Raw genomic sequence first — 144,179 nt, 5'->3', positions numbered from 1 at the left:
CCATATTGAATGGATGTTTTAAAAGTCGGAGTTGAAGAGGTCATGCAACTGGGTGAAGAAATGAAGACAAGTGACCTCTTGGTGAATTTTAATAAAAGGTTAGAGATCACTTAGCTTGTTTTTTCTACGTTATTGTAACTTTTCTATGTCAGGATCACTTTTAAATGAAGAAATTGTGTTCTTTGCCTCTGTTGCTAGAGCCTGTGGAGATGTTAATCAGGTTCCAAGGCTGTCTCTGAAAAATTGGCATACAGACAAGTGACTGCAATAAAAATGCCAAACTGCTGAAATACAAGGTGTATTTTGTATCAGCCTGCACTTGGTATTCATTAATCTATGGTGCACCATATTCCAAGCTCTTTATTTGGTATTGACAGGAGAATTAATGGTGACTTGTTTTTAAGTTGTTTTTGTCATTCTGTGGAGGTAGTGGCTCTTCCTTTACCAGTCTCTACGTCATTGACCTTGTTATCCTGTTTTCATAATTCCTTTCGCGTTCTCTTTCACTGAACAAAAGAAACTTGTGTAGAGAAGAGACAGTCTCCTTTAATTTAGTCAAGTGTCAGTTTTGCTGCAGAAAACAGTAGAACAACATTGCCTTGCAGGATAAAATTTTAAACAAGCATGAACACTGTGCATGTAACGCATGTGTATGTAATTTTTTTGGCTTCTTGTTTGAGTAATGTGCAAGCGGCACAGAATCCCAAAAAGGTTTGTATACCATGCAATTTCAGTCCAGACCTTGGAAAGGCAGGAGTCCAGTTATAACTCTGTGTTACCAGTTGTCAGTATGGGAGAGCAAGAGGTTCAGTGAATCTTTAGTTGACAGTGGGGAGCAACATTTTCTCTCTCTTTTATCTGAGAAACAGGTTACTGTGCTGAATATGAATAGTCTGCATCTGTATCTGCTTTTATTCAACAATAATGTGTGAGCCACAATTTGCAGATTTTTGGACTCGCTAAATGGCTTGATAACCAAAGGAAAAATTAAGGAAACAGCTAATTAATATTTAGGAACACATGTAGCTTTCCATTATTAAAGCATTTATGCACCATTTGGAGGATTTGGATATTATTAGAGTTGTGCACCATAGGTATTCTGGGCACTACTATGAAAATATAACCCCTGAAACTAACATACTTTTTAAGAAAAGGCAATAAGAAATCACTCCTCAAGTAACAGTTTAGTTCCAACAGAACCAGTCCCTGACAATTCCTGTGCTGGCTAGGTTCAGTAGATTAGTTCTAATAATTATCCCTTGCCTCTGTACCTTCTGAAGTGGTAGGCTGCATTTTCCATGCAGTATCCCACTCCAGCCAGTCCATGTGTGTGAACAGGAGGGAAAGGATGTGGGTGGTATTGCTGCCGAGTTTGCCGCTGACACGCCCAGCTGCTGTCCAAAGTAAATCTGAGCGTGCAGGTTGAAGCAAACAAATGGAGCGATGTGACAGGCAGCTGTTACCCACTCTGTCTTGTAGTGTTAATTAAGACAGATCAGCTCCTGCTGTCTCTCTGCCTTGAGTATTAAGTTCTTAGTGAAAACTCTTTGCCTATGCTTTAGAGTTATAAGGATGTATTCATGTTATCATTGCTTACTTCAGGCAGCTCAAGCAAATTTCTTAAGTATGAGGCCTTTGGGAGTGGAGCAGAAAAAGAAAACATTTCTACTAGCCAAGAAGCTGTTAACAAACAGTGAGGCATATTGTGGAAGAGCATTAATTATGCTTTGCCATGTAATTTATGTAGGTTTTATGAAGCAACTAAAGAGACTAAGCTAAACCCATTGGAATCACCGTGAAGATCATTTTGCATCTAAAATAACTGAAAAATACCAATATTCTTGACCCAAAATCCCTTTTCAGGTAAGACTTCCTCACTTTTACGAGTTTCTGAATGAAGCAGAATTTCACAGCATTGCAATTTAAAACTGCTAAAAGTATATGAGAGTGAGCAAAACTGAGAAGTGCAATTTGACCAAATAATTTGAATATAAGTATTTACATAATATAGCAGCAACATTACACACTGCATCACGTTATTGCAATAGTGCTTAGCATGCATCTGTCATAGATAATGTGCTAGTTTGTGAGCATTTTGAGGGTGGGAGGTTTTAGATTACCATAATCTAAGCAAGATGTGTGAGGTAAGGTGTTGGCTTCCAGAGGATAAATCTGTTTTTTTGATTTCCTGAAATTTATTGACATTGCCAAAGTACTGGCTAAATGTGTATCCCCCTCTCTGGTCACACTGTTGCACCGTGTGGGAACTTGTCTGTTTGTCTGTCTCCGCTGTGGGTTTTGCTCACCGCATTTGGAAAGTTTTCAGCTGCTAGTGTGTGTTATTTGTATCAAGCTTATGAAAGAAGTGAGTGTTAAATCCCAGGTTTTTGTCAAACCTTTTTTAAAGCCACAGACTTTTTGACTCTTTGGGGACAGCCGCTTGAGGATCATGCAGGAAAGGGATGGGAAATCTCCCTGCTGACCAGTCTGTCCAGCAGAGAGGAGTGCCTGTGCCCTTCCTGAAATGAGTGTTGGGATGCAGGCCTGAAGTGATGAAAAAGAGTTTAGCCAAGGTATTGAGGGAGAACAGGAAAAAGTGCTTTTTCACATGACCTTGTACAAGTAGGTTTAGTGTTTATTTTATGCTGGGGTTCAGTCCTGAGTTTCAGCCAGTAGACCAGAGTCCTCTCCACAGGCTCATTGAAATGGAAATGGTTTTGCCCTGCTGCTATGGAATGCAAATTATTTTAGGAATGTTCCTGGGTCTTGAGGCTTTCTAAAGCTCACACTTAAACAAGATTTATTTTTTTAGCTCATTTTATCCAATTCTCATAAGAAAATAAGGATCCAGAAAGATGATTGGTGCCTTGATCCTGACCCAGCAAAATATGAAGTGTAGGTTTGTCTTCATGTGTACAAATAGTTCCCTGCAAGTCAGTGGTGGAAAAACATGGGAAATGCAGAATTGCTTTGCTGGATCGCAGTCAAAATGCTGAGTGCTTTGCAAAGCCAAACAAGAGCAGCCCTCAGTAAGGCAGGCTGGCATGAGATGCTGTTTGGTATCATTCCCTAGGAATTTGTCTCCCTTTTGTTACTATCTCTTTTTAAAAATGCTGTTTAATAGCATTTCTTGTTATCAGGGCACTGGAGATGGGCAAAGACTTGTCTGCCACAGGTCTTTTGCTGACCAAAATAGACCAGCGTCAAGTGATACAGGCTGGGAAAATTATGGTGAGAGACAGTGCCATATTTCAGAACAGGAAGAACTTGCTTTAAAACATGGAGTGGGATTTGTTGATCTTTGTGTTTCTGGTATCAGGGTACAGGATATAAAACATATTTACTTTTAATGAAAATTGGGGTTTTTCTGCTTTAAACTGAAAACAGACTTGGATAGATTAGGTGCCCATGTGTGGACCATATTTGATGATGCTACATGTTGAGGTGATCATAACCAGGTTAGAATATTGTTTGGTTGGTGGAAGTAATGGTAAGGCCGGACTTTTTTACGTATCCAAAATTAATGCTCAGTATAGCTTTGCCAAAATATTCGGTAAGGGATCCAAAAATTTTCATTAGGATAACTCTTGACATCACTGGGAACCGACAGGGCTCTTGGTTGCTTGCATACTATTGCATTTAATCTGTACAGATGCCTATAAATTTTCTTTCAGCAGTGGGACCGGCTTATGTATTTGTATAGTGTCTGTGTGTGTGTAAACACAATTTAAAACATTATCATGAAGGCATACAAAATATCCTTGGTAAATGCATTAGAGAAAACATCCTTGAGGGCACGACTTTTGTTCATTCACAGTCTGCTTTATGATTTTGTATAGTTCTTTTACCTCTGCATAGTCCTTTATAAAAGAGAAACATGTTACATTTATAATTTTGGGTTTTCCTTAATTTTTATATTCACAAATAAGACTTACTTAGGGAACTTCTGCAATATTAGTGAGCCAGATTTCTGGATCAGGGACACAAGGTTTTGTGTGGGGTACTGCTCAAGTTGTTTTGCTTAATCAAGGGAAAGACGCAGAATCCTGTACATAAAGAAAGAGATGATGGCAACACAGTTATTCTGTTTTGTAATTATAGAATAATTCCATGACATGAAAAAAAACCCCAAGTAATGGTAAAAGTACAAATTATGCTATTTTATTTTATAAATTAAGTGATTTATAATTTCATATTTTTCACCAGTGAGGGACTCTACATGGGTAGATAAAAAATGCACAGAAAATCACTGTTGATCAGGGATACCAAACAGATCACATGTTGGATCAGTTGTACTCGGCATGCACTAAATCCTGATGTGGAGGTACACGTGGGACTAACACAAACTTCAGGAAATCTGCGCAGGTTTCTTTATATGAAGATTTTGTCCCTGCATATTCATTTTTCCCTATTGGTACTCTGTTAATCTTAAATAATTTCTATATCATGATTTTCTTTCCTGTTTACGAATTTGGGAGAAAAGAAACTGTGTCAACAGTTAGCCCAGCACAAGCACTTGCAGTAGCCAAAAGACCACAAGTAGGGACACTAGTGGAATGCTAACGCTATGTGATAGATGTGTTGTCTCCTGAAGGTGTTTTCTTCTGAGGGATGCAACCTGAGTCATAAGGTGTGCTGAAAGTTAAACCCCAGCAACTGATTTCTGTGGTGGGAGAGAGTCCTTCCTGATTTAATCGCAGTGTAAGTAGGTTAAGTGTGGTTTTCCTGTCACATCTTTGCTTGTGTATTTTAGACAACTGCAACTCTACTACTTAACATAGATGTCTTGAAAAAATACATTTACTTGTGTTTTACCTTTATGCAGTTAAAATATGATAAAAGGTACTTAGATAACAATGTCACTTACATGAAGCTGTTGTGAAATCTATAAATGAGTTGTGCCAGGCATTCTTCTGAGTATCCAAGGAATAGCAGTGTCCCTTTTCAGCTGCATGAGTAAGGTGGACAGATGACTTCACATCATGAAAAGAGTCTTTGGTGACTGATTAGCTAATGTGCCTCTTTGGTGAGCAGCATGAAGCTGAGGTTCATTTGAGGGCCCTATGATGTCAGACCGCTACAAAGAGTATGCTTGTGTTGACAGTTGTCCATGTTTTTGGACCTTGTGTGGAATTCTGTAATAACCTCTGAGGACTTATTGGAGGGCAGAAGCTGAGTGGTTTGAAACCATGTTTCCACTCACAGTGAGTTCATCATTCAAAAGCTCTGATCCAGGTCTTTGCATGGCATAGGTCTCTTTTGCAGGCAGCGTGTTCTCTTGTTATCTACAGATGGCATCGTGTTGCAAGCACAAGGGTATCACCTGCACTGTGAAAGCTTTTCCTGTTGCTGCCACTTATGGCTCTTCCCACATCTGGCCCTGCTTTTCCCTTGGCTTTCTGTGGCATGATACCAGGGAGGATAGATGTACATCTTCTAAAAGAGAGGTCAGTGGAAGAGCTCTACCACATGAAGCCACATGAGAATCTTTGGGTGTTACATGCAGGGCAGCTGTCTTGAACAACAATTTGTAGTCTCATGTTGCAGACATTGCAAAGGTCCCTGAGCAATTTCCTGGCTTCCCTTGTCATGGAGTTTTTTGTCTCTGGTAAAGATGAGCTTCAAGGCCAGGGAAATAAGTGCTTTTTTGGTAAAACCTTGTCGTCCTCCTAGAACTCTGCAGTAAACTGCAGTAGCTGTAGAAAGTGGAGTCTTTGCTGCCCTTCCAGTGTGAGCCACTGGTAAGCAAGGAAGTTATCAAGGCCATTGCTGGCAGCCTTCACTGATGTCTTGTGCATCATGAACAGCCCCATAGGTCCTGTGCAGGCTGGTTTTCCTTGCTGTGCATTTCATTGTGGGAGGCACCTTTCCTGTAGCAGTGACCTTGATCCTCCTTGTGGGTCCTCCTCATGAACCATACTTGGAAAATGCTGCCTGATTTCATTACTTCCACGTCTTCTGCACCAGAACAGAACAGGTAACAGGCCTAAAATTGTGGCCTTTCTTACTGTGGACTCTGGGCATCCCAGGGCAGTCCCATCACCATCATGTGTATCTATCCTGAGTCATACATGCCCACAGTGTGCCCACTACAATCACTTATAAAACACAAAATGCATAGTCTGTGAATTTTTGACAATGGTGGAGCAACTGAAAATAACCCAAAGCCTAAAATCCTGGCTCCTACAGAAAATACACTGTGACATGTCCTAGGCAGTGCAGAACCCATCCCCACTTCCTCTAACGGGTGCAAACCACTTTCCACCACCACAAAGCATTGAACTTTTCATCATCCAAAGTGCCTGTAATCACTGCTTTGCTATCTCTTGACTGTTAACCATCTATTATATTAACCCATCAAGTCCTACTCAACCTAAATGAGTATTTTCCTGATACCTGAAAGCCTGTAAAAATCTTGTTAGGCTTTGCCTCGCATTTTCAAGGTTCCAATTTTCTTGTATGGGAAACGTCCCCTACTCTGCTTCTCTTCCTCTTCTGTCCATTCATTGATGAGAAAGGGGGATACTTAAGAGCAACCACAAACAACTTGTTTTGACTCTGTGGGCAGCACAGCAAATTTGGCGAAAAAATGGCCAATATACCTACAACACTTTGTGTAAAGGTCAGTGTGGTACATCAGTGTAGTTTACAAGCAGTGAAAATACAGAAGATTGGCCAATGTTAAACTGAGGCCAGCATGGCCACTGGCCAACCACCTGAGTTTAGATGGACAAGTGACTGATGTGGCCAGAAGCTACCAGACACTGTGCCTGGTTGGCACAGTGTGTGTGGCTGCCACAGCTCTGTGTCTGTTGGAGCCCCCTTGGTCAGGGGGCAATACACTGCACGAGGGGTGCCCTTGTGCCCGTGAAGAAGGAGAGGGATTTATGGTGTGGTTTTGTGCAGCTGAGATGACAGGCAGTTCTGGGTCCACGTTGAGGATAACTGCAGGTAAGAGCTGGCATAGCTTATGAAGGAGCTTGTAGTTCTGCTTAAACGCCCTTGCCCCTGCAAATACACTTTGCTGTATTTATCCTCACTGTGTCTGAGATAATGTCTGAACCAGCTGCTGGAAGAGGAGCAGCACTTCTTTGTGATGCTGTGCCTGGTGTTCTTCTGCTGTGCGAGTGGGTTGTGTTGCAGTCACTGGGTGCTTCCTCTTGGTCTGTAGTTTCTGTGCCCTTCCCAAGGACTGGACTTGGGCACTTTGGGGTTGCTGCTGCTAGGACCAGTTCATCATAGAATTGTATGGGGGGAAAAAATTTCTCAGGCTTCAGTGGCCTGTGGAGAAAAACATTTTGGTGATTTACCTCCAAAATGACATCACAGAACAACTCGGCAAAACATTAATTGGTGTGTTCATGGACCACAGTGTCACTGCAACAAGGCTGGATGGAGGATGTGTGGGGGCCAGGGAGGGCATGGAATGAGGCTGCACTTTCTCATGACAGGAGGCTGCTGCAGACCAGATGTGTGAGGGGGAAGGTATAACTAATGACTCAAACCATATGGGAGGAAAGAGCTTGTTGTGTTGCGGTTTAACAAGTAATTGGCCTGCAGATTGAATGCCAGCACAGTTAAATTATTTTATCATGAATCTAGTTATTCAATGGGGGAAAAGAAATCTTTATTAGTTGATGGCCCTGCTTTGACAGTGATAACATGTAGCCTGCTGTTTCTGGGGATGACAAAGCCTGGTGCGTGTATAGTCACATATGGATGCCGTTAAAATCCACTGTTCCCTCTGCAAGACCTATATTTTTAGAAATTAACACCACAGACAAGAGTCTTGCTCTCAGCCAGAATGGAGTAAAACTGCAGAGTAGATTTTTTTCAGAAATAAAGTGTTTTCTGGGTGATGGAAATCAGACTAGGACACTTGCTGCTTAGGAAGCCTGCTCTGAGCATGTGTGTTTTTATCTGGAAAGAGGACTCAGTGGTGTGGGCCCCTTTACTGCTGCTTTCTCACAGCACAACTCAGTTCTTGCAACCAGCTCCAATTAATTTGGAAGCATCTTACTAATGATCATTGTATTTTTAAAAATGAAGATGTTTTCTTTGACCTGTTTCAGTCAGCAACAAAATACTGCTATCTTCAACCATTAATCCAGCACTGCCAAGCCCACCACTAAACCATGTCCCTAAGCACCACATCTACATGTTTTTTAAATACCCACAGGAATGGGGACACTTCCCATGGCAGCCTGTTCCAGTGCTTGACAACTCTTTTGGTGAAGACTTTTTTCCTAATATCCAGCCTAAACCTCTCCTGACACAACTTGACGCCACATCCTCTTGTCCTGTCCCTTGTTACTTGGGAGAAGAGACTCATCCCACCTGGCTACAACCTCTTTTCAGGTTGTTGTAGAGTCATAAGGTCCCCGGTGAGCCTCCTTTTCTCCAGGCTAAACAATGCCATTTCCCTCAGCCGTTCCTCAATCCGACTTGTGCTCCAGACCTTTCACCAGATCTGTTGCCCTTTCCTGAACTCACTCCAGCACCTCAGTGTCTTTCTTGTAGTGAGGGGCCCAGAAATGATCACAGGATTCAAGGTGTGGCCTCACCAATGCCAGATACAGGGGGATGGTCCCTGCCCTGGTCCTGCTGGCCACACTATTCCTGATTCAGGCCAGGATGCCATTGGCCTTCTTGGCCACCTGGGCACAGCTGGCTCATGGTCAGCTGCTGTTGACCAGTACCCCAGGTCCTTTTCTACCTGGCCACTTTAGCCACTCTTCCCCAAGCCTGTCACACTGCCTGGCATTGTTACCCAAGTGCAGGACTTGGCACTTGGACTTACTGAACGTCTTTCTTTCATCCCAATTAATATACACACACACCTTTAAACACTGCCTGAAATTTTCAAGATTTGTACAGGGAATAAAATGGCATATAGTGATGTGATTTGTACTGTTATTTATGTGTCTCCTTATTAATACATGCATTATTATTTCTGTAGCTCCAAGTAGCCTTATTCAGTCATTGGGATACCCGTGTGTTGGGGATTGCTCAGACAGCTACAGAAACCTCTGACTCTGCTCCTATGTGCTTATAGTAAAATTTCAGTCAAAAACCAGCAGATGAATGGGAAGGGAAAAAGATGAATGAGTTCAGCAGAAAGCCAAAAGTCTCCAGAAGTCTTTCAAGAGAGCAAATAAAATGTCCTATATTTGGTTAATATTCTTTTTGACTCTGCAAGGGTCAGAACTGTTAGGATGAATACCAGATATATCAGGCTTAAACACAGAATAGCATGCAATGGGGTAAAATACATGATGCTTGAAAATTCTGTTGTAATTGATGCCTGGAAAATACATAATAATAAATGTTAATGAAAATGTGGAATACAGTGAACTGCTCTTATTTAAAATGCATTACATTTATATTGCCAGTTTACATTGTCTGTGAAATGAAGTGGAATCAGTTTTTCTTTTCCTTTTCCTTTACAAATTGAAATTCTTCCTTGTAAGATTTCTGTAGATATGTTCTCCTTATTTCCTAAAGAGCTAAAAGACTATGCATGTGTTTACTAGCATGAGATATAAGCATGGATAGTACTAGTTCAGAAAACTGATAATTCTTTTTTCATTCATTTTGTGTAGGTTTCCTTTGCCTGATCTGTAAACATGTCCACAGACCTGCTCTGTAAGTACATTTCCATCGTCCCACAGTAATTTTTTTGTACCATATGTTTTTATCGGATTCCCAGATGTACTCATGATTGATGTCTTTTATGTGAAGTATAAAGTCTGCTTTTACATTTGCGCTTCTTCTGAGACATCTGTGGAACAATATTACCATTATAATCAGCGGGATTATTCTTGGAGTAAAGCATGACTTAATATGAGTAAAATTGTAAAAATCTGTCCCAAGTATAAGAACAGACTGGTTCATTGAGACTTAAAATTGCAATTCTGTCTAAAATGTTTTATCTATCTTTGGCACAAATACCATCCCAGATTACTACAGAGTGATGTGCTCGGGGTTTTTAATCATTTTGTGAATTTAACTCCTGTGCTTCCAAGGCATCATTATCCCAGTCACATTCAAATCTCATGCCTTATCACTATTATTCATCCTTCTTCTTAACAGACAAGTGGCATATCCTTGTACTTTGCAGTCGTAACTACCACGGAAGCTGGCCGCTCACGATTTCCCGATACTTGCACTCTCTTGCTCCAGCTTAAGTTATCTGAAGCATTAAGCACATCTTTTATGCTTATTGATCTGATCTGCATGCTTTCTTTTGGAGTCACTCCAGTTCCTCAGCTGCCTTTTTTTATCATTGCCTCCAAGGGCTACCCAGGTGCACACTGTGCAATAGAAGAGAGGGAAAATTCAGACATGCGTTTTATCATTCTTCATTACTTCCTCAGAGGAACAAAGAAAACAGGGTTGGGGTTTTTTTCATTAATAACTGTAATCAGTTAATAAATATAAAACCATCAGTGGCTTAATGGCAAATAGCAATTATCTGTGGGGGTGAAACATATTCTTCAAGATCAAGTTATTTGTTAAAATGCATTTTTTGAATTTTACCTGTGAACTGGCAATTTCAGGGCATGCTTAAAAGCCATTTAGATACAGAGAGAACTCTAAAATAAGGAATGTCATATGCCTGACTGTATTGTATACAACAGGCAAAATTTAGCAGGAGTGAAATATTAAAGAAAGCAGAGGGCAGGTTGACTGCACAGGGGTCATGGTCAAGACTCCTCAACTATACTCAGATGTTTGTCTGTTTTAGCAATTTTATGCCCTGGCAGTTTCACTTTTCTGTTTTTTTCAGCTCAGCAACAGTGCCTTTCTCATGTTCCCCCTAATGATCAGTGTGTTAAAGATGCTGTCACCTGAGCAGAGGCTGAAGGAGTCGGGCATGTTCCATTCAAAGAAGAGAAGGCTCAAGGGGATCTAGTGTTGGTCTTTCAGTACAAAAACGGTGGTTATGGAGAAGGAGTTGGAAGCAGCCTTTCCCCAGGCATGCACTGTGACAGGACAAGAGGCAATAGCCACAAGTTGCTTCAGGGGAGATGCTTGTGGATGCAAGGAGCATTTTCACTGGGGGGTCGATCAAACACTGGAATAGGCTGCCCAGGAAAGTGGTGGAGTTGCCCTCACTGGAAGTATTTGAGATACAGCTTGCAAGACCCTGGGTAATGCCATTAAAGGGCCTGAATTCAGCAAGAGGCTGGGCTAGTTGATTGTCATAGCTGCTCTCCTGCAACTTCAATAATTCTGCAGTTCTGTATTTCCTCGTGTCCTCAGCTGTCTTCTGCACAGTGAGCAGTCATGCCTACCACCTGTCCCTGGTCTTCTCAGTATTGTACTGCTTGTGCTGTGCCAGGTCCTGTGATACTTGCTCTTGTTAGTGGGGTAGACAATTGTCTTCTCACTTGGAGATGTGTCAGTGGCCTGGAGGCAGTACCAGTGCTGAGGGGGCTTTCCAGGTTCCACCTGCTGGGTGTTTGTGGCAGACAGGTAGTGCCTTGGTAAAACATCCGTGCGCAGGAGAATGCTGAAGAATGACATGGAAAATCTGTACAGGTGTGCAGTGACTTTAGATCTTTATGTCTGTATGTATATAAAGAAATATTTCAGGGCCAGCCTGTGAGCTCAGTACTAGCCTATACTAACAAGCAACAAACACTAGGGTGTGTTGGAGGGATAATACCTACCAGACTGTGTTCCAGGTAAGGAATTTGGATATAACCAAACTGTTTGTGGGGGAAAAGAGGAGATGAGGGGCATCTAGACATGTGGAGCTGATGCCAGGTGGTCTCAGCACCAGGTCTCTGGCTCTTACTGTTTAGCAGTAGACATGTAGCCTAACCACCAGTCCTTAAGCTTGACCACGGCATTGTCTTTTGCTAATGCTTGGTACAATACAAGGTCAAATTTTAGCATTAAAAATCTTGTTCCAGGTTACATTAATGAAGACAAGATGTATAATTTTAAAAGTAAAAATTCCAACCAAACTGGAACAAACCCCCTTAAATTCCTTAGAAAAAACCCTACTGCAGTCTTAGGGCAAATTGCACAAAGAAAATATCATGGTTGCACAATACAAGGGCTGCTGCAGCTAGACTTCAAACTCCAGCAGCTAAGTCTTCAAGCTTGTGGAAATAAATCAGAAAAGCCAACATTCCTGAGAAGTTTCAGCACAATGAATTTGGGGTAGCAAGTGTTTCTCTGGTTTAGATGGAGAAGCTAAGAAAAAAAAGACGTTCATGAAAAGTCTGTCAGCTACTGAGGCTCGGCTGGTCAGGGAAGCAGCAGACTTCCCTTGGAGCTTGTTTTTCTTTTTATCCTTGGATGAACTAGTGTGCAGTATATTATGCTGCCTGAATGTAGGGGTTTGTCACGGTTAGTGCTGGGGGCTGTCCTGGGAACGTAGGAAGGCGATGGGCATGAATGGAGCGTGCAGTGGTCGGTGAGGATAGAGCCCGCTCTTCAGGAAACCTGTTGCTGCTCCTCTCAGCCCAGCCGGCCAAAGCCAGGCAGGAAAGGAGGTGGGTCTTTGATCTCTTTGTGGTAGCTGCTCCCTGGGAATTTGCTGAAATCAATGCCCTGTTTTCCTGAAGAAATGAATGGCTATGCCTAACTATCTTTGTGAAGCGCTGGGGAATTCACCGCTTCTGTTTATTGACAGCTGAAAAGGAGCACATGGTCCTGAATGGGTCCTCCTGGGGAAACAAAACAGAGTGGAGTTAGACTTAGCTGAATACAGGGGCATTTGCAAAAGTCTGCTGAAGGAGGATGGCAGGTTCCTTATACCCTGTACTAGCACAGCCTGACATTTTACTAAAATTGCCATTTAAAATAAGGTAAGGTTTATTTTGATTTCCCATATGTAGTGCGATTATGAAATGTTTGCATTTCTGTTCTTGAGTGCAAAACCAATGTTTGAGTTTTATTCTGTCATGGGAAACACCTAAGTGACTCTTGTGTTGTTTCTAGCCTCTGTGTGTGTTCATTTGTTCTTTATCTAATGGTGATTAATGACTATGAAAAGTAATAGAAAATCAGTATTTGGGTCTTCCAGTTAGGTCGTGAACATCAGTCATTTATGTAGGCTATTATATGCAATTTTTTATGCCTTTGAGAATCAGCTGAGTTCGCATCAGATGATTTCTTAACTGGTACAGACTGCTGTGTTAATACTTACACACAAGGCAGTGACTAACAAGAGGGCCTGTCTGGCAGAAAATCTGGGACTCTTAAAATCCTTTGAAATGTGAGGATGTATTTCCAAACTTCTGTTTCCATGGGACTCAAGGCAAGAGGTAGACTTACCACTACTCTTGCTGCTGGCTTTAGGTGTACAGGGTTTTTTTTGTAAAGACAGCAAAGAATAGCAAGAGGAGGATGATAATGAAGAAGCAGTATTTTCGTTGTGCGAGTCCAGAACAGTTTATTAGACCAAGGGAATTGGGTGTGTAATTCATATGTAAATTTTTTACTGAAAACAGGAGAACAAATCGCCAGGGTTTCTATATTAGTTTCTGTGGTGATTGAAGGAACAGATTTCTGGGCTCATGCAGCTACAGCTTTCAGGTGCGGCCCACTTATGATAGCAGGAAAAAAAAGTTAAGTAATGTAATTTCTTCCTTTGTTATTTGAAGTGTAAGGGCAAGCTCAGAACAGAGTAATTGCCGCCTTGCAGCCTCGTCCTTACATGGCAGTAGAAGCTGCTGTGTTTTTGTTGCAAACAAAAAACATTAAAAGTGTCTGTGCATGGGTGCAGTAGTTTGAAAACTCCCAAGTAGTCCCCTCATTTTGAGAGAAGTGCTTGGGAAGTTTCATGTTTTGTTGGAATAGTTTGTGTTCCTCAGTCTGGCATTTTTTCTTCGAGTGATTTTGAGCTAGTCATCTTACTAGTTTTGTCTCATTTTGTGCTTTTCCCAGCAGATAACTTCTCTGTTTTTCTTGGAAGAATTTGGGCTCCATATGCAAACATGCTTTCTTTAGATTACATTGTGATCCTTGAAATGAAAATACATTGCTTAACTGTAGAGCATCAACATGTGGCTTCTGCTGTTAAGTTTCCAAGATTTTCAGAGACAAAAAGCAAAAAAAGCAAATGCATTTATAATTTTTACTGAGATGTGAAAACACTGAACTCAAGCAGGCAGATATTGAAGTTTGTGGGCTCTATTGTCATTATTGTTATCCAAATGTGTCAAAACTGTTTTTTGACCTCACTTAAGTGTATTTATGCATGATAGGCATTGGAAGCCATTAAAATGTAAAGCTAATATAAAGTTAACGTTTAAGTTGGACGTGAGATATATTTGTAGGTCCTTTCAGTGCTGTAATCTAGATATGTTATGAAAATGTTGAACAGTGAGGGTTCCTGGGTACTTGTAATGGTGCAAATAGAAAAGAATCACGGTTGTGGAAAGCTCAGTTGATCAGGGCTTTTTTAGTTGGTGTAATGGAGAAGAAAGTACATGATTCATGTGTGACACGGAAGGTGCCACTTGTTCTCTGTTCCTCGGGTGATAAGACAAGGCAGAGTGTGTTATGTTTAACTTACTGGACTGGAAGGTGCTCAGGCAGATGTGATGGGGAGGTGTGTAGGGATGTTCTGGCAGGACAGTTGTCCCTTTGCCTCTTCTTTATAAAATATATATCTTTATAAAATATGAAATTGTTTTGACCTATTGGCAGTGTTGAAGTGGAAGAAGTATAAAATATTTGATTTCTAACCAACAGAGTAAAGTATACCAAATACAAGGTGAGATATGTAATCATACAGAGCTTTAAGTAAATATGCATGTTAAATAGCCAGAGTTATATAAATACATATCTGAGGAATGGTTCTCCCAAAGTGATGCCTTTACCTTCTGTTGATCTTGTTCTTTGAGCTAGGAAAGTATGAAAACAGGAACAAATTCTTTGCAATTTTGCATTGCAAGATTGCTTCTTAGATTTGAATAATGGAGACTACTGTTATTGTGTGTGTGTGTGTGTGACTTTTGGAAATAATTTAAGGAAACTACAGATTAATCAGAAATGTAGAAAAAATATTTGAATTTTATTTGATCTCAAACTAAGATGACTGTTGGCAGAATAAATAGAGCTGTATGGAGATACTTTATAATCTGAGTTGAGAGCTTCATCTATAGAAAAAAATCTGCAATTTTTTTAAACCCACAAATTTTTGAAACTCTCATGCAATTCTCCTATAATAATCTATAATTATGTACTTTATATTTCTGTGTCTTGTGGGACTGCCTTTATGCCTGAGGAGAATAGTTATTGTGAGGAAAATGTGCTATACTGCTGTCTAATTTGTTGCTGCCAATTTTATTATCCTTTCTTAGTCAGTCTGTTAAAGAAGCTCAGGTAGACATAATTTCTTTAGTACAGTATCAGTCAAGACATTAGCTAATTATCATATGGTTCCCTATAAAAACCTTTTGTGTAGAAAAAAAGAAGTAAATGTTAGATCTTAGGAAAAAGAAAACAAATAAATGGAAACACAGATACCATGCTTGCACATGTGAGTATTTTTTCATAGAAATAAATCCCTGTGTCTGTTCAGCAGCAGAGCTTCCCAATGCCTATGTGGTGTTTTTTAAAGAAATCACTTTGTGCCTTAAAAGAGAAGAGTAATTTAACAGGGTCATAAAGGCTAAGGATGAGAGTCTCCTACCCATTTTGTTCCCAAAGAAGCTGGGAATCAAGTATGCTTTTCCTGTTGGAAATGAAGCAAGGAATAACAGAACTTGTCTGTTATGAAGCGGATGCATAGTAAGAACTAAAGCTGTTCTAGTAAGCTGTTAATGACCCTTCATTTACAAAGGCAAATGCTTTTGAAAGAAGACTCCTTCATTTCAGTATTTTAGATATATACTTTAGGGTTCATTGATCAAAAAAAATTAACTTTTTTTTTCTCTTCATTGAGTTGGAATATCAGTAGGAGGTTTGGATGGCTCATTGAGGAAGTTAACTCAGTTTCCAGTTTTATTAATAGTTTTCACTGAATGTAATGTGTACTGGAGTGTTCTTTCAGGACTGGCCCTCCCAGGTCTCAGCCCTGACCAGTCCTAAGTGTCCGTGTATTCACTTCTCTGCATGGACTTCTTTCTTTCATAATGTGGCTACTTGCACATCAGTGGAGCCAAGTGCACAGACCAATACCTGCAGGAGTGGATCCTAGGGTTTAAGCACTGCACTTTGATTCCCAATAGCTGTACTTGCTTCGTGTTGTTTTATGTGCCTCTAAAGACATCAGGTTCTGCAGCCACAGGATGAGTACAATATCTCTTCGCTCTGCATGCCATGCTTCCTCTTTGCATTCTACAGTAAACTCATATTACTTTCTCCAAATTGTGTCTACCTGCCTGGTTCTTTCTTCCAGTAAGCAGCTGGAAATATATCCCAGCTGCTAGTGTCTTTGCTGGTAAAGTTCCCACAAGTCCATGCTGAAAGTCACCAATGGAAAATCAAGCATTGATTTGGGCTGGTTTTCTTAGGAGAGGTAGCTTTTGTCACCAAGTTTTCCACCAGTCTCCCCCACACAACATCTGGACTTGGTGACCAGTAACAACCACGTTCAATGAAGGAGTGAGAGACCCAATCTAAGGTTCCCTTTTAAGGGAATGTTGCAAGGCTTGGAAATATTTCAACTAATCGATACTAAGCTTTAGTCATTATAATTGCTGCACTTCATTTATCAGAATTGAAACTGTGGTGTTGACCTGCCATCAATAGAACTGTTGACTGTATTAATGCACTTACTGTGGTGTGTGTGTGGCTGTGTGCATGTGTATTTTATACATATGTGCATTTAGGAAGATGTACTATTGGAGTTTTTTTCTGCTAGAACAAAGATGGGAGATTCTGGCGTCTGTGTTGAACTGCCACAGTAGCATTCACATTTTCCGCTAAAACATCTGACACTAAAATAAATCAACCGTCCTGCCAAAAATATCTCCAAAAGAAAAGTTCTTGATAAATATAAAATACTTCTGCTGTGGTAGGTAGAATCTGTGGTGTGGGAGATGCAGATTAGGGGGTCCAACATGTGGCCCAGGAGCCACAGGGTGCTTATGAGCAGTTTGGTGGCTGTGTTTCTGTGAACAGGGGGATTTTAGTCTTGCTGTCTGCAGTATAGAAGCAGCACAGTTTGGAGAGTGCTAATGAAGACCTAAAGCAAGCAGAAGGTGTCACAGCCAAGGAGCCACAGCCTTGCACCAGGTGGGACTGCTGCTGACTGCTGGGGAAGATGGGCAGAGTGCAACAGGAAGGCTTCCCTCTCAGGAAGCTTTCTCTGGGCATTTCATAGGACCATGCTATGCTGACTCAGGTTCTTTCTCATAAAAAATAGTTGTTTCTGTGAATTTGCTGTTAACCTCCTTCCTTGTTTCTGGATCTAATTTTATATGATTTCATGCCAAGACAGTGGAGGGAGAGGGAGAGAAGGGAAAAAAAACCCCTGGAAAATCCAACTGCATTTTTTAATATGATTGTTTGAAATGTGTTCAGCTTTCAGCAGAGAGAGAAGTCTCTTTGTTTGCTCTGATTAGAAGCTATTACATGTAAACTATGGGAGGTGTCTTCACTTGAACTGCGCTCATTTACGTGTATGGGTTCTGATAACAACCAAACCCCGTGTGGTGTACTGGAAATGTGACACGTAAGTTTTATCCCAAGAATAACCAGAAAAAGATTATGTTTTAAATTAGCTTTCGATCAATCAATGAATTTTTTGACCCCAGGTCATTTTTAGATGAATGAACGTACCAAGAACTTTGATAACCTACTTTATCAGACTGCAGTGAAGTTTGCACCTACATGCTTTCCCTCCTGTTTGGTTTGTTGGGGTTTGTTTTTTTTTTTTTTTTGTGGTGTTTGGGATTTTTTTCCCCTTTAATTTTGCAGGAAAGTTGTGTAAGTTAGTGCCTTTTCAGGTGTTCAAACAGTGAAGGTAACTTTTTTTCTGCGGAGTTTGTAAGATACAGCAGAACACAGGTATGCTTTTGCTGCACAGCCTTCATGGGAACATGCTGAAACTGCTGAATTTCATAGCCCAACTGTGCTCCTTGGGGTTTCTGTTACTTTTTTGCTCCTAAGATTTGCTAGACAGAACAAGCGCGGTAGAAAAACCTCATTGGGATTGGTGTGAAACTGACTTTTATGGAAAGCTGTTTAAATTCCTTCTGGCTATGCCTGTTGCCGTACTTCATGACCACCAGGTGAAAATCTTACTGTTCCCAGATGTGCTGAACTATCATCATGATGACTCCCTGTTAGGAACTAGTAACAAATCACAGTGTTTGTTATCCCGTATGTGTTTGGATAACAAATAGTTTTGCAGTTTGGAAGAATTTACATATTGGAACTTGTGTCTGCCAGAAAAATGCACACATCCTTTGTGTTAGGTTTCTTTACAGTCAGGTAAGTGCTGAGCCACCCTTCTAGAGGCATTCTTCCATAAGAACAGCTGGTCAAGATCATACTGCTGTGAGGAAGGAGCAGGTGCCTTGACAGATGATCTCCCGCTGCTGGAAACCTAAGGGTGTGCTCTCCTTCCAACTCTTCATTCTTCTTGTGAACAACAACAGGCACACATAGGATGGAGGTGAGGTGAGGGAAGGTATCACAGCAGATCAGTGGCTGGGTCAGGGTGCCTGAGGGCTGGGTTCACCTCCAGTGCTGGGTCCCAGTTTTAGGGAATTAGCTTGACCTGCTGGTCTGACTGAATGTATAGGGTGGGGTGGCAGTAAGGCATGTTTGCTGTTCTCTTTCTCTGTTTCTGTGTCCAAATATAGTAACTCATTTTTAAAGTTTTACATTTTAGTAGAGTGAGGTCATGTTCCCATGAATATGTTTAATGTTCAGAATGATTTCTGGGGATATTTGCAAACCACCTACCGTTCTCTTTCCCAGGGAGGAGGCCCCAAGAGCAGTAGGCATTTACGTGCAGGGTGCCACTAATGCCTGAGCAGGACCAGGACTCCTCCTCACCCTTCACCTGTGTCTCAGGAGCTCCTGCCCTCTCACCAGAAAGCCTGGACATGGCAGCACAAGGCCTTGGTAAGGGGCCAATATTGCCCCAGCAGCATGTCCACAGTTTCTGTGCTGGTGCCATCAGGTTGAGACTGCCAAGCTTCAGGGCTTCTGTGTGTCAAAGACATGGGAACTCACTGCTTGAAATCTAAAGTTTCCCTCTCAAGCACATTGGAGTAAATCTGCTTTTTTTTTTTTCCTTCCTTGTGAGGGTGCTGTTATTTTGGGTGCAGGGTTATGTAAAACACGGCACCTGCTTCCCATATAATACAGTGTCATGCACAGAAGTGCAAGTTTTCAGTCTTTATCCAGGTGAGTGAGTATGATTGCAAAGTCAGCCTGGAGTGTGGTTCCTTGATTATTTATTTTTTCTTTTTTTCCATGCAGAGCTGAACAGTTGTATATCTCTGCTAATACAAGATGATGTTGGTATATGACATAGAAGAGAAAAGGATAGATTTCATAGAAGATGAAAAGGAGACATTGAGGAAATGTTCACCTATTTTGATGCTGGACTAGGGATCAATTACTGCAGTTAGCAAGTAAAGATCAATCTGTAGACAATTTAGCATAACAAAATATCAGAAGTTAATGGGATTTGAATAAAATGATTCAGAATTCTGGTAATTATAACAAGCTCTATTTTACTTCGATATAAATATAATCAATTATTAATCAGTTAAAAGGTTCATTTTGCACATCAAACTTGGGATATAAGGCTTCTTTCATAAATGTTTTTTACAGAGGGAATGTGTGTTGGTGGCCCACAATAATGGGAAAATAACTTGTGATTAAATGTTTGCTAATTGAGTACTTTGAAATTTTTGCCAAATAAATTGTAGAACAAGGATTTCAAGCTTCTCCAGCACAGAGTGCTGCAGAACAAACCTCAGGGCAGGAAATCCTCATGCACCTTTGCTGAAGAAGAACCAAGACTGGCATGTGCAATGTACCTTGGACAGAACATGTCCAGAAGGTATTTTTGCAGCGTTCCTCTGTGTGAAAGCTGAACAAGGCTAGTGGAGCGCTACTGTTTTACTCCAGGATAAATTACTGTTGTTTGCTATGCAAATCTTATGATTGTAATTAGGCTGGGATTTGGACTGCTGTGTACACTGATCTTTGTTCCCTCTGCACATGGGAACTAATTCTAATGCTGCAAAATAGCACAGCAAATGCTGAGGTCTGCTCAGCCTCTGATCATTTCTCACAGGGTGCATTTGCTCCAAGTGGACAATTGAAAAGGAGTGATTTACCTCTGCCTTCACAGGGAACCTAATTGTGCTGTGAGTATCTTATGGGCCACTGAAGTGTTCAGGTACTGTAAAGTCTCGCTTGAGCGGGGGTTGGAGAAAGCTCAGGAAGGAGGTCCTGATAGGCATCTAATTTTTAGCAAACTGGTTTTAAAAAGGGATGTTCTGCTGCTGATTGTTTAAGGATCTGGTGGCATGTGTGAGCTGTCACGACAGTGATTGCAGTTCCTAGTATGGCTATGTATAGCTCCCGTTATCTGTGCAGCAGGGCTCTGTGTGACCGCAGCCGGTGGCTCCTTGCCCACACTAATGAGCTCTCCCCGAGGCCGGACTTGTGCCTGTGGGGGTGGCACAGTGCTCCAACCGTGCTGCTGTTTTGGAAACCAGTTTGTTGACTGTGCTCAAGTCCAGCTTGCCCAAGCTGCCTTGCCAGCTTTGCTACTGTTGGCTGTGGGAGCTTGTCCCAGTGCAGCGTGGCTGGCCCCAGAGCTGTCTGGAGGACGAGGCAGGCTGGCAGCTGAGGCTGCTAGGCTGTATAGTCTGCAGCAAAGGAGAACTGTCACCTAGACCTGGACTGGGGGGAAGCACCAGCATGGTGAGGACAGTACAGGTGAGCCACACTCACAGCCCATTCTCCTCCTTGGGAACACAGCTGCCGGTGTCTGGTCAGCTCATGTGGTGGGAGTGCATCCTGCAGGCAGCAGGTCTCAGTTTTGTGAGCCAGCCATGCCTCCCAATATGTGGGAGAAGTGGGAGCAGAGGCATTCAGGTGCAGGGGTACCAGCTGGGGGTGTCGGGGAGATGTACCCTTCTGTTAGCCCCTCCAGCGCTGGTTGGCAGGGGTGAGCACCTCGTCCTTGTGTTTGAGGCGTTGCACACCCGCAGCGTAGTCAGAGCCTGCATCTGCACCAGGGCTGGGCTCTTCTGTATGCCTCCCTCCCCACTGCTGCAGTGAAGTCCAGCAAAATAAAAAGCTAACAACTACAAGATCTATTTGCTTGTGCAGTTTTATCTACAGACAGATAAAAAAGGCATTATTTGGAATTTTTTCAGAATCATTTCAAAGACAGAGGAAGAATGAAGAAGTACCCTCTATGGGACAATATAGCATTGTTTTTCTAAAGATTTAGTAAATGACACAATCTGTTTTTTAACTGCTTGTAACTCCTGTAAATCTCATTTATTTCTTTTTGTTGCCTACTCATCTAAATCACACCAAAGCAGAGGAATGGTGGCAGTTTTACTTTTTCTTGCATGCTTGCACATGACCTCAAATCCATTCATTTTGTTTGTGTAAATACAATTTAAGGGAGCAAGGAAACTGAAAAAGCATCGAGGTACTAAGGTGCCTAACAAAAAGCAGAAGAAATCTTCTTTGCAAAAAGTGATTTTTCTGACCAAGTGTATTTCATTTCTAGTGCTAATAAGACAAAGTGTGTGTTGTTTCCATAGCTGGATGGCACCCTATTTCAAAACAGGTTAGAGTGTGTTCTGAGGCTGTTATTGAAAAAAATACATTTTACTTAATTAGCCAAGTTAAAAAGGGGCATAAAATTCTGTGTGAGCTTTACAAACTGTGTGCTGTAGCTCTATGTACATTCCTTTGCCAATGACATCTGTAATTTAGCATTGAAATAAAAAGGATCATGACTTGGCCTGTAGTGATCTCTGAGGAAGAATGTGAACTTGACAGTTTTGCACTGTTAGTTTTGGGGAGGGAAATTACAAAGATCCCTGCTCCCTACAGTAGCCCCTAAAGTTGTTCTATTTTCAGTGCTCCAATCCTGTTGTTCTGGTACACTTGGCAATTTTTAGAATGCAATAAATTTGCAGTCAGCGTACTAACATGTTGGTGTGGGGTCAGAAATACAGTGTAGTGAATGCAATTCCAGTATGCCTGTTATTTAATAAGTCATTCTAGTTATCTTCATGACCCGTATAATGAAACATAGAAAATCTTAGAGCAAGCATTGGACAGCTCTGGATAATTCACAGAATCGCAGAATATTCTGAGTTGGAAGGGACCCACAATGGTGATCAAGTTGAACTCTTAAGTGTATAGGGACTGAACCCACAACCTTGGTGTTATTAGCACCATGCTCTAACCAGCTGGGCCAGCCTCATATTTCAAGGTGCTTAAAAGCTGTGCCAGGTTAGAATTCCAGGCCTGCTAGCAAGGTGCTTAAAAGCTCTGCAGGTAATTTTGTTCAGGGCTAGCTGATGTCTTTGTGTTGCTGCTGATGTGTGCTGCCTGGGGAGCTGTCTGTGGGGCTGCTCAGCTTGGAGGCCCTTACTCAACACCTGGTCAGATATAAAGCAGTCCCTGGTTTTAGAGGAGAGCCTCCCCAGTACCCCTGTGTGAATCATTTCAGACCTTATGTCTTGGGTCTGGAGGACCAAGGAAGGTCAGCTAATGGAGGACTACTGCAGAATGTGGAGGCTATTCAAGGGATACTGTTTTTCCCCTGCTTTTCCTTTCCAGCCTTCCTGTGAGCTGCCCACCTTGGGGCCTTGGAGGTGGGCACTGCTCTGGGGCAACTAGAGGGTTTGCTCAGGAGCTTGCTAGTGATGAATCACAGAGGTATGGCATGGATTGATAAGGTCGTGTACTTTACGATTAGACACATCCTTCCTCTAACAGCAGTTCTTTGTCTCCATTTTGCTTTTGGTAATGTGTTTCGGCCGTTTGCATACAATGACTCTCCATGCAGGAGCTGTTTGACTTGAGACAAAGTCACTATTATTCTAAGCAAGCTCAGGAAGCCTTCATAATTTTGTTGCCCTCAGAAGGGTGAATTTATTTAAAAGCCAATTAAGTTAAATCACCAAGGAAATACTTTTATTTTCTTGCAGCCTAGCTGTAAAGGACTTTTGGGTACATAAACAAGTGTATAACAAGAAAAATCTGCCTGGCAGCTGTGTTGTTGGAGTTTTTGTGCATTTGAAGTGAAGGCTGTAGAGGAGCATGTTCTGTATCTGTAGTACTAGCAAAAAAAGTCATGTTTTTCAGCTATTCATAGTGCAGGTGTGCAGCCTGGCAGCCATGGCAAAAGAAAACTTACAGGGTCCACAAATTATTGAAAAATACTGACTATTGTAGTGCCTGCAGCCTGACCAACACACAAGTCTATCTCCTCAGTTAGAATTGATGGAGAGCCCAAAGAACTCGGTAGGAGTACTTTAGGCTTATCTGGGGAGGTTTTGGACTAGACTCTCAAGGCGCATGTTTCAGTCAAGTGCCTGCTTGCGTTTACAAACAGAAACCTTTGTGGTGCTACTGTCCTTTTCAAAGACCATCTCTGATGTCTCCCCAGGCAGTGTCTCCTGAGCCCTTTATGCTCCTTGGTTATGAGTCCCTGTCTGTGGTGCAGCCTCACCTCTCCTGCCACAGTCTCTGCTACAGTGTCCTGTTGCTCCCTTGGATTCTCTTGGCTGTTCTGGCTCCCCTCCTCTGCTGTGTATTGTCACTTACTGAATAGACTTGCTCAGCAGAGTTTTCAGAAGGAAAACAAAACGAGGTAGTCATGGATGACCAATATCAGCTTTTCCTTTTAACTCAGTCGTAAAGCATTGTTGGCTCACTGGTTTGGTTTCTACTGTCTATAAAAAGGTTTTGTGCAAGAAGTCCCCTTTTTCCCATCGTCCTGTGTGACGCCGGTGCTGAGATGACCTTCTGCTGGAAAGTCTCATTGCTCAGTTTTGTCACTGCTCTGTATGAGTTTCCCTGGCAACCAGTTTGAGCTGCACTGAACCAAAAATATCTCACTGTGCTGGGGGAAAATCAGTTTGCAGGCATGTATTTCTCTTTAATGAGTTCTCTGGATGGTCCCTGTGTTCAGCCTGCAGATGTCATTACTGGGAACCAACAGCTGGGAGATGTGGTGTGCCCCTTTTTCTTACTTCCACAGGCAGCACAGCCTACAAGAAGGCTGCCCCTGAATGATTGTCAACTGAGCTGTGACTGTAGGACCCATCATACTCATTTCTCATGGTACACTGAGGGTCTCGTCTTCTACTGAGAATGGTCTGTGCAGCAGACACAAAGTTTTTCTCAGATTCCTTGGATCTCTGCAAATTTCAGAATTTCGTAATCACAGAATGGGTAAGGTTGGAAGGGACCAACCTTACCTTGGTTATTGCCGACAACTTTGTCCACATTTCTGTATAAATACATGCACCTTGCTTTGTAGCTGGGCATGCAGTGAGGTGCAGTTTTGCTCCCATCCTAATCTTGAAAGGCACTGTTTGTGACACCTCCAAATGAACATATGTATAAATCTTCGCAGGTCAGGACCCACCAATTTGCACAGGAGAGAATGCACAAACTGGAGGTGTTATTGCAAGCCTTCCTAGTTCAGTTTTGACTTGCAGATAATCTTTTCACTACCTAATGTAGAACACTGATGTGAAGAAAAGCATTCGTAATTCCAGATGTGTTCTCAAGACGACAAAATTAGAAGAGACTAAATTGGAAAGCGGGATGTCATTTTTAGTAACAGGTTCCCTTTTCTGGATTTGTAGGGTGTGAGGATTGCGGTAAAAGCCTTATAGGAGAATGCAAACTCCACGGGCCACTCATCAGGGCTAAAGATAGGGTTATTCCCAGCCGAGCCCGTCTCACCCTACCTCACTACCTCACTTTGCGAGTGTTGGAGCTGCGAGCTGGAAACCAGCAGAGTAAGTATTTTAACTCTTTTTCCCACATTTGAGAAAGAAGAGACAAAAACACTGACCTGTTTCATGAGTAATGCAAGGCATAATCATTGGGCATTAGCATTATGAAGACTGTTTTCAGCTGAGCACAGCTAAAGCTCACAGTCAGCTACTGTTTTTATGACTGATTTCTGGTAACAGATGCATAGATTGATGGCAGGACATTAGCCAGAGCTGGTGTGACATTTAGCTGTGAGCGACCAGTTAGCTCTGTTCAGTCAATACAAGTTTAATGAATGTTGAATTTGTATCTAAGAGTAACAGCCATGCACTACTACTTTTTTTCTTTTTTCCCCAAGCATGCAAAACAGGAAAGAGTATTCAATGAAAGGTCAGAAACAAAATGGTAAATGACATCCCTTATCTACCCATGGCAAACTCAAAAGATCACAGTGGATCTTTTTTACCTTTTGCGGCATTTTAAATTCATATTATAGAAAGACTGTTGTTTCCATCTAAAAGCAAGGCAATTTGAATGCCCAAATGTGAACAAGGGAATGGTGTCTTTAGCATGCAAATTTCCCACAGCTACCTGTGTAAAATTAGTCCTGCCTAGGTTCCTTTTCAGAAAAAGAATGACAAGATGCCTATACTGTCACTCCATTGATTGTGGCAGCAGAATAACTGGAATGATTAAGAAGGCTAATACTGTGTTTTTATAGATTCTCTCCACTTATATCAGGAGAGAACAACCTCCCAAATTATGCCAAAAAGCAGAGGACTATGGTAACATCAGTTTGTAGATGGAGAAGTATCAACAGGTTTGTGTTGCATACCCAGTTCAATATCCTGTCATGGATTTTCAGCACTTTTGTATTTGATGTAGTTCCCATTAAAAAAAAAAAAAACGCTACCTATTTACATCCTTTTTAGTTTCTTCACCTTAGAATTATTTACAGAGCTTATTTGTCTAGAAAAAGAATCCATGTGTTCTGCACTATTTTGTTTATCTCCATTTTCACAACTGTAAGCATCCAAGAAATAGTTCATGATGTCTATACTAATATTAAACTGGTCTTTGTTTTGTTCACAGTCCTTGGTGTATTTGCAAAGAAAGGAATACAGAAGAGAACACAATTTGGTCCTTATGTTGGTCAACTGTCTACAAAACTGACCTGCTATGATGAGAGCAGGCTAGTCCTGCAGGTAAAAACCCACTGCCTTTCTATGAAGTGCATATGTGTCTTTAGCAGTTCATACATATTTAGGTACTTTAATCAGTCAATTTGCCATCTGATCGAGTTCATTAATTGTGCTTTTGATCTGTAAGCATAAGTGTAAATCACATCATTTGGCAGTACAGTATAACCTGAAGTACCAGAATTTCCTGTATATTGTGTTTTCTAGAAGTTTGCATTCCTGCTTTCTAGTTTTACCATTTCCAGGGTGTTAGGCCTATCAGTCTAATGGCTCTTGATAAACTTTTCACAGAGCATGGCTACTGAACTTTCTTCCCAGATAACACAAAAGAATTTGTTCACTGAGTTAGCAAGAGTGACAGAAATATGCACTAAGGCACCGGCTTAGTAAGGAGAAACAGTGCAGGGATAGGGAAACACTTCTTAATTATTATTAATTGCTATTGTTATTAATGAGTAATAATTGTTAATTTATATATAGACTTTGACACACAGTGCACTAGCTCAGTTTATTTAATCAGATTTTTATTTAGGGCTGGTACCTTCTGTTGCTGCACATGTAGGTACTGACTGTCTCACCCGGACCATGACACTGTTATTTGTACTTTATCCAGAAAAAATCACGACTTCTCAGGACTAGCCCAGCTTAGACAAAGCTACATGCACATCCTTTCCTGCAGGAGTTCCTTGGGAGTGAGAGTTGATCACAATCCTCTGGGCCCCGGTCTTTGCATTTTGCTGTCAGGGTCGGGGCTCAGCACAGCTCTGTGTCATACAGTGAGTCCATGGTCAAGCTACAGCCTCCGTCAGGACTTCCCATCTGGTCACGGTTCTCCCAGAGTTTGCATTTCATATCAGGCCCTCTCACCCCTGAATAGAGAGACACCAGCAGCAGCTGTCCTGTGACACACTCTGGGTCTTCATTTGAGCTTTCTCCAGAAGCTTTCAACTGGAAAACACTCTGTGTTGTGAGGAAATATTTCTGAACTTTTGTTTGAGAGTAAAAGTAATAGCTTCAGTAGTTGCTGTAAATGTCATTTGCACATGGAAGTTATGGGAATCATCTGCTAGAAAAATAATGTTGTCCATCATGGGATTTTCATGGCATGTGGACAACAGAAAGCATTTATTCTTCTCTATAACTAAATTTCTTCAGTCTTTTTATTAGACACTATTACAAATGCAGAAAATGTACTTCTCTAACAATGGATAGATGAGCTAAGCACCCAGTTCCTTCCTCTACACCAAGTCATTGTAAACCACACCCTATCCTCTATCAGTCAGCACCGTTTGCTTAAAAGTATACAGTGATAAGCACAGCTCTGGCTGATGAATGGACTGTTTCTTCAGAAGAGGAGATTAGAGTCCCAGATTTCCTACATGACAGCAGGAGCTGCCTTGACTTCTCCCTAGCATGAGTATGTGACCAAACTTGTCCAACGGGCAGGTGCTTTCATTGGAAGCATGATGAAGTTAGATAAAATAGTTCCCAGAAGCAGTGAAAATGCAACTTTTTTTTTTTTTTTTGCAGTTACTTGCTCAGTGACATGGTTAGTAGAACAAATACATGCTGTGCTGGCATCTGTTGTGCAGCTTTCTCCATGGTCGAGACACTTGCAGAAAAGCAACTGTCTTGTTTGACGTCGGTAGTTTTTGCCTCATAGGGGCATTCTCTTGGAAGGGAATCTGGGAAGAATGAAGTAAAGCAAGAAGAAAGAGATCTTTCTGGCACAATTGTTCATTTGTATTTACTTTTGCATTGTAAAGGGGAAAAAGAGAAGACTGTTAAAATGCCATTATGTTGTATGTTACCTCTCTGGACTTATTAATACAAGTTATACAATTGTTCCATGAAAAATGTAGCAGCACTGAAGCTTGAGATTATCAAGTGCTCAGGAAGTAGATTAAGGCATAAAGCTTATCTCTCTACCTGCCTGCACTTAGTTCTTATAATATTATCTTCATATAACATAAAAATGATGAAATATAAACTGGAAATACATACAAAGGCCTACAGTTATTTTAGTAAGAGGGTGCTCAGCAGGTACTTGTTCTTCACTTTCTTTTGCATTCAGTGTTCATTAAGAGTGATCTATTTCAAAACAACCATGATTTCAAGGAACATATGACCAAGACAGGGTATAACTGATAGCTGTGGTTGCAAGTTAAAGAAAACGAATGTGCCTCTATACAGGACTTGGTTTTATCATGTTCGTTCTCCTGTTCTCCCCCTTTGTTTCAGGTATTGAAAGATGGAGGGAAGTACTTTCTGGACACTCCCAATGAGGACTGTGGAAATTGGATGATGTTTGTCCGGCTAGCCCGGAACCAAGAAGAACAGACCCTTGTGGCTTATCAGCACTGTGGAGAAGTCTACTTCACAACAGTTAAGGTAGTTAAACCTACATCGCTTCACCTGTCATCCAAGAGGAAATTTATAGGCAAAGGTTCTGAAAGACTAACTCTTTTACAATGAAAGATTGATTACATTCTGCCAACGGGATCGTTACATACAGACCACCTTTAATGTCATTTAATCCATAGTAAAGCAAGCAGTGTATGGGGTTTGTTGGGAAAAGGTGGTGTGTACTTGCTGTTGTGGGTAGTGAAGAAACTGAGCAGAGGGAAACAGAAAAACATTCCCTATGGTAGTGTTTAAACTGAACACTCTTCAATCCCAGGTAGCTATATGATGACATTGGCATTATTACATTGAACAGTACTTCATTCTGGAAATAACAAACAAATTCCTCTCTTTTATTACATTTCTGCATACATATTGTTTTCTGAGCACGTTACCCTGTGCTCAGGAGCAGGGTGTTAAGTGAATCTTTATGTACAATTTTCGATGCTCATTAAATCCGAAGACTTAACTGCAAAACTTAGAATACTGCAATGTTGCCATGAAATGATAAGTTTATGTTAGAGATTCTGGACTGCATCTTTGTCTGAAGAGAGAGAACAAGGTACTCTGTGTTTATAAACAAAACTAGAACATACAGTATTGGTTTTTATTGTTTTGGCCACTTTTTTAGGCAGAGTTTGTTTTAACCAGAAGTAACTCTTTTGCACACTTGGGAAACTGAGATCTATCTATTGAACATAATGCTTGTGTGTCATTGTGAGCAACATTAAAAAAAAAGAATATTAGTGAAAAGAAGTTACTATGAACTAAAATACAGCATTTCAGTTTCATTTCCAAGATTGGCACATATTTCTGTGGCATAGTAGTATTTACAGTTTTTCCTTAATTTTTGTTTCTCCACCTGAACTGTGAGAAAAATATTTACTGTATATTGATGATGAGATAGTAACATTTCGTAACCTACAAGTCTTTTATAACAGTATGGAGTATAGCTGGTTTTGGGATTAATATTAAAATAATTATTAAGAAAATAAAGCAAAATCAGAAACAGTATGTGCTACTCTGAGACAGGCTGTGTTTGAGATTCTCATGCAGTCCATATCATTTGAGATTTCAATTTAATTTGAAATGCATGATATGTTTGTAAAATTGACAGGATTACTAATACTTTATTTGGGAATCATGAACTTTTGAAGTACTTGTTATAAACTGGTAACTTAAAATTTCCAGTGTAGTTTAAATTCTATTCAACCAACTCTCTGCTGACTTCAGCAGAACTCTGCACACTGGCATTAATGGAGAGTTGTCTCCTGTATACTGACACAGAGTGTCCTAGTATGAGGCATGTGTCTTGGAACCTTTTCTGTGCTGTGTGTCATAGGGCATTACTTGGGTTTTATTTCTCTGAAGTCCCAGTATCATTCAGGGTACTGTGGCATCCTGCAGATTTTGTCATGGTCAATGAAAGCGAAGGCCTTGTGCTACACTTATGCACACCCTGCTGGTCAGGCTGTGAGGCTGGCTTAGGGCTGATTAAGAAGATACTTTCTTGAGATACTTTTAACAAAGTGTATTAAGATGGGAGTAGGATTGACTCCTCTTCCCCCTGTTATTACAAAGAAATGGGATTTCAGTGACATGGAACTACAGCACACATGTAAATGACATACTAATACCACCATTAGCTTACTTGCTGACCTAATGGCTGCAATTCCTAGAAATAAGTGCTTTAAAAGGTATAGAATTGTGAGGAAATAAAAATCATCCATGGTTGCTGTTGGTCTGATCCCAGGAGAGTTTCATGTGGGTGCTGCAGTTCTCTTATTGGTGCACTGATGGCACAGAGTAAAAGACAACTTGTGGATTTGCATACTGGTATTTAATGTCAGTTTTAATGAGATTAAAGCTTTTGAATTACTTGTCTGTTTCACATACTGATGCACTTGCTCTCCCTCAAAAGTCACATTGACCACATCTCAGCTTCCCATAAAGGAGATGGCTGCTGGTCCAGGAATGCTGGGCAGGAAGTCATGACAGTGCTACGCTGTGCAGTTTTTTGTGCGTACCAGTCTCAGGTGTCACAGGTGAAGGTCCCAAGACATTCTCAAACGTTTGTCTCACAATGCATGATGAGCCTTCTAGTTAATGGCTCTGCCTCATGTCCTTAATTGAGTGGAAAATACAGGACAGACCATATTTAAGCCAGGTGTTATCAAAATGTACACATTTTCTGGAATAAAACTCAGCTGCTCTCTTTCCTGACTAGTTTGGTTTTCTTCCAGTGGCATGAGTTTACCTTAGTTAAAATAAAACTACATGTACAGTTTGGCTCTACCCCTGATACAGTAATGTTGGTTTTTATTATAGATGAAGAAAATTGTGCACAGGGTTAGGGAGTCCTACAAATCAGGACCCCAAAGTTTAGTTTTCTCCTTTGCATTTAAAGAACTAATAGCTCTTTAGCCAGTGAGTGTAATCACTCCTCTCTTTTTCTATTTGCTATAGTATTGACTGATGGTATTTGTCAGAAGAGGTCATAGTCCAGTCCAAGGAGAGATTTGGGCAAGCATGACTGGATGGGAGACTGCAGATTACAAGCTCCTTTAATCCTGTGGGGGAAGGCTTCAGTGGCAGGAGGGCAGCGTTACAATAAAGCACGCTCATAGCAAGCCTGACACATTAGAGCCAGTGCATGGCAAGGCGCCCATTTGCCTTGCAGTCCATGTATTGATCAGCTCTGCACCCCTGCTCAGTGTGACCTATCCAGGAGACATCCAAGCTCTTGTGCATTCGTGATGCGTTTTTCCTTTGTATGTACCCTGTCGTTAAGTGTTGTGTCCAGTGGGCTTCCAGACATCAAGGAATGGGCATGGGGCATTGCTTGGAAAGAGTGCTGGATGTCTGAACATCACAGACAAATACATCTCACTGAGCAAAGGTCATGAGGATTGAGGCATCCCTCCTGCTACTGGGCCCCCCCAGCAAATCTCTGTGCATACACAATTTCGCTCTTAGAAACAGAAAGTGTCAAGCCCTAGTGGGTAGTAATGCTCAAAAAGTGCTTGAATCTTGAAACTAAGTTACCAATAATTTTAAGAGAATCAAAAATGCAATTTGAGTAAGGACAAAACACTGCACATCCCTACCCCACCTATCTTTCTTGTTTTTTGGTTTAGGAAAATTGACACAAGTCAACAGGTGTTGGTTTTTTCCATTCACAGCCAATTGAACCCCACACAGAATTGAAAGTATGGTATGCTGCCGATTACGCCAAATTTATGGAAGCTTCTGCAGTCTTCATTAAAGAAGAATCAGATGTGTCTCCTTTGCCTCCAGTAGCAGTAAGTACCCCTCGTCTGCATTGAAGCCTTCACTAGACATATTAAATTACGGTTTATTTACATGTTTTCTCTGTTCATGTAACTCTAGTAATGCAAGTGTAGGCCATAGAGTACTTTTGGCAATTTTAGCCAAACAGATACTCAGAGAGAGGTTGTTCTTCCTCTCCTATGTCTGTAATCCAAGGGAGCCATCAGATGTAGTCAGAAGTAAGTGGCACCACTTGATTTATTGGAAAGTCTTAAGATTGGCATTAATCTGTGGATAACGAAGCTGTCCAGCCTCAGACTTCTTTCACCATTTCCTCTTCTTTCGCTCTGACTGATTGGCCAGAGTTTTCAGTCTGTCCTGTTCAGTAACCCTTCTCTACTAATTGAAATACTTCCCCTCTGTATCATAGCAGAAATCCTTAAACTGATAGGAAAAGTTCAAGTGTTGAAAACATGGCTGTGAAAAATCAATACTTAATCTAGAAGGAATGTGAAACAGGGAATACAAATGAACCAGGAATTCATACTCCAGGAAGGCTTGTGAGGCCTTCAGAGTATACCCCAGAAGGAAGGTGTGGGAGAGCCACAGCATCAGACACGAGTCTCAGCAGAGAGGAGAGCTCTCTGGAAATAAAGATGGAGTGGGCACATCCTCACCATGCTCTCCAGAGCAAGCTATCCCAAGAGCAAAGGAAAAGAAGGACAGTTTATGAGAAGCTTACATAAAAGGTAGATGAAGTTGAGGAAGTACGTGGTCATGTGTTAATTGAAAGTACATTTCATTAGTGATTGAAGTTTTTTGGTAATTGTTTTTCATCAGAATGTTTATAATATCAGTATTTAAAGTGAATTCAGCTGAATCCAGTAGAGCTCTTATTTCCATGGAAATAATACTTCCAAATAATACACTGTTTGCAAAAAAAAAAAAAAAAAAAGCTTTTAAGTCAGGATAGGCTTGAGATCCCCAAACCTAAGGTGTTTCCTATCCAGTTAATGATAGTCTAATGCCAAATGTCAAACTAAGTGAGGAGGTCTCTCCTGCAGCCATTGGCCATTGCTGTGTGGTAAAGCATAGAGCTGGCCCAAGGCACAAGGAAATCTGTATGGCTAAACCATATTTCTGTGCAGAAACTCATCCCATTTTTGTGTGGCTGAAATAGCAGATAAACGATGTCAGTCCAGAGATAAAGTACAACTTACAACTGCTTTTATGAGTAATTTCATAAATGCAACAAATGTAGAGACTTTGAAATTCAGTAAGCACAGATGATCAGAGGTGAGGGACTCAGGACTGTTACAGTAAATGCTAAACAAAAACATGTAAATCAGTATTTAGCCAACCTTACTTTTCCTTTGAGTTTGTTCTCTTAGAGAGAATCTATTGCCAGTTGAACAACTGGGTGGTAGCACATGGAAGTAAATGTTACCAAAGATGGGTCTTGGAAAAGCCCAGGAGAAGATGAGTGAGAAGAATATGACCTTTCCTTAGAATGGCTGGTAAGAAAGACCTGTCTCTGTTCTCATTGCAGAAAGAGCCCATAGACCCTTGGATATGCTCCAGCTGTGGAAGCACTTTTGCAACTTTTGCTCTGCTGGAATCTCACCAGTGCATCCATAAAGACCGAGTCCTTCCTACGAGGTTCAGACCGCCAAATAAATTGGGACCTGTAAAAGCAAAAAACAAACTCAAAGGGAAACTGAGAGGAGCATCATTAGGCAAAAGCATTACTCAATGCTTTGGGACCATTTCCTGTTCCTCTGCTGCAAAGTTCAGCTGTGCCAGCTCGGGAAGCACTTGTGATGCTCTCGTAAGGTTTATACCTAAATGGAGGAATGGTCGGTCTTCACTGCTGAAGGGAAAAGAAGTGAAGCAGCCAGATAATTATCCCTGCCGACTGTGTGGGAAGATATTTGATTCCATTGACAAGCTCACGGTCCACACTTATGCGCACAAAGGGGAGCGTCCCTACAAGTGTTCCCAGCACGGATGCACAAAAGCCTTCATTTCCAAATATAAACTGCTCAGGTACAGCTCTGAAGGCATTCCTTTTCTACTGGGGGGGGGAGGGGGTGGGGGGTGGAAAGACATCTTTTTTTGTTTTTCCTTTGGGGTGTTCTAGTGACAATTAATCCCTGAGGTCCAGTTTCTATTATTCCTGGTTTTGATAGTATTGGAGAAAACTAGTCTCCCTGGATTATGGTGGCTACTCAAAAAGATGATGTTGAGCAGTTTTAATCTACTCTATGCTTTATGATTAACAGCTTCCTCACCCCCAAAAAATTTAGGCTTTTACTAATAACCTGAGAAGCTGTGAAAATGCCTTCCTTCAGTAGTTCCAGTGTTTTCAAGTTTTGAGGCTGCAAGAGTAAAGGTACTAGAATAAACATAAACACAAATAACTTTTGTGTGTGTGTTTTGGTTTTTTTCTCTTAGGCATTCGGCCACTCATTCTCCACAGAAATCTCACCAGTGTGGCTACTGTGAAAAGACCTTTCATAGGAAAGACCATCTAAAGAATCACCTTCAGACTCATGACCCTAACAAGATGGCCTTCAAGTGTGAAGAGTGTGGCAAGAAGTACAACACCAAGCTAGGCTATAAGAGACACTTGGCTCTTCATGCTGCCACCAGCGGGGACCTAACCTGTAGGGTGTGTGCCCAAGAGTTTGGAGGTACCGAGGTTCTGTTGGAACACCTCAAAAGTCATGCAGGGAAACCAACTGGCAACATGAAGGAAAAGAAACATAAGTGTGACCACTGCGAGCGTCACTTCTATACCCGTAAAGACGTGCGACGTCACATGGTGGTACACACTGGCTGCAAAGACTTCCTGTGCCAGTTCTGTGCCCAAAGGTTTGGGCGGAAGGACCACTTGACACGCCATACTAGGAAGACCCATCCACAAGAACTGCTGAAGAGCAGGTTGCAGAATGGTGACTCAGTGGGTCTCCTTGACCAGCTCTTTTCATACAGACTGAAGGAAGATGCCAGCATGCTGTCCCCTCTTCCTGAAAGGGTCCCTGTGCAGAATGGATTTGTGAATAGTTCAGAAACAGAGGATTACAACTGTTCACATGTTCATTCCCAGCCAAGCTTACAAACTGCTCTTCCTCTTGAGTCTTCTCCTCACTTGCAAAGGATGGGCTGTGCAGACAGTCTCCCAGCTGTCCCTCCCACACCATGTTCAGCAGCTGTCCCTACCAACCTGCACCTTCATCAGCCTAACAAATATGACCTTAGTTCTACCTCATTTGCAGCAGGATCCCTCAAGAATCTACCGATAAAAGTGGATGTTAAAGGTTACAATGTGCATCTTCTCGAGGACCTGCCATTACCAGAACCTCAGTCTCTCCACAAAATCAGTATGGAAGAAGCTTCCTCAGGGCCTGTAGGGGATACTAACAAGTACCCAGTGCACAAAGAGACAGAGGCAGCAGCTGAAACTGCAAGCCTGCCTTTTATGGATCTCACTCATGTGATGGGTTTCTGGCAGCTCCCACCAGGTGACAGCCAGAACACTACTGGGGACATCACAATGGCGTTTGGCTCAGAAGAACCATCACACAGGCTGAATGGCCTCGGCCAACAGCAAGGTCTTCAGCTAGCAACTGGTGGGATGGCCATAAACCAGCTGCATCATCTTCCTCGCTCCTTTCCATCCACTACAAATTCTGTAACATTGCCTCACTTTCACCATGCCTTCAAGTAACCATCACCCTGTGTGGGTCTTTTCCCTTTTTTTTTTTAAAGACTGTGCTTCTTACTTAAATCTGTTAGGACTGGGGTGGTTTTGGTTTTGTTTTGTTTTGAAGAAAAACTGCCCCAGATGTTTTCAAAGCACATTATGAACATGGTAGTTAAATTCAGGATGTTAATAAACAAGAAGCTCTATTTTTCATACTATTAGTTTTTTAGCATATGACAACAGTAGAGCTAACATACTTCCCTCAGCTGCCTCTATATTTTTGTTTCTTGCTTTTCATGCAAACAACTGAATAACTATCTTCAATGACAGCAAAGTATCATAACAGGCACAATAAAACTCTGGCTGCTGCAATAAGAGTAATACGGTTGGGGTGAATGGGAAGAGGGGGGAAATCACAAATCAATTTAAATAAATCACAGCAAAATTGTACACATGGCAAATGTAACAAATGATTTATCAACATCAGATAGATTTCTGTTAAGCACTTAATTAATGAACTTTATTAATCCTTAATTTAAATCAGAATAATTCCAAGAGTAAATATTATGTCCCTGTTTCGCTTTATTCAAATGAAGATCATCACTATTATGATTATGTTAAACTAGATTTTATCTTCTGGTGGGCAGTTCAGCTGTGTGCCTCTCCTGCCTTTTTCCTAGGGCTGGAAATAGCTACCACTTCTGAACGACTGTTAAGAACTGCTGTCTTGGATACATGCAGTCCTTGGAATGGGAAGTGAATTGTCTCAAAGGTTAGAACAGAACATTAATTTTCATTTCAAGCTGGATCTGTCAAGACATCAGACACTTCTCTCTCTCTCACTTTGTCTCTTGTAAAGCACTTGAGCATTTGCTTAAATTTAAGCTTAGCTTATCCCATTGAGTCAACAGCTTGATTAATTTGACAGTTAATAAAAAATAATGCATTCTACCTAAGGGGCCTTTATTCACCTTTTGTTGATAAAAATGGCCTTCGTTTAGTCTGGGAAATGATCATTGTAACCATCTGAAAATGTGGGCTTTCACAGAAAGCCAACCCTGGCCCAGGGGAGCCTGTGCCCAAGCTGTGTGTGGAGCCAGGGGCAGGTCCATGCACAGAGGGGTTGTAGTGGTGAGCTGACACTGGGCCCTGCTCAAAACCAGGTTCTGAAGCTGCCTTACAAGTGTCGACTGAAATTAGCGGGTGTGATAATGGTTGAGGCCATTTTACTCATGGGTGTTCTGCTCAGAAACATTGGGGCTCCAGCCTTTGTTTCTTGCAGACTAGAACCATGGACACTTCCATTTGTTTCCTGGGGTGAATTGTCCATGAACAGTTCCAGTGGACAGTGTGTTGGTGGGACAGTCCCATCACCTGATGCATGAATGAGCAGAAATTGCCAAAATAATTTTTTCCAGTAGATGATATGGTTAAATAAACAAACTCTTCACAATTTACTTTGTTGCCTAATCCATAGGTATAAAAAAATAATCGTGGTTTTAGGGAATGTTGCAGTTACTAATGGATTCTGTTGCAGCTAAAACAGACACGGAACTTCTGAATCTGAGTAAATTCTCAAACCTCTAGACCTACTCTTCCATTAAATCCAAAGAGAGTTCATAGTACCCAATGATCATTACAAGTATAACATGAAGCAAGCATGTTCTCTTCTCCCTCATTAATCACAGGAATATTTCCAGAGAGCTTCAAATAAAAAATAATTTTTAAATTGTTGCTGTTTTGCTGTTATTGAGCTATGGACCATTGTAGTTGTGTAATGTCTTTGAATATTCTTACAAGTTGATTGATACTTGGATTAAGGAAGGGTTGTCTTACTGCAGTTCATATGTTCTGCAGATACAGTGCTGAGGGGTATTTTTTGTTATGAAAATTTTTGGCATAAGACAAACCAAAAGGAATTTTAAGATCATTCCTGTAATGACAACAGCAGGAGAAAGAACAGGTACTGCACAGTCATGTCCAGTAAGTAGTTATTTAAATTACAAGTTCCAGAATAGGGAAAAGGTTGCAAACAATGTTACATGCACGTTCTACAGCTAGGCTTGTATTTTTGTCTGGACTTGGAAAGGGGTGTGTGTGTATATTCACTTAACTGTATCTTTCCCCTTGTTTGCACAAATTATATTCACTTGGCTTCATCCAAGCTTATGTACTTGTAAGAAAACCCAAAAAACTAAACTACAACAAAAAAAAAAACCTTTGCTACAAAAAAAAAAAATTGTAGCACTGCCTGTTCATATGCATTTTGTCATTTTGGTTTGTGGTTTTATAAGAGGTGTCAGTAATTACTGAAATACTTGTCCTTGAATTGAAATGTGATGTTAGGAAGCGAACGTTATGCAAACACTGAGCACGTTCTTTCAGCTGCTCTTTCAGTCCTTGGAGCAGGGTGCCTGAGCTCTGGGCTGCCAAGAGAGGTGCTGCTGCCTGATCTCAGCCTCTTCTGAAATATGGAAAGATGACAAGCATTTCTCAGCAATGCATATGTAACTACAAGTTAAAGACAAAATCTTATTCAAATAAAAAGAAAATAACCACTTTTGATGCATTTTAAAGTGCTTAAAAAGCACACAGTGGTGGCGTCTGCAAGTAAAGCACAGAAGCAAACCTTAAGTGTGCAATACTGCTTAAACCCATCAGCCCATCCTATTTTCTTTTTCCAGATTCTTGACATCATAAATGTAGCAGAAGCTGATGATGTCCCCTGACAAAGAAAGGCAGGTTATTTCAACAAGTTATGTTTTCAAAAAAAGTTTTGTTTTAAAATTCCTGCAACTCAAGAGACATGAGGTACCCCTGTGCCATCTAATAGTGGAAGTGGGACTGGACTTTCTGATCATGTTTGTTAGGGAGGCCTCTGTGAGCATTTCTCAGAGGCCATCCGTAGCTGACATCTCTCTGGTGGCACTGCCTTTGGCTCATGCAGGGCTGTGACAGCACCAGTGTCGGGAGGCAGCCCCACATCCAGCAGGGGTACAGTGGGGGAAGGCAGCAGCCCAAGCACTGACCAGTCTTCCCTCTCTGGCACAGTCCATTCCTCCTCCAGATGTGAGAAGTGGATGTAACTGCCATGGAGAAGGTAGGATAGGCCATGGCACAGCAGCTAAGAGATGGGAGAGAAAGATCTGGGAGATCTTAGGATATTTTACCTCACATTCAAATAGAGATAAAAATACTCTTTGAATTGAACTCTGCTTGAAAACCTGTAGAAGCAGAGCAGTATGTGGCAAATAAACAACAGAATTAATATAATCAAATGATACTGTAAAAGAACAAAATCTGGTAAACTTTTGGTCTCATTAAAAAATGTATTCTTTCTATGAAAGAAGGAAAAAAAAAAAAGACATGTAAACCTGCTGAAATAATGTCAAGAAGCTAAAATTATACTACATGGAACAAAAGACTGCATCCTCTATGTAAACACAAGTAGTTATATTGCTAAGTTCCCGTCCTCTATCAGAAACCAAGCTCATTTCTTTTTCCTTCAGTTTTATTTACCAACTTTTCCTGTTGGAACTTTTCATTTTCTTAATCAATGGGTTGCTGTTAATTTCAGAGGGCTTTTCATAGCCAGTCTGAACTGGGATGGTACATTCCCTATATTAATGATAGGTTCCTTTCTAGTGGAATTTTTAAAATGCTGTTCTTCAGTACACCTTTCCTGCCCTTATATTTTTTTTGTATAGTTTTGGAAACTAAGCCGTGAAATCCTACATTCTATACACAGACAGAAAATAATGGGGACACACACACAACAACAAATACAGTAACACTTGCTCTAAATTTGAGGATTCATTCATTTAGTTGTTAAAGAAAGCAACTGTGGTAACACTGCACAGTATGTGGGTTTGGGGTGTTTTCCCTCTTCTTCCTGGATTCAAAGAAAGGCTGAGCAGCACTGCTTTAATATATTGGGCTCTAGGAGTTACAGTTGCTTCAGTGTCATCTTTTCTGTATCCACCTAATCACTATTAGCTAGGGCCTGAGTAGTTTAATTAAACTCTTTACAATATGGTATTTATTACTGCTGTGTCCAACTATTTCTTATCTTCATTTACTTCATGAGCATTTAATAGGTAAGAAAATTCCTAACGGATTTTAAGTGAAAGCCTAAATGAAACTTATTGGGCTAAAAAGCCTCAACATGTTGCATCACTGAAAGTTTATGCAAGGTGATCCAAGACTGACAGTAGATCAAGTGACCAAAAAAATAAGAAGGGATATACCTCCATAACATTTCTGTCTTGTTGTCAATTTCTAAAAGCAGTTAAAGTGTTTAATGCAAGAATGAGATTTGATTTGTCTGAACTCAAAGTGCTTTGAAGAAGATGCACAGCACACGTGCCTGTTTATCACGTATCAATCACTATCATTCATTGTTTACTCAAAGATTCTATTAAATATTCACATGAAATTCCACAATGTTCACTTGTCTTGGTCAATATTTCAAAGCATCAGGGGGAAGAAAAAGAACATGCCATGGTACTGGATCTTCCTACATTTTGTTAAAACCATTGAATGAACTGCTGGTAATGTCCATCCCCTGTAGGCAATCATTTAATTAAACCTTGGCAACAGATACAAATAATCTCACAACTTTTAAAAGGACAGAATAATAAGATTTGTAGTGTAGAGAGAAAAAACCCCAACCAAACCCAAGCCAATGAATTTCAGTTAGCTTATTTTATTGGTAGCTGTAGCACTTCAGGTGGAAGTGGTGCTGGAAAATTGTGTTGCTTAAGATCTTCCATAATGTGTCAGAAGAAAGCTTGAACACATCCTTGCTGACCAGCCACTCTTATCTTCTGTTGTCCGTTTGTGGTCTAAAAGCAGCAACAAGCCATATACTTGCTATTTCTTATTATAGAAGGAGCTTTTATATTTGACTCTATTTTGTCTAAGAAGATTAAACCTGTATTCATGGGAAGGTGATGGAGCAGCTCATCCTGGAAACCATTCCCAGGCACATTAAGGATGAGACCATTTGTTTGCACCACTCAAAGCCAGTTTCTCACATCTGCTTTTTCAGCTGAGAAATGCTCTTGGGTAGCACTGAAACTGATCTCTCACCTGCCCAAAGTGCTCTGTAAAGCACCTGGCAAAGCCCAAGTTTTACAGAACATGCAGCAGCAGTTGCCAATGCTGAGCACCTGCAAGCTCACCCAGGCCAGTCCTTTCCACAGTTCCACTGTCCTCTATTTTAGATGCGAGTGTGGGTGTCTGTCTTGGGGACCTGCTGGGGGCAATGGCTGTCCCAAGCCTCTGCAAATGGCTGCAACTACAATCCCAGTGATACCTGGACTTGCCAGTGTCCCTAGGGAAAGGAGGTGTCAAGCCCCAAGTTTCAGAATTCAGTGGCTAAACCTTGAGAATGGTGATGGCATCAATAAATGCCTGTTGGTGGTCTGCAAGACCCTGCATGATAACCACAGGAGTTACTGTGCTGTTAACATTGTCCCAGGTAATCCAGGGAGTGGAGAACACCAGATGAGACCACTAGGTACTGACAGCAGTTTTTCCTGTAGCTGGCAAGGTCACAGAGGTGGGTAGAGCTGATAATGGCACTGTGGACTGAACACTCCCATGCCCATTGCAGTCTTCCCCACAGCTGAAGGACCCAGCCACTGACCAGCAGCAACCAAGGACAGTCAAACTGCACACAGAAGAACCCTGCAACACCTTTGAATGTGAATCTCTGCAACTGACTGTTTTGTGCAATTCCTTTCCATCCAATGCTCCAAGCACTCTCACAAGCTTCTCTCCCAGGCTTGAAATACCTTGCCAGCTACAGGGAATCATTCTTGACCACATTTCCTCCTAGGAACTCACGTTCTACAGTTGTATACATTTCACCAGGGTGCAAGATGCTGGCCCTCTGAGCCATCCTGTTGAGCAACAGCACCACAATCACCTTAAACAGGGGCTGGAAGGGCTCCTTGCTGCTCTGACATGGCTTGCCATGTCCAGAGATGGGAGCCCTACTGACTGTGTGGTCTGAGGAGCGGAAGCACCAAACGTTATGGTCTGGGAAATGAAACATTGAGGAGAAGGAAGAACCACCACACTGTTATCCTGACATAGTCATCACTGAAATGAATGCTGGCATCTTCCACACTCGGACAATGGAAGCACATTGTAAGTGCACAAGGTTTGCTGGAGAGGTGTGCACTATCGAGTAGCAAATCCTCTCAAGATGTCTGTCACAGCAGAGCACAGACACTGACTACTTGGGATAGGACTGTTCCAAATCAAAGAACATTTAACACCAAAATCAGTATTCTCAGCAGCCTATACTGGGGGCCTGAGGAGCTCTGCAAAGTTTTCGGTGAAATTGATTGCTTCAATTAACACGAGCTCATACTGCAAACACTGTGACAGAATATTGTATATGACAAAAGCAAACAAGGTCTTTTTACATTATAATGGTGAAATAAAAAAATTATAATAGTTTCTTACCCAGATTTTCCTGAAGAATTTTTCCCAGTAGATACACCCAAAGATTTTCCTGTTTTCTTCAGTATTTCTGATGTGATCTCTGCAGATCATTATTTAAAAACTTTACTTGCCAGAAAACATGATAACCTGCATAAATTCATAAACCTCAGAAATGCAGGGATCAAAAATACTGATACAAGTGGCAGTATGCATTATCATTCACAGGTTATACTACAAGTAACCTTTAAAATAACTTTAAAAAACATCTTCTAAACGTAGACTGATACAGGTCATGATTACCAGTAGCAATGGGTTCTAGAAAACATATTTTGTGGTATCCTGCTTAGAGGGAATTGTTTTAGGGAAACGATGGTGTTAATTTTAAGGCTGGATCAACAAGGGCATTTGGAACAAACAACACACAAAGCTTCATACCTCATCTAAATGGATTTAAGTTAAAAAGGATGGAATAAATCTTAAAATTGAAGATTAAAGGTTTGGAGTTCTTTATGGGCAAAAAGAACCTCAAAACCAGACTGTATATTTTAGGTCTATATAGATACTTCTGCTTGAGGACCTCTAACTGAAAATGCATTTGGGTCCCTCCTGAGGACCCAAATAAAAACCTCTGTGCATACAGTCCACACAATGGATCAAGATAATGACCAGGGAAGCCATTCACTATCAACAACATCCACTTGGAAATTTTTTGTCCTTTCTCTTTTATGATAAGTGTCATATGGAAATGAGTTTAGGATTTCATGTCAGGACATGCAAAAAAAACCAACCCAAAACCCCCCACACACCAAGCAAACAAAACACAACAACCTCCCAAAATCCAAACAAACAAAAACCCACCAAAAAACCTCCAAACAAAAACCCAAAAGAAACCCCCCCCAAAAAAACCCAACAAAAAAAGGTCAAACTTTATAATTCTACATTATTCTGTCAGAAAACTGGATTCTGAAGTCTAGGATCTGCTTTAAAAATGCCTCCCCCACTTGAAATACCTCAGGGTTTGTTATAAGAAAAACATAAATATGACTAAATGAAGTCCTTACCTGCCTTATGTTTGTCTGTGTTGGCACCTTTTTGTACTCTCTCCAGAAGTGATAACACAGCAGTTGTTAATGATGGAGTTTTTCTCTCAGTCAATGGTTGCTTGTCCTAGTAAAAAAAGGTGCACAATCATCACTCATCTCTAGAAAGGAGCTTATAGACCCTAGTGAAAACTCTGCAAATTGCTGTTCAAGCGGTGCCAGGAAGGAACAGGCAAAAGGCCCACCCTCTCCCACTTGCAAGACATTTTTCCTGCTCAAAATAGGTGAAAGAATAAGAAGATTTTTCAACATCTTAAAAAAACCCTAAAACAAAATCCCCCCCCCCCCAACCAGTACTCTCCTAAAGAACTGTTTACATTATTCTCTTTTCTGTAACAAAACAAGATCCCTCTTCAAGAGACTGATAATTAGGTCCACTTTTCTGATTCCCCCAAGGGGCTCAGCCCTTTGGCCTTATGTCTAGTGACCAGGGAATAGCAAACCTTCCAACAGCAGGCAGCCCTAAAGAACAGGAAGAGCTTTCTCAATGAACTGCAAAAGCTGCCAGGTTTCTGATTCTCTACAGCTGTTACCCTGGAATATAACTGCAGAAGAGTCTGAAGAAGTTCTTGTCCCCAGTTTTTTGTACTGTCATGTTCTGTCACTTTTTTTATCAGAAAAAGGGCTCTAGTTATGGGCAACTCCCAGACAATATTCAGCATGTGTCTTGTTACAAGAGTTTATCAACTTCCCTGGAATTTCAAGTCTTACGTTAATACAGGTCTTTACTCACGATGAACTACAGTTCAGCAAATCTGCTTCCAGGACAAGACAGATGTGACTTACCAAAGCCTGTCTGGTGGAGTTTGCAGCGCGGCAGACAGCTTGTTCTTCACGAGACTCCATGTTCCTCTGTGGTGGAGCCTCATTAAACATTTGTGAGCAGCATGGATGCTGAATATAGTCTGACCATAAGAAAGGAACAGCTTGTGTCACAGTTTACACACTACAGGAGAAGAATTCCCATGCTTTACTACAGCACTCAAGATGCAGTTCAACACCTGGCCCCACCAGCACGTGTCCATGATGAATTCCCATCAGCTTCCAAAGTACAAACTTAGCAGAACTACAAAACCTTCCTATAGAAAAATGCTTGGGATGCTAAAATGCATACTTATGGTATTAACCCAGCAAACAGTAATTGCTTTCAGGAATAAATCCTGGGGATTAATAAAAGCAGATTTTATTATCTTTGTCCTATTCCTACCAACTCCCAACCTCACAATTAACTAGTCTGAGCAGAGCTCCTTGAGAAGCACACAAATATCCAGGTCTCTGGCTGCAGGGAGGGTCTGAGCCTGGTATTAAGTGCTGGAGGACAATGGGAAAGACACCTGCATGTGGTGTGAACAGGTGGATGATCTGCTCAGCCTGATGACAGAGCTTAAGGAGAAGGTGGGGAGGCTGAGGAGTATCAGAGAGTGCAAAAGAGAACTGGACTCGTGGAGTTGCACCCTTCTATCCCCGAGAGAAATGCAGCAGGTGGAAGATCAGCAAGAGTCTGAGGATCTCCACCTCTCTTGCCATCAAGCAGAAGAAGGAGACCTAAAAGCAGGGAAATACAAACAGGTCCCTGCTCAGGGAAGGAGAAGAATCCCCTGCTGGCTTCCCTTGCCTTCCCAGAGGCCCTTACAGAATAGGTGTGAGGCCTTGGATCTCAAGGGTCGGGCAGGTGACAGTAGAGAAGAAGCTCTGTCTGGGGGGTCTCTCAGATCAGTGTAGTCCACCAGACAGATCACAACTACAGGTATTAAAGTGAGGGTGGTTGTAGTGTGTGCCTTGCTTCTGAGGGGAACTGAGGGTCCTATATGTCAACCAGACTCATACCACAGGGAAGTCTGCTGCCTTACTGGAGCCGGAGTAAGGGATATTTCCAGGAGACTCTCTAGACTAATTCAGCACACTGATTACTACGCACTAGCGATTGTCCAGGTGGGCAGTGACAAGGAAATTTGGTCATAGGTTGGAGTCAATGATCTCAGAGGTTTTTTATGACCTAATTGATTCTGTGATTTAACAAAACGCTACTGAAGCAGTTGTGCCCTGCCAGCTGAGGCACATCCAAGAGCCAGGTGTCTGGGTGTGAAGCTACATTGTGAAGAACATGTAGTCGTGCTTTCTAAAATCTTTTTTTGGAGTATTACTGTCCTGATTCTGCTAGAAGCTCTTCAGCAACAGTTACGGCTGGTGCAGTCCAACTCATTGCAATGAACAATCAGTGTTCAGGGTCAACGCAGTCACATTCAGCCATTGCAGCCATCTCAGACCCTTCCTCCCTGTCCAGTGCCTTTTACAAAAGCAGCCCAAGTGTCCTTATCCTAATACTAAAGATACAGCAGGTTTTCAAATTATTTTTCTCAGTAACAATACAGAAAAGATGGCCCAAGCAGCATCCAAAAGCCTGCTCTAGACCAGTAGTGTGGCAAAATGGTTCTAAGCACAGGGGAGGGGAGGACAAGGCAGGGCAGACATGTGGCTTCAGGGGTCTGGCAGGGACACTTGGAACTTCAGGGGAGAATGGGGAGTTTTGGGTTCTGTTTGGAGGAGGATGAGACAGCAAAGGAATCTTTCTCTTTCCCACAGTCCATGTACTTTCTCACCAGTCCTGTAGTACAGGGTATACATCCTCACTAGGCCACTCAGCAATTTGTCCTTCCTAAAAAGCAATTCTCCAATTCCTTTCTCCACAACTACCACTGCTCTTGCATGCTTGGTTTCCTCCAAGAGGGGGAAGGAAAGGGAGGGTCTGCTCTTAGAGTTGGTAAAGTAAGACCAGAAATAAGAGTCATTAAAGAACTCAGCAATGGAAATTTATAGGGGAGCTTGACCCCAATCAAGGAAGGAAGATGTGTCCTGCTGCTTATGTTGCATTGCTGTCCTCTAGGAGAGGAGAGAGGCCGGAATCATGGCAGCTGCTTTTGCTATCAGCCATGAACTCCTGCTCTGGAACCGAGCCCAGAGAGCTCCCCTCTTCTCCCTTCTGCTGTCTGCCTTCCTAACACAGCAGGACTCCATTGAGACCCTTTTGAAGATTGCTCCCACGTTTTATAAATCACACTAGCATATTATCTGTATGTGCATCTTTTTGGATCTGTAACTTTTAACACAGGGAGCTCTGTGTAGAGGCCGAATCTGGTATTAAGTAGTAAACCAGACCTTTTTCTAAATGCCTTTCCCTGTCTGCAGAGGTGGGTAGAGAAGGGGACAGTGGAAGAGCCACCACGTGGGGGTGGGGAAGCCTGAGTACACTGCAGTAGTTTTGAATGGAGAGAGGATGTATTTCACCCTCTGTTAAGCGATAGTACAGCTATCCTGACTCTCCTCCTGAATGTTAATATCAGACCCCAAACTTGCTGCCTATAAGTTTGAAATGTATGGTTAGTTTTCTCCTCTTCCCTGCTGCCTCTGCTTTGCATTCCTACTCGATTCAAGCCAGAAAATAGAGCTGAAAATTAGAGTGTATGGAGGGAATTAATGTTCACATTCTGTTATGCCAGGCAAAACTGAAGCCCAACTGTGGTTAATAAAGTATCACTGCCTTGCCAAAGATCAGTACAAGAACAGCAATAAGATAAAGTAGTCCACAAATCTGGATTGGTGCTTGGTGGGGGAGAAGGTAGAAGAGGGTGGCCCTCCTTCACAGCTTTTGTGACCTGCTTGGCTGATTGAGCAGTATTAAGAAAATAATCATAATCCTGCTTCCAGTTAGATTCCTTCCCCGGCTGTTTCTGCAATGGAAATTAGAGAAGACACAAACAATACTTCCCTCTTGCAACAGACAGAAATATCTTAGAGCAAGGGCTCTTTTTTTTCTGAGGGAAAGAAAAAATATTACAAACAGAAGAAATTTGCTTTTTTTGAAAGGCACAGGAAAGCTGATTCAGCCCTTCACTGTCTATTGAGAGGACCAGAAGAAGTACAAAAAACCAGCACTCCAACAAAAGACTGTGGTCATGACAAACCTAAGAGTACTTAGGAAGGATTAGAAAAGACACTATGACCAACACCTTCCCTTCTCCTCTTGTCACATTTTTTACTTTTTTACTTTAAATCTTTGTGCACTTCTGTTTCTTTCTACAACTGATTTTAAATGACATTTTACAACAGCAGTTGACCAAATAAGTAGTGAATTAGCATCTCTGGATAAAATACTATACATGGCATATCCATGTGTATTCACCTCCTCCCCAGCAAAATTACATGTTCCAGAAAGAGCTTAAGCATCTTTTCCTTCATCTCTGTAAATAAGTTCAGATCAAATACTTTTTTAAACCCTTCAACAAAATGACAATGAATCTCTGCAACTTCATCTGTGGAAGGACAGCTCTCAGGTTCAACCTTGGGCATTCATGCACCAACTGTCTTGAATCATGCTCTCTTTCAGATTTAGGTGAAGAGAAATCTGTTAGAGATTCACATTGTCTTTAAAATACATATTTGAACATTTACTTGAAGAGCAGAGACACTTATGTGCCCCGGGCAGGCATGACATCTACTGATTCGGCTTCTCAACGGAGAAATATTCCCAAACACTAGCAGCATAGGGAGGGGGAGGAAAGAATTTGGCACCCAGTCAAGCACATATGTGAGACTCATCTACAACATCCAGGTTTTGTCCTTGGAGGAAACAATAGTATTACTGGATGAAAGACTTTGTATGGAGATAACACACACGTTTCTGTTTTAACTGTACCTTTTGCAGGGGCTGCTTCTTCACGGAGGTGGTTTCTCTTGCGTAAAGTCTCTGTTTCAAGATGCTGAAGGGCTTGCACTTTCTGTTGAAGGCTTTCTTGGCACATTGAATCGGCTGGGACCCAAAGAAAAACAGTTGTTTATGAGTTGAAGTGATGCTTTGTTAATCATGCTTTCTTACCCAGGCTCTAAAGTTACTTATATTCAGGATGTTATAAACACATATCGTAATATTGGATTCTCGCAAGTATTAAGGTAGATATTATATAATGTTAGAAATGCTTTTGCTGTGTGGATGTAGTTTTCTTTCTTTTTAGCAAGAATATTAGCAAGTGTGAGCAAGTAAGATAACCTCCAAGGGAGCAGAGGATGAGGCCCGAAAAGCTGCTGATCAACACTTTGTCCAAAGGGGCCCAAAGGCTACTCTGCCCGGAGAACAGGGGGGGCCAGGGCCGCTATCACCACTCTGCCTGGGGAGCAAAGAGGCCAAAGCTGCAATCAGCCCTGACTGTCTGGAGAATTAAGAGGCCCACTCTACTATCAGCTCTCACCTAGCAGGCCCAACCCCAAGAATCAAAAGAAATAAAACCGCAAAGCAGAAGAATACACATGCTCTAAAAAGGCGGAACCAAGGAGGGGCCATGCAGAACAGCTCCTGGAAAAGTTTGAATATGCATAGAGAACAGACAGTAAAAATGGTATAAAAAGGACTAACCTCGAGCATCAGGTGTGCTCTTGGCAAAGCGCCAAGGCACCCGGCCATTGCCTCTTTTGCTTTATTTTATGAGTCTCTTATTGTCTTTTTATTAAACTTTTAAATTCTCACAGGAGAGTGAACCTCATTTTTCACAAGGAGCAGGGAGCTGCAGCACTATTTATTTTGGGTTCAGTTTAACTCCTGAAGGACTTCATCAAAACTTTAAAAAGCTGTCCAAGTCCAGCTGTGGTTCAACACAAATACAAAACAGAAGTAATTTCCAGTTTGTTCTGCTCAGGGATATGCTGGAGGCCAGTCCAAATAATGACATACAGAGAAGAACAGATGGGTCCCGTTGGACTCCCCCTCACACACACCTGGTTTTCTTTCTCAGTTAAGAGGGAGAACAGTCTGGTCCTGCTCAAGGGGCCAATATTTTCATTGTTAGTTCTCTGAGTTTAGATGTATTCCAGAGCGGGGTCTCCCCTGATGAACAGCAGTGCTGTCCATCCCACCACCACTGAAAACAGCCACAGTCCCAGGCTGAATAGGAGCAGCTGCTCACCAGCACCCGTAACCTGTCAACACAGAAGGAAAACTAGGGATAGCACCTGCAGCTAGAAGCACAGGGAAATTTTAGATAGATACGATATCCAGCACCAAATTTGTGGAAGAGCCATGCCTCACAACAAAGGAAGTTGTAAGGTTCAGAAGCATCTCAAATTTTAGCATCACTCTCACTCTTCTGCAGCAGGAAAGGCAAAGCCCTTTGTGAGGAACACCATGGAAGGAAGGACCAAACTAAAGCCTCTCTCCTGCACTGTGAATCTCATGAGTCCATCCACAGCTGGTAAATTAGAAACCCTGTTCCTATCTTATTTTGCCTTCTCCCCCTTTCTCGTTCTCCATTATGTTCTTGATAGTCTTATTAATTCCTCTGTGCTGTCCACTCCCTTTCCATAGGAATGAAGCAGAAGCCTAAGCAAGGCATTTTGGTTACAGCTCAGCTGGGCTAAAACCCATCTCATTCTATTAAAATACATTTCTAAGTTCTCATTTCCCTTTGAACCTTCTTCTCATATAGTTCAGGACCTTACCTTCTGTTTCTAGACATTTTTAACAGCAAACTTGAGAGGAATACTCCTCTGCAGTACCAGAAGAGCAGCAGATACCTTGCTCATCAAGGAGTATACCAGCCCTGAATCATCAGGGCACAGGGAGCCACTGCAGTACTTGTATCTCACGCTAGTCACAGGGACACAAAACTTCTCCTCTCTCTCATAACATGGATCTCTCTTTTCAAACTATTTTGCTGGATAAAACCATTGTGCTCTTCATGTACCTTGAGATACCAAACACGGAACGCAAAGTAATTGCACTTTGTCTTGGTTCTTACAGTCACTCAGATTCCAGTGTATTTGTTTTGTTTGTTTTTATCCTTGCCTAATCAGTTTTTAGCACTGTTGCAGAGCTAATCTGATCTACCACAGAGACACAGGATCAGTGACACAAACAGGAGCAGAGGGGTATGTGCAGGGCCCCACCCCTTGCAGAAAAACCCTGTGGTTGGGTTGTGCCAGGAAAACTGTACAGACACTCATTCAGTTTATAATCCAGGGATCAGGGAGGTCAAGGGGAATCTTTTCATTCACTTCAGCAGGCTTTGGAACAGAGGCTGGTGCCCACATTATGCTGTCAAAGGGACTACTTATCAGATGGTTTACTAGCCTATTTTTTCCAAGAAGACAGAAATAACAAATTCAGCCTAAACCCCTGGAACAAAAAAGGAAGCTGCAAGTTAGTAATTTATGTCTCACGGAGAGAAAATACATTATTTTAAATTCAGTGTATAGTAAACATGGTTTTGGACAAGCAGGTAAATTCAGATAGTGCAAGACTGAAGATGAATTCACAGTGTGTGCATGATCAATTCTCTAATCAAGTTCACTAATGAAAGCAGTTACTAGTTAATTTGCTGTTTTAAATGTGTCCAACCCACTTTTCTACTAGCAGTCACCCCCTCCTTCCCCAGGGCTCATCACCCATTTCAGCTAAATGAAATGGGTTGACATTCCCATTAAAAAGAAGGGTTTTTTTTACCACAACATCTTATGCAAAGTGTTTTCCATGGGTTGTAGAAGGAGCCAGACCTTGACTGCAGGCAGATGTGCAAAATGCAAAGCATGCAAGAGTCTCAGTTACACAGCACAGGATGTCATGATAGTGGCAGAGTCAGTGCTTGGATAGGGTTCTTGTTGGAACAGTACTTCATTGTCAGAAAGGGACATCTCCATAGAATTACCAAATATCCTGAACTGGAAAGGACTCAAGGATTATCCAAATCAAATCCAGCTCTCCAGTTGCATGCCAGAATTCTGCTTTGCAGAACTCCCTCCTAATTTATCCTGTTCCAACAAAGCACAAGCTCTCCTTTGCTATGACGGGCAGCATTGTTTTCCACATGACTGCTCAGGTATGTGCTTTCACAATGACATCACAGTTGGCTGAGAAGATGGTGGAATACTGAAGTTCATCACTGCCTAAATCCAGGGCAGGTGACCTGCACCGACCCGGATTTATTCCGTTTGGATGGCAGCAGGAGCTAGTGATACCCAGTAATGGCTTAGGTAGAAAATGTCAGGCAAAGTATTGACACGGTCCTCATTATTAAGGTGGAATGTTTCTGCAAGATGCTAAACAGCATTCCAAGATGATCCTACTTTGTGGATGTCAAATTTGTTAAGATTTGCATTTAAATTCCTTTTCTTTAAAAACAGGTGTTAAAGTTACATGGAAAGTAGTTTCAGGCCCTTCTAACTGCAAAGACAGTCATGCTCTTATTCCAGAGCAGGGACATGACTTGTATTAAACAAAAACAGCCTTTAGGAAAACTTTAGGAAAAAGAGACTTGTAATCCACAGAGGTACTTCACTGAATTAACTTCTGTAAGGATTTCTCACGTGTTTTTTACCTGCTCTTGTTAAAACAAAAGAAATCCTTGTCTTGCTAAGCAGATGAGTGACTGTTTTTGTTTCTTACATTTTCCTTGGGATTTTACCACACTCCAAAGCACAGTTAAGGTTACTACAGTGTTTCACTCATTACATGTGCAGAGGAACAAGGCAATTCTGTAATCTTTTCGACTCTTTTCCTATTGTCTTTGTTTAAAAGTCTTTCCTCTTTTGTTTCCAAGCAACAGCTGTGTCTGTCCTTAGTCCGGACTACACTCTTCCTTTCAAATGTCTTCCTCTGCCTCCCCCACCTCTTCATTCCGTTCTCATCCCCTGAAGGTTTCTTTTTCTTTTGTTTTTGCTTTTATTTTAAAGAACTTCAGGTATAAGCACAGTATCACTGAACGAGTGATGAGAAATCCAGCAAAGAACATGTTCACTGTCTTTAGTTAAAGACTGTCCTTTTCGGTAAACCACAAAATCATATTCCACCCCAAAGCACTGAACAGCATCCGTTACTTACTTGTTCCATTTAACTTATTTCCTGGTATCTGACTCATCTCAACAGAATTGCTTCTCAGATTTCCTCTTCTGTGTTGTTGTCCGGAGTCATGAGGACTGGGTGGTCAGTATTCAAGTTACACAATTAGTAATTATGACACAGGCAGACCCTGCTTAAACTTGTCAAACACATGAAAACTAGTACAGGTATCAGCTAAAGGAAAACTCTGAAACTTTTTCTAATCTTACAGATTATTTCTACAGATTCTGTTAACAAACAATTTTAGAAAATGAAGGCTTAATCTAGATGTGGATACTGTACTGATACTTTAGCTTTCTGAGCAGTGACCCAAGACTTGTAGACTCAAACACGTCCTTATTCCCGTCTCCAAAATTACATTACTTTACCAATTAAAATATATTATATGAGCTTTCTTCCAATAAAAACAAGTATTTTGAATTGTTTCTGTACATTAAAAGGCTTCATCAGTCCCTGTTAGCTTGTCTCCATCTAGTATTCAAAAAACTATTAAAGGAATATTGAAGATACTTTGAATGTAACAGTAGTCAAGCCACTACACTGATGTGTTGGTTACCATGTTCCTTCCAGTAAAAAGCTTAACTTTTCACATAAAGGCAGAAGATTGCTCTGTCTGTAACATAAAGACCTAAACCCAAGGGATTTTTTATGAATACAGAAGGATTCAGGACTGACTACAAATCCTATTCATTTTATTCACATATGGACTAGTCACTATCAAAATAATTCATGTTCACAGTATACACATTTAAGTTCACCCCAAACCTACAGATTTCGGCCCTCAGCTCATCCTTAGAAAGTCTTTACAACAATTGTAGTGGGTAATAAGTTCGTATTCCAATCAACCCAAATTTAACTCAAGACCTGAGGAAGAGTATTCCAGGGACACCAAGATAGTGACTATAGAAAACACACGCTATTTATCCGAGTATCTGCTGTTTGGTTGCCATCCTACTCAGAGTGAGTACTTCCAGCAGTGCCAATTCCAGTGGCAACGTTAAGGATCACTGACTACTGTAACTGCAATACTCACTGTGAAAGATTTTATTTGCCAGGAAATGTAAAACTCAGGTTAGGTAACAGGGATGTCTAACTACACAATAGCTTTTCAGACACCTCTGTTTCCAAAACATAATTCTACAGCTTCCATTATAGTACCAAAACAATGAATAACCTACCCAAAAAAAGAACCAAGGAGCAGGTGTAAACTCCTAGACTTACAGAACTGTATCACAGCAAGGCACTAGATTCAACCACCAGTATAAGAGACAGAAGACATTAATGAAAATATTGTTTTGTAAACTGAAATAATTTAATAGAAGAATCTAATCAGATCAGATCTGTAGGATTCTGATTTGTTGAATACATTCAACAACTATATAAATCTCTGTTCAGTGATAACTTTTAAGAAAAATATTAAAAATTTTAATACATTTCTACTGTAATGAAACTTTGCAGCAATTGCCATGTCACTCGTGACACAGCAGACATCACCAATACATTATTTTATATAGAATTTCAATTCAGAAAAAATGACAAGTTACTGGGTCTTGTTACAGTGAGATTTGAACAACCCCTTTGAGCAGGACTGGCAAAGCTGTGAGTTAGCAGTTCCCTTCTCCACACAAATGAAAAATTAGGGATGTTTCCACAGTAAGTTTCTTTGCTTCATCAGGACAGCTTCAGACCTTGCATATTTTGTTTCAGATTGAGCAACTCTTTCTCTTGTCTTGTTTTCTCCAGTTTGAAGGCCAGCTTGTTGGCTTTCTTCTCCATCCTGCGTTCCTGTGCATAGAAATAGTGAGAAATTTGCAAAATAGGAATTAACATGCAAAATCAAACTATTCCAATTAACTCTTCTAGATCATGAAAACAAGAGCAATCTGGACAACGATATTATTTATGGCACTAATTATTAGTAGTCAAATTAATATGTGTATCACCAGGATAAACATCTTTAGTTAGCTGAAGCTTCTAATATGCTGGCAATTTCTGTTCCTAAATAAGACAGCTAGGATTTCATTGTGGCCAATTAGGATTTTCCACGTTTCTTTCAGATACCTTTCACTTTGCGTGATCTGAAACATCGTAACTATTTCCTTTGCTACTCTAGATTGTAAGGAAATCTGATGTTCCTTCCGAAGTTGTATCTGCAGTAGTGGCCACAATAACAGAATCAAAGTTTTGATTCTGGAAATCAGTAAGACAAAAGTACGAAGTTAATCTACTGCACAGTTTTTTTTTAAAGAAGCAGTAATTAGTCCTTTGAGACCAGCAAGTTTTTCCCATTATTTTCAGACATGACAAGTGCGTTTTAAAAAAAGTTCATAAGACAGAACTCAGATAACATAAAATGCTTTGCAAGGTTTTACTTCCAGCCAGTACCTTTCGCTCCTCTTTTATTGCCTGTTTCCTGGCTCTGCGATCCTCTTTGCTCTCAGCTTTGGAGCGAGGCTGTGTTGATGCTCTTGGCAGGTCACTGCCATTGATCATTTGCATTCGTTCCACCTGCTTAGCAGTAAGTCCTTTCTGAGGCAAGATATGTAGGGGAATTCCAGTCTTCTGAGAAATCTTTATTGGCTTGGGCTAAAATAGAGAGTGCATATGTATTAGAGGTCCCTAGCTTTCTCTTCAAGAATTGCACATGGCACTGCCTTACCAGTGTAAAAACTTTAGATCCAGATTTAACAGTAATAAATGTTAAGTTTCCTCATTTAACTTTCTCACAAAAACACACATTAATTCCTAAGTAAGAAATCAAACACATCTGAGATGGAATCTGGCCTTCGGAACAAGAAAAACATTTTTCCCTTTTGTTTAAATATTACCGAAAAAGTGAAGAACTTAAGTAGCCACTTAATATTTCTTTATAACCTTGCAAGAAAAAGGTTTCATTTCAAATTTGGGGATATCAAGCTGTGCTCTAATGATGGGGAACATCTGGAAGGCCAAAGAAGTAGAATAAACTGTTTCAGACAATAGGAAAATAAACCTGAAGGAATATGGGGCTGTGAGACACAGACTATACAAAGGTATAGCACAAATAACAACAAAGGAAATCCCTTGCTCTGTATGATTCTGCCTAGCTATTACAGAAATTTTGAATGACTCAGTTTTCCTTCTAATAGAAAGAATATATCCAAACCCTTCTTTAGTGAAGAAATAATACCAGAGGCTAACACCCTCCCCAACCTTCATTTCTGCTCCCATATCTGTAAAAACAGACACCCATTGAAAAAACAAAAACATTTGTCTCAAGTCTTCCCAGTGATATTCCTCAGAGTAAGTTAAATAATTTTACCTTTGATGGCTCCTTAATAAGTGTTGGGTGATTATATAAGTTTGAATATGTACCTAAGTCACAAAGAAAAAGGAAAGTAGTCAAGAAAGGCTAGCAAATACAAATGAGGTAAATCTATTATGAATTGTACTGTTACTTAGGTTTTGGAAATTTCTCCTGTTGTGCTCAGAGAATAAACCATTTTACCTGAAACACTGCCAGAAAAGTTCTGAAATCACCTATCGTTTACTTTGAAATCCTAGGAACAAACAGGCAAACTCCAAAATACTTACTCAATATGGATTCACAATCCCACTTTTCTTTTGGCTCCTCAATAACTACAGCTACAATTTCTTCCTTTTCTTCCTCACTTTCTTCATTTGCAGGAGAGTCCAAATCTTCATCAGGTTCAAGAGCATCCAATTTCACACAACTTTGAAAAAGTTCAGAGAAGAAAAAAATACGGTTTATCTCTTCTTGAAAATGTGTAATTACATAAATCCAGACTCCCTTCAGTAAAACCCTAGACCCAAGAAAGCTATTTCCAAAGAAATTTCCTTAAGCAAGCCTCCTCAAAATAAAACTAAAAACATTAGGACGAAGACACAGTCGACAAAAGAAGTATTTCTGCATTTCAAGAGGACAAATTCATTACAATTATACAGAAGGAGCATAACCTCACTCAAACCAACAAAATTCCTCCACTTACTTTTATCATACAAATGGATAATACTCATATGCAGCTGCTTTTGTTGTAGGATGTAATCTTTGAGTACATGAACTTGGAACAACATGCCCAAAATTTCAATATAAACAGAGGATTACAGAACTACTTATGTGAAGCAGTACTTCTGGGAATACATACTTCTTTGCTTTCTCTTTGTAGTAATCATCCAGGACTTCCTGCAACCGAGCGTTGTCGGTGTTAATATAGCCTTCCAACTCCACGTTATCTAAGGCTCCAATTTCATCTTCATCAAATTGTTCATAAAACTAAAATAAAGAAGTGGATATCTGTAATTAGATCACATTTGTCATGCAACTTCTTGACAGCTTAAAGAAGAGCCACACATTTATTTTTATTTGCTTCTTTTTCCTGTCCCTTCTCATTTGCTGAGCAACTGCCAAACATCTGCAGTAGCATTTCCTCCTTACTGTCAGTATTCTGTCAGCATGGGAGTCACAAAGTTATCTTATAATAATAATACATAAATTAGCTTCTAGAAAACATTTCTTATTCTGATGCATTATTTCAATCTGTGCCTTAAGAAGCCTGTCACTGCTCAGAACAAAAGTTACACCCTATTTCCACTGCTCTGACATCAGTTCATGAATGTATACTTTACCAGGGGCCTATACATGATTCGTTGTGTTGAACTGAGCCTCTCAGACAGAAGTGTAACACTAATTATGAATGCTCATATATAGTCATTGGAGTAATTTTGTTTAACTCTATCAGTGCTAGGCCTTTCAATAGCAATTAACACTATAACCTAGGTGACACAAGCCTCTTAATGTACCCAGTATTAAATGTAGGACACATGCAAAGAGCAGGGCTTGATGCCCTGACTGCTAAAAGCAGTAAAATCTGCAGAGGTATACAGGACACTGCTTGATGAAATGAATCAATAGACAAAGAAGCATTTAAAACCCTTCACAGTTACACTCTTGAGCTGCCTCACCTTCTCAAATCTGTCATCCAACAGAGTTAACTGCTCATTCCGTCTTATTACTGAAGAAGTCATAGAATATTCCGTGAAACGACTCCTGGTTTCTTCTTGCATGAAAAAGAATTCTTTTGTCCGTCCATTAACATCATCATCTGACAAAGGACCTTCTGAATCATAGTCTTTATCACTACTGCAGCTACCCTTTTCATCACTATCATCTTCCATATCTTCCCATTCATCTTCATCCTCAGCATCTGGTCCCCTGAACAGAAGTATAAAACAGTTTTAGAATAATACATGGACCTTTCCATAGCTCTGACCTATGCTGGGTTATCTGAAACAATTTGGCAATAACAGATTTAAATCTTGAGAGGGAAAGATGAAGAGTGAGACTTTTGCCTGAGAGCTGAAAGCATTGCTGGCTGGATCATGCATCTGTGCATTGAGAGGAAAGTTATGTTTATATTCAGCTGTACATGTCAAAGCAGAAAAATACCAGCTGTGTTCCTGAATATTAAAACAAGCAAAATTTCTCATTGTTCATGAAATTATGAGGATGATACCAAAACCTAAGTAGATAAAATGCAGTGGGGTATCACATGAAGCATTTGTAAAGGTTCCAGAAACACCCGTTAGCCTTCCTCAATATTATTACTGATGTATTTTGTATGCAATAGATGTCAATGTTTTAAACAGCTCAAGAACAGTATTATTCCAAACACTGCATATAATCCATGAGCTCAAAGTAACAAATGAAACCCATCTCTTGGATAACATAAGAAATTTGATTTTGCAAGCTACCATCCAAATAACACAAGGTAATACTTTTTGAAACACACCAAAGTATTCCATTTGAAATCTGAAACCATTGTGGCTTCCTACACCACCACACACAATAGCAAATAGCATCTCTCCTAGTTACATATGACAAACATTTCAACAAAGCTCTATCTACCGCTTCTGGGGTTTATTCGCTTGTAGAACAAAATCATCTTCCAGGATATTTTCTGGATTGTCAAAGTCAAAATCATCATCAAGAGCTGCAACAATATCTGGGTCAAAATCTAGCCGTGGTCCTAGAAAGTTAAAAAACCAAAACATAAATATTTACATTTTTCGACATTACAAAGCTACTTTCCTGGATAAAAAACAAACCAGCTGGGCTATTAATTTGCAGTAAGGAAAGCTGAAACCAAAGAATCATAAAATTCCTCAAGAATATTTGTAGATTTGATACAAGCCAGGGTAAGTCACCAATCTCTTGTCAATTTGTATCATTCAGAAAAAAACATTTCCCAGAGGTTTTAAGCTTCCATAAACGTATTTTAATATAGAATACTGTAAAAGAAAAAATATCTGGGTTAAAGTACCACATGATCAACTACCAGCATTAGCTCCAACCCTGAAATTCCCTACATTACAAAAGGTTAGAAAGTGTTTCTCCACTGCAATTAACAGAAATGTCTTTAGCATCCTTCTGTTAGGACAGAGAGAACTGCTACAATTCCTTTCTGTTATGAAATATGGAGATAGCTGTAGAGTCAATGTTCAGTGCAAACATGGATCCATAACAAAAACCTACTCACAGCCTGTAACACTGAAATAACACTAATGAAGGAATGCAGACACTTCTCAGCATTTCAAAAGAAATTGAGTGAAAATCCAGTTCCAGACTCGGATTCAGACAGAATAATAAATTAATAGTATTAACTACAGGTTTCCCCTGTTATTAGTTTGTATTTGCTACACAATAGTAAGAGCTCACGGATTCCACCCTCTCCAAGCAAAGCTAAAGAATTCTTATTAGTGAATCACAGAAATAAATCTCAAATTGAAACATGGGTCTCTCACAGATCATTCCTCATGTCTGCTATTGAGCCTGTTCTAAGCCAAAAAATATAACACCAGAATTGAAGCTATAATTACCATCTAGTTCCTAGATGGCAACTAACATTACAGCAAGGTAAAAAATACCTGAAACAGGAGCAGCTTTATTTAACAAGCCCACATCCTCTTCAAACTCTGTGGCAAATACTGAGGAAGGCAACTTAATAGATGGAGCCTTAGAAAAAGAAGCAGAAAAACATGACCATAATATATCTGTTCTCAGTTTCCCATTTGAGCTCAAATTAACAAAAACATGTGGATACTCCTGTGACCAAAAGAAACTCTGTGAGTGGTACTTAAATGTTACAACAAACTACTTTATCAGTGGCAAACTTTCAGAGTTATACAATGATAGCTATGGAAAGTGCTGGCAGTATCAATTCTCATGTCAATATCCTCCAGGTACAGAGACAGTATTTTTTGCATCTCTGAAGCTTTTTAGAGAATGGTTGTACAGCAGGCACACTGAAGTCTTAAAATTTTTTGTTGTTGTTGTTTTGGAGAACACTAACACACATTTGAAATCACCCCTTTACTGAGAGGCTTGTTAAAAGCTTCACAACATGCATATCTAACCTAACTTTAAATCTTATGTAGTATCACTGAGCTGTACCTGAAAGGTACTTCTGACTAAGACCATTGGTTTTGACTAAAATTACAGTATTTGGTTAAATCAAACACCCTCAGCTATAAGTGACTGACAATGGCATACTTCACTGCTTCAAAGCACTTACTGCTTTTCCACTCCAATGTGATCCAGCATCATGAACTCCTACAAGTTATGCCAGCAATTGAAAAGTTTGTTTTTATTCCCTCTGCTTTCTGCTACATTCCCCTTTAAAAAAAAATGGTATGCTGATAATACAACCTGGCATATTCCTAACTCCCAGAGCATTCTGAAGCTCTAAACAACCTGAAAAATAAATGCCCACCCCAGAAAGGCACATGACTTGTTCAAACACCTTCGCAAGCCACCTCTGTAGAGAAAAGTTTGTCGTGGGTACATGAAGTGTTTTAACACTGTGCTAGCAAAATAATGTTCAGCAGTAAACTCTGCCTTGTCAGCTTTTGGGTTTACTTGTTGGAAAGTCTGGTTGTGGGTCAAAGAGATCCTTAGAAATAAATATATATATACACACACAAGTAATGAGTCTACAGGATGTTAATGCGCCAAAGAACAGCATTATCATGAGCAAAAATGCGACTTACTGAAATTCTCTGAATTTCATCTTCTATGTGCCCCTCACTTGTGACGACAATTCTGCTTTGCTGTCCACGCACAGACGGGACAAGCTCAGAGGGACCAGAGGCCTCTTTGAGGTGCTGCAAATAGTCATAGTCATCATCAAAGAAGACACCATACTTGCGCTGCTCTTCCCTTCTTTGCTCCTCATGCCCCTAGGAAGAGGGGAAAATAGAAAATAGAAACAGAAATACATTTGGCTAACATATAATAAATAAATAAATGTATAAAAAAGAATAAAGAGAAATAAATTTAGTTACTCAAGTCCATTTAAAACTTACTAGCGAAAGGAAAAGTAATGCATCTCCTGAGAGTGTCTGAACGTTAAAGTCCTTGTAGTCCTCTCCACTCCTTACCCTAATAAACAGCTAATTAGAACGTTGTCATCAGCTGGTTCCATATTTGGGTGCTATCTGAGCATACCTTGAACAACTCTTTCCCACCAGCAACACAATCAACAATGCCTGTTTTATCACAGCGAGTCAGGCAAGTTTTGTTGGTTTTAAAATACATTTACACCTCTAATGCCAGTTAAGTCATCCTTCAACCACCAGGCAGTAACACAACTATGAAATTCCCTACAACATCCCCTTCTTTTTAATAAGCAGAACTAAAAACTACCCTCTCTCAGGCTATATTTCTGAACTGTACAATTGGATACCAACTTTTTTTCTTATCTGAATGAACCTCAGTATTAAAAGAGAGTATTTACTTTCTGTGTAGGCAGCAGAACTCTCTGGGGTGCAGTATCATCAGCAGCAAGCGGATCCCTCTGACTTCTGTGCACTAAGTGAAATGTTACTGCTTTCTTCTTCTCTATGAAGGGTTTCTTTTTCTTGTGAGGCTGCAAAAGGAAATTTGGTTATCTGTTAACAAAAAATGAAATATTAAAGGCACATATGAGAACCTTTTCTCTGTAGTGTGCTGCTGTATTCGTTTTAAGGCAAATGCCTTATAAACATATGCTTGGAGACAAAGCATAAAGAGACCAGTGGGAGCTTAACTAGTCTCCCCACATGCACAACAGACATTTCATATGTTCGAACAGCAAATTCAGCCTATTCAGCTGCAAAATGGCAATGCATCGTACAGTAAATATCTGATAATAGCACAAATAGTGTAACATACAGGCCTAAAAAGGAATTCTTAAGTACCTACAACACACTTCATCCAAGGAACACAGGAAACTGACATACAGAAATCCATCTAGACACAACTTGCTTCGTGAGAGTTCTTTACACAGCTGCTCCTACAGCAGCAATTCAACATCAGCCATGAGAACTATCCGCAGCACCACTACACAGGCACAGCTCTTAACATCGAAATACACGTGCGTTCTGGATGAACAAAACCTCCAAGTATGCTCAACTGGCTGAAAGCCTTTCCAACGAGTTAGCACATCTGACCCGGGAAAACATTCCCACCAAGGTTTCTGGCTTTACCAACCTACCAAAACGCGTTACAGCAGATATACCTGGGGGCTACCTATGGCTCTAACCTGCCTTCTTCCCCCGCCAGCTCCGAGTACAGAACACGGTACACTCACCATGGCGCTGTCCCCGGCCGCTCCCGGTGTCCCGAGCCCCGCTCGCTCCCACGCGGGCCAGGCGTCAGCGCCGCCGGCCTGTGCCCTCCATCTTGGGATAGACCAGTGACCAACGGGGGGAAGAATATAAGCTGCCAGTCCGGACAGGTTTGTGGGGTTTTGCTTGCCAGTAAAAAAAAAAAGAACAATGAGCGTTTTCTCAGACTGAAATAGTATTTTGATAAAAGAGAGGCTCTGTGGACGCACGCAGATGCCCGCCAGAGGCACATTTTCCCAGGTCTCCCCTAGAAGTAATGAAGAATGGTTCAGGCCGGCTCAATTGGCAAGACGCGGCGCAGGCGGCCAAGGGGCAGCGCGCGTGCGCAGCAGCAGCAGGGCCAGAGGCGGGGCGGGGCGGGGCGGGGCGGGGCGGGGCGGGGCTCGGCTCGGCTCGGCTCGGCTCGGCTCGGCTCGGCTCGGCTCGGCTCGGCTCGGCTCGGCTCGGCTCGGCTCGGCTCGCTGAGGGGAGGGGCGGGGCGGGTTGTGGGGGCTGAGTCTGAAGGATCGGGAGTAAGTAACGCGTGTTGGTATTGACAGTGTTTCGCCGTATTTGAATTCTTATTTCTGACGAGGAAAGGTTGGGGGAACTGGGCCTGTTCAGAGGAGAGACGACTGAGGGAGAATCTCATCACTGTCTATGAGCATCTGAAGGAAGGGTGTCAAGAGTTTGGATCCAGGCTTTGCTCAATGGTGCCCAGCAATAGAAGAGGCAACAGGTAGAAACTGATGCACAGGAAGTTCCACCTGAATATAGGGACGAACCTCTTTACTGTGCGGGTGATCACGCAGTGGAATAGATTGCCCAGAGAGGCTGTGGAGTCTGCCTGACTGGAAATATTCAAGAACCGTCTGGACACAATCGAGTGCCATGTGCATTAGGATAGCCCTGCTTGAGCAGGGAGGTTGGACCAGATGACCCACTGTGGTCCCTTCTAACCTGAACCATTCTGCTATATGACACTGTAGCTGTATAAATTTTGCCTACACCATGTAGCGGGCTGTGCACAAACACAGGCACTCACGTATAGGCTCCTTGCTAAGAAAAAGAGAAGTATGCTTGGTATTTTAAAACCTGCTTTGTTGCTTTTCGAAAGAAAGTGTAAAACACAGAACGGAGCAGTTTTTTCCCATGTGCTTACAGGTAAATAAAACACTAACAGCTAAGAAGAGGTTTTTACTGAAAATTCAGAAAATTATCCACATTGTATGTGTATATGTATGCAGCTAAATATATGTGCATACATGTACCTTAAAATATTAGCTTTAGTCATATTTGGGTGGATTTCATTGGTTTTCAGTAGGTGTCACTACAACTCCAAAAGAACCCAGATTTTCACTCTTCTGGCTGTTGTTTTCTGAAGTCTTGAATCTTTACCAAGTTTCATCATACCACTCTTACAGAAGTGCATTATCTAATCTGATCCACTCCATCAGTTGGAATAACTCCTGTACTCAGACGATTCCGATTATCTTGGCATATATGTGTGCAAAGGCTGGACTTTCCTCTGACTTGCAGAAAGTGCCCGGTGAGTGTCTTGTTGCTGTCAGCCATGTGCGGGTGTGGTACACACCCCGCGGCACAAGGAGGTCAGCAATGACCCCTCCTGGACTCCAGGCTGCGAATGGATTTTTTCATGACTGCACCCAACAGCAACAACTCCGTCCCTATAGTACGTCTGTACTGCAAACCCAGTGACAGCTGGAATAGCAGAGCTAGATTTTCACAAGGTAATTAAGAGCAGAATCACTCAGCTGTTGAAAACACAGTACTTAGCATTTATTTGTGGGATAATGATGTAGATTAGATTACTCCTTATTGCTTCCAAGTCCCAGACATGCCTCTGGCATCCATGGAAGTGCATGTACATAGATTTGGTGACAGGATTACACTTTAAAATCCCCTAAACCTAGTGACCTCCATATCTATTGGTGGCAGTATGATCATTCCACACGTCCCATATCTGGTCTAGGAGCATTATATCAGTTTGGATGTGGGAAAAATTAGCTTTTGCTCTCAGCTCTGTTGTTAGTCAGCTGTATCCTAAGTGCAAGATAAGTTTACCAGTTCATTTTTTTTTCAGGTGATGTTACTGGACTATATTCATGTGCGTATGTGTGTATATATACACACACTACATTACAGATAAAACAAGAAGCAGCTATCATTAATTTGTAACAATTACAGTTACTTGCATTCACAGATACCACACACCTTTGTAAAATGCAGTATCAGGTCTTCCACTTCTTTAGAGTTCCCGTATTCAATCACACTGAACCAAGTAGATGCATTCATTTTATAATTTTTACGCAAAATCCGCCCTGCATAAGCTGAAAAGTGATCAGTATTGGTTCTCCACAGTCTTCCATCTTTTGAAAGTAATGAAACATGGAAAGTACTTTTAAAATGGAAAGCAATTCTAAGCCGATAATGTTTTAGATACATTTTTTGTAGTTACCAGTAACTATTTAGCATGATGGGCAGTGGGGAACCAAGGCTTGAATTTTGTTTGCCTTACTTTACTTGTTAGCGGGAACATTTAATGAAATTAAAGGAAGTTACTTAAAGAATAATTTTTTCCCTATTTTTAATCAAATTATAGAAACAAGAAAGTCTAAGAACTGGCCCAGTGTGTATTAATAGGTGACACTCTATATGCAAAATTCTAATTCCAATGAATTCACGTGAAAATTCCATTTCAGGTGCTTGTGGCCACTTTAGAGTCTGTTCACCAAGTAAGAATCTTCTGGCTTTACTGGACCCTCGTAAGACCCTAGTGGAGCTTGGCAACCTGCACTGGTGTGGACGTGTGATCAAGCCCTCCTTACGGGAGGCACCGCTGCGCAGTGTCTGTGCGGACCTGCTTGGAAGAGGCAGGTGTGCAATGATTCCTACTGCTGAGCCTGCCCCGGTGTATTGCAGCTCTGCCAGGCAAATACAGGCTCATGATCTCCCAGTGTTTAAGGTACGCTTGGGTCCAAAGCAAGGCACACAAATGTTGCCATGATTTACTGTTTGAGCTATTGTGCCGCAGAATGCTGGGAAGGGACACAAACTTATCAGCTGCTGTGTGCACAGTGGTGTCTGTGCTCTGCAGTCTTCTTGTGCCTCTCCCAGATTTGCAGTTCAGTTGTAAATGGAATTCTATTTTTTTTTAAAGGAACCCCTCCACAAAACTTAACAACTATTCAAACAGTTGCAGGCGATTAAACATGTGCCATCTCCACACCCTTCCCAGCCTGCTGATACACTCAGATGCCCGTTCAAACAAGCCATTGATATATTTTTGTTTCAAGTCACACCAGCTAAAATAATAATCCAAAACACAGTATTTCTTTAATTCCAAAATTTATACAAGTTTACAAATCAATATACCACCACACAAAGTAGTGAAAGGAAGAGGAGATGTGTTTAGCAACATTTTACTATATCATAACAATGTTCAAATATTGTTAAATTTGACATAGTATTGCAAGATTTTTTTAATATAAAGAATTAATGCTTGAACAAGAAGATACAGATAATACCATTACTTTCTTTGTTTCTAACCAATGCAATATGTAGCAATACATAGAAAATATTGGTGAAATGCTGTATCTAATTCATATGAGCTTTATTTCCATTAAAATCCTGAAACAAAGCGAGAACACAAAGTGAAACAAGACCTTATTAATTTTTGAAGTTAATAAATAGAAATCTGTTTGAACATTACAGCAAATACATGTTAATTTCACTCCATTTCTCCCTTTCTCTCTATAGATACAGTTCCATAAGTTTGGTTTTTTTTTTTAGATTTCTGTTAAATAAATGTTTTAAGCTATTCTGGGGAATTTAACTTTTTAATTTTTTTTTTTTATTTGACCTTCAAACTACTTTTCTATCAACCTTACAGAAACTTTCAGAATATCTCTTTTTCTTTTCATCAGAATCTATGTCCCATCAGTGTGCGTTGCACTGATCTTGGTATAATAAGAATACAGATAGCAACAATAATGGAACTAAGTGTGGAAGCTCCCAAAGGCAGGAGGCAAGTTTATCCATCCTTTTTTTTTTTCACCCTGAGTACGTTTTCAGTTTAGTTTACATCAGTGGCACAGGTCTTAACTCCTGAATAGCATTAAAAACAGAGGACATGAAAGTGTTAAAACACATGGTTCATGTGTACCTGACAGTCTCATGCAAGTGTGGGCTTTTAGCTCGGTTTGTGCTATCTTTAAAGCATTAACAGACATTAAGACATGGGCCAATATTCTGGTCTCTGCTTAGGATGTCAGCAGTGCTCACACAGATCTGTCCTGCCAGGTACCCAGGTGACAGTGTGGCTCTCCCAACCCTGACTCCAGCCCCTGCCAGCTGCAGACAGTCAGGGAGTTTTGGCTGATTTCCAGGCTGCCAGACTAGGTTAGGTGTTTTTAGTCTGTGCTGGCTGGATCTTCTTGTACTTTACGATGATACAAAGCCGGGGCTCAGATTGAGTTTATAGTCAGGTCAAGCGACTGTTAATTTGAAACAAATTCTTTGATGGAGCTGTAGTATTACTAGTTACAGGTCTGAGTTTGAAGCATCTCTGCAGGAAACCAAGCACTAATTTCACCTGGAGGGAGGGGTCTAGTTTCTGTAATATCAGGGATACTTCATCCCTTTGTTTCACAGCTTTCATTTGGCTTTCAAGTTAAAAAAGGGATGCTCATCTGATGTGGTTTTTCCATGTCAACACTGAGGTTGTGGTGCTTCTATAAGAGGTGTTCAGGGTCGCCAAAGCAGATGGTGGGGCTGCCCTGCCCCACACCACATCAGAAGTTAGAGAAGTTCACCACGGCAAGGGACATGCACAACTGTAGGTAAATGATAAACCCAACAAATAAATGCAGTCTTGTAGACCTACAAATGGCCATGAATACTTACAGTGATTTTGAAGAGATGCTGCTTCTTGTCCTACCATGTTTTAAATAACCAGTTGAAATAGTATTTAGCTTAAATAATCATTAGCATTTAAATTTTTTTTGTACTTGAGTCACATATATAGCACAATTTAAAAAAAAATCCGATAGACTGTATTTGAGTTATAAAGATTAATATGTATTACCTGAAAGAAGAGAGAGACGAGACAGTCTGGAAACACTTCAATTTTTTACGTGAAGAAAAAATTAGGATTTGATTAAGCATCCATTCTTTTGTACCCACAGCAACATGCTGTGATGTGTGATTGTACTGATAAATGTGATATATGAGGTCATTTCAGAAACCACTACTTCAAGCTGCTCATTTTCTCTTTGTGTGGATGTAGACATCAGAGTTCATATCTGACTCTGTGGAACATAGGTATCATGTGTGTAAGGTTTGTCATATATTGTGGATGACATTTAAATGATTTGTCCAGCTTGATAAAAATTATCATACTGATCCCTCTTAGCCAACTGGACTGTACTATACTCTGCATCAAAAGTATTATTTTTATTTTGTCTTTTTAACATCTTTTTAACTCCAGGATTACTCACTAATTTCTCAGGACTTACCTTCTAACAGGTGCATGCAGCACCATAACAGGTATATGGCTTAATATTTCCAATGGGTTGTTGATGCAACTGGAAGACATTTGAAATCATCAATACAGAGGACTAGAAAATGCAGCAGAAATTGACTTCAGGCTTCTCAATAACGTAAACCAAAGTTGCTTCACTGCACATGGTGACATACCAAATTCTCGTTATTTTTTATTGCATGGACAACACTTTACAGCTGTTGTTTTTCTGGCAGGTGATATTTAGAATATAAAAATAGTATATACAATTCTATGTCTGTGTATGGGCACAGTCCACAATGGATAGTTAGTTTATAGCTCTAATTCTGCAAATATACCACATAAATTTTTACATAAGTTCCACTAAAGGCAACTCTTTTTGTACAGTTACATAAATGTGCTTAATTAGTTCGCTGAACTGTGGACCAAAGAATGCATCTGATTATTATCAAAATAGTAAGAAATTAAAAATTAACTCAGCATCTCTACCAAGGCTAGTGTTCTGCATCTAGCAATGGCTTGTAGTGAATACTTTAAAAAAACCCCTCCAAGCCCAGAAGGAGGACAGGGAAACCTAAGTGATACCTCACCTACGCATCCTCATTTCTTATGACATAACTTCAGCTTGAAGAAGTCTGAGCCAGAAGCTGCACCTTTATCTTTGTGTTTTAACTCTTAAAACAAAAAGATTGGCACATGACTTCTATCCATGTTCCAGGCCTAGTATAGAGGAATATCTTCTTGCAAAGTCAATTTTTTCACTTCATCCTGAGAGTTTAACAAGTTTTAGTTTGCTTATGTAACCTGTTTGTACCTTGGCATGATGGTGGAGCTACTGTCTTATATAAAGTATTTATAGTCTGACCTTACCTTTGTCCGAGTTATTCCGCCTGTGCAACAGCTGTCTTTCTGCCTTCAGTATCCTGGCTGCTTTCAAATGTTTCAACATGATTAAGGCAACATTGAGATCTATTTAATTGCTCCACTCATTTCCTTTGAAGTGAAATACTGTGTTTTATACTTCAAAGTCAACACAGTAGACCTTTATACGATTTTGGACACACATTCCTAAACTTGGCAACATCAGCAAAAAAAAGTTTAAGCAGAACTATTCTAGTGGAACTTTTAAGTTTACTCTTCAAATTCTAAAAATAAAAATTAGCATTCTACCAGAATTGCTGACGAACCTTAACTCTAAAGCCCTGCTAATTCCTGTATGATTTAGTGCCAAAGAATATATTTTCACTGCTTCCTTGATGTCAAAGTGGTGTCTCTATATTTATAAAATGATGGGCCTTCCAGAAGCTTATTTTCTGCAAATGGAATCCTAATGACTCTTATTGATTCCATTAAAAAAGGAAGGTGCTGCTTCCTTTTCTTCGCTACAAGCATGTAGATGGCTTTTTTTTTATTTGGTCATTGATACTTTGTGGCTTGTACATCACTATTTTTACTAAAGTGTAAGGGATCCTAACAGTCATTTAAACCTTACCTTTTCTAAAAAGGGTTTGCTAATCTCTTGAAAAGTAATAGAGTGACAGAGAGTCACGGCTGTTGGAAGGTACTCTCCTGTTACTAGAAGTGCTCTTCATTAATATAATCCACCTCATTTATGCAAACTTGGTGTTGTTGTAAATAGCTCTAAAGAGGGATATCTAATTTTAGCCACCAAATTGCCTTCCTGCCTTTAGGCTGACATCATTAACAACAACCTTCAATTTTATAAACTAAACACATTCCACAAGAATCTATTGCAGGTTCTGAGGTAAAAATCACATCTACACAGACCTTTTATTGCCAGAAAAAGAAATACTTACACTTCATAATTAAAAACTGAACAGGACACATAAAAGACAAAAATAAATTGTAATATGTACACATATTAGAAAGGATAAATAGCAAATATATTGTAATACTGCATTAAATGTATGCATATGTGAATTCCAGACCCCCCCTCAATGTTGTGTACACTAATTCAAAGGATAAATAAGTGCTAATATAAGACAGAGAATTCCTTAGTGTAAACAACGCCACAGGCTTTTTAATAGACCTTTGGGGCAACTTAGAAAAAGCATGTATTGCCTTTCACACTCCATACCACTTAATTTTAATACTACTGTATTCACATGTACAATTTCAAGATAGTATAAAAAATTATGAATCTAAGAAGCATTCTTCACACTCAACAAAAACAGGCTGGAGACACTCCAAGGATTTCCCTTTCACTTTTACAGGACCACTAGCTGAAGACATACTGATTAATCTGGGAGTTCTTCCTCAAAGCAGTGCAAGAGTCCTTAAATGTAAAAAGTTACATTAGTAATCACTGCTCAGGCCTATTAATAAAGACTTCTGTGCCTAATTTAAATTCTGACTTTGGATTCACATTATCGCTGCCTGCCATGGATGAATAAGATAATGATCTCTCTGGTTTGAATGGCAAGTGACAGACAGCAAGGAGTGTTTCTAAATACAAAGCATTTAATTGGATTCATAGTGTCACATTATTTGTCCTTCAAATCCTGTTTATGTATTTCTGGGGATCCAGAGAATGTCAACATTAAAAGCCAAAAAAATATATTACTTGTTCTGTATGAATGTTCCATGTGTTTTCCTGAAGCATGCTCACTGGGATTTAAAAAAGGACAGTTGAGTTATACTAGGACTAATTTCTGGCAACTGTATTTACTGGCACCAAAGAAAAATGACAGTTCTTCCTAAAGTACTGATGACATGAGGACTTACGGCTTGCTATCTTTTTAAGACAGGCTGCAGCCACTAAAGAAACCTACGTGCACAGTTGCTTACACTCACTCTCAGATTTTTTTAAAAAATAATTCTTCCTGCTGGCCAAGTGCATTGTTGAGCAGTCACATCCATTCCACTTTTCTCTGTGGACTGACAAAGTCTCTATTCCCCCAGCTCTCAGTTCTCTTCTCATCCCCCCCTCCCGCTTCGTTGCCCTCAGTCACAACCCTATGAAACCCGATGAGATCCCGATAGCAGGCTCTCCAGCGATTGTCTTCAGCACTTCCTGACTTGTGGAGCTCTGACAAAGAAGTCCACTGGCTTGTCCATGTTGGGTGGCCACAGAACCATGGTCTGTCTGGACATGGACAAATGCTTCCTGTGGTTCTCTTCTTACACAAATCATTTGTCCATTGACAAAGACGAGGGCCACTTCCTTCATTAGCCTCAGGGTAAGCTGTAGCACACACTCATAATCAAGTTCCAGTGCAATTTCAGGTCTTCAGGACGCAATGATTTCCCCAAAGAAAATTGTTACATGAAATATGGGATGTGATCAGTTATGGACGATGAAACCTGAAAAGATAAATTAAAGAACTTAGAATTATGTTATTTCAACTGACCATGACACTGATCCTCATCCTTCTCCCACAGCTGTTTCCTTTTGTAGCCCAATTATTCCTGATTTTCCTGATCTGTGTTGGTTTACAGTCAGACTATTATTCCCTGCTGTCCGTCTCTCTCTACTTAGAATACCAAACGGAGATTTGGTGTGGCTCAAGCACTGTCTGTCCGTACCATTAACCTCACAGTGTGGTTCCTGGCACAGTTTTGCTTGGGTCAGCCAATGCTTTCAGGCACTGCCTGGGCATGGTTGGGGTTAGCACAAGACAGCAGGCAAGCTGGTATGGGGGGACATCACCCTGTTTTGAGGTGAGAGGAAGAGGTTAACTGCATTAATTCAAGCTGTGCCAAGCCTGCTGGTCTCAGGGCCACAGAACGGTCTCCAGTCTGTTTTGTTTGCCGATACAGATTTAGCCACAACTGCATCCATTATTTGGGGGTGCTGTCAGTAACTATTATCAGAAAAGCTTTTCTAAACCATAAAAGTTAAATTTCTGGGGTTTTAATCCTTGTGCAAAATGAGGCTAATAAAAATTTTGTATTTTCTTTTAAGTAAGCAACAAATTTTATAGCACTTCAGATGCTTTCTTCTTATTAACAGCAATGAACTGAGGCACATGAAGGCTCAAATGTACCTCATTTTTTTTTAGGCTTTTAGGTAGGGCATGTACATCACTCCAGATTGCCTGTACGATGGCTAGAGAAGTGGGTTGCTCCAAAAGGTGTCACCAACCTTTTCTATAATAAGTTAGGAACCTACAGCAACTGAAATTCTAAATCATGTTAAAAGTAATGAATCCAAGCAAAACAATAAGGAGGGCATCACTGTATCTCAGTATATCTATCACCAGACATAAATCTCTCTTTAAATGGCTTAAAAGATGTATCTGTCCATGAAGTAGTAAAAGATGCAGCAGCTTGAAAAAGGTGTAAGTAATGATGCATCTACACAATAGATTTACCTAAGTTTTTGTTTGACATATTTCTCTCAGTTCCACACATCATCCCTGTAAGTTGATTCAATACCATCCAGGGATGCATTTCTCAAATGAAGAAGGTGCGCACAAAGCCTGACATCCAAAACTATGCACCTCATCTGCTAAATGGCGGTACAGAGGATTGCAAAAAACACACAGGTTTTGTATTTGTGTAGAAAAACAATATACTGGACTATATATAGCAATTTCATTAGAAACACTTCATGAACATCTGCTAATACGCTCCTCCCAAGGTTGTATTGATTTCTCTATTTTTAGAAACTCAGTTGCTTGGATTTTGTTATGAAATAACGGAAAGAATCAGTCTAAATTACTAGGAATGGAAAACCAGTCAATTGACAGTCATTACAGTAAATGATGAACAATGAAAACCAGTGTTCTTTCTTTTCCAAGTTTAATATAAAATTTTAATATTTCAAATATATTGTAAGTACTGATTATAATATTAAAGCATCTATATTTAATCTGCAATAATATAGGAAACCATATACAACAAACTATTTTTGTTTAGTAAGCAGCTTCCTTATTGTCTCAGTCTATCACAGAATAGCCTTTGCTAATCAGGTGCCAATGCAAGTGCCTTTTGGTTTTCATTGTCTCAGTGATCTCCTTGAAAATAACTGAAGTAGGAGAAATTAATTCTCTGGCTAGAGACTTCTGTCTGTGGTTTTCTTAAATCGCTTTTGTTGCACCAATATGATATTATGTAGCAGAAACGACATAATTTTTAATGAGAAGTCCCAGAGGAAATGGGATCTCTTTGTTTTCAAAATCCCAATTGCCTTAAAATATTTGCATGTTATTCTGCTCTTAATTAGCTTTCCCTAGTGTTACTCTTCTGACTTCTACGTAGTAACTCCACAACATGACCAGTGAGAAAAAAGAGCATGGGTGGGGAACAGAAAAAAAACTATTTCCCTCAGGTTGAAATTCTTTCAGGACCCTACAGAATCATTGCCTATATTTAATCACAATTTGGCTGTGCCTATTTTTTACTCCATTTTTGAAGGCCCTCCTTGAAAAAATAATTCACTTTTTAATGGGTTTGTCACTCCACTAGATTCCTGGTTCAGCTTTCAAGAACCCAGTTGTAATCAGTCTCAACTGTTCTTGAAGCTCATGAAAAAATATCCAATTCTTTTTGTATGAATCATGCCTGTCTGTACTTAGGCTTCAATACTGCAATGCAACTCAAGAAACACAACAATGTAAGCAGGGGGTTGGTTTCTATATCTGCTATTTTTATTGTCTCTCTTGGGATGCTCTTTTTTTAAAAGTAATATTTTTATATATTCTGAAAAAGATATACTACCTGCTACCTAAAGAGAAAATTACATCAGAAGCCAAATGAAAAGATATATCTCTATGTTTGAAAGGGCATTTTCTAATGGTCAGAATGCAAAACTAAATTAAAACCCTGCATCCTAGTTCATCTTCTGGCTTAGGTTTGCTGTCTGTGAAACTGGTTTGAATTTTTAAAAATTAATTTGTTTATGTTGTATCTACACAGAAGTGACTAAATTATTATTTTTAAAACATCCATGTTTTGGTGAGAAAGAAATCACTGCAGTTGTGAAATAAGGCTGTAAAGTAAGAGATACATGAAAACACCCATCACCTGTTATGAATTTCCCTTGTGAAGCACTCTTTAATTAGTTGATTCACACTCACTAGCTTAGATCCTGAGTTTGGTTGAAACAGTAGCAGGAAACAGAAGGGACCCAGCCTTAGACAATTGTTTTTATTTGACTTAATTCTCTGTGGAAGCAAAGACATTAATACTATGTACACAATGTTGGCCAACCCTTACATCAAGTTTTGCTTGCTGGTGGCAATTTTCAGCCTTTGTAACTTCCAAGAAAAATTAACACATGCCATGGAGATTACAGGAAGTGTCTCCCTTCCCCTAGGAACAATTCTGCTAAATTTTAAAGCCTGCTAAAAACTGTGGACACTTCAGACCTCTTTAAAATAATGCTTCAGATAATATCTTGGTGTTACCCAAAGCAGAGAACAAAACAAATCCACATTAACACATTAGATGTGGCAACAAGGGAATCTATCTTGTTCCCCAGAAACTGCTGCCAGGAGCCTAAGTGACCCTTAGAAAGCTTGCCAAGACACTGGTGAGCTTTTCAAGTTCAAAACATCATCTAGTTTTCACTTAGCAAATGCATGTACCCAAATATATACTTTCATGAGCAAGGGAGTGCTGCCAGAAAAGGAAATTCCTTTTATTTTGTGTGCTTGAGGATTACTATCTTCATCTGTAAGAACTGATGAGTTCTTTCAAAGGATTATTTTGTAGATTCCCCAAACAATCTTTTTGTACATAGTGACCAATCCATTGCAGTCACCTGAACTGTATCAGCTACAGATGGCATCATCAACACTGGGAATTCCAACAGAATCAGTGGTGGGATTCAAGGGGACTCATGATAGGAATCCACACAAACCATGACACAACTGCAGAGGACTTGCAGAAAGGCAGAGGGTTGCTGTCATGCTTATTTCTCACACTTATGCAAGAAGATGGATTCACCCACCTGGTAAATTGCCGACTTTCCTCATGTACTTCCATTTCTGTGCTTTTAAATTCATTCAGTTCTTTCCGTATTGCTGCCTAATAAACAATAATGATACATGCAAACATAAGAAATATGAATTTTAAGGAAAATAAAAGGTCTGAAAGAAACGTGGCCCTACTCTGGCAGGTGCCTTACAGTTCCCATTTCTAGTCTCCTTTACTGTAATCCACATCTCACACATTTCTGATCATTAACATGAATTACGTTTCAATTACAGCTGTTCGAAGCACTCATCCGCTACAAAGAAACGCAAAGCATCAAGCACCAAAAGTAAATCAAGAAACACCAAATCAACTGCAACGGGTGAACCAAGCCCACACTGAAAGAGCACTTTTACAGACAAAAATGGGCAAGGGGTTGGATTGCCCTGACAATCACTTGCTGAGTAGGCAGACAGGAGGGGATTTTATCTCCAGGCGCAGCCCCTGAGGAGCTGGTGAGTCACTCTGCCTGCACAGCCATTGTGCACACAGCAGGGGCCTTGTATCTCCCTTCTGGAGAACAGGACTTCAGGAATGCAAGATGAACAGCATTTTTTTTTAAGTGGAATTAGTCACTTGGTTTGATTACTTCTATGTAAAATAACATGAATTATTTGGACATCTCAGCCTTGGGTTTTCAGTTGGCAGATACTAAAGAACAGCAGAAATTCAGTACACTTTGTAAATGCCTTTTTGCTTACATTAAGACACTGGTAAGCAACTTACTTTGTTAAGTAATAAATAAAATTTCTGAAATATTCTAGTATATACTACAAGAGGTTTTGTTTCTATGCCACACACCTTCCTACCTTCACTGTTAAAGGAAATGACAGTTTATTCTTACTCATTCTTTTCTTTCATCCCTTTAAATAAAGACAGTATCATTTAATTAATCCCTAAAGAAATGTCATCTGGTGTGCATGCCTTTCAGTGCAGAACAGACAAGGAGCATGAGAAAATTATAGCATTACCAAGCTGCAGTCTTATAAATGAGAAACTTCATTTTAAGCAGGGGTGGTCATGTTTAGCTGTAACAGCATGCTTATATGAGGCTGCTGTAGAGCTAGGAAAGAGACAGTGATTTTTGAGCACCAAATCAGCAACAAAGGCAGCAAATCTCCAGCTCTGTAATATAGTTGCAGCACAATATTCTGCTCCCACTCGAATTAGAAGAATGCTTTCTCTGAGAAAAAAAAAGGACAAGGGAGTTTCCAGGCAACCCCAAGTCTGCCTTTCGGCTAAGGCCAACAAACTTGGGGCTCACAGAATCAGCCTTGGGCACCTGTTAATTACAAAATGAATTGAGACTAAAAACTGCTACTCTGAAGTAGGTAGGAAACTATTGTTTTTTCTAGTGTGGTTTACCTGGTTGGACCTCTGTCAAAGTGGAGGTGCTGGGTCTTCTAATCTCCCACAGACTATTAGACAGTGCTCACCATCTCCCATAACCAACATCTCCAAACACTTCTGACTACATTTTTAACTATTTCACCTTGACTTGATATGATTGTCGGATGAGCTGGTAATCTTTTAATATTAATATTAAAATACAAGCTGAAATAAAATCAGTGCTTCACTACCCATAGCTAAAAGAGAGTGGGTTCTTGCATACACCACTCTTCATGTCAAGCACATCTCGTAAGAGTTCCATAAAGTCCAGAGGTCTTGGTTCACACCCAAGGCTTAAAGAGCCAGCCCTTCTGGCTACCTGAATCTTACAGCTTTCGTTTCATTAAGTAGTGTAGGAGGGAACTGGAAGAGCGTTTTATGGTAATCTTTGACTGATGTGTTTTTTAAATGAGAATCACAGGATCATTTGTCTCGTCTTTTGTAGTTGGGCAGCAGAGCTATATTAACAGTAGCACGTTAGGGGCAAACTTCCCAAGAAGGTGAACTGCATGCACATGGTCAGTTCCTGCACTGGTGGTTGTGGCCAAGAACCTTGAGGAGGATGGAGCAGCTTCTACCTTTTTTCACTCAAATGAGTAGCAAAAGTAACTCTTGGTAGCAGTGATGCAGACTTTTGTCTGCAAACCCCTACCTGAATTCCTACCAGGAATCAGGGCCACCTTTGGTAAACATTTATCTGGCATAGCAAGGATTTAAAAATTAGAAAAAAAATTAGAAATTCTGGCCTGAACTGTCATAATGGAAGTGGAAAATATGCTCTTAATAGGCACCTGAGTGGGTTTTCTTAGCTGCAAACAGTAGATGCACAGTAGTACCATGACAATCTCGCTGTCAGTAGCAGATGTCATTTGTGATGCTGGCATCAAGAGAATGTAAACCAGAGGAAAGCTCCCCAAAAGTGACAGATGAAAGCATTTCCTTATGATATACATTTGTCCCTTGCCTTGTCTGCAGGAGTTAACCTGGCCCAAGGTTTGTCAGCACGACGGTCGTAATCCGGAGATTCCGTGACCTCCACATACTCGTTAAATCGAAGGATTCTTCTTGCTTGAAGTTCAGCCACTGTAGGCCTCAGGCTGAGCTGTAAGTGGGAGGCAGAAAATAGTATGCTTAATAAGATGAAATAAAATAAAAGAGGAGGTATGATGCAATCTCAAGAGAACTTTAATGGTATTTCTAAATAGGGTCACTTTCAGGTGTCTAAAAAAAGGCACCATCCTGGGAGTGCTGTGCAGGAATGGGGAGGCAGAATAACCTGATTTCTTGAATTATAAAAATAGTCTTTTTTGGGCAGGTCACAGAGAATCATGACAGTTATCCCTGGAATATTAATTGTGACTTTGCAACTGTCACTGCATTTACCCCACTAGGCCATTTGCATTAATGGTTATACTGTGTTAAAACTGTAATATGAAAAACATGTGAGATTAGGAAGTATCTGCCTAACAAAAAAAATGGGTTTGACCATCTAGGGGTCATTATGATGCCAAATTGTTTCAGTCACCTCAAACAATATTCACTTTAATTAACTAAGGATGATCATATGAAGGAAACTGTAGTTTTACAGAGAAGGGCAGACCAGGGATACTTATGAAAACTCCCCCCCATCCCCTCCCAGAACAGATCCATAACTGCTCCATTTCCAGGGACAGTGAGCATGATCCCACCTGCAGGAGCTAAGACCACTGATGTGCTTAGATGAGCAGTGAAGGGATTTTGTAAGGCTCACATTGTTTTGCTGCCCTCTCTGCTGCTCCAGGGAAGAGTGGATCTACAGGTGTGGCTACTCTTGATCATACCTGACAGGGGTGGTCATGCTACAGAGGAAATGTGTCACTTATGTCCCCTGCTTAGAAACATCAATATGGCCAGGCTTGGTATGCTTCTCCAGGTGTGGGGAACTGGACAGGATGGACTTGGCTTGTAGTGCTTTTTAAGCAAATTTCTGATCTGGGAAAATGACTGATGGACATTTGCAGCAATGTCAATACACTCATTTTTACATTCTTATAAAACATAATTCTATGTACAAAAATACACAATACAAAAAAGCACATCATCACCTTTCTACTGAGTCTACGTTTTATTTCTCTTTTGGCTTCCTGTTCCTCTTCTTCATTCTTCTCTGTTTTCAGAAGAGATAAAAAGGAGTGAATATTTAAGTATTATGACTGCACATACTGTATTTCTCTTGGTTGAAAGCTTCAGAACTCCAAGTCCTGGCTCATGTTTCCTCATATTTCTGGATGATGCCACATGTGTTGTTTGCTTTTTGGCTTTTGTATGCTCTCATTCTTTTCCCTATCTGCATTTCCCCTGATTCTGTAGACATCTCAAGTCAACTGTGGGTCATGAGCACAGCAAAGAGAAGGTGCCTGTCATTTCCTTTCTGTGTACCAGCAAGCAAATTCCCTGAAAGAGTTCCCTGATGTTTCAATTATTTATTCGAACATTAAAATCACTGTTGCTTTTACTTCCAACATGACATCTATTTTAGAATAAGAGCCTAATTTTAAATGCCAAGCAGAAGTTTGCTCTGAGTATTTGAATTACCCAAGTTTCTTCTACTGCGACAGTACACAAATCAATGACATCTGTTTCACTGTCATTTGTTAGTGCATATTGTTTTTACTATTTAAATTTTCTTTCTGGCTTTATAATGGGGGCATATGACCCAGCACTCAAGCCCTCTTGGTTAAGGGCCACTGGCTGGACCCAATGAATGAGTACAGCAGAAAATGATGTCCATTTTTGGAATGTATTTGGGCATATGAATGAAACTATTTGCTTTAACAAATTTCTGTTCTAACCAAACTTGATTTCTTGACTGCCAGTGAAAAGCACACTTACAAAGACATGTTCATGTGGGCTCAGCATGTTTTTAAATTGATGTATGGTTTGAAGAACAGTATTTGCCCTTTCAGTCCACCTCTGATGGTTATATGCAAAGTTTTGTGGTTGAAATATCGCACCTAGAGAAATACGTAAAATTCTGATCCTGTTTTATTCATGTTGGGGATTACAGACTCCTCATTACAGTTCAAGACTAACTATAAATTTAAAGGAATTCATTTGTTCTGGATACAGCCAACTTGCATAGATGAAAAGGGAGTTTTAAGTCCTGGTAGAGTCGTATTTGCCCTGTTTCCTATGGCCAGCCCCCTGTGTTAGTATAGATGACCTGGCCACAGAAGAGTTTCTGTATAATAGCTTTTACACTGGAGACAATGCTACAACAGGACACCTCATGGTACTTGCAGATATCCTTTGCTTACTCAAACACTTTCATGTAAGGAGAATATCAGGGAAAGGAGGAGAGGACAAATTATAAAAATGACAAAGTAGGAAGGGAAAAAGTAGGAAAAAGGCAATGCCTGACCAAGATGTGCTCCATGAGAAGACTCCAACACCAATGTCAGGTTTCCAGGAGCAAGGTGCAATCACACAGGCTTGCTGCCAGGATTAGGTTAGATCTCATGCTGCTGCTGATGTTACTGAGATACTGAAACATGGATGTAATTTATGGTTTATTCATTGCTTTTCTCTTAAATGGAAAAGAAATGGATAGCCTGTTTCCATAGAGGAACTGTAAATGGACTCAAACTGAAGAATGGAGAGTTAGAGATTAAACTATATTTTAATTTTTAAAATTAATATATCTATCAATAAATAAGTTGGGTGTATTTAAGGACTTCTAACTTTAAAGGATAGCTCTCCTCATAATATCCTCACCGAAAAAAACCAAAAGGTCTCTAGCTATTTTAGGACAGAAAAATCATCTGCAGGCTTTTGTTTAAACATCCTGTCTTTGCAATCAATAGACACAGTAGCTGAGGTAATTAAATACAAACTATTACTTTGGGGTTCCATTCACCTGGGAATCATCTGACATAAAAAATTTTGTCCCTTCATGAATGGAATTGCTTAAGTCCTACCTCGGATACCCTCCAGTAGCAGCCATAGCAGGAAAAAAGGCGACTGAATATACATATCACAGTACTGCCCTTTTCTTAATTTAGTTTGTAAAATATGCTGTGCATTATTCATATCTTGGCATTTCTTTGCTATCTAAATCACAGTATCTCCTAAGAAGCAGCAATAAGATGCTTCATGTAAGAAACAAGAGCTCATGCTGCTTAATGCATACCTTAAGGAAGAACTACCAACAGCATGGCCACCTGAAACACTGTTTCTCTGTATTTTGGGGGAGGATAAAATACCTTAAAAAGCTTGCTCTAGGCATTTAGGAAGGTTGAAGGTTAGCTGCCTATCCCCATGTCCCTGTGGGTAGCAGATGACTGCACACTGGGACGGCTGGACAAGGGAAAACCCCCCCCAAAAGGACAATCATCTTAGCAACTGGGCAGAGGGTCTGGGCACCCCTTGGAGCAGGCCATCAAGGAGGGCTGGCAGCTCATCTTTTGGAGGACAATACCAACAGGAGGCACCAAGAACTTCCTTAGATCCTGGGCAAAGCAGGAGGGGATCAAACCCATGAGGAACAGTCAGTCTTCTGCGTGACAGGTCAGGAACAGGATGTGTTTTATACATTCAAGTTAGTTTACTTCTAGGAATAAAACTCAAGAGCTAAAGGAAATGGACTGAAATCTCATGGCTGCTGCTACAATACTGAATCTGCTGTTTGGTACACGGGCCCCTGTCTCTGGCACTGACTTGTACCTAAAGCACCAATTTCCCAGCTCCAGCCTGCTGAGCAGAGTCTTGCTTTAAGCCTGGTGCTACAGAAACACTGCCTGGATACAAATTCCTATGAACAGGAAAAACTACAGTGTGTTTTTGGTCTTTTAAGGTAAAAGTTTTCAAAGTTGCTGTAGGGAGTTAAGAAGATGTGTGGTGCTAAAAATAATGGGTCTGGTGCTCCTGGTTCCTGTAGGTGTTGTGGAAAATTCCAGCCAGACAGCCAAGATTTGGCTGCAGGTATGAACTGACTCAGTTGGCCAAACAGGAACATATTAATGCACAGGAACACACTTATGACTGCTTTCCACCTTAAAAGCAGATCTAATCTCTATGATGTGGAGAGAGAAAATATAAACACAGTGTTCTCAGCTGTAAGTCCCCTCCTCAGATGTCCTGCTGCTGCCCTACTGGCAAAGAACCAGCCCAGTGAGCGTCCTCTGCTTGCAGAAGTCTCTAGATCCCAGCAAAACTATGGCTTCCCTCTTTCCCTGCCTGCAATTCCTAGGAGGTCAAACTGGGATTTGACTCCTAATTGAAACAGTTTTGTTTAGCATCACTTATTGTGGCCGTCAAGTTACATAATCCACCAGTCAAAGCCAAACAAGCAGCTTCCCTGTCACCTATACATTATTCCTCCTGCAACTTTTACCACATTAAATCTGGTCACCTTCTGTTCTGTGGGACATTTGTTTTGTAGCAGAAGGGGAAAAGAGAAGAGACAAATTTTCCTGCCTGAGGGCTGCTCCGTTCTTGACCAAAAAGTACTCCTGGAGCATAAAACTGAACTTTCCATTGTGCCCCTATGGGATTAGCTATGTTTAGACTTCTCTGTGGGCTTGCTAAGGGAAGAGAAAGAAAAGACAAACAAAGCACTTGCTTCTTGCAGTGCTCTGAAATGCACAAAGCGGTTTCTCTTTCCTGGTTTTACAAGCAAAGATAACCATTAATATTCCTTAACAAGCATTGAGAGCTAAACCCCTTTTACACAAGGCCATAACTGGCAAGCATGCAGGTACACTGTGCAAGAAGTTCACTGTCCCTTACAAATACAGGAAAAAAATACAGTTATCTTAATCTGAAATTCCTGGAAGACTAAAAAGTTTCTTTGCCATAATGCAATACTATAAATACTGTTGGTTCAAAGCCAGTACACAAGAAGCCTGCCTTTATAAAAAACACAGGTCTTCAAGTGGACTCCCGAGTTATCGTAACTTTGTTTTAGTGTGGGAAGTCTCAGAAGTCTGGATAGTTTTACCCAAACAGTTTTTATACAAATCCGCCTGCAGTGTCTTGCGATCGTACTTGGAAACAGGATTTTCAGTTACTGATTTATCTGGAAATATTATCAAAACAAAGCTGCTTGCAAAACAGACTTCCTCACTGACTGGAAATACAAAAAAAAGAAAAAAATAGGGATTTTTTTCTGAACCTCTTAGAAGATTTGGGCTGAACTTAATCCTGAAGTAAACATTTGGACCTTTACCACTTAAAGTAACCTCAAAGTCTGATAAATATTACTCAAAACAATACATCCCCTTAGCTGCAGTTTACATACACACAATAATATAACTCCTTCTCCCTTTCCACTGGTTAAAAAATATGAGGAAGAAAACTTTATGAAAGAAACCCCAACTTACTCACAAAAGCTGACTACACCAAAAAGACATTTAAGACATGTAAACATTTTCAAATGATCCACAGGAAGGAACTGCAATAATTTTGATGTAAAATATGAGTGCCTTAGGGCTTAGAGAGAACTTGCACCCTGAAAGGACTCTGAGTTAGACTATCATCACACAATGTGGCTTGCTTTTGGTTTGCTTTGGTTTTTACAGATCACGCTCAACTTGAAATATTTTATATCTCAGTGATGAGCAAAAAGCAGATTCCCCATGTCCTCACCAGGGTCTCTGTGATTTTTTGTGATTTACTATTCTGCTTCCCAGCCTTTATTTTTCACTCTCCCTGGCCTCTTTAAGACACCCCCCAGCAGCAGCAGGAGAGGATGGCAGGAGGCACTGAGTGCAAAGCCTGGTGTGCTGCCAAAAGCTTAAAGTAAACAAGCTGAAACAAGAGAGGAAATCTATTAACTGCTTTCCAGTCTTGAGCTACTTACCACAAAACCAGTGAATGGAATAAACACTGGCAAAAGGGATAATAAATACATGGCAGGTTCGCTGCTGGGTTGGTAACCTCGAGATAAGTGAGAAAGAGCAATAGGGGAGCCCAGCTGGTGCTCCCAGCTCAGTGGCCATGTCGTGGCCTACCAAAGATGTTTTGAAATAACATTTCTTACATAGTTCAGCATGAGCAGTTTGTCATATATAAAAAAAGTTCTTATTTCAAATTTTATCTTTATCTATGCATTCAGAAATTACAGTTTTAGAAAGTCTATTCACATTATGTGGTGGACAGGAGTCCCTCATCCCTCTCCTGTGCAAGCATGAACTGTAGCTTCCCTTTTCAGTAAGACTTGGCACTATTTGGCATTTGAGAGCTCAGAAAACAGCAGCAAGATTTTATTAGCATTTTGTTATCAGGATGGTTTGCCTGAAAGCCAGTAATTGCCCTCTCCCTGATTTGCTGGCCTGAGCAAGTGACAGAGTCATCAGTCCATGGATGCTGTCAGGTGAACAGCCCATTTTCTTTCCTTCCCATTAGCATGCTACACACCAGGGTTGACACCAGGGTTGCACAGATGAGCTCCAACTTTTCTGAACAATTGCTGGAAATAACAGCATTATACCAACTCTTTCATCAGGTGTGAGAAGTTCTCATGCCTTGAGAGTTTTTTTTGTTTGCTATTTGTTTGATTTTTGATTTATTGCTACAAAGTGCCTTTTCTCAATTTATTTCTTCTACTTAACCATCAAGTACTAGCTACCTCTGCCAGATGGACACAGGGCTAGATGGAGCTGGGCATGGCAGCTGTTACACTGTGTCTTTAGGTAACATCTGTATTATGGAAAGATTCATAAAGAAAGATAAAATAATGCATGTTCTGAAGAGTTTGCCAGCCAAAGAACAAAAGTAACGTAAGTAAATGGCAGAATAGGCATAAAGGGTAAACTTCCAATGTACTTCATTCATCTGCCCTTGACTATTTGAATTACAGACTTTTTTTTCAGCAGGGATATGAGGAAGGATTAATCAATGGGAAGGTGTTCAGTGAGAATCTCATGCAGGTTTCAGTACAGAAGACATTTATGTCAGCAGTGAATATGAAGGGCAGCATGCTCAAGTAGTTGGCATATACCTATTGACTTTCTGCTGAACACTTTGCCTTTCCTCTTTCTAATCCTCCTTCCAACCTCTGCCCTTATATCTCACCTTCACTTCCTCCTGATACTCCCTCCTCCTCCTCATAAAAATGAGGTGGAAGGTTAACCTAGAACTACTTCTAAAGGCTATCCAAGTCATTCCTGGTCTTTGCGACCAGCTTCAAGAAATGGGATTGTGGCAAGCAAAATTTGGCATATTGAAAGTGTTGACACATTATTTTCCAGAACATCATTTCTCTCCAGTCATGGATTTTCTAATACTGCAGCAACAATGATGGGCTTCCATTTGAATCCAACATATGCTCCCTTTCTAAGTAAATAGTATATGAAACCTGAATGAAATACTTACGCTTCAGGATATTTCTTTGCTCTAGCTCTTCAGTTGTGGGCCTCTGGCTAAGTCTCCTGTGAGAACAAAGTAAGTGATTGATTTAAAACCAATAAATGACATATTAGAATTTGCAATACAGCTTAAGAAGTGTAACTTCCAGAAGTAATTTCCAGGCAGTTACAATAACTGCTCATGTTACCAGAGTGGCCATTTGTTTTAAAAGATGTAGTGTTGCTGTTCAAACACAAGAATACTTGAATAATATTACAGAAGTTGTACCAGCATATTTAAAGTCCTCACAGGTATAATTTTATGAAAGAATTCATAAACTTTTTTTGTTCCCAAGCATCATCACTACAATCAGTTGTGCAATTGTTAGATAATTCTCAGATATTTTGAATGAATTTTGGTATTTTTGATACTTTGAAATCTTACTAAAGTTTGAAAAAACCCCCAAAACAACAAAGCCCATAAGCTGTTCATTCCTCACTAATTTGTACGTACAAATTGGGAGCTTTAACCGAAACTTAATTTTATTTAGTTAGCTAAATATAACAACTGCCATTACAAAAAACTCCAAACTGAGATATTAATTTTCTGATTTGTACAGGGGAGAACATGGTTGATGTTGTCTCTGTGTTTACTAAACAAGTCCACTTGTTCACTTGAGGAAAGGAGCAAGAAAAATATCGGCAGTAAAACTTATTTTGCAGATGTGTTCAAGATAGATGTCCCTCTGTCCCACAACACTCACACAGTCTGCTACAGACTGTCTTCAGCCTCGTGACACTTATCCAATTCAAGTTGTGCTTGGACTTTCAGATTTGTCCCAGAGAACTGGCAGGTTTACCACAGGTGACCAGTCCCAGCTGTAGGAAGTCCCAGGCGGGGGCCTGACCCAGCCCAGACTGAGCTGTGGGAATAGATTTTCCACCAGACCTCGATGCTGCCAGGTGCTGACCACCATGGAATTTTTAAGAAACTGGCATCAAACTTGGTTGTGATTTTGGGTATGAGCACAGCCCTGATGCATACAGGTAATGTCTCCTGCCACCAAAGCAGAGCTGTGTACGGTGCATTTCAGCTCTCCAGCAGAACCCACAAAGCAGCTTCTGCATTTCCAGCTCCCAAGGGAGGACTGACAAGCAGGATGTGATCACTGGAGCTGGGATTTGTTCAGGAAAGCAGTGATACCAACCACACCTCTTTATTAGCAGAAGAAAAATTACCCTTGTGCTCTACACAGTAGAAGTATCACTCTTACAGTTCAGTAATGAAATAGCTGCTTTGGCCAGACACCCAGTTCACAGAGCAGCTCAGCTCATCTTCTGGGTGTTATGCAGGGCTGCTGTGCTCTGTACTGGAGCAGTACCGACTGGACTACCCTGTATCTGGAAATCTCCAACAAACACAGGACATCCTCCAAATCTGGACAACATTCCTGAGCCAAACAGAAACAAGGACAGGTCTAGCAAAACACAGACATGCTGTAGTCTATTCTCAGAGACCACAAAAGCCAAAATATACATGACGATTTTTTATTAAAAAGCCTGTAAAAGGCAAGTGAAATTTTTTTATGCAATGTTCTCAAGTTAGAAAGAGAAAGTAACATATATCCCATAGCAGTTTATCAGCTTGAGAAAGACATGCCTCAGAGGTGGGGACAGTAAAACACTAAACACTGATCAGCTGAACTTCTTTTGCTGGAATCAGCATATGAATAATGAAGGAATTGGAGAGCCAGGGGAGGAAGGGGAGGGTCAGAAGGGACAACATGCACAGGCATGCTCTATGTGTCAGGAGCTACTGCTCTGTCTGAGATGGGTATACAAGTGGAAGTTCTGCTAACAAATTGGAGAAAGAACCTGAACCATGGCATTGATTATCGTGGACTTGTTCTTACCCTCTTCCTCTTCTTACCTTTTTTTAACCAAAGTACCCAAAACCCTAAAAGCTCTCAGATTTTGTTTCTTGCAGGACAAAAAATGTATTATTGACAGTTTAAAGTTTTGTAAGAAATAAAACCACCATTTTCCAGACAGTTGTACCACAAAGATCCTGCAGTGCTTATTGGGCTGCATTTAAAACATTAACCCAGCGTTCTCAATTCTCTTCCTCCACCTCCACCCAGTGAAAGCACTTTTACCCTGAGACTGATACCTCACTAGCTTCGTTCCAATCTGATGTCTGATTTCCTGCCTCTCCTCTTCGGATGTACGCTGCAAGATGTTTTTGTCTTCTAACTCTTTCTTAGATGGTCTGTTGCCAAGTTTGATAGCAAGAGTATCCCTACGACGAATTTTACTTGCCAAAGAGCCTGAGGAAAGGAAGAGTAAGGTAGATTTAGTTCATTCATGCTCAGGTTACAGACACAAACTCTGAGTAAGAACTTTAATACCTCCCCAAAGCAACCTTGGTCCCACATGCAGGAGAGGAATATTAATTAACATCAAAAGAAAAATTTTAGCTCCGTTTATGAAAATAAAAAGCTAAAAGGCTTGGAGGAAAAAGCTACCAGACAAATTGATACAATCATCACTTGTCATCTGTGAAGTGATAGGATAAAAATGACAAATCTACACTAAAATGTCTTTGAAGTCTAATACATTACAGGTTGGCTTATATATCTGCTTAGTATATTTAGCAACTTGCTGCTCTTTTTCTTCAGCCTTAAATGGTTTAGTCTCATTCTATCATCATTTCCCTCATTCTTTCAATTTTTTTTCAATCAATTACCACTTAGTTCTTTGATAGTGCTTTCCATCTCTAAGTTATTTGTAAATTCAAACAAAAAATACAGTTTAGAAAAGCACTCTGAGTGCTTGTAAAGTAACCTAGGCAGGAACCCCCAGACACTTAAGCAATCTGTTCTCCCTAAAACTGACACAGTAGGGACAAGGGCCTTGCAGCTAGGCCAGCATTAGCTTCAGCCAACTGTGGAAAGAAGGGCATTTTTCACAGCCTTTGTAGTATTTCCCTTGTGTCTTGACATTCTGACTGAGGTGGTTGTGTGCCCTAGGTTGGCAGATTTTCACTATGTAAAGCAGTTTGGTAAGACCACAGGCTCCAGCTCACTTCTCATAAGGCACCGTGCTGCTGTGTGAATACATGACCTTTTGGTTTCTGTCACTTTGGGCTGTATTCAAACCCAACACAGTACTGCAGAAGACTTCAGCCTCTTGAGCTACCTGGCACTTCACCTTCTCCTGCACCAGTGGCCATGACAGGAAAAACAATGTTCATTTTGCCTCATCCCACTTTGGTACACTGGACCTTGGTGTTTAGGCCTTCTTTGCTGAGCACAGCGAAGCACCTCCTCCAAAAAAGATGTGAGCAAGGCTCTCAAAACCATGGTTTGATGGTGATTTCATACTGACACAAGGCCACCCTGGAGGAGGTAGAGGGAGGGCTGCCCTCCTTCCTGCTCCTGACAGCCTGCTGCTGCCACCTTCTTTGCTCAAGCAAAGGAGAAACCTTTGGGTGAGCTGGATCAGGGAAACACCAATTCTACTGAAAATCAGCTCAACAACAGGTGCTACTGCAAAAATAAACATGAATTCTAGCCTAAGGAAAGAACATCTCGGAGCAGGGATTAGGCAGAATGGGGGCAGGACAACCCCTTCAGCACAGCAGGGCTTCTGCCCAATTAGGGTGATGATTGAGTCATGACCCCGGATGAAATTTCAAAGCTGTAAAACTTAGATGCAATCTACTGTGATCTGCTCTGTCTGCCAAGGTTGCTCCAATGCTTAAAACATCTTGATCAAAGAGGAACAAGTGACTTTCAGACAGTGAAGCTGCTGACAGATGGGCTTCCTCTGTCATCCACCACACCTGTAACTCCCACAAGGAACTCACGACATGGGCAAGCCAAATCAATGGCTTGCAATGCCCTAATGTGGAGGCCTTGTTCCACCCTCATGTCCTTCTGAACCTGTTCCTCCCACCTCCACTCTCCTCTGTGCAATGCTTGATCTGCTCTCACCTGTACACAGGCCCCCAGCAGGTTTCTGATCATGATTGCCTGGGAGAAGCAGGATACTCATTTCTCAGTAGTGACAAAATACTAAATCTCCTATAAGCATTCCCTGAAGCCATTCCCCTCTTTGCCTCACACTAGCATGGATCAGGCATGCTCACATAAATCAATCTGAAAAAGGTAGCCTGCAGCTTCTGGGCAGGATGCTTACTTTCAGCACTTGCATTTTCATCATCGTCATCGTCGTCGTCATCATCTGTGTACAGGATCGGCCCGTCCGAGTCCGAGTCACTGCCATGGCTCTCTCTGCTACTTTCACTCTCAGAAGGGGCAGCAGCATCAGAAGCCTCCTCCACTAGCTCAGAGAATGCTTGATCTGGGGCCTCCCCTTCTTGGTCTTCTTTGGTAGCCAAGCTTTATTCATGAGCAGATAAGGTGACACGTTATTGCAAGCAGACAAAACAGAAGTGAGAGGCAGACTGAATAGGCAAGTACAAAAATAAAAGTTCTGTTAATGAAAGTAATTACTTTCTAAAAAACATACATATATAAAGCATTTATAACATATGCAGATATGTATATATATCTATGTATGTACGTTAGGAAAAAGGATGCAAACAATCTGGAACAATGCACTGTAAAGACTGCATTAAGACAAATCCTAATTGTTTTTTATTTCTTGTGGGGTGGGACTGAGAGAGAAAACAGTTCATAAAGATGAGGGTGAGAGGAGCAAGTTGGAGAGCAGATGGGAGTGCAAAGTTTCCTGGTTTGGAAGCATAACCCTATTTATTGTGAATACAGTTTCACTGCAGCTGAGTTCAAAATGTCCATGCCCATAACTGATGAACATGGGGATCAGCAGCAGATTGCCTTTTGCCTTGGGAAAATCTTTACGTAAAGGAAGGGTAGAGCAGGGGGAGATGCAGCACTGGAATGTAGAGCTGGGAACAGATGTACCAGCAAGAATTTAAAGGAAGGTCTCTAGGCTACTGGCATCTAGACTAAACCCTCTTGGATTTATGTAAAAGATGCTGATTTTTGTGGCAGGGAAGAGAGAAATTAATACGGCAGTTTCATTTTTCTGCCAGCTATTTTGCTTAAAAAATGTAATTATGACTTTTCTCTTGACCAGTTTTTACAGTACCTGAGATTTAGACAAGTTACTAGGCAGTGAAGGACCAAACACCTACTAATTGGATCCTGAAACCCTCATTTTCAAGTGTTCGAGTAAATTCAGCTACTGAATTGAGAATTTCAGCAGCGAGATATTTAATGACGTCTACAGAAAAAAAAAAAAAAACAACCCACCCTTGTAATTCGGCACCATTTCTTGTTTGCCTTAGTGAGAGATAAAGAAAAGAGTCATCATCTATGGGCTGAACTGCTGACCACAGTGTCAGCCACACAATGAAGTAAGAGATAGGTCATGAGCAATGACCATCTGGGCAAACATGAGGCACTGCAGGTGAAAGGCTCAGAGGCACTGGGAAGGAACAAACTGTGCTGGGCTGCAACACAAACTGCTCCCAGTCAGCAGAAGAAACAGAAGCGATCCCCACGTGCCTACAGTATCCCGTGCAAAGAAATGTGGCTTCCTCGGCTGTGGTGCTACTGCTCCCCCAGGACAGCCAACCTGTCTTACCTTTCCATGTCTTCTCTTCTCGTATCTGGAGCGCTGCCTAGGGCTGCACTGCTCAGACTCTCATCTGTGCCGCGCTCCGTCTGGAGAAGAGGCTTTATGTCGGAACCAGGGCTGCGTGGCCCTGCCACACAGCTGTCTGACACATCTTGGCCACCTGAGGAGCCAGCAGGCTGACTAGCTGCAGCAGGAAAAGGAGGTGGAAGTGGAGGTGGAGGAGGGGCAGCAGTGGGAGGAGGGGGCACAACAAGCTTGCTCGACTGGTCTGCATCCTCTGTTTCAAAAATTACTACGGAAGGTTGCTCAGGCTTGAGTTTTTCTGCCTTCACTTCCAAACTGTCAGCTGTCGCACCTGAGGGGGAAGAAGCAGCCCCATCTGGTGCTGTTCGTGGGGCTGACTGTTTCCCAGGTTTTTTCTTGCCCCTGGGAGTCCCTGATGTGCCAGATTTGCTGGAAGTCTCCCTAGAGGCTTTGGGATGAGATGATGTGGATGAAGGAGATGGTGATGAAGAAGACTTGGAGACTGGTAGTTTTTTTGCATGAGAGGAACCAGCTAAAACAAAAAAAGAAAAGGCATTTTACAATCTTGCAATTATACGATTTTTGCACTGTATTTTCTACATGGATTGAGTTGTGTTGGTCTTTTAAAAATGAAAAAAATACACTTGATACTTCTACAATACTTTGTGTAAATTCTTGAGATGATTAAATGTTGCAGTTCCAATTTCACCTTTGTAGTTGGAGACACAGAAATTATGAATACTTGCCCAAGAACAGCAGAGAGGACCAACCTTACAAATGGGTAAGGGTTTGTTTCAAGCATTCCACATTGGCCCATTACACCTTGCCTGGACATCATCTAAGAAGTCCATTACTTATTCCAAAATATGTGTAGTGTCCTGGTTAAAAAAAAAAAAAAAAAAAAGCTTGCTGGCAGAGAAAACTGCCTGACCTTTCCTACTACATGAATTTTTGGTCTGATCACTGTGAAAACCCTGTGATTTTTCTTACACTTTTAAATGAACATCTGAGCAGTGTTACTGAGTATCAGTCAATTGCAATGTTATTGCAATTGGTGTCCTCCTACTTAATGACAAGCAGCAGCGGGACAGCAAAACAAGGTTTACTTTCAAGTCCAGCTGGGTATGTCCACAAAAGAGAGGCAGAAACCACTGCTTTCACTCTGCCCTAATGACCTCCAGCAGGGAGGAGGCACTGAAGGCCTCCTGTATGTACTGGAGGTTTTCATCTTACCAGTGACCAACTCGGGCAGTCTTGAAAATGTAGTGAAACAAGGCTTTGACAGTAGCTGTACAAGCTGGCCAAGCTGGCTGTTTAATGCTGTGACACTCACCATGCTGAAGCATATATGTTTAATGCCCAAGTTCACTGGAGATTTCAGCTAGTCTGCATGCACATGTGCATTCCAGCTACATTTCTAATTGCTGGGTTAATGCACCCCTCACCTGAGATGGGAGCTTCAAATTTCACACTCTCATTTAAAAAGCAATAAAAATGACAACCATCTAAGGGTTCAGTCCTTTTCATCAAAATCCATCCAACTCAAACACTTCTGATGGAGTAAAAATTCATTAACTTCCAGAGAACAAGTGAAAGTGTTATGAACTTACACAGCAGCCTTCTGGCTAAGCTTACTTTGTAAAACAGTAAGCTGCAATAGAAATCTGCTGAAAAGCCTACTTTACTTATAAGCATTTAAATAAAAACACCCTCCCCAGCAGATTAGGAGAGAATCGAAGCACAGACACTGGCCATAAAAAGTTCACAATATAAAAACAGTTTTCACTGTGAGACTGTTCTCAGTCTCAAAGAAGATGGAAACTAATTCAAAAGACACACTTTACCATTCTCTTCTGTGGCTAAGTGTTATGGTTTATAAACATCTAGAGTGCTGTGAAGCTTCCAGTACATGAAAAAATCTGAAAAAATCCATAGAAATTTCAGGCAAATCACTGTTCCTCTTTGTGCTCCAAGGTGACTGTAGAGGGCACTGTCCTGAATCTACTGATACTGCACTAATCTTCCCACATCAGGTACAAATCACTCAATTTACAAGCAAAACAAAATGAAGCAGAAAAATGGCACAGGCAGAGTTGATAATTAAAGTAGAAATAGATGTTAGTTCCCATGTGCATATTACTTAACAGAAATCTTACTGAGTACGTGGATAGCAGAAAGAACACGTTCTGATCCACATCAGTACAAGGTGGAGATTATGGGGGTACAACTGACTGCAACCACCCTCACCCCAAGATCCCCCTGGTTCAGTGATTTGCATATCTAAAGTTGATTGGTTAATGTTTTCCCCTCCCTATTTTATGTATAAAGTTGTAAATATTAATTTCCCCTTAATTAACTATGTATTAGTTCTAGAAAGTTCTGTATTCGTCAACATCCCATTGGCTGCTTCCCTTATTCCCTCCCATGTGTTATTCCCACTGGTTCCCTCAGCTCCAACCTCACGTCCTTCCCTTTGCCCCATTGGCTGTAACCCTTATCCCCGCCTTTCCATCTCTCAGTATAAAATTCCGAGACCCTCAATTATTTTCGGCTTTTTGTCCCTAGTCCCTTCACAAGCTAACTTTCATGTGGGACCTATATGAAGAGTCCCGTCTCTCCTTCTTCGCTTGCGCACCCTCCAACTAGCCCAGGAGCAGCTCCCTCGGGTGAGGACCTCACTCTCTGCTACCTTTTGAACCAGAGGGTGCAGCCAGACCTCCGGGCTTCTTCAGTGTTCTCCTGGCTAGTGCGCCCGTAGGAGGTTAACAGAATCAGTGACATGCTTACACTTAAGAACTGCAGCAGATTACAAATACATGGCCACACAATTGTGGCTGGGAAAATGGCAAAAGATGTTTCCATTGTAAAAATCCTCACATTATTCTCAGAACCTTTCTGGACCTGCAATTAGATACAGAAACTTAGAAGATTTCTCCCACAGAAAACCGCCCTAACGTGTCCACACGGGTCAGAAGTGCTATTGCTGTTGTTGTTTTTGACTGCGCTGGGTAACGATTTTCTGTCATGCCTCTGTTTCAGTAGAATACTTGAATTCTGATTAAAAGAAAAATTTAATGGCTGTTGTTTGTTTTTTGGCATACATCCATGCCTACATTTAAGTTCCATTCTCCCAGTTCCACTATTTGGTATGGAAACCTGCTGCGTTGCCCTTAGGAGAGTCATGGCTCAGTTGTTACTCATATTCCTCTCCTCCTTCATGGGACTTGATCACTGGCTGCATCATGTGTTCACTTTCATGGGGATCTGACAAACCTCTTGTACTAATACTGTTCCAAACCAGCTCTACTTACTTAGTACTGCCCCACTTTGAATGAAAACAATGTATTTTTAATGTTGGAAGAAATTACCAGTAGAATAAGGCATATACGTGGATGTATTTTACACCTGTATGGTCTCAAGCATTGCATGACATTTCAGCAAGGCAATAGAAGCAAATAGAAGACAAATCTGGAACCTGGATGTATTTTAATCTGAAAAGTCAGATACCTGACAGCTTGTTACCAAACACTGCTATAAACATTTCTTTATGTGATGGAAACATTTCTTTATGTGATGGGTTGTTTTTTTTCTGAAAGATCTGCTGTTACAAGGTTGCTTCACCCAGGAAGAGCTGAGCTTTCCAGCTGCATGTGAACCAGCAAATTCTGGATTTTCAAAATGTTTATTCTTGTAGTCATCTGATGTAGTAGCGACAGTTAATACCAAGTTAATGGATATTTTATGGCAAAGTTGTTACTGTAACTCTAGAAGTCTTGCAATGTTTTCAAACAGTCCTCTTCTGTATGCTGCAAACACAAAACTTGCCAAAATGTACAAGCTGTGAAGAGAAATACTTGCAGAGAAAATGAGGGACTGGAGGGCTTTCAAAGACAGACAGAGATTGAAAACACAAGGCTTATATAAATTTGTCAGTATGTATATGGAGCCCATTCATCACAATACTGCTTTGTTCAAATTATATGTGGATGTTTTAATTTTGGTCACTGTCCACACTGCAACCATTCAAACTCATGATCAGTACCTTAGGAGCATCCACCAATAATCTTTAATCTTGCATCACTGCTGAATTTTGGTCTAATAGTGTGGCGATAAACACATGTGCTATATGCCTGATATTTTCCTTTTCCAGTATGCACTTAAAATCACAGCACCTGAGGGAAGCCTGATCATTTCTAATGGCTGTAAGTATTTTTTTTTTCAGCTAAACCAACTGCTATTCAACAGTCTTTTAAGATGTCTTCATGGTTTTTATTCTCAACCTCTTTGTGGTCTTGTAATATTGTCAAATTGGAATGGTTGATATTTTTAGTAGAAAGTTACAGCAATACCAAAGTACTTTTCCTTAGGGGCAACTCGTGCTTGGTTTCAGAAGTCACCTTCTTCCCTGCTGATTCTTGAGCACTTCTCTGGGTCATTTTGTTGCCAGCTTTCACACTTGAACTGGGAATTCAGTGGTGTCTCTGATGTGCTTGATGTACACAGGTTAATTAAACAGTGAGGGGGTCTCTGTGTTGTTTGGGAGGTTTGTGGCCAGCAGAACCAGAGCTCAGCAGGAAGCTCTCTACAAACACCTGTGGCATGCTCTCCAGTACCACTGCTACACACCAAGGCACGAGTTACCGTAGGACCAAGCCAAGCACCCCCATGCACATGCACCCACCGCAACTGCACTGCATGGGCAGTACTCACCAGCTTCTCGATTTGCACTGGCACCTGTTGGCTTGGGCGGCGGGAGAGGAGGCTGCTTAGCAGGAGCCTTTCCCTTTTTTTTAGCATGAGGTGCTTCAGTACTCTTATGGCTGGTGGTGGTGGTGGAAGCAGCAATGGCATTTTTTGGTGGTAGTGGAGCTTTTTTAGGTTTAGGCTTAGGCTTAGGTAGTGGTGGAGCATGGGATGTCGGTATTTCTGGGCAGTGATCAGTGCTCTCTATGGATAAGAAAGTGAACAGAAGCCAACTGACACAGACATACACCATGTAAATTCAACAGCAAGCCTCACAACAGTGACTACTTCTGCTGCTTGAGCTCTTGGGAATCAGGAGAGAGTTCACCTTCTGCCTCTTAATGAAGAGCTACCTCAGAAGAAAATTACTTTTCATCTCAATTCAAGACCTTCTCATGGAAAATATTTACCTGGAACTTCTCTCAGACACATCTATTCTAGACCTCCAAGGAGGCCTTTACATTCAGTATCCCAAACTAGAGCGCTGGCTTCAAACTAAACAAAGGAATGCTATTTACTTCTCTAACAAATCTTTTCAACCCTACCCATCCCAAGATCAACAGGCTATAAAATTCAGATTCATGTGAACCTGAATGTGAACAGGGCCATTCTCTCAGCCACAGGCTCGAACATGCCTACACAGTGGAAATTTTCCAGATTTTCCCCTGAAACAACCCATTCTTCTGAGCTGCACATTGCTTGCTCTCAGCAGCTTTATTTTGGGTAACTTCCTCAGGGTATTTCTACTCTTTGGAAACAAATGAAGTTAAATAAGATAGGATATCATTTGGCATGGAAATGCTCTCCTCTCCTGCAGTTTCTTTGGGTACTGTTACACAACTGCACTTTCAAGAGTCAAGAGTTCATTAGTCAGCAAGAATTTGGTTTTTATCTACATTGTGCTGTGCAATAGGAATGGCTCTGCAGAGTGAAAGAGGTAGCACTGAGGACCCAATAACCACAATCTGCATCTCAGGAGACTTGACTTTGGACTGTCTTCAGGCTAGTTCTGTAGATTGCATGACTAGTGGTGGAGGGAGTACAAGTTCCTGAGTGCATCTTTTGTCTTAGTTTCATCCAGAAGAAACCTGGTTTGTTTGTAACCTGCAAACCAATGAAAGGTGAGTGGGGATGACCAGGAAATTAACTTCAGAAGTGCATGCCTAATGCCAGCTATAATGTTAATGTAGATGAGCCATTTACAGTTGACATACAATTTTGCAACATAATCACTATGGCTGTAAAACTTGGTGTTCCCAGGCGGGAAGAGCTAAAGCTCCCAGATGGGAAGAGCTAAGGTTCCCAGATGGGAATCTTCATCTATTTAATTAAACCAATTCTGTGCCCATTTGGTCTCAAGATAGCCTTCCTAAACCTTTCTGAAAAAGGATGTTATAGAAGCAAGAGCATTCCATCAGAATCATATAGGCTTTGTTTGCAAGTTACTAAAAACTATGACTGGGGAAGAAAGAAGACAGACACATACTACAAAGACTTTAAACAGTCTCTTCTATCACTCAAGGGAAAACCATTGCATTTCTTGCAGTATGTTCCTATTAGAGCCTCACTCTTAATACACATTAAATGGATGTTCTCGTCTCTCTTCTTTACCACGTAAAAGATTCCCAAGAGATAAGCAACATATTTTAATTTTAAGATTAGTAGATGAAAAACAAATAGCATGTTAGACAACAAAGACATTCTTCCTCTCAGAAACAAAGCCTTTCCAACTTCTAGCTTAAGGCTTGTTAACATGAACCTAATGCATCACCTGCAGCTATTAAAAGCAACATGCACACATGTCTCTTCATGAACTGAAGGAATTAACATTAACTGTCCAGTGTCTTCCTCCTTTATCTCCAGCCTATGATAGACTAATATGCTTTTGGTAAAGCTTTGGAAGAACCATGTGATAGAAACCTTTTACAGCTTTCAAACAGATTCTTTTGAGCACAGATTCTTGTACCATCTCTTTGTTTTCCATAGAAAGACTTCAAACGGAGAAAGAAACATGCTTATTTGTTACATTTTGATCTCCTCTTTTACAGCAAAAGTGTCTCCTTGTGAAATTCTACCTACCTTCATTCAAAGTTGAAATGCTGATAAAATTCTGAAAAAGCAGGACATTTTAAAATTTGAAGTCCATTAATAACAAATATGGCAAGAGAAGATATGATTTTGTATTTTGAAGATCCTGAAGGACATGATGATCAGAAATAATTATAAGTGTTAACAATTCTTCGCTATACGTTTTAATTAAGGATCCATAATGCTAAAATTTTATTTACTAATAAGAAAGAATTTAAAACTTGTTTACTTATACACTATTACTATGTTTTGTTTCAGGTCATTAGTAGAGAAAATGTTAAAAACAGAATGATAACCTAGAAAAAGTAATACACCATTCACCATATTCTAAAGTAATAACAGTCAATCTACATTAAACCATATAACTGATTAAATATATCAGAATTCATCTTCTGAATCAAGAAAAAAGTTACAAAATAAAACAAAATATAAGGCTAAAGCTATATTTATTTGCAAATAAACACATCCTAGTGACAACCGATAGTTTTTGATTTTTCTTTAGACAAATACCTAAAAACTATAAACGAAAACCAAAACTGGAGCAATTCATTTACGTCAAAGTTCTTGCTTGCAACCTTCAATTGTGATTAAAGCTGGCAATTCATACAGCATTTATTTTAACAGAAATGCCTTGCCATCACTGGGATACTATCTTTGTCTAAGATAGCTCTTTTCATACTGTTATGTACCTCATTCCAAAGACTGGCAAAGACTGGCAGACTCCTTCTGCACAGCTGCATCCTACTTGCTCAGACAGTTACACTTCTCATCCAGTCTTGACTGCCCCTTGATTATACACATGCCCTTTTCTTGGCCTTTACCAGTGAACCTTCTTTTTACTCACAGCCAGGAGGAGACCTGTGGTGAAGATCATTGCCTTTGACCGTATCATTCCTCCTGGCATCTTATTGGCTTTGTTGCTTTTACCTTTGTTAGCTTCATTTTTTTTATGTCACTGTCAGTCTGATTTTGCCCATAGTATGATTTTCTCAATTGCTTGAGATAGAGATTTCCAGTTCCCACCTGACCAGTCCATTGTATCAGCTTTTGACAGTGACAAGCCAAGTTTGAAGTAGATGATTTTCATTGCTTTTCCTCTGTTGACCCTCAGGCTTTGTGAACATTCACTGACTGTCCTACCTCAAACTCCCCTCTGCTCTGATGCCAAAGCTGACAATATTTAGGCTGCCAGTATTGTGCTTTTTATGTTGGTCTGATGTCCTCTTGTTTTCCAGTGTCTAATCACAGTGTCCTTTCTTTTACTGCAAGTCCATTGGAAAATTTTTTGTGGTTCTCTGCATCTGTGTAAGATGCTATAATAAACATCTGGTATATACAATAACACTGTAGTAATACAAATAACTAATATCTGCAACAGTGGCTTGATCCTGAACAGTGACAGGGATGGTCTGATGTCTGTAAATGGCTACAGATACAATTATGTTGTAATTGCACCTCCCTAACATGATTCTCCTTGAGTATTGAACCTTGGTCTTCATGCCTGCTCACTCTTTTGCCAAAACAAGGAGGCATCTGAATCAGTTCAGACCCATCTATTTGTTCAAACCAATCCCCCAGGTACCTCCGTACCAGATGCAACACATTTTTATTGCTGTTGTTTTTCTTGATTTAGACATCTGTTCATCAAGAACTGACCTTTTAACAAAAGGTCTCCAAAACACATCAGATTTCTTTTATCCACTGCTGCCTTGATGGAAATACCTGCTGTAAAAGCAGCTTGCCTATAAATTACTTCTTTAACAGGAAAGCAAATGTTAATATCTCATTAAGCATTTGGATCAATAATATGTTTATGTTTAGAATAAATTTTCCAAAGGCCAGATTTCCAAGAAAGCTCACTTTCAAACAGATTTTCTTGTTTCCAGAAATTGTGATTGGGGCCAGACTCTTAACAAAGCTCTGTTCTCATGTAAACACCTAAATGATGGCCAGGGTTACAAAGTACTCAGTATACACCAGCTCTTGTGGGGACTCATCAAGTCTGAAAGACTTTCAGAGAGACACCAGTGTGCCACATGTGCTAGAAAATCAGATTATTTTGCAAACTAAAAGTGGGACCTTTTGCAAATTCTGGAACAAATGAACCTATGAAAGTCCTGGGCATACTTTCAGAAGCTAGGTTGTGAAATACAAGAATTTTTTCTTTACTTCTGTGAACTTCTAAGGAACAGAAGGCCAGAGCTTTTCTACCCAAGGATTTTGTCATACAGCACTGGTATTTTCGTTTGTACAGCTCAAGCAGTGTCCTGGAGCTACCTCACAGAAAACCAGCAGTACTGCAGTACAAGTGTATGACCTCCATCAACTGCACAGCACCCTCCTCCCACAAGATGAACACAACACATTGCAGAAACACTATGCAAAATGAAAGCTGGAAGTAACGTGTGTTTGTCGTCTTTTGCAGTATGACTCCCTTCACAATCAAACTAACTCTGTAAGAGTTTTTAAGATCAGGAGTTTCCTTTCCAGGCTATGCAGAGAGCTTGTTTTGATTAATCAAAATCCAGGAAGCTGTCAGTCAGGAACATGGGACACAGGACAAGACAAGGTGTCTTTTGTCACTGTTTTGGACTCATTGATTGTGCTGATGCAGGTGGTCAACTCAGACAAATCCTTTCATAAACTTCAGATTTAACCAGCTCATTTTTTGTTCCTGCTATTGCTAGTACAGTCTGTTTAAGAAAAGACCCATTCTAATTGTTAGAAAGCTTCCTTTAATTTCCACTCTAACTGTACTCCAAGACACTGTTTATTCCTTTCTACTTGTGCCAGCATTGTCCTTTAGCCATGCTCTCTCCTGGCTGTTTACCAACTTGCAACATTCATCAAATGCACTCAGGCTCTCTTGGGCTCTGTTTTGCTAGATTGAACCAGGACAGCTGTCTCACAATGCTGTTTGCAGCTCTCTCTGCAGTTTTGAATTCATCCTTCTTGAAGATGGATAAGCAGATCTGCACGTCTGCAGACTTCTAGATCTTACTGACTCTGCAATTTCAACAGCACCCTATGCAAGAGGCTTTAGAGACAGTGTAGAAAACAGGAGAGGGGAGAAAGGGACAGGTGTAACATCTCACCTAAAGCAACCACATTCAGGTATTTTGCACTAGTTTCAAGATTAAAAAGGTAAAAAAACCACCTGACTATCATTTGACATTTTTATAACTGCCCAATCTTTATGTAAGAAGTAAGCTGCTAAAAAAAAGAGAGAATGCCTAAGACATATTCACTGTCAGCTGATCTATGAAAATCTTGGAAGGTGGAAGGCATGTAGGTTTCTACATTCTCTTCTACTTTCTATAAAGATACGCTCAAATAATTGAATAGTTAGTTCATTAAAACAATGCACACAATCCTAATTCTGGAGCCACATTAGGATATTGTTCCTATAAAAGAAAAAACCAAAACAAACAAACCAGCTTTACAGGTCAGGAGCTTTCTTCAGGCACTCAGTTGTTGTGGGTGAAAGCCCGTGCCTCTCACATCACCCTACCAGCATGAGCCAGCCCTGCTGACTTAGTGGACAGGCTCTGGCCAAATGCAGCTTTATCTAGAGTAGCTTTCCTTTTAAGAAGACTTGGATTCAGCCTCATTTACATAGTTCAGGTGATGAACTGAAGATATACTATTCTTAGAAGAACTGGTTTTAGCCAGCAAATAACTCAGCTGGAGTGAGAGATTCTTAGGGAGTCAGGCAAAAAAGCCCACAGCCTTTTATGTATGCTGCTCATATCAATGATCTACAGAGCTCAGGAGTGTAGGAAGCCAGCTAGGCACACAAGAGGGATGGAAGTTTGCCTCGTTTCTCACAGTGACTGGTTTCCAGGTTTAACCTTCTGAGACAAAGTAGGCTCTTGTCTGAGACCCTGAGAGATGAGGGTTACTTCCTTATATTCAAACAGGTTTTGTTCTGCTTTGGGGAAATAAAGAGAAGATCTCTGAGAAAAGGAACCTAAAATATTTGACTTTGAAGAACATTCCTTGGAAGACAAACCAAAGCACTAGAGAGCAATGATGCATAAGACCAGAGTTTGTGCCTCCAACCTTCTTTTCTTTGGTTACCCATAAGAGAAAGAAAAGATTAAATTTAATGGCAGATTTAAGAAGAGCAGATAAAATATAGAGGAAAGAACCTGTAAAACCAACATACTAAGACCTGGAACCTTTGCCAACTCTCATATGAAAGTTAGCCTCTTCAGGGGAAAAAAATATGCACACGTAGCCCAATAATTCATTTGGAAACAGAACTAAAAACTGTTTCCTTCATTCATGTTTACTTCACACATGAGGAAACCTGAGAGGATCAATCTATAAATGGCCCAGGAACATTCCAGAAGCTTATGCCCCATATCACCCAAAGCACCTGTAACAGAGCTCTGGCTTTCTGCAATGCAGTTATTTATCAAAGCAGCACCTAACACACCTGACTGATGGTATGCAAAACAGAACTTACTGTTTTTTTCCAGGCAGCCTCTTGCTGATGGTTACTGAACCTTTCACTTCTTCCAAGCCCAAGCTAACTACGAAACATGGAACCATCTGCCAGAGTCATTAAAAGATTTAGCTTGCTTTGACAAAAATGATTAAGAATGAAGTTTACAAACTGAACTCAGATACAAATAAGGGGTTCTCTCATAAATCTGTGTTCCAGAGACATCTTGGGAGGGTTGAATGGAGAAAAGCATCTCTGACACAGTACCTGGAGGCTTTACAATGTGCAGCATGCATACTGCATCACCGTGCTATGTCCTGATACCTAGGGAGGCAAACAGCGACAATTTTGACACCTATTCTACTGATGTGGCTTTTGGTCTTGTCCACCACTGCTATAGGGGGCAGGAGGCAGAGAGACTCTTTGGATCCCCTTTGCGATGCTCATACCCCACCTGGAACCTGGAGCTCTGGGCACTGCTGGGGATACTGCAGACCAGTGCCATGGCTCAGGAGCCCAGGCACAGCAGTAGAATTCAGTCTGCTGCCCAGATGACATGGGTGTTCTTTGATGTTGCTGCCTGTCTACTTGCTGCTCTGTATCCCTTGCAAGGCTCACAGATAAAATAGCTATAGTTTAGCTCTTTATTTTCTGCAAAAGTTGCTAGTGACTTTCCTTAGTCAAAACAAAAGAATTCAGAAGTCAACCTAGTACAAACACTACATGAATAAATGATCTCAGAAAAAGATTTATCTGATTTCTCAGCAGCAAGGCTTTATCCATCAATTACCTGCTTTATGTAAAACTGTCACTCGTTTCTTATCATCCTGCCATGTAGGAGAAATTATCTTTTTAACACCCTGCTTGTATGACTGTCATCATTACTACAAATAGTAAAAGTTATACTATTCAATTTCCAGAGAATTTTTCACCAAATACAAAAGGCACCTGTGAGCTGACAGGCAGCAGATGGGAACACAGCTTATGGAACTGCCTGGCAGCAAGGGCAACAGCTTTCAGGGGTTGTCTTCTTCACTTGCTTCTGCTTTACTCATTTTTATATGCATGGCTGAGCCTATTGCTTGCCCTGTTGATACTGTATTTCCATAGTTCATGCTGAAAAACTTTTTTCCTTTAACTTCTTTTAACTCTTAAAATATTCCACATTGTACAACCTGTTGCTGCCAGCTCTCACCATATTATCACAATGTGCCTGCATCACCTGTTCTTTTTAAGCTTCCAGCTCCAGTAGTCATCATATTTATATGAGAAGGCCATTTTCAAGACCCAGTTGAACAAGAGGGCAAATAAAGACCACCATCATTTCATGAGAGCATTTTAAAATAACCTCATAACTTTCACAGGGCTGAGATGCATTTTTTGGAAAACTTTGATTCAATGGGAGCTGGAACTGCAGCACACAGTGCTACTAAGCAGCAGGAATGAATCCTGTCTTTGGGTCTTACAAACATGGGAAGTCTATGTATCTTCCTTCAAGATATACACCTAAGAGTTCATGACTTTAGAAGCCTCACTTTAGCCTTGCTAAAGATGAACTCCTTGCAGCCATTTCTCCTGATTGTCAGCTAGTATTCAGTCCACCTATCTCAGTTCTCATGATGGAGGGTTGTGATCTGAAGCACCAGCACATTTTATGGTCTTAGCAGGAGACAGTGAGCTAAGTAGTATTCCTGCTTCAGCTCTGATTTTGATGCTCTGTGAGTATTAGCAAACCTCCACTCTGCAGCTGTTGATTCCTTGCTCTGCCAGTGGGTGCAAACATACTGCATCTGCCATAAATAAATCACCCAGGATTAATCTATCAGGTGAGATGCATCTGTGGGATGCTGTGGGCCTTACTCTTCCCCTGAGTTCAGCAGGCTGGCTCACTTTCTTGCTTAGTGTGCCATAAATGAAGAATCACTGAAGTGTATTCACAATGACTATGCGGTGGCTGGTAGTGGGTTTACACAGTGTAACACTGCTTCTGATGCGTGAAATTGATCCTTAACACCTTTTGTGTGGAGAATATTATCTGCCATAAATCTATCTCATTCTGTTTCAGGAGACTCAAGATGCTTACTCACAGAAGAACTTCATGTTTAGGTGCAAGAGAAAAGTATATTTAAGGGGTTTGCATCTTTGGGATGCTCATATTGAGATTCTATGAAGCCTAGAATACCAGTTTTGCTCATTTTTTGTTTTCCTTCTCCTTCCTCCATATATTCTTAATTTTATGAGAGGGACTGGAGTGATAGCTACACTTTCTTTTGTACTGAGTCTACTCCTGTACAGCAATCATTTTTAATTTCTCCCTGTAAGGTCAAAACAATATATAAGGAGTGCAGAGTCTAATAAGATGTTTGAAATAGATATTGAACCTTCCTGCTTCACTGGAGTTCTACATTCTGCAAAGTCAGCTAGAGGAGATTTCAAAATGGTTAGAAATGTGTATTTCTAAAATAAACTGTACCTTAGGAAAACTTCCAAGTCCTGACAGTTCTGAAACGCTGTATTTAGTGATGCACAAAATAATAAGTGGTCTGATCTAACCCCAGTGTCAAACTGAACCATTTTAAAGGAGTTTTCCATGGCTTTTATAATTCTTTTCCCCTGACCCAATACACATCTGGTTCTAGTTGGCACCAAAAGATAGATGTATTTAAATGTCATGACAAAGGCTAATCTTGTATTTCTGCCTTGTTGGGAGACAGGAAGTACTAGAAATCTCAAAGGTTTTCCCTGGACGTCTATCCACTTTTTACATAGTCAAGTGATTTACGTAGCTCAGAGAAGAATTCAAATTTTTGTGTTAGCTGAACTGACCCTCACAACCTCCAGAGGCTCATTCATCACTAGGTAGAGTTTAATAGAAGACATTGGAAAGGCTGTTCAGTCCTGCCTTCATGGCTTCAGCCAGCCATGAAGGTCTTGATCCTTTGTATCTTTGCTCTTTCTGGTAGGAAAATCCAGTAAATGAAATAGAACTTCAGAACACTTTTAGGCAGGGAAAAGAAGTAGTGCATTATTCAAGATGGTAGAGAAAGAAAATAAAATTGCTCCAAATCCTGTGATTCCACACTAATCTTTACATTTCCTTTATGAGCCAAACTCAGGTAGATCTGAGTAAAGGTAACAAAATTGAGATGGGTCCTGGGACAGCTAAATATTTAGCAGTATGTACTACAATTTGTCTATAGAAAAACCTTTAGTTATAAAGTGCATTTTCCATAAATGGCCTAGTTTCTGTTTGCAGTAGTGGCACAGCCGCTTGAATGTTCCTGAAGAGCTGGACTGCAAGTGTTTAAGATTCCATGAAAACCAATTGGAATGAGTTGTTGAAGTTACTTTCAAAATGACAGATGGCTTTCAAGCAACTTAAACACTTTTGAACATTCAACCCACGAGCCACTTCTACAATGATATTGCAAGGTGATGCATATGCACTTAATATGTTCTTTTGTAAGAGGAAAACCTGACACCAGAACTTGCCCATGGCTACAAGGAAAGGATCACAGTGAATTTAGAAATTGAACCTCCCTGCACGCATTGTTGTGCTCAGACCGTGCTTCTCTTTATGACCTTACCATATGCACAAGAAAAGGCAGGCCTGCCATGATGGAATACTGGTGTTTCACAAATCTTCTCAGCAGGTTCTGCTGGCATCCTTGTGGCAGAACAGCATGTATAAGTGCTAGTGGAAGAACACGTTAATATTTAAAGTAGGCAAAATACAATCCGTGAAGAATATGTTCATTTACCTTTCTGATCTTCCTTTTTTCCTTCTGATGCTGATGCTTTTTCTGATAAAGTGCCATTATTTCCACTGGCTTTTACCACATTTTCTTCCTGTATCGTTTCTTCACCAATGACTACGGTGTGTCCATTTGAAGTTTCAAAATTTACTGTTACATTGCCATCTGAAATGAAAATTAAAAAGTTATTGCCTAGTTTAACTACTTACTTAGCACCTACTTACAACATACAGCATCCCTCTGCTTTCAAGCTTCTGTGGAAGAAAAGCAGAAAGACTTACTAAACTGTGAAACATCAGGCTGCAGATCTGCTCTGGAAAGTAATTCTGTAAAGAAACTCTGTAGGCTTTCATATTCTTTGGGTGGACACCTCCACAGTAGCAGGCTTGGAAGTTCATGTTGGTTTCCTTCTTCATGTCTGTTAATGAGCATCCTGTTCTCTTATCCCTGCATCTTGGTTTACATAGCAAAGAAATGTGTGCATGGGCCACAACAAAGCTGTAGCATGTTCCAGTGTGTCCCAAAAATGAACAAGGAGGGGGCAGAGTTGCAGGACTAGTGTGGTGCACTCCCAGTACATAAATCAGCCAAGAATTCTGACAGAAGTTCTCAGAATGTATGTGCCCATTTATTTAATAAAAATGTCACAAAGACATCATCCAGTCTTAAGAATCAAGGTGAAGTCTTCCTGTACTGCATATCATACCATTATTAAATTCTGCAAGTAAAATTCTTTCTCAGCTCTGATGATACTTTACTCACTTAGCCAGACTAGCTCAGCTTGAGAGTTTTTTTGATCCTGAAAAAAAAACTTCTTTCTCTTCTCTATTTGTCTCTGTATTCCTGAAAAGTGCCACTCTTGCTGCCTTACAGCTCTCTCTGTTCCATGCACTTTACAGTGCTGCTGACTTTCTTCCCTGGTAATTTCTTTCTGCAGGATTCTCTTGCTGTCAATCCAAAATATAAGCCAATCTACATGGCATCTCTTTTGATTTCTCCCATTGATTCTTCACTAACTGTGACAGTTCTCTTCTTGCTGTGTGTTATTAGACCTGGATGTTTGGCACTTCCCTGGTTTCAACACAATTATGCAGCCTCTGTCCTACCACCTTGGGGGCTCCCACTAAGGTGACTGTTTCATTATTTTCCACACACTAACATCAACTTGATTTGTAAAAATTTCATTCTGCCTTCCTAACCTTGTCTAATTTACTACAGCTGACACTTGCACTTACCTTACTGCAACATTCAGTTTCTTCAGCTTCTCTTCCAGGAGTCCTTAAATCGACTTTGTCCTCTCCACCTCCACATGTGACACTGCCACCTCTTATTCATGTCATGCTTCTGCAAACACCTCCTGCCTCCAAGTGGCACTTACCACTTTTCACTTCATTCTTCTTCACTCCATGTGAAACACCGTCACTTCTTCACATTTCTTGCCTCTCACATTTCAAGATTCCATGTAATTTCCTCTTTTAGCTTTCATCTCCATAGCCATTCCTTCTAACTACCTTCACATTCCTAAACTGTCTTTCCTACCTCTCCATTTTTAGCACCTTCAAACCAACTCCATATTCTTTCAAAATGTCCTTAAAAATTACAATTTTCATCAAACATGAAGCAAAATATGATGGAGATAACTCAGACCAGACTGATATGGAAGGAAGAAGAGAAAATTGTTCATGTTTATATCCTTTTCTCACTTTCCTCAATCCCTGTAAGGAATCTAAAGTCCCATTCCCTTTTAAGGACAGAAGAGAGGATCAAGGACACTGATGAACAAAGTATTCACACTTTTATCATAAATGACAGTATTTATGTTCAGACTGTAACCAACCTGAGAAGTTAACACTTTTCATTAACTGTCCCAGCTGTAAATGCAATTTACAACTTTCAAAGGGACAAGGTCATGCAGGTCCCCAGTAAAGCACATGGCAAAACCCACAACAAATTCACAGATGGACAAACTGAGGTATGGAGAGTTTACATGTCTTGTTTTAAGACAATGACAGTGGCAGAGACAAGTGCAGAAGCCAGCTATGCTGAAAGTCATAGTCTGATAATTAGCCAAACTCTGTACAGACAAGTGACATCACAAATCAACAAACAAGCCCTTTACTTCTAAATATCTATGTGTATGATACAAACCATACACACTGATACTTTCCTGATTCTTCAGATCACATAGAAAAACACCATTTCTAGGAGAAAATTATTTTTGGAAAACATGGAGTTCTTAGACTCTTTGATAAAATGACCAATGGTTTGATTTTAAGCTACACAAAACTATTTTTCTCACGTGACTTTTATTTGATCTAGATTTATAGAATATAAAGAATTTTAGAGAGAATACCACTAGAAACATAACTGGATGTGGCGTAGAGGTATTAACCTTGGCTTACTCAGGCTTTTCAAAATGCAAATTCTGACTAATGCCAGTTACTAAACCTTAGAGCATTTTGAAACAAGTGATTTCTTCCCTACAGCTTTATGCTGGTGCCATTTGTGATTGTGGCCTATGTGATAGCGGTGGGATCCATATGATCCCAGCACTGGTACTTTTTGATACCTGAAATGGATTATGTTGATTTTTCTGGGTTCCAAAGCCCCTAATTTTTCAGCCAAAATTTCTCATTTTATACTCTAGCAGCTTTAGACAGCAGACCTTAACTCAAAAATAGATTCATCACTAATTCAAAAAAATTCTGGCAAACACTAAGTAGGAGCCACAGTCATCACATTATTTACAGGGAGCATTAAAATACTTCAGGATATGACCAGAAGTCATCTGAGGCACCTATGGCAGAAGCAGTTACAGACCACAAATCTCTTGACTCAACTTCATTTGTAAGCCGGCCCAAATTACCTCTCACACTTCTCAGATTGTCTTCTCATACCTATTTATACTACATGGAAACAATGCAACAGTGGCTTTATCATACATGTTTAGTACTTAGTAGCTAAATTCTAGTTAATGTGTTATCACCTTGCTCAGGCATTTCCTTCAGCACTCCCCTTCTTATCAGCTCCTCTCTGCTTTGTCTTGTCGAAATCTTCCTTTCCAACACTAAAGAAAAAGCACAGTTAAGAATAGATTTATTCTCATACTGCTGATGCTTGTGAAAAAATGTAGAGAACAATTTTTATTTTGTAGAAAGAGAAATCTTTTTTACTCTGATTCTGCAGGAGAAGTGGTCTGGGTTTTCATGGACAGTCTCTGAAAATATTGTCCTGCAACTTCAGGCACAGAATTGGGGACTCATATGACCCAATATGCTGAGCAAGTCTCCTTGAGACTTCTTTTATTGTCAATGGAAAAAGGTACTTTCAAGGTGAAATTGAATTGATCCTAGCACAGGCATTTAACATGTAAAGATACCTCTTTCCCACTAACTAGACTGATTAGCTCAGCTGGAGATACCTCCGTCTGATTTGTTGAGGTTTTCAGTAGGGAGAGACAAATCCTGCTCATAGCAAGCAACTCACGGAGTAGCCTTTGGGACGTGCAAACTGTTTAAAGGAAAAAAAACCAACAACAGCAAAAACAACCTTTGACAGAAGCCAGAAAGTTGTGTTCTAAAAGGAAATAACATCCTCATTGATCGATGCTGGTTGGCTTTCATGGAAAAAAATGCACCCTCCTGGGTTTAGGTTAAAAAAAAAACAGCATACACAAAAGCCTCAAGACTGTGACACAAAGCATTCTAATTATTGTATTTATTTCCCATGGGAAAAGTGTTGAATCGTTTTATAGGGAAAAGCATTTACAGATGCCAAAACAGAATAGCTCCACACTGTATCCCATCCCCAAACCAATGCAGTGATCTGGGAGATTATTGTAATGATCTACGGGACCATGGTGCCTAATGTCCACAAAACGTGGGCATCACTTGTAAAAAATCCCCGTCTCCCCTGTTAGGAAAAGGTAGTCTCCCATCCTGATTCTGTTTACATGTGGACATCAAAATCCATGTAATGTTTGGACCTCAAGCTGAGGGCATGTGGTGAAGCTTCAGCTGTGCTGGACTTCATCCTCTTAATGCTTTGGGATAGGGCTATTTGTCTCATCAACTAATTCAAACACTCTCTAGGGTCAGTCTAATTGCTGTATGCAGATTGATAATACCTCTTGCAGTGTTTAATTTCAGTTGTGCCTGCCCAGTTGGAGTGACTCAGCCATGGAGTGAAGTGACAGGCTCCTATGAAGGCACAGAGAGAGGCAGTTTGGCTCTTCTGAGAAAGCTGACCTTCATGCATAGCAAAACACCTTTCCCAGCAGCAGGTAGTTTCCATCAGGGAAGGGGATGGTTGAACAGAATGGAAGAATTTGGGTTTCAGCTGGAAGGGACCTTAAACTACCTCATTCCAACCCCTCTGCCATGGATAGGGACACCATCCACTAACCCAGGTTTCTTAAAGACCTATCCAATCTGCTCTTGAATGCCTACGGGGATGGGGCATCCACAAAAACTCTGGGCCACATGTTCAGTGCCTCACCACCCTCAAAGAATTTCTTCCTAACATCTAATCTAAACCTGCCCTCTTCCAGTTTAAAGCCACTTTCCCTTGTTCTGTCATTACACGCTCTTGTAAAAAGTCCCTCAGATTCTGTACTTCTCAGATGTACAGTACCAGGTTTATTTCTCACACTGCAAAGTGCAGGGATTCAGCAACTGCTCAACATGGCATGCATTTCCCCATCAAAATAGCACCAACTCCTGGCAGAACAGCTGGAGGCAGTAAACATTTTGACCAGTCCAGTTTAAGCTACTCATGCCTGTGAGATCAAGAGTTCACAAATGCAAACACTACTGGCTCAAAAACATGTAAGCTGCCATTAGGTCTGTGTCTATATACTCAGGTACTTTGTGGGGTCTGTCCATTGAAGGTCAAACCTCTGCAGCATTCAAATCACATTTGACAACATAAAGGAGCCCATGAGTGTGGCTGCAGACCCTCAACATCAGCCAGCCTCCTCGGGGAGAGTGTGGTAGCCTGAACTCTGATCAAGGGAGACTGCCTTGGGTCCCAAACCTAAATTACTCACAAGCTCTTCCAGTTTGTCCCCTATATTTTTTAAAGTATGTGCCTTGCAACTGTGTGTCACACATTGGCACAGGGAGTGCGCCCTAGGCTTGCAAAGAGTTTTTCATGTAGGGGAACACTCAGTCCCACAAAGACTGTTTTAAAAGAGATGGAGGCTCATGGAGACAGAGGACTACGTGGGCAAGCATGGATGGAGTGTCTTGGTCTTTCTAGAAAGCAGGTGCATTCGTAAGCAGGGTGAAATCTCCTTTTACACAGCCCTGAAAGATGAACACCTTATGCACACACTTTATACTTGTTTTGTTGCTGGCAATATAAATATTATTTTTTACTATTTTGGCATTACAAATATTATTTAATTCCCACTCTTTTCTCTCTGCTTGCTTTTTACATTTGTTTTCTTGGGGACAGTGAAATGAGGTGATCTCTTACATACCTGTGGGACAATCCAATGCCACTTGAAAACAATAATGCCTTTTCCATCAAGTTTAAGAACATTGAGTCAGACCTCCCCCCATCAATGTCCCTCTCTAGTTTTCAGGATGATATATTTTTTCAGTTCTACAACATTGAATTAACAACTGTATTGAATTAATTAACATGGGAAATGCCAATTGTCATTAAAATACATGAACCCCTTACACTTCTACTAAAAACCTCAAAGCATTTTATAAATTACACAGGTTTCATAACATCCCTGAGACATAACTATCTCCTTTTCACAGATTAGAAAATTTGTGAACAGATAAGAATCTTAAGCCCCAGTCCTCCATATTCTAAAATGCTAGCCCTGAGTGGTGTTTTTCTTTAAACTGATTAAGCTCAATTAATTCAGCTTGAAAAGATAATTTATTTAAAATATTATTTGGCCCATGGAAAGAACATGAGAAATCAAGCTAGTATTCACTACCAGTATCATAGTTTTAATTCCTACAAAGAAAAAGGAAGAATCTTAATTTAAATTAAAGTGGCAAAAATATGTCACCTTGTATGAGAGGAAGAGTAGCCTGTCAACTTAGGAACTTTTACTGGGTGCTGTTTAGTCAGTGTGGACTCATCATAATAATTTATGGTTTATTGCAGACTTTAGATTATGCAATATATTTCACATTTACACAGTCAAGTATTTTGTACCACCTAGTCATGCAGCACCATAATTCAAACATCTCCTGACTTCTGAATACTTGACTTTGTAACTCTATCATTTTAGGAGAGCTTACTGAAACATAACAGTAGTCAAAAGTAATTGGCTTAGCTGACTGGTTTGAGACTCTTAACTTGACTGTGCAATTAGGCTGAGTGACCAGTTGATGCTATCAATACAAATCTTTCCTGCAATATGTGTATATGGTAATGTATATATCTAGATATGTGAATATATATATCTCAACATGCCTGTCACATATATATGTAGATATATATGTGTGTATATAAAGGTGTGAATATAGATTAAATTTCAGCATGAACACCAAAACACTCTTTATAACTTTAAGCAATGATATAGTGGAAAGAACAATTTCTCCATCTGTGTATATGTATTGAGGTTGATTACAAAGTGATCAATCCTGAGGGTAACTAGTTATGAGTCCTTGCCTACTGAAGAAGGCTGAGGTGAGGCAGGCAGGCAGACTCCAGTCTCATGCTCCTGAAGAATCAGAAAATGCGAGGTCAAAATCCTTCCCCTGCTGCAGTCAAAAGCAGAGCTTGCTCTGACTTCAGGTGTAACCATCAGAAAGGATGTGAATTTATTGTATTGTATGGAGCTCTCATTTACTCAAGTAAATCTTACTCCCCTTCACAAACATTTGCTTTTCTGCCCAATACAAATAATAGTAACACTAATAATGGGAATAGTTTACCTCAACAAGCAGCTTCTCTCTCTCTCTTTCCTTCCCCTCAAAAGAGACTGCTTAGTGATGCTCAGCAGCTGCAAACCTCAGGCAGTCTTAAAACCCATTCTCTGACTTGAAGTGAGATTCTGGATATTCTCCAGTATTTAGTTTTGTTCTTCTAAGAGAAGCTTGAGAGAATTCAGATTATTAATTTTTCTCTGACCTAGTAAGAGCTAAAATTGCCCTCTGGTCCCTCTTTGTATATACTTTTGCAGTGAAGCTTTGAAGTGGCATCTACTTTGTGCCAAGACACAAACTGCTGCCTTTTCCTTCGCAGCAAAACATTGCAGAGGAGAGAAACCCTTGAGATTATGCCATTTTATGTTTGTTTTTACTTGCTTTTGAAAGTCCTCTAGCCAAATAGCATACAGCCAGTGCCCAAAGAATAGACTTTCCAAGACAGAGCGTGGAAAATATGTTGCTAAAGGAAAAAATTCCAACCATCATTCCCACATCGGCACAGATACTGACATCTAAACATCCATCCTTTTTTGATGTTTGTGGTATTTGCTGTTTATGAACATCTTCCAGTTGCTCCTAAGACAAAAAGCACTCCATGGTACATGTCCTAGCAAGGCCGTAGCAAGAACCTGTCTCAAAAAGCCTACTGAAAACCCAGAGGAAGCAGAGAGAGTTCCTTCCAAGAGCTCACATTCTGTCTTAGAAGAAACCCTGTCTTCAGCTGCACATGGATTTACCACGTTGTAGCCCTGTTAAGAGAACTGGCAATAAATGAGGATGGTCATGCTCTCCCCACGGTCCCAGGCCAGGAAATGGGCTTCCTGCATGTAAAGGGCAGGCACACACACAGCCCCCACTTGGTAATGTACATACATCTCTGATTGAGTAGTGTGAGGAAAAGGATATCCTGTAGGATTTTTATTTTGAATGGATGTCTTCCCATTTCCTTCTCAAATTAGATAAGCAAGTTTCTTCTGCTGTGTCAGTAAGTGAGCAACAAGGGGCAACTTGCCACATAAATGCGTCTTCTCAGTCTCCACTGGTCCTGGGTCTATTTCCTCAAGAAATACAGGGAATACTATTTTTATTCATCCCTGAAATTACCATCTAAGGCAGGATGAATGCAATTCAAATGACTTCTCAATTCAAATTCCAGCCTCACATGAGGCACATACACAAACGTAAGTGATCCCATGCACAGTTTAAAAGCAAATGAGTATCTTGAGGGACGACAACATCATAAACAGACCAGGAAATTAAGTAGACGTGAGTATCTAAGGAGGCACTTTTGAAAATGTTGACCTTAATTTCTTTGGGCTTAATTTCCTCCTTTTTTAAAAGAAATACAATCACATGCTTTGCCTTGGTATTATAAGAATTGATGTGTCATGCTTGTAAGACTGGATTCAGGCCCTCGAAAGATAGTACAATGCAAGAAATACTACATTTAACAGGAATTTACCAGATATTCATTTAAAAAAAAATAACTGAAAAACAATACATGTGTTGTTATTTAATGGCATAACAATTTATGCTAATAAATGCTAATAGGCTGTGAAAGTTTAGAAGATCTCTGTATACACAGCTTATGAATGGTCATTCCTCTGAAGAAGTCATTGCATATAAAATCACATACCTGTCCAGGAGAAGTTGCAGAACATTCAGGAGTCTTTAACAAGAAATAACTTTGCTTTAGCAATATGATAAAAGTACTGGGAAGACTGAAGGAAGTAGGAAGCAATGAAGGAGATATCAGACTGAGGGGATTTTTTTTTGATTACAGTAGTAGAAGAAATTGTGCGAGAGTTATTGCAGGTTATGTGGCAAAATGAACAAAATAAAAGGAAAAAATGAGAGACAGAAGGATTTGAAGATCTCAGAAATCTGCTTAAAACTTCAGCTGGCATCTGGAGCAATGAAGATACTGGAGAAAACGGTTTCTTTTTTGCCTTTTGTGTAAATAAAGTTTGTTCTACAAGTTTCACTGTCAAACCATAGAGCTCCTTGCTGTAACTGTCAGGGGTTGCTATGGGTTTAAATGTCAAGCAGTGTACTTCTAAGAGCTCAGGAGAGCAGACTGGTAACTCTTTAGGAGACTAGTGTTGGTTTTACTGCCTACAGTCTTGAAAGACAGTAGACAGAGGGCTTGCGCTGTGGCAATGAGCTCACAGAAGCTCACTGGACTCTAATTAGATTCAAGTTTAGGAAACCACAACATCAAATGTTTGAATCCCAAACCAGAAATTTGGGATTTTTGTAGATAAAGTCTGGCTAGAGCAGTGACACAAAGACACAAACACATACATGCAGGGTGGCATTCAGTTTCCTAAACGTGGATGTCTACAGCCACTTCAGATGCCCTAGGTTTTTGGAGATGTCTGCACAGGGATGACAAATATGGTATCAAACCTTCTGGGGGAGCAGCAAGGACACCCCAGAGCATCTCAAGTGGCCCCAAACAACTATGTTTGGTTAACTAAATCCCAGCCTTCAACTCTTTTTCAGACAGAATATAATTCAATCGCAGCATTTTATTTCAGACCATCCTTCCAGCCTTGTCAGTGGGGAAGTGAAGGGGCAGAGCAGCCTCTATGAAGGCAGGGGTTGCAGAGCTGATCCTTGTTCTTCTGCTGGGCATGGCTACATCTGCTTCTCCCCCAAACTTCTGTCCCCATGAAGGCAAGGTTTGTTTCATAATCCAAGTCACTGACTGTCAGGAGGACAGAGAGATTTTCCAATATATTTGAGGATATGTATAGTAAACAGATCTGCTGTGTATTTTTGGTGAGAGATTCAAGACAGAAGCTGAACAAGGTTAGGTTTTTCCTTGCCAAGGATCAAACTTTTTGCCTATACATCAAATACCATGCTAAATAATCCCTGCCATCTAACAAGTTCAGAGCTTTTCAAATATTACCCTGCAAAACCATCACAGTGTTTCCTACTATTTGCCACCAAAGGGCCACAGACATACCTGCTGATGTTTCTCTGAATTTGTCACTGGTCTTCTTCTTCCGCCATTTCCAAGGTTTAAAGATCTTGCCAATGTTGGAGAGTTTGCCCTTCCTCTTGAAGGGGGGAGTTTGGGACCCTGGGGCTGGTCCATCTGAGTTAGCAATTGAAGCCTTGTCCAAACCATCAACTGTATAAAGAAAAGAAGTAAAAATAACTGAAGGATGGAAAACAAAATAGTACCCCAACAGCTAAACTCCTCCACTATCAGATGGCAGCAGGCTGTGTGTGCATCCACATGCATTTTTCCTGTTTCAGAAGGCAGCCTTGGGCTTCACTGTTTCTCAGCACCTCATCTGCAGCTGTCCACAACTTGCTTCTCATAATGCTCCTCTGGCATATTTGCACAGTCCGGTGGTTTGCCATTGCTACAGGAGAATTTCTTTCAGCCATATGTTTGGATGACTTTTTCCTTATCCTTGGTAAAGTTGAATGACTAGTTATCATCACATAGAAAACAAAACCCTTGCAATGTGAAAACATTAGCTATTTCTTTTGAGTAAAATTAACCCTTTCTTAAACAAACTCTAAAGGTCACTGTTCTGGCAGTGGAATGGGAACAGGTCTGTTTGACATTCCTGGTAATCAGTCCTTCACAGCACAGCCTGCCATGAGTCAGGCTTCTTATTAGCAAAGCATATTTAACAAACTTTTGAACTGGAGCCAAAATTTAAAGAAGAATTTATTTTCTTTTCTGCAAAAACATATTGAATGATATGAAAACCAATATTTACCATCAATGGCCAAACTTTGAGTTTTGTGAACCGAATTAAGACTCATCCCACAACATGCTGTAGGATACAGTTAAAATAAGCTACTCTGAGAAATCTACTATTATTCATTTCTATTTAAGAATTAAGGTTTCTTAAGGCCTTCCATTTGTAGTCCTGCAAACACTTCCAATGTGCTGAATTTTACTCATATGAGCAATGAAGTAACTGCCAATTACTTAGAGACACAAAATTAATCATGGTCTTAACTGTTTGTGACATATAGGCTCTGCAATTGCTTTCATTCATCTAAACATTCTAATTATAACCAATTCAAACAGAGTTGATGCCACTCTGAACAGTATTAATGATAATCATAGATCATTAAATCAGAAATGCTATTCAAAGAAAGAAATATCCATGTTCCCATTTTACAGATGAAAAAATATGAGGCACAGTATTGTTAAGTGCTTAATTTTATGTTTGCCAAATGGCTTCCTGAATCCTGGTCTTGTGTCCTAGCTGCTAAAAAGATTCAGCCACATAACATCATGGTGCAATCTTATTATTCTGTTTCTCAGACAAATGGCATTTAATGAGTCCTATATTTGCCCTAGGCTTTAGATTGATCCAGGATGCTAAAAAAACCCAAAACTTTTCTGTGAGAAAGCTGATATAATGCACACAGAATCCTAGAAACTTTGTTTCCAATTATTTCAAATAAAGTACTGTGAAGAAAGATTCATTGTGTAACTTCATTGAAGTCTATGAAGTTAAAACTAGAGATAAATTGGTATGAAAATGATAGCATTTAAACAAAGACATCTGAGCAAGTTATGCCATAAAATTCAAGATATTCTGTACTGCCTGAGAGATAGAAAACTTCTCCAGGATAAATCATGGTTATTCAGATGCAACAGAGTTTAAAGCTTTTATTTGTTTGCTTTGGGTATTTTCTGGTCCATAACATGGAGATAAGATGGCATGCAAATGGACTTTAAATGTAAAAAGCAAAGATTTTGGAAAGGACTTGGCTATGTCTACCCCTTGCAGGAGTACAAAATCCCAACTTCCTCACCTGTGTGCCCTAGAGAAAAAGGTGAACCTTAAAGAGATTTAAAATGAGACTCCCTTGAAATGAAGCAGCTACCCCCCAACACACCCTAAGACCCCAGGTGTGAGCTGGGGCATGAGAAGATCACCAAAGGTAGCAAGCAGCTCTGCAGAGAGGCATAGAGAAGCAGAAAGAGCCCTTCAGGGGTGTCTTGCCTGAAATTAGGATTTGCACTTTTGTCTGGGTTTACAGGCACTGCCTATGGAGTGCAGTTCCCTATGGAATACAGAAGCCTCTGCTGGAAGCTGTGGATCTAAGGGAGAATTACATTTACTTGGAAGGTACTTAAAAAGACAAGAGAGCAAAATTTATCTTTGGAATTCCATCTGACATAAGAAGGAATGAGGGCCACATTTTGCAGCCAGGAAAAGCCCGGTAAGAGGTAAAGAAAACACCACCAGGAGGTGGGTAGTGCAGCACTGGAACAGGTCCTGGGAGGCTTTGAAGGGTCAGCCAGACAAACCTCCAAATCTCCTTCTGGGGCTGACCTCACCTACTGTCAGGAATAGTCCTGCTCTGAGTAACCTCCTGAGTCCCTCCCAGCTGAGATTCCCATGGTGCTAGGGGATGCAGAAACACATGGTTTCTCTGGGAAATCAGCGCTAGCAAATCCAAGTGAAGTGGGGAAGAGAAGAGACCAGGATCTGCTGGCTGTAGAGTTCTGTCCTGGGACAAGAGCCAAGTATTATCTCACTGGCAGAAGCTGTCTCTCAGTTTGGTGGAGTGAGAGGCTACCCACCCTTGAGGCAGCAGGACAAAACCCATGTTCTTGTCCCCAGTGGCTCAGAAAGGCTGGGCTACTCGTGTGAAGAGCCTGCATCCTGGTGATAGACAGCATGGTCTTATAAAGAGTAGAACACCAATCTTTTCAAATCCTTCTGAGTCATGGAGTCCAATATATTGCAGAAGACCCCTTCCACAAAAAACTCATCTAGATTTTTTCATCCTGTGCCTACCAGCAGAAATGGAGGAGGATTAGGGCTCCAACAGCTCCCCACAGAGAAATACTGATTTGCATCAGTCCCTGTTCTGCCCTCTGCTGAAAACTTGTAACTCCAAAATAATGATAGTCATCCTAGCTACAGAAATCTGTCTGTTTCAGCAGAGCTAAAACTTGAAATTCATGGACAATAATTCTATTTAGGAAGATGGAATCTTTTGAAAACAGATGTCAGCAGTAATTCCTTCTGACAATAAAAGAAGAGTTGATTTATCTAGTGAGTTCAACAAGTGTTCATAATTGGGAATTTACTAATCCATGGACCTTGTACCAATTCCCTCATTTGAAACATGTATCTGAAAAGAAGGAACAAGCATAGCCAGATATCACGGACTAACTTTAGGAATAATCTAAGATAAAGTAATATGTCTACGTAAAAGAACTTATTTATATTCAAAAGCATATCTATTATGTGTATACATACATATTCACAAGCTAGCACATTTTACCAATTAATAAACTATTTAGAAAAACCCCCATGATTTCAGCAATGATATTTCAGAGCATTTATGGAAAGATCTTTACAAAAGTTATTACTCCTTTTCTTTGAAACACTCCACAGGAAACTGATGCTTTAGATGTACACTATTTGCTTTTTAGGTCATGTACTACTTAAGAATAAAGCACTGTGGTTTTCACCTCAGTGAACTTACCTACCTTCTATTAATCATTATGAACATTATATATATTCACTGAGGGGAAAAGAAACATCTTAGCTTTCTGAGGTTTAGAGGAGCTTGCTGACTTGTGTTATTTTTTTTTTTGGTGTCTTGAAGTCCTGCCTTCTTCCCACCATCTTCAAAAATCCAGTGAGTCACTTCATTGCCTTCAACAAACATTAATAATAAGTTTGACACTAGGACTTTTGGCCATAGTACCTGCATAGTTTACGTTATCATATTCCAGTCCTTTGCCCTACGTGAAGATTTTCCAGCTGTGGGATCAGCTGGGTACGCAAGAAGGACAACAAGTGAGGACATGAATCCTGCATGTCGATGTCACATAACGAGGAGATCTTGCTGCAAGAGGCCAACAACAAGGCTAGCGGAAACACTGCAAAGCCAAATTGTGCCACATGGGCTATGAATTAGATGAAAGGTACAAAAAGGACAGCCTCTCCTCAAGCTTGTGAGCAGCCAGAGAAGATTAGATCAGTCTGTAGATGACCCTGACTTTCCTATAAATGCTTAGAGATGGAAATGCCTGAACATGTCTTATCCCAGGAAGGCTGCTTGAAAGAAGCAGCACTGATCTCTGTAGCTGCCAAGGAAACGCTTTACTGCTGTGCATGATCTCCAGAGATGCTGTGTGGCCAAGGCAGGCGTGTGAACTCATCACAGTTTTCCCAGGGCATGGTACACTTCAACACTAAGACGTCAGCACTGGCACACACTAACACTTTCTGCAGATAAGAACTTACAACTAACTTTATAAAAGCAAAATGCAACAAAAGAACGATCCCTCAGATCCTTTCAAGCAAGTCTAATATCAATTTCTGTGAAGTAAACAGCTGTGTTTCTTCTGGTTCCAGGCCTTTTGATCTGGAATGCAGCAAGACCATTTCTTAAAAACTTTTGACTTAAAGAAATTCATGATCAAAAAAAAAAAAAGGACTATATTTATGATATTAAATGTTCTGTATTTTTACTTCTGTGTATTTTTCTCTTGGCAGTGAAAATAAAAAGCCAGTAGAAGAACCTAACCTGCACTCTCCTCACCAGCACCCTTCTACACAACTGATCCAATCTAATCCTGCTGGAGCACTGGTATATACATTTAAGGGTTTCTTCCTCACATCAGGGCTGTTAAGCACAAGATGGTACCACCAGAGCATCAACTTCTCTTCTTTCCCCACCGTGCTGCACCTTTCATGCTGCAATCCCTTCTCCCACCCACATCAGCCAAGGCTCACCCACCTGCACTGCAACTCTGCTCTGGATCCTTGTCACATAACAAGGTTAAGAGTGGCAAGATGAAGGAAAAGTCCTCCTCCTATTGCTGGACAACACAACCAAGAGGGAAAAAGGCACAGAATCAAGTGCTCCACTGATATCAAGGCACTAAGGTAGCACTGGTGCCTAATACTTTCACTAGCAATAGTTCTCTTGCAGTATTGCCATGATATCACCACATCACTCTTAAAGCATGTGAGGAAAACTTTTTCATCCTATCAGAGTACAGGTGACTCAGGGTATTGCCATATCTAACCATGAATGAGTTGAGAAATGCAGCAGAAGATGCCTTGGCCCCAGTTCAGATTTACCTTGCATATGGATTTGGATACAATTTCTGTGCTTAATAACTACCAGTTAGCTAGAACAGTTATTTTTTTTCTCTTCCTCTGACTGCACCCTGCTGCCTTGGAGGGATGTGCTGCAAAAGTCATCTTGGTTTATTGAGACCTCAGAACCTCTTCTGACAACAATATGATTTTCTATACCACCTTGCCAGAGGGCACAGAGTTGGAAATCATGGTTTTTATGCCAGCAGAATGAACATGTTTTTGCAGCTGCCTATTATCCCCAATTGCCAGTAAGTCGTCAACTTGCTATAGAGTATAAGCTCCTTATTCCTTGAGCTTACTGGCAAATTTCAAGACACTGCATGGTAAAAGGTTTGACGTAGTCATTAAAAATCAGAAGTCATTCGGACACTATAAATGTCATTTTCAATAAGTATCTCAAATTATTATTTTTCCTGACCTGAACCAGATGGAAAAATGGTTTTTTTTCCCCCTCACATTTTTGTTTTGTGGGGTTTTTGTTGTTGTTGTTTCATTTTTTGTTGTTTTGGGGTTTTTTTTAATCTACTTGGAAGGGAAAAATGCAGCTAATCCCTGGTGGATAAACTGGCAAATGGGAGAGATATAATCTACCTCCAGGCAGCACAATGAATTGGCATCTGCATGCTTTTGCCTTGCCATACATCTGGAGTTTAACTTCGGAGAAACTCTGTCATGAGCTAATTGACTTGACTGTGTTTTAATTAAATGAAAGGAAAAAGCTGAAGTTCAAATGTAGGCAGTAGAGTGGTAGTTTCCATATGGAACTGCCAATATTGCCAAATGTTAATTGGACCTCCCGCTGGCAATGAGCTAAACAGGCTGGGTAGCGGCTACTTCATAGGGATGCTGGCTGCTGTCCCGAAACAGCCAAAGGGAATCCTCCTAGGATAACCACAGCAGGAACAGAGATGACTGCCTGAATACCACCAGGTTTCTGCAAGGACACACACACAAATGCCTTTGGGGTTGTTGGAATCACACTTAGATCAGACCAGAAAGGGCTTCAAGTATGAACCGTGCAACTCCCACTACTCCACAAGGAAAGTGGTGCCTTGCTGCAGAAAGTCAAACACTGCAAGAGTGGAAATTCAGCTCAAAAGGCCATATTCTCTTCTGCCTGTGATGAGCCCCTACCAAAGCTCTGCAAAAAGCACAGGTACTGCTACACAGGTACTTCAAAGGAAAAGAGGGAAGCCTGTGCTTCCCTGGAAGCCATAGCATGGATGCTCAGGGCTCCACATTTCAGACAAAGAGCCATGTGGCTCAGAGGGACGCTCAGCCACACTGTTCTCCTCTGCCGTGTGCAGAGAAGGAATATGACCAGAATTACAAACAATGATGTATTTGTTCTAGTTCTCACTTTCTTACCTGTATACCTGGGATTAACTGGCTGAGGGCCTGGAAAAGCTTATTTAGCTCTCTCTCTTAGGTAGGATGCCCTAGTCCTACAAGACACTGATCCCCAGCAAGCAAGGAGGGGACCTGACCTTGGCTTCCTACTAATTACACAAGACAGGACATAAAAAGGACATAAACCAGGGTTAACTTTAGGTCTTGAGATGTGCTTGCTGCATCACTGGGGTAAAGCACAAAAAAGTGTTGCTTTTTTTTTTCCTGATCACAAAACCACCTCAACTTAAGTGATGTTGGTTGGTTTGTCAGGTTACAGGCTATCACATTAGTTACCACAAATTGTCTCTTGCTCGTGCATCCCAAATGTGGATAACACACTTGTAACATCCAGCTTCAGTGTTACTTCACAGTATAGTTTTCATTCCCACTGGGTTAATTCTACAGAAAAAAGGCAAAGTTATGATTGTAGGGCACTCTGTAGAGACACTGGAAATACCACAGGCAACACAGCTAGCCAGGGCTACCCAGCCTCACAAAATTACACTTCCCATGCAGGAACCTCATGGTTCAGAGCTCATCTGCTCCATCTACACTGGCATCTGAGCTGGGTGTGTTCAACAGCGCATTGAGCACTGCAGTCAGAACTCTACAATCACACCACCTCACTTCTCAACTGTTTCTTATGTCAAAACACATCAGGGATTCTCTTAAGGTCTGGAAAAAAATAAAGATCTGACCTATGCTTGCAATATGCTCACAAACGTGTTTGTAAATTAATTATTTACATGTTGGCAACCTGCAGTCCTTATTAGAACAGCTACACAACTTCTTCCTCCTCTTCAATAAACTGTTTAACTTCCATACTTCCAGCTTCCTGGAGAAGGAGCAAGCAAATGCTCAGCCATCCTGTTATACAGGTTTGAAAGTAATCTGGCCAAAAATCTTCTTGCTACCTCCTCTCTCACCCTGGACACAGCTCCAGCCAGAAGGAAAGGGATCATAGCTTTAATGCAGGCTGCTTATTCTTTTTTCCTCAACCTCAATACTTGAGAAAATAGCAACAAATGGAAAGTTTCCAGACAGTTACATTTTCCAGATATATGAAACATCATATCAAAGGTCAAAGCAACTCCTCCACAAAAACAGGGGAAAAAAATCCAGGCACAATAACAGAGATGTGGGAGGACAGAAAAAACAACAACTGAAAGCAGTGTACATAAAAGAGCAACCAAACTACTTTGAACAACTGAGCTGTTAATTGAAAATTAATGCTGCTTGTGTCTGAATATTACGAGATAACTCTCCTTGGAGTATGACAGTATACATTTATATTTATAGTTTACGTATTTTATTTGATAATTTTGTAATTTTACCTAAAAGTAAGCTGCATGTACTCATCTTATTAAATTCTATATTGATATTTTTAAAATGTCACATCTGAAAACCAGAACTACAAAACTAGAAATACTTCCTCACTGACTTTTCTTGGCATAGCCTTAATCTGGGGGAGAAAAATAACTATATTAAGTTTACAACAAATCTTTTTAGCTGCAGGCAAATGGTAAATCTCCCCAGCAGATATTGGCTAGAAGTGTGAGAATAAACTGAAGCACATGCCCCCTCTCCTGTGTGGTGATGAAGAAGACTTAAAAGAAACTACCTTTGCAGTAGTTAATAGGTGTGTTATACTGATGCTGAGATAAAACTGGGTGAGGAGTGTCACAGGGAAGCTTTTGGCCCTGGTTTCCACTTCTGCAGCTAGCAGCAAGTTACTCTCCATCTGCCCCAAACAGGCCAGGAGCTCCTGGATCTCTGGTTTGAGCAGCAGCAGCAGCAGCACCTGCTGAGGCAAGGGAAGGTGGGGGAGGATCCCCAGTGCTGGCTCACTGACAGGAAAGATGAGGCAATAGGTATGCCTTGTCACTGCCCTACTGGAATATCCCACCCCTGGCATTTCCAGAAACCTGACAAGATGAGAAACAGTCCACAGGAATCTGGGAAGAAGAAACATGAAGGATGCAAGGCAAAGGCAAAGATTGTTATCTGGTGCAAAGTCTGCCAAGCATCCCCTCTACCACCAGGCTGGTCACTCCTGGGCAGGTCTAGGTGGTTACCTAGGACTCTCTCAGGACCCTGTTTGCCTTCAGAGAGTGAACCAGCACACTCTCAGATGGCTCTAGCTACTCGCTGTCCACTCTGAGTCAAAAAACCTAGCAGAACAGTCAAAGCATGGCCAGACTTACTCTGCCTGCTTATAGCTCAGCTCAGCTCCTCTCCTCTCCATCCCTAAGCAAGCCTGAGGTTGTTACAGATCTCAGCTGCCTGGCTCCTCCGGAGGTTGCACATGATCCCAAAGGAGGGCTTTACTCTGCTAACAGCTCACCTGCTCTGCATCACTGGCTAAAGGACTCAGCTGCTGATGCCTTTCAGCCATGCCTCCGATATACCTGGAAAGACAGAGGCATTTCCCTGCAGATCTCTGGCTGTGTCCCCAGAAGCCATCACCACTGAAAGCGGAGTAGCATCCTTACAGAGATGCTGCTCACACAAGTGGGCTTCCAGTCATCTCAGCCCATGTTTTTGCACCACCACAACAGACACCTTAGCTGAACCACCAACCATGCTGGTGACCATTTGTAAGGCTGCACGTTATCACTGCACTGAGAAAAAAGAAAAATAGCCTTTTGTCTGGGCTTCTAAAACTGAGTCAGCTCCTACAGTGGAGCTGGAGAGTGTACCACTGAGCTGGGGCAGGAACAGAACAGGGGTAAAGGAGAGAAAAGTCTGTGAAGAGAAGGAAGACTTCTGCCAGGAAGTGATCACCTGAGCTCACTGCCAGTAGGTGCGAGAGATGCTCTGATGCCTTTAACACATCCAGTGCTGAAGCAATGACCACCTGAAGTGCTGACATCATCAGCTGTTTTCAGCATGAAAAAGGTGGGGAACCCACTCCAACTCATTCCAGACCATCCAGTGCCCTTGCCAAACACAGTTCTGTATGAATATTACACATGTTTTCCCCTTTATTATTACTAACTTTAACCAAATCTTTCACAATTAACATGTTTATATATCTGAAAGCAGGTTTGGTTTTGTGGGCTTCCATCCCAATGCTTCCCCACCCCTAAGTACTATGACAAGGAGTTCCTGATCTACAAAGAACATTTATGTACCCAAAACCTTAGGAGTAATTTGATCAGTCATGTAATTAAATGCCTGGGACAGGACAGCCCAGAGCTCATTGTGCTGCCTTTCAAGAGCAACATTTTCTTCTATACTGGCACCACTTCAACACCCTTTTTTCTAGTACAGGAAACAGCATATTGCACTTGTCCAAATGCGTGCAAGTCAAATAGTCTCTTTCTATGACCTTGCTGACCTCAGAACCCTGCCAGGGAGGTCAAGAACACTTCTAAAACCCAACCAGCAAATTTCTGATTGTTGCTGTCATTGAAAATATTTGTACAGGCTTTTAGCTCTGCTGTCTTTGTAGAGAGAACTGTGTTTATTTTTAAGTTCAGTTTTTAGCTGCCTTTAAAATGCTTGTCTTTGTTGCTAGATACCAGCCTGAATAAACAATAATAGTAAAACTCCAAAATACTCAGAACAACCTATTAATGATTAAACACAGTCTTCTTAGTCAAAATACCAATTTGCCAACTCTAAAACCACACCTGTAAAAATCATTCATATAATTCTGTAAGTATAATATCATAATTCTGAATACAGTCTAAGTCATCTTCTTTGCTATGAGGAAATGGGAGTTGCCAAGCTGCAGCTGACTTTTATTCTGCATCATGTTTCATTACCCTCTTCATCCCCAGCCACACAGCAAACAGCTGTTTTAGTCCCTGTATCTTGTTCTTTACTAGGGCCAAGGTGGGGAAAATCAGGCACAAGCCGACATATTTGTCACCCAGCTGCCCTTCTTTTGCCAATTTAAACTTTGACACTCAGGGGCATGTTCACACCAAAGGACAGGTCTGTGCAAACTGTGATGGGATTAAGTTCTACTTTAAAAACCAGTATGGTCCCTTTCCTACACAATCAAAAAAGTAATTCCATCAAGCAAGGTGATGGCACTGTAATCACTATAGTAAAACTCAGTGGAATTGTAGTACCATCTTCATGAAGGTGTGAGGCTGTATCCGTACATAGTTTTTTACTTCTTTCTACTTCTTTTACTACTAATTTTCCATGGAATCAGTGTTTACAGAAGTGAGGCGCTGGTAATCAAAAAATTTTAGTTGGAACAGGTTGCAAATTAGAAAGGTGCTGCCCTTCAGCTCATTGCACTGGGATGCTGGGCTGGAGCCTGCCCTGTTCACAGAGCACTCCAGGGGGCAGGGGCTTGTCACTTGTGGAGGTAGGGTTGGAAACCAGGATCCCACCTCCCTGTGGGAGAGCCAGCAGCACCCTCCTTTTAGGTCCAGGCACCAGCCCAGGACTAACCAGAGCATCAAGTACTCCTGGGAGGGAAAAGGGCTAAAGAAAGGGGCTTGTTGAAGCTTCAGTTGAGGAGACATCATCTTGTTGTCAGAGAAGGCACTGAGAATATGCTTTGCTCTCCCAGTGGATTCTTCCATTAGGGGAAAACAGCTACTCTGTAAGAGCATCATCAACATGGCAGATACATAATTGATACCTTCATTTCCCCACTTGCTTGTTCCTTATGTATTTGAGGCCTCCACTAATCCTCTGCTCTCTGTTAATAATGAATGACTGCATTATCGTGGTGCTTAAAGAGGGCTGGCCATAGATCAGAACTTCTTTGTTAAAAGAGCAGTACAGACAAACACCAGAAAGACCATTCTTGTTTCAGTTCCAGGTATAAAATGAAAGACAGCAGCTTGAACAATAGATTTCTGATTTTCATTGACACCTGCTCAGCTGTTGCATTTTAAAAAAATTTTTTAGCTATCCACAAGTCCTTATGACTTTGTTTGCAGCATGTCCCTTTCTAACTATCTCATTCAGACATTGGCATTTTAAGCAATCATAAAATATATCTTTGTTGTCTGTAGGCTAAAACAAAATGCCAACTTGAACTTTTATGTGCCAGTTTAAACTGAACTGCTTTAGCTGGAGTTGGATGAGCATCCCTTGAATTGGAAAGCAAGGACCAACAGAAAAAATACCAGACCCCATCTCCTTCCTGCCAGTGCATTGCAGCACTATACTGCCACATGACCTAACAATATTCATTCATTAGCTTCAGCACACATATTAGGGTTTCAAAGGACACCAGAGGAAATGCCTGTTTGCCTGTCAGCGGCACCTGAGCCCACCCAGTTACTCCAGCATGCATCACTACATGGCTGTCCAGGAAAACCATTCCTTTTTCTAAGTGGTGTTAGGAGTAAGCAGTCATCATAGGCCAGTGAGACATTTTACACCTTCCAGTTACCATTAAGATGCATTCAGGCTGATTGTGAATCAGCAAAGATATTGATTTATTTACTCTGTACAAAACCCAATACAGACAACAAGAATAATTTAGCCTGTTTTAGCCAGATTAATGCTGACAGAGATCACTCCCACTGTACGGAATGACACGCTTCACTGAATTTTGTATTTTCTTTAAGACTGTCTTTAAACCCTTAAAAAATTTAGTTTTCATTAAAAAGAAATTTATTATTCCTTATTTATTTTGACGTAAACCAGGCTACATGACCCTGGAGTAATTACAAACCAGAATACAACACGCTGACATGAATTACTTAAAAAACCAAAGGAAACTGAAGCTGTTCCCACAATTATCAGGTTTCTTTACTTTTATGATTACAAGTGCCATGACCTTGTTGATACAGATGAATTGAACACAAGCCACGTGCTTAAGAGTGCCATAATAAGAACGTGATTAAAATAAAAGAGGTGGTGCAAAAAAACCTGAATATGACTGGCAAGCCCAGGAACCTATTGCTAGCAACTCCAAGCAGCACTGGAAATTCCAAATCCTTGCAAGTAAAGTACGTACAGCATCAGTCTTCACCAAATTCATCTTTGGCATTATTTAAGCTCTATAAAGCCTTCTTTTTTTATACTACTACCAAATGTTTTCCTAGAGAGGGAACATTATGTGACGGAGTGCTCGCCTGTTTCCATCGGTCCATGGGAAAGCAAGCCATTTCTTAGGAAAGCCCACAGGAATACTTCAGAAATTCCTGCTTGCAGTTTCTGCCTGAGCCGACTGTTTCTCATCCTGGGCTTTCTGCAACTCACCCAACAGCTGATGCACCCAACAAAGGAGAGAAAAGGCTATTTATCTGCTTAGTTAATAATGAATCAACACATGGACAAAGTGTCCCACAAAGTAATGAGCAATCACTGTTTCCGCTGGTGTTACTTCCACAGGGTCTCTCTCCGCGGGTTTGCCCAGAGGTGAGCAGTCCACTCTGGCAGGCAGGACTTGCTTGGGTCTCTGCTCCTCCCACCCAGCAGCCCCCAAAATAGCAGGGATCCAAGGAGGGAAAGGAAAGCAGAGATCCCACGGATGATGGATGATCTTTTCACCATGCCGGTGGGCACAGAGGGAACACTGGAGCCCTGCAATGGTGAGCAGGAGTCAAACCCAGCCCCTGAGCCCCTCTGCAAGGCACAATGTCTTCACAGCCACTCCCCAGAGTTACTTCAGCTGCGTGGTTTGAAACTTGTTGAGCTCCAATCTCAACTGAAGGAGCAGAGGGCCTTCCTGCAATCCCTGGTAATTTACCTCCCTCAGAAAATACCTCCTGAAAAATTCTATGCCATACTGAAGAAAACTGCCTTGGAACTCCACCTCCAGTGAAAAATGCTTTGTATAAGAACAGGTTTTGAAATAGAAAGGTTAGTAATTATTCTTTAAAAGAGCACCTTCAAGCAGCTTACAAATAAATGACGGCAACTTTGTTGAGCTTAGCAAGAGGCTGTGACATTTTGGAAATGAAAAGAAGTGATAAAGAGTTCAGTCATTTTTCTTGCCTTGAAAAAGGTTCACAGTTTCCCTTAAAACTCCCTCCCACTCTTGCTAACATTCAAGTACTTGGCACACATATTCAACGTTTTTAGACCCTGCACTCACTTTTCACCCTAGCTGGATGCTGAACTTTGGGAGAGAGTGGTAATTTTCACCCCAGGAAAGACTCAAAAAGGGACTGGTGCGTTACACCACACAACTCCTTGCCATGGGCAAGCATTGTCTTTCACATGCTGTGCTCACATAAGCTATGGCAGACCAGGAAAAAACCTGGAATTGTGGTGAAACATATATAAGCCACGATAAGCAAAACAGAAGATTTCTGTATTTAGTAGGACATTTTCTGTACATCAATACAAATGAATAATACAAGGAATATAGGTAAGGGCAGCAGCACAGCCTGACTCAGGTTTTTAAAAAAGTGCTAGAAAAGCACCACTAACCTTCACTGAACATTTTCTTCTTCTAGAAGGAATGAAATTAACTAAATCAAATGTTAACTGGCTCTTTTTAATTTTTTTTTTTTTTTTTTCAATTCCTGTATAGGATCATGAATAACATACTAAACTGAAAAGCACAGAAATGCAAGGTGTGTCTTACTCAGAGGCTTTTTGACAAACGTTATGACATTTCATGCATTTATGAATAGTGGTCACTGAAAACCAGTTCTGTAAATATTTTCACTTAAATGAAAATACTTTAGTGTCATGTTTGTGCCCATACCAACAGGGCTGTATGCAGCCTTGCATTTGAAAGGCTGCCTTTAGTTTTTGGACAGGCGTCAGCATGAGGAGGAGCAGCCTGGCCAAGCATCCAGCTGGTGACCCACTGGAGCAGCCAGCTAAAGGAAAGGGTCCATGGATTGTGTCAAGGTCCCAGGGAAAACACAATCCTATTTATGTAACACCTGCTCTGAGGAGGATGAAAAACCTTCAGATGTCACCTCAAAGATTCCAATCCAAACAGCTCCATCACTAACACTGCCTTCCTACTTCAGCCAGCCTCTCTGCTAACTTAAACTTCCGTCTTTTAAACCACGTGGAAATCAAAGATTTGAGTGGACTTTTAATTATCTTTCATCCCAACACAGACTTTTAGAGTATAATTGAATTTTGTGGGAAGTTTAGCTTTGAGAAAAGTTAAGGAGAAAAAAGTAATGAATAACAAGAAAAAAAAGAGGGATTACAATAGCACACACATTTTCTTCACACTCAGAGGAAGACAAAGGCTGCATTTCCCTAATTTGCTCATGTGCTATGAGTACCATGGTTTATCACTGATACTGCACATTTTTATGCAGACCCATGCCACAGCAAGGTGCTGGTGGTTGGGAATGCCCCCTGGGTGTGGGGTGTGGAGCTCATGGGGATGTACAGTTCCCTTCCCCAGCAGTGGCAGCACTCCAGGCTCAGCACCTGCTCCCCAGGGAGGCAACTGAGCACGGAAAAACACAAATACAAAATATGAATATGCTCTTGTTATTCACGCAGAGGGAAGTGCCTTATTACTAAATACTCTGGAATCCATGGCCCTACGTGCTGGGTCTTAGAAAGGACCTTTGATTCCATATAATATTTTAATAAACCCACCAATTTCACAACTAAAACAAGCCAGAGCTTAAAGCCAGAGCTAAATGTACAGTGCTGGAATACTTCTCTTGGTGTGCTTTGGTCCAGCTGTTGAAAAGAATGTAATCTCAATTTTATATGAAGTCACAGTACTTTTCTAGGGTGTATCTGGATGTTGTTTTTGTAAGTACAAAACTCTGCTGGTAGGAACAGGTGAGTAATTGGTAAAAATGCTGCAAGGACTATAACTAAAAAACATTATGTAGGCTTTCGTGCAAGGAAAAGTTCTCATCACTAATTTCACTGACATGCACTTTAATATGGAAGGGGCTCTTTTTTTCAGGCAAATACAGAAACACCGGAGGAAATGCAGGGCTGTATCCACAAAACTGAAGGATCCAATTTACTTCTTATGGCACTCAGAACTGGGGAGGCCCACAGCAATCCCTGCTATTGAAGGGACTCTTAACCTTACTGCATTATCCTAAACCTGCCTTATTCTACTACTGGGGAGCTCTGGGGAGCATTGTTCTATCTCTCACCTTCTCTCACATACTCTTCCTCCAACTGCAGACAATTGCTACTACCAGACCTCTGGATTCTCTATTTTAATGGACACAACAAATATTTTGAAAAATTGTCAGTTATCTTGAAAATTGTGCTGCAGACATTTACAGCAAAATATAACACAAATCCTAGTCTGATGCTAAAAACTTTGGCAAGTATAGGTGACTCCACACATGTGCATCACTCAGTGGGACTTCACCCATAATTCCTGGGTTAGGAAAAAAATGCTCCTGCAAATGTGTCAGAAAAAGAGCCATCAATATGATACCAACAATAAATTCATTGAGATAAACTAATGGTTGCCTTTCTCACCTATCCTTGCACTAAGCTGCCAGGCTAAAGAGGGCTACTGAAGTCCTCAGAAAAGACTTTTCACTTTGCTACCCATCTCCTGAAGCATCATCTCCTGCACCACCTCAGCATTATCCCAATTTCCCTGCCTTCCCTCTCACCTCAAACACAGTCCTTTTATTCTCACCATGCAAGAAGGACCGTTTTTGTCTCAAAACTTTTGCTACCACTCATTATGATAAAAAAATAAATTAAAAAAAAAAAAAAGCACCAAAAATGGTAAGTGCAAAGATTGAATTATAAAGAAATATACAAAGTAAGACAAAATAAACCTCTCTACATTTGCAAGGTTTCCCTTCATTGACATCTGGACGTGTAAGTAATCACTCAAACCAGAAAGAATAGGCTCCATGCTGGTATTTTTTAAATGAGATTGAAGTGCCTGCTATTTGCTTTTAGGAAATGGCTAATTAAATTAGCAGCACTGCATCTGTTCTTCCTTTCCTCTTCCCTCAGTATTATGTGGAATTTACTGCATAAGGAATACAAAATCTAAACTGATAGAAAGAAACCTCTGGGCTCATATATACAGAGGATGTATCAATTCTTAGGGGGTTAAGAAAAACTCATCTGTGCCACCAGACACCTCCCTGCTGACATAAGGACACCAGTCTCAGTTCTGTCCTGCTGCTAAATACAGGCCCTCAGGGGAAAGAACAGGTTGCCAAACATGCTAACCAGTAGCATTCCCATCCAGGGACTGTCAGGGTGTAATGATGTTATCTGCTAAACCACGGGCAGGCAGGGGCTGAGGAGCCTGTTCCCCCACAAAAGCTAAAGAAAGAGTTAACCACAGCAGTGGGATAAGTCACTAGCTGTCTTCAGCTGATTCCTTCACCATGGTGAACTCACCTAACAAAGGATTTTAATTGTTTATTTGGTTCATCTCACCTTCTGGTGATGTTTCCTGAACTGTTTCTCTTCTGTGGTTGAGGAAACCCTGAATGCAATGTAGGATGAGCTACAGAAAGAGAGAGAGAGATGTTTTCTCTACAAACAGATCCCTAAGGACAGCCGGTGGAAAAGTAAAACCACAAAGATGCATGACACGACTTCAATCATTTGTGCTCACTTATGTCCATGGTCTGTGACTTTCAGGTCTGACAGACTCCATCTGGAGCCAGGTGGGGGAATAACAATATTTAATTATCACTCAAGACCCACCTTCAGGACTGATTAATGCTCATGGAAGAATTCAGAGTTGGAAGACATGAACTTTTCCAGATCACGCCAGGGTGATTATCTGTGGCCTTTATTCTTACATGCTATCATATCTTGCTAATTTTGAACTGAAGCTGCTGGGAAAGGCTGGTACCTTATCAGGGCTGAGATGCAGTCACTGCAGTCATTCCCAAACTAATAAGTGGTCTATGCAATAGATACAGTGTGCAGCGATAGACATCAAATTTTGCATCCAGCTTCTCCTACTAACTAGAGAAAACTGCCAAGTCCCAAGTTTTGTTAATGGTTTAAAATGTATTGAAAATAATGCTTACCTTTTGCATACTTTCTAGTGGCCTAACCCCGTATTCTCAAGGTTTTTTTCACCATTCATGGATGTCAGCTAGAAAGGTACATTCTTTTTTCCTCTTTTTCTCCTTCAAAAATATATAATCCTAGAGATCCAATACCGACATCAAATACTTTTCTCCTTCAACACAGTTTTTATTATGCACTTTAAGCTAAGCTACAGAGTTTCCAGGTGCATTAAATGTTTCAGAAACACACTGTTCATCTTGCTGGATCTGGCTAAAATATGCTCTCCTCCTCTTCTCCCCCCTTGCTTCTGGTAGCAATGGGAAAATTAAATCAGCAGGAGGAGAAGTACTGGGGGGGAGTTAAGAGAGAGGTGTTGCTGTAAGTGTCCAAGATACTTGTTTTTTCAGTTTCAGGTTTCTGAGAATTCCCCTAGGCTTTTCCAACACAAACTTTCTTCCTCTTTTCAGAATCATGTTCTCTCTGTAACATGACACAGTTGCATGACAGTACTGTCCAACAAAAAGCTTTAAAAGCAGAGTGACAGTCAGGTAATTTCTGCAATGCTTTGTAGTTAATCTCTCTCTCTTTTTCTTTCTGGCTCATGTTTTGCTACTCTCATTACTTTCTCCTCCAACTAAAGTATATACTGTTTCTGCTTGGTCTTTGTCCAGCTCTCAAGAAGTTGGCTTTGTCCACAGTCTAAGCTGTCTACTTTGCTGTTCACTCCCTTGCACAGACACAGTCTTTGTTATGTCTCACTTATTTCTTCCATACCCTACTTCTATGTGTCAAAAGCAGCAATATTCAAGCAAGAATAAACAACAGCATTGTTTTTCCAAGAAATCAAAGCTAGTGTCCTCTCATAAGAGTCAGACCAGCCCTCCAAAACTTTCCTTCAAGAATTTAAGCACAGAAACTACTGCAATTGTTTTAAACCTTGTATGGCTTTTTAGCACTAATTATTAATACAAATATTCTCCTCTTTTTTATCAATCACTCGAACAATTCATGAGAGTAGAAGACTCATGCATGGTGGTATAATGTGTAAGGCAGGAAAACCACTACACCCTTCTCTGTATCAACATAAAAGAGGCCAGATTTGCAGTGCACTAGAACACTGCTTCACATTTTCAGAACAAGAATATTCTTAGCGTCTGTGCCAAAACCAACACTTCCTTCCCCTCAGAAACGCAATAAATCTATAAAACTCCAAGAAACAAACCAGTAATCTTCAGACACATTGAATGAATTTACAGGGAAGGAAATGCACAGCCAGTTCTGAATTATTAACAATGAAATAAATTATAACACATTATAAATGCATAATTTAAACATCTAATTTCTTGGCAATGAACTGTTTGGGTTTTTTCTCCTCATAAAGACAGCTAGTATCTAAAAATCATTTCCCACCAGCTTAGAGTGACTTTAAGTTGTAACGTGACTCAAATTACTTGATTGTATCCCACTAAATCTCTTTCATAAGCATGCCATGGAAGTGTCATTTCTTTGTTGACTCATCCAGGATCTTGGGGGAAAAAAAGGGAGGGGGGAAAAAAAACTCACAGAGATCAGCTTTCAGCCTGGGTGACTTTATATTTCTTGTTATGACATAAATGCTTCAAGTAAGTTGATCTCTGAGGGTTATAAGCAGGGAGAGCAATTGGGAGAAGAGTCACAAACTGGACCCTCTCTTACTACTCACATCACACCACATTTTTAACTCAGGAAGCTGCTGCTGAGTGAAATTCAGTTGTTTGGTGCCCAAGCACAAAATCCCTTCAACAGCAGAGGTGAGAGATGTCTGAGCCATGCTGAGGCTTTCCACGGCCTCATGGGCACACACTGGCTAGCAGCATGTATCCTGGGCATCTCACTCCCTGCAGTATCTGCAGTTGGGGCTCTTGCATGAACTGCTACTGCTCCAGACACCTGTGCAACAACACTTACACACTTATATTGTTAACCGGGATACGCCAGCAGAGGCTGCAGTCAGACATGGGCACTGGCACACGACCCTGGTCTCCCAGCTCCTGGTTTGAGAGGGAAGATCACTGGTGCACCCAACTGCAGCAGGCTGAGCTGAAGGCAGAGACTGGCTCTTATAATCACAGAATGTTTTGGGTTGGAAGGGACCTTAGAGATTATTTAGTTCAAAACCCTCTGCCATGGGCAGGGAGCCTTCCACATTCTGGCTTCCAGGCTCTCATTGCTGTAGTTTGTTTCTTCAACACACCATCCTCTTCAGTGACAGGCTGCCCTCCCATGAGGTTTCCTGGGAATTCAGACCAAATTTCACTCATGACAAGTGCTATTTTGCTTAGTTGATCTGAATACCTGAAGTTGGAATCCAGATTACTTTCCTTCTGTTGCCTGCCCTTGCTCTACCGCCATGCAGGCAGAAGGCACGAAGAGCTAGCCCTGTCTTCCTCCTCAGCAGAAAGGGTCAAGTGAAACAACAATAATTTTAGTGTGCAACGATGTTGCAAATCTCAGAAATAAAACCAGGGTGATAAATCCCCAGACAAGAGTGCACTTTCTGAGCTGAGCTTCCAGCAATAAAGAAAAGCTCTTAAGCTTTAAAAAGAGTCCCCGTGTGTCACCAAGTCTTGTCAGCAACGTTTTAAGCTGAAAATGTAAATTATGATAGCAGTGAAAACATCAAGTTTCATCATGTATCAGTTATTCTAATTGTGCAAATCATTTGCTAAAATCAATAAATATTAGAGATTGTCTGTATTTTTTGTGAATTATCTCTAGATCATAAACTACATGATCTGTTTGCACAGATCATGCAGTAGCCCAGGCTCTAAAGCCCAACCAGCATCTAAGGCCTCTGCACCATTCTTGGACTTTTACTGGGCAACAAATTAAAATATTCAGATTCAGAAAATACAAAAGGAATTAAATAACACTGAAGTGACTACGGTGCATCTACCTGATAAGATTTTACTGACAGTTTGGGCAGATGGTCAAGAGTGAAGACATCTTGAAATACTAATTAAAAAAAGCACATTCTCGGGGGTGAGGAATGCAGGCTGATCTTCGGGAACAGAACTGGTTTTGCTCACATTGTTTCAAATGTTAGGACAGCTGTATCACAGCCTAACTGCTAGGCAAAACATCATTCCAATTCAATTCCAAACCACTATGTGGACTACAAATAGGCAAGGTTTAAATACACATATTGTAGTATCTAAACCCAGAAAAAAACCAATGCAGGCATCAGAGAATAAAAAGGCAACACAGGCTTTTCATACAAAACTTCATTTTCACAAAGCTATCATTGACACAGATTTGGTATTAACACTGCAATGATCTGTCATTCTCGTTCTACTTACATGCAACCTGACAGCATAGCCTATACTTCCATACAATGATGGAGCAACCATAGATCCTCATTTCTCCCTAGCCTTTTCCCACTTACACTGATTATCACAGTTGTACAAAGCAGCTAGAAAACAAAAAGGTAAATAAGACTTCCCCTTTGGACAGAGACTTTATTTCCAAGTGTCCAAAAGCCAAGTCAGGGACAGAAGAAATTCATATTCCTACACAGCGACCTTGTATCAAGCCTTGCAAGAAACTCAAGTCTTAAATCAAATTTCCTAATAATGAGCTGCCATATGATTAACAGATGTTAATTTCATGGTCTTTGCTGACTGCTAGTTGTGATAGCTTTAAAACTTAGTTTGATGGGCATGTTGTTAAAAAAACTATCACACTAGTCCAAACCACTATGTGGACTACAAATAGGCAAGGTTTAAATACACATATTGTAGTATCTAAACCCAGAAAAAAACCCCCCAAACCCAGAGCAGAGCACACCCAGCCCTGTCACCCATGTGTTTCTGGACAAACACAGTGAGAAGAAAAAGTAGTCCATCTTCACACCCTGCATCACCTGGACATCCATGGTGATCTTCCTACCTAGTTCCTACCGAACCATTTCATAAGACACTATAGGAAACAGCACGCTCCGGACCCCACCACAATTTTACATTTGCCCAAAAATACACTTGACAGTGTAGGGGTTGTAGAGTTCACATATGGGGGGGATATAAATTACTCAGTGTCAGTCTTTGATTTTGCTTTGGGGGCATGAGAAAAACTAACAAAAACACTCCTCATTATCTGCCTTCTTTCCCTGCTGATGGTTTTTAGTCACAGTTTCGTCTGGCTCAGCAGGGGCACCAGCAGCCAGCCTCACTCTCTGGGATCTGCTGGGGGCAAAATAGACCAGAGCTACTGCTGCCTGTTACAAGAGTAATTTTATCATCACCAGCTAACTACCTCCTTTCTTTTTTCCTACGCCTAGCACTGGCCCTACTCGAAAATAAATCCTTTTGTATCAGAAAAAGAACAGGATCAGGGATCTGGCTTGTGCCAGCTAGAGAAGACAATGCATGGACAGTTCAGAAATGACTCCTCCATATGGGACTGAACGGCAGCTAGTTGGGGTATTTCTGCATATCAGAAATATTTTTCTAGCCACTGTTACAATTTTAATACAATGGGCAGAAATAAGTTCTGGGAGCAGGCTGTTTGCCGAAGTATTTTAAAAAACCCATCAGTGATCAACCCAAGGCATTAAGAGCACTTGGTATTGTGTTTTAAAACAATTCAGTGAAAAAAAAATTCATACCAGCATCGATTCAAAGTATTTTTCTGCAATGCTACATTTTTTTAAATCTCCAAAAGCATCAGTGTCCAGAATGAATAAAGAACAACTTCAAGGAGAAACATATAAAGAAAGATATAAATGTATACGTCTTTTCAGTTTTTAATAGGCTGGACTGTCATATGGTGCAAACACCGATGAGGATTTGAGAGCTGTTTGGTTTCCTCCTGGCTATCTCAGGTGCTGTCCTGCTTCATTGTGATCAGTTTTCCCATTCAAATCGAGGAATACTATAAAAAGGACTGGAAAGCATTTTGAAATCTGTACCAGAAAACACCACCTAAGGACAAGGCCATATTACTCAGGAGCAGTAAGAAAGCCAAGGAAGAGGAGCTAGGAAGGAAGGACAACTGATCCCAGGGGTGGCTGGGATCAGTTGTCAGTGGGGCTTAGCACAGGGGGCTCAGCAGGAAACAAGATCTTCCATGAGCTTTTCATCTGGGGAAGTATTGGAGTGGTCATCTGAGAAGACAACCCCCACACAAACACAGGCAGCCAGCACGGCTCGGCCCCTGCCCAGCAGCGCTCCTTCTCCTCATGGCAGATGAGGAAGCTGATGATTAACACTGCGAACAGGTGATTAGTGGCTACCAAACATCAGCACACGAAGATATCTCAGTGACACGGAAGGTCACATACCCTGGCAGCTAAACAAGGAGAAATCCTGGTCATCCGTGAAGCGGCCGCAGAGGGAGAAGAGGTGAGACCTTTTGAGCACGACACCTTTGTTTCCACGCACACGCGGTCCCTGTGGCGGGGCTGGTCCCCGGTGTCCTTATTAGACCCGTGCTCTCGGCCGTGCCCCAGGTGCAGGCTCAGGGTGCAGGCTCAGGGTGCAGCGAGGAATTGCTGCAGCTGAGGAGCCGCGGGGGCACCGCTCGGCTCGGGCAGATCACAGAGCCTGCGGCAGCACGCGCACTTCATATTCCACAAACGTGCTATACTTAAAAGTGTGCGCAATTTCTTTTTCTATGAATAGTGATTCATTCCACACACATTCAGACCCTCACCAGCAGCACAAATCAGAATCATGGCACTGGGTGCATGATGAGACCTACACTTCCAGCAGTTGCCATTGCTTTTCATATTTCAGCTCAAGAAACACAAGCATCAACTTTTAAATAGAGCTCTTGCAGTTCCCATTAGTAGCAGGCAACTTCATGGCTACCCATTCTGTCTGAAAACACGGACTTTTTATAACTTTGACTAGGTGTCCAAAATATCCACTCAATCAGCCTGAAGTCTGAGGCAGATTACATACTTAATTAACCCAAATTCTGGAGATGTCACAACTGTAGTCCCATCTGACAAGACTGGTAGAGTGAAGAAAGAGTTTCCCAAAAAGCTGACAAGCTTTGGATAGAAGTTTAGCGGCAAATGAAAACAGTACACCTTTACACTGTACTTATAACTCTCCCATAACTTACAAAAGCATAAAAAAGGGGGGAAAAATGAATAGGATTCCCAACATAGTCTTATGAGGGTTCAGCCTCAAAGTCCCCAATCAATTTAAAACTCAGGAAAAAGTATAAGGAAGATGAGGTTCTCGGCTACGAATGTCCTTTGTGGCTATGGACAAGTCATTTGGGGCTTCATATCAAATAAAAATTACCATTTCATCTCAATAGCTCTGCTTTCCACTCTTTCAAGTGCAGCAAAACCTGAAATGACCAGCTGACAGGTGTGTTGGGAGTAGTTCACTGCACCTCTAAGTGCTTTGAAATGCCTGCCTGTAAAGTGCAATGAGTTTCAAAGTTCTTCCACTTTTGAAAGGAAAAATAGCCAGAGGAGAAAAATCAATTTCCTTTTTAAACACTTTGAAAATTATTACTCTGAAGGCTTTTCTGTACATTCAGAGTCATAGTGGACTGAGTCAGGATGAGAATTTAAGTCTGTGGCTGACCATCTCCATGTCCAGCTCCTCAGGTACAGGAGGGCTTGCTCTCAACAGCACCCTCAGTAAGGCTCACAAGCAGCTACCAATGCAGAGCACTACTGGAATAATTTCTTTTACTAGACGAGTCTTGGAATTGCTCCATGGATAACCAATTAGTTTGTTTACCAACACCTAGAAGTGCTGAAGCAAATACTAGTTTTCCATTTCAGTTCAGGATTACGACAGGGTTGCCCAGTTAGTGCAATTACAATTCCTCTGCACAGACACAGGTGAAGCTGCTGTTTCCTTGTCCATGAACAGGAAATCCCATAAAGCCAAGAGAGATGAAAAGGAGCAGTCTGAGAAACATGTTCACTTCTGACCTACGAGAATCATTTCACCGAGTGCCAAGGTCAACAAACAACAGGATCCTACCAGTGACTGCTTTCATCTCATGGGGGGAGCTGGGTGGGAAATGGTCTTCCTGTGCTGTTGAAGTACATTTTCATACCCTTGAAAAAAACTGTGGGTCTGTAAAAGGATGAAATGCAAGCCAGACAGTTTGTGCTCTGTTTCTGCAAAACGCATGTGAGGAGAGGAACTCCCCCCCACCCCAGAGTAAACAGCCCTACAGATGATGTCCTTGGCACAGCAGGTCAGCACAGGGATCTGACCCCAGCCTTCAGCTCACCCCACTGGCCACCCCAACCAGTGGGACAAGAGTTTCCCGGGACCTTCCCTTGGCAACTTGTCCTTACCCTTCACATACCCTCTGCTTGCGCTCCACACTCCATGCTGAGCTGCCTGACCTATTCCTAGGAACACTAATAAGGTCTGTTTTTACTGGAAATTTTATTCTTGACAAGGCATCTCTACTCAGGAAAAAACAAAAATCTTTTTCCACCTAACTAGTTCTGCTTTGAAATGTTACCTTCCTGATATGCTGACCATGTCTCCACTGTTTGTTTCTCTGTGCTATGGCTGGTACTGAACTACCAAAGAACAAATCCAAAAGAAAAAAGAAAAAATCCAAACTGAAAAAAGTGCACAGCTCTTCTGCCCTTTGATAAGCTGTAGATCAGAAAGTAGAAGTGATAGCTTTTGCACACGATGGCTGATAACCCCCAAAAGCACTGAACTCCAGCCAGTAAATGGGGAGAGAGCACGTTAAGTCCTGCCAGGCGTGCGAAAATCAGAGAAGAGAAAGGAAAACAAACAAGGACAGTATGTGCTCCCCCTTATCCACGTATCTATACTGTCTTCCCAAGCTCCTGTTGCGACTGATGTTTGTTCACATTTTATAACCATGGCAAATAACAAACAAGCTTTAAAAACTATCTAAGTGACTGGAAAGCTGTAACCTAGGAGAAGGAGCAAAAGCTGCCTATGGACACTGACCAGGCAATCCAAGACCTGCTTTGCTGCCCATCTACCACACATAGTTGTGGGAGATGATTAAAGCCCAGATCCTCCTGTCCAAAACACTTCAACACTCACTCACATGCAGCTGATGGCAGACTCTAGCAAGATGGTATTGCTAAAGAAAGTTCCAGCGGAGTACGAAAATCTGATTCTTCCTCTCTGTATAGGCATGCTAATCCATCTGGTCTGCCCAGTCGAGAAGGACTTCTCAATTTTATCATTAGGCCTCAGTTCTGCCCTTAACCCTATAGGAAAGTGACACTAGGACCTTGATTTGTTTAAGTACTTCAACATATATTTACATTTCCAAGAGTAAAACCTTTAATTTAAACAAAATCTTAAAAAAGCCCAACCCTTCAGGACACTGGCTGACGTCCATCCTGAGTATTTCATTATGTATATATTTTATCTCTTCTAGCACTCTGTGACGTTCAGGAAAAATCTTTTACGTTAGTTTGCTACATCAAACCATGTTCACTTTACCATTCCACCCAAAGGCCCCACAGTGATTTACTAGTGGTGCCCTCCCCTGCACGGAGCCAACAGCCCCTCTGAGCCCTGCCGGCACAGCAGGGCTTGTAGGGCAGGGTCTGAGCCCTCCAGGCTGGCATGGCTGGGTGAAAAGGGAGTAAACAGGCAAGCAATTCCTCACAGCTGCTTTTGTGTGGCTCACTGAGGATCTGAATGCACTATTGATTCCATAGCACTAAAACAGATTTGTAGCCCCTGCGTGTGCAAGACAGATATCTCCTTCAACTCTAATCTCTAGCAGCTGTCAAAGACTTAAATGGCTTGTAGCTGCCTGGCACGCCAAAATCAACGAAGATTTTAGGCCTGCTTGCCTAAAGGGCAACCCGTGGAACAGGAACCAATGGAAGTCATTCTCCTGCCCTGATCACAGATGGACAGGGCCTCCCAAACTTCACAATGGATTAAATGTCCAGACCATGTCAGTAAAACAGACTAGAGAAAGATGACTGCACCCCCCAAGAATCCATGCCACCCAGAAACCCTCTTGCCCCTATAGTTTCTTGTTGAGGATATAGCCTCCCAACAATTTCAACAGCAATGAAAGTGCAGTGGGATCACTCTTCTGTGAAACCTCCCAGAGGCACTACCACTGTCTCATCCCAAACTGCAGTGCTCTGAAAATTACTTAAAGATACTTAAAATTTACTTGGCAATATTGAGGCAGCATCATTGTAACTCACATCTTCAGATACCTGTCTCTTACAGCTCCTGATTGAAAATTTTGGTTTCAATTAGGAAAGAATTCAACTGTGACTTTCTTTGAGGTAAAGCTAGACATTCAGCCCAATTATTGTCCATTATCATCCAGCCAAGTGAACACAGGCAACCACAGTTATCCTTAGTCAAGATACAAGCCTCCCCTAGGCAAAATGCTCTCAACAATAAACTTTTGCATTTGAGATTTCAGTCACTTTTTTTGTACAGGAAGTTTAACAAAAATTTTTAACTGGTCCATCTGTTTCCTTACATCTGCTTCCTGATGCCTACCTTGAAACAATCCTAACACACTGGCTGCCGGGTGAAACCTTCAACAGGATGGTGACATTTATTGGAAATGGTCCAGTTTTGCTTTCATGCAGTGTTTGACAGGTGAGAAAATCATCCAAGGTTTTGACTGGCATGGTGTGACTAGGAATAAATGGTGTTTGTCTGAAAATTATGTGTTAATACTAAAACTATTCTCTATAACGGCCATGAAGGAAAAACAAAAGGGGAAAAGAGAAAGTTTGTTGCACTGTCTCCTATTTGACAAAACATTCCCACATTAACAGTAATAGCAAATTAAGGATAAAGTTCAGCCTTCAGCATTAAAGTCCATTACGGGATTTTGTATTTTTATTTTCAATGGATGTAAAGGAAACAGGCGTTGAGGAAAAACAAGCATGCAGGAATTTTGCAGGAAACGTCAAACCTCTCTGAAGTTAATTTAGATTCTACATCCTATTATTGCGGGAAGAGACCCACTCTGTTTTTCAGTAACTAAAACACACCAGGTTATCCTAACATGCCTCCAAACAACATTCCCAAGTAGCTTGTACTATCGTCAAAAAGTTGCAAACAGCCAGGACTGCTTTACTGGGGGGAAAAAAACCGAAACAGTTCCACTCACACGCTATTTATTTATTTTCAACAGTCTGCTTACACATAAAAAGTCCTGGAGCTAAAAGCAACCAGCTGGGCGGGTCACTAGCCGCGCTCCTGGGCGAGGTGCCAGAGCTCCTTCCCTTCTCTTTCTCTACGAAGGGGAAGCCTTCGTACTTACTTATTTAATAACGGGGAAAGAAGGAGCCCCGAAGGAGGTGGGAGGCACGGCGGAGCCTCTCGCCCCCCGGGGGCAGCCGAGCCGGGCAGGGCAGCGGGCAGAGCGGCCGTCCCTCCCGTCCCGCTGCGCTCCGAAGGAACGGGGCACTGGCGGCGGCCCCGGGAGCGCGGGCACCGCTCCGCCGGCCCGGGAACCGCGGCTCCCCCGCCGCCACCACGGGCCCCGGCGGGAGCCCCCGCCCCGCCCCGGTACTCACCGCCGGCCGGCTCGGGCAGCGTGGAGACCGAGGTCTGGCCCATGGCTTGGCCGGGAGGCGCTCACGCCGCCCGCGGGGCGCGCAGCCTCCGCCGCGGCTGCTCCCGAGGGAACATCCCGGTGCTGGCCGGGCCCGCGCTCCCCGCCGGCTGGCGGGGGGCGGCCGCTCCGGCTGCGGGCCGGCGGCTGCCCGTCATCCCGCCGAGCTGCCCGGCCGCGCCGCGGCCCCTCCGCCCCCGCCCCGCCTCGGCCCCGCCCGGCCGCGGGGGGGCCGCGCGCCGCTCCCGCACCGGCCCCGCGCGGATCGCAGGGGTCTCTAATAAATTAAACAAAAAAGAAATCAAAGGCAGAAAACCCCGCCTCTAGTTACACGGAGTTTGGGGAAGGACGGTGCGCAGCTGGCGAGGCTTCCCGCGCTGCTGGAGTCCCGGTCCCTGCCTACCCCCGCCCTCCTCCAAAACGTTAGTCCAGAGACGGATTTATTCCCACCCCGTCTCGTCCCCTCTGAAGGTACAGGGGAAACTTGAGGCAGCCGCAGGGAGCGATCCCATCGCCCTGCTTGAGGTGCTTCACTGCTGGCAGCAGTTTTCAGGGCTGCGCTGCCGCCACGAGTGGAAAAGGAGCGCCCGGGCAAGGCATGGGGTCCTGACCAAGCTCGTTTGGCTGTGACTGAGGTCTGGAAAAGTGCCCGTCCCTCGCCACACTCACAGGTACATAATCGAAGACAGGACTACTTTTAATTTTGAAAGAAAGAAGATAGTCAAAGACAGCAGTATCCAGACAGCAGTAGTCTGCCCTAACAGGTGACAAGAAGGGACAGAATCAATTGGACAAACTTACAGGGAAGATGGGGGGAAATAGAGATTCTGCATATAGCACTAGAGCAAAAGGAACAAAGGATTCATTTGTCTTCCTTAAAGCATAAGCATCATCCAAGCAATGATACAAGCTTAATGTTAGAACAAGTTACCAGTGGTAAAAAAAAGAGAGAGAGAGAAAAAAAGAAAAATATTAAAACCCCCATAAACGTGAGCACCAATAGCTATTACTATGCAGTATCTAGAAATAAGCAGGGAGATGCATATTTATCACAGGAGGACACTTGAGGCTCACCTAAAGAACACCTATTAGCAAGAAATGGTGAAATTACTATTTTCAGTGGTCTGGAAATCCTAGAGGAAAATCCTAGAGGGGTTGAAGTGATATCTGGCTGGATGATCTTTGCACGTGGTGGCACTGTGGTGGTGCCTCAATAGATGGGCAAGTGTGTTAGTGTAGGGCCCATACCAAGGACACAAAAGGAGCACAAGAAGTTGCTGCTGCTTGAGTGGTAGGCAGAAGAATTGTGGTTGTCAGCTAATGCATAGAGGAGACTACAACTAATGCTAGTTTTTTATAGAAAATAGGTCCTGGTAAACAGATCTTTTATTTCCTCATTTTATATGATTATGCATTAAATTGCCAGAGGCTTGAGTTTAATAGACTTCTGCTAGGTACTTGATTTAGTAAGAGAGTAAAAAGTGAGTACAACACAGAATTAATAATGCACAAACAGATGAGGAACTAAATGAAATTGTCCAAGCAGTACTAGCATTTAATGAGGATGTTTCTGTTGGTGAGCTGCAGGGAGGCTCTTCAGAGTTTTCATCAGGAATCTAGAGAAGTATTATTTCAAACAGCTTTAAAAAGACTAAGTACATCACCACTGGCAGCAAATTTAGACAGAATAAGTAGATAATGTGATAATAGAGTGATAATGAGGACAAAGCAATCACAGAGTTATCTGGATTATTTAATAAACTCAAGTCTTTTAAACAAGTAAGTTTCAGTAGGGTCAAAAAGAGAAAAAGGTCAGACTTGCAGGATGGAACGACACTACCTACAGGGCCAAGGAATGTAT

General features: G+C 41.0%; 3 protein-coding genes across 3 annotated transcripts; 1 reads left to right on the top strand and 2 right to left on the bottom strand.

The window, feature by feature from the left end:
• Positions 1 to 24,823: 24,823 nt before the first annotated feature.
• Positions 24,824 to 37,276, top strand: PLAGL1 (PLAG1 like zinc finger 1). Its single transcript, XM_082277148.1, has 6 exons — positions 24,824 to 24,947; positions 26,017 to 26,129; positions 28,365 to 28,514; positions 31,709 to 31,828; positions 33,346 to 33,842; positions 34,251 to 37,276. Exons 3-6 carry the CDS (start codon positions 28,425 to 28,427, stop codon positions 35,524 to 35,526), a joined length of 1,983 nt encoding a protein of 660 aa, XP_082133274.1. The 5' UTR covers positions 24,824 to 24,947; positions 26,017 to 26,129; positions 28,365 to 28,424; the 3' UTR covers positions 35,527 to 37,276.
• Positions 37,277 to 52,960: 15,684 nt separating this feature from the next.
• LTV1 (LTV1 ribosome biogenesis factor) lies at positions 52,961 to 61,655 on the bottom strand. The gene is made up of 11 exons (XM_082302341.1): positions 61,566 to 61,655; positions 60,732 to 60,863; positions 59,986 to 60,174; positions 58,864 to 58,951; positions 57,845 to 57,965; positions 56,902 to 57,151; positions 56,085 to 56,212; positions 55,513 to 55,652; positions 55,241 to 55,293; positions 54,325 to 54,525; positions 52,961 to 53,724 (listed from the first exon to the last, which is right to left on the bottom strand). Exons 1-11 carry the CDS (start codon positions 61,566 to 61,568, stop codon positions 53,611 to 53,613), a joined length of 1,419 nt encoding a protein of 472 aa, XP_082158467.1. The 5' UTR covers positions 61,569 to 61,655; the 3' UTR covers positions 52,961 to 53,610.
• Positions 61,656 to 68,881: 7,226 nt separating this feature from the next.
• On the bottom strand, positions 68,882 to 142,496 carry PHACTR2 (phosphatase and actin regulator 2). Its single transcript, XM_082302798.1, has 12 exons — positions 142,281 to 142,496; positions 114,337 to 114,504; positions 107,450 to 107,530; positions 104,470 to 104,628; positions 89,410 to 89,959; positions 87,976 to 88,178; positions 85,946 to 86,102; positions 83,804 to 83,859; positions 77,536 to 77,597; positions 76,416 to 76,553; positions 74,040 to 74,116; positions 68,882 to 70,447 (listed from the first exon to the last, which is right to left on the bottom strand). The coding sequence occupies exons 1-12, from the start codon at positions 142,321 to 142,323 to the stop codon at positions 70,432 to 70,434; spliced, it is 1,710 nt and encodes a 569-aa protein (XP_082158924.1). The 5' UTR covers positions 142,324 to 142,496; the 3' UTR covers positions 68,882 to 70,431.
• Positions 142,497 to 144,179: the final 1,683 nt, after the last annotated feature.

This window comes from Coloeus monedula (genome assembly GCF_965178545.1).
Source record: "Coloeus monedula genome assembly, chromosome: 2".
NCBI lineage: Eukaryota > Metazoa > Chordata > Aves > Passeriformes > Corvidae > Coloeus > Coloeus monedula.
The sequence above is the reverse complement of the archived record's forward strand: the minus strand, read 5'-3'. Positions and strand labels throughout refer to the sequence as shown.

Bases quoted from the DNA above. Each gene is read 5' to 3' on its own strand.
- LTV1 (XM_082302341.1), bottom strand. The intron at 57,966-58,863 runs GTATTTTTTACC...TTAACTTTCTAG, and splicing joins TAAAGCTGCTCCTGTTTCAG to GACCACGGCTAGATTTTGAC. The intron at 55,653-56,084 runs GTATGTATTCCC...ACTTTTTCAAAG, and splicing joins TACAAAGAGAAAGCAAAGAA to TTGTGTGAAATTGGATGCTC.
- PLAGL1 (XM_082277148.1), top strand. From the start codon at position 28,425: ATGATGTTTGTCCGGCTAGCCCGGAACCAAGAAGAACAGACCCTTGTG. The intron at 28,515-31,708 runs GTAGTTAAACCT...TTCCATTCACAG, and splicing joins TCTACTTCACAACAGTTAAG to CCAATTGAACCCCACACAGA. The intron at 33,843-34,250 runs GTACAGCTCTGA...TTTTTCTCTTAG, and splicing joins TCCAAATATAAACTGCTCAG to GCATTCGGCCACTCATTCTC.
- PHACTR2 (XM_082302798.1), bottom strand. From the start codon at position 142,323: ATGGGCCAGACCTCGGTCTCCACGCTGCCCGAGCCGGCCGGCG. The intron at 114,505-142,280 runs GTGAGTACCGGG...TTCTTTATACAG, and splicing joins GCTGCCCGAGCCGGCCGGCG to TTGATGGTTTGGACAAGGCT. The intron at 107,531-114,336 runs GTATGTCTGTGG...CTTTTTCTTTAG, and splicing joins ATTCAGAGAAACATCAGCAG to TGTTGGAAAGGAAGATTTCG.